General features: G+C 42.3%; 3 protein-coding genes across 3 annotated transcripts; 1 reads left to right on the top strand and 2 right to left on the bottom strand.

The window, feature by feature from the left end:
• Positions 1–35,583: 35,583 nt before the first annotated feature.
• Positions 35,584–58,901, bottom strand: LOC139578898 (succinate--CoA ligase [ADP/GDP-forming] subunit alpha, mitochondrial-like). The gene is made up of 9 exons (XM_071407025.1): positions 58,763–58,901; positions 56,677–56,777; positions 54,383–54,499; positions 54,015–54,227; positions 53,813–53,870; positions 52,410–52,493; positions 46,598–46,749; positions 38,822–39,010; positions 35,584–36,049 (listed from the first exon to the last, which is right to left on the bottom strand). The coding sequence occupies exons 1-9, from the start codon at positions 58,794–58,796 to the stop codon at positions 36,023–36,025; spliced, it is 975 nt and encodes a 324-aa protein (XP_071263126.1). The 5' UTR covers positions 58,797–58,901; the 3' UTR covers positions 35,584–36,022.
• A 2,861-nt stretch (positions 58,902–61,762) lies between these two features.
• On the top strand, positions 61,763–66,690 carry LOC139578897 (CDGSH iron-sulfur domain-containing protein 2A). The gene is made up of 3 exons (XM_071407024.1): positions 61,763–62,073; positions 64,808–65,022; positions 65,558–66,690. Exons 1-3 carry the CDS (start codon positions 61,971–61,973, stop codon positions 65,645–65,647), a joined length of 408 nt encoding a protein of 135 aa, XP_071263125.1. The 5' UTR covers positions 61,763–61,970; the 3' UTR covers positions 65,648–66,690.
• Positions 66,691–69,093: 2,403 nt separating this feature from the next.
• LOC139578896 (sodium/hydrogen exchanger 9B2-like) lies at positions 69,094–88,722 on the bottom strand. The gene is made up of 13 exons (XM_071407023.1): positions 88,348–88,722; positions 81,556–81,935; positions 79,850–80,030; positions 78,909–79,079; positions 77,200–77,342; positions 76,657–76,784; positions 74,830–75,005; positions 74,256–74,362; positions 73,902–74,051; positions 73,268–73,376; positions 72,966–73,102; positions 72,272–72,455; positions 69,094–71,391 (listed from the first exon to the last, which is right to left on the bottom strand). Exons 2-13 carry the CDS (start codon positions 81,655–81,657, stop codon positions 71,333–71,335), a joined length of 1,647 nt encoding a protein of 548 aa, XP_071263124.1. The 5' UTR covers positions 81,658–81,935; positions 88,348–88,722; the 3' UTR covers positions 69,094–71,332.
• Between the last annotated feature and the right edge of the window lie 55,457 nt (positions 88,723–144,179).

The following is a 144,179-nucleotide window of genomic DNA, read 5'->3' as shown; positions in this document are numbered from 1 at the left end:
CAAATATCTGAATTGTTTGAAATAAAAGGCTATGCATGCCAACATATCAGGTAATAATTAAGAGTAGGCAAAGGGATTGTGTCAGAAATTATATAAAACATTTAATGTAGTCACATTCACCATGGTTGTCTGAAGTGTCCTATACAGTTAAAAACTGGCGATGCCTCATCGCGATTGGTTATTCCCCGTCTTTTGCAACAATGCCAATGAGCGTCATCACCATTTTTTCGTTTATAGTACATCAAACTGTTATGATTACCAGTTGAGACTGTATAAGTTGATTTACCTCCTGGCTCAGTTTGTCTGGCAGTGTTTAACATCATCCAAAAACCTACTCGGAGCTGGGAGTTTTTTTGTCTTAAAAACAGGTTTCCGAGGACCATTTCTGAGATGCTTTGTGGATACGGGTCCAGGTGTTTTGTCTTCATGCTCGTATTGAATGACAGCCGTTCCTAGAAGTAAACACTCCCTCTGGCAGATCAATGGCGAAGGTGCATAAAGATGTTGGAATTCAGATATGACGTCATTGTTTTACCACTAGCCACTGAGTTTTTAAAGTACGGTGCGCAACATATTGGTTCAACATGCCAATAAATCAGCACAATCTACATTTTTGTTTTTTCAAATTGCTGGTGTTTTGGAGCTAGAATTGGGATCATGTATACTGTGCTAATGACCAAATGAAAAAAAGAGTAAAGGAGAGCAATGTACAGTACAGAGAACTTAGCAAACAAGACGTTGTGTGGTAAGTACATGGGGGTCGCCATCGTTATGCAGCGCCGCTATTGATAGTCTTGTCTTCCATTCAACACTGACACCATGTCAGTCAATGAGTGGGCAGAGGGCAGTTAATTAGCTGACATCATCATGAAATGCTCAGCTGGCATACTAATCCATTTCCAGCTGACATACACAGTACCTGTCAAAAGTTTGGACATACCTACTCTTTCAAGGGTTTTTCTTTATTTTTACTATTTTCCACATTGTAGAATAATAGTGAAGACATCAAAACTATGAAATAACACATATGGAATCATGTAGTAACCAAAATAAGTGTTAAAAGACTCAATCCGCAAATACTCAGAGGCTGCGAGGAAGACAAAACTCAAAACATCATGAAGTCTAACAAACGGCAATCAAAGGCACAAAGACGTCGGGCTTTCAGACAAATGATTTCTTTGCACAGGTGGTATTCTATTTACAGCAGACTCATCGTGCTGCTGGGTCAGCGCTGTTACACAGGAGGAATATTAGGCATTACAGAGGAGAGGCTAAAAACAAAACAGGTAAATGTAGGTAATGGCACCATTCATAATAGAAATGCAACAGGGAATCCAAGTTGGTCTTTTGAAGTCAATGTTCAGAAGTAAAGAAAACTAATCATCCGTTGTGGGATTCTAGATAGTTCATTGTTAAACGGTTCCTAAAATGTTGAAATGATCTGAGAACTAAAGTACAAACTACACTGAACAAAAATATAAACGCAAAGTGTTGGTCCCATGTTTCATGAGCTGTAATAAAAGATCACCAACATTTATTATACGGTCAAAAATCTTATTTCTCTCACAAATGAGTTTACATCCCTGTTAGTAAGCATTTCTATATCCAGCTGAAAGGTGTGGCATATCAAGAAGCTGAACAGCATGATCATTACACAGGTGCACCTTGTGCTGGGGACAATAAAAGGCCACTAAAATGTGCCGTTTTGTCACACATCCCAATGCCACAGATGTCTCAAGTTTTGAGGGATTGTGCAATTGGCATGCTGACTACGGGAATGTCCACCAGATCTGTTGCCAAAGAATCGAATGTCCCTTTCTCTACCATAACCCACCTCCAACGTTGTTTTAGAGAATTTGGCAGTACATCCAACTGGCCTCACAACCACAGACCACGTGTAACTACACCAGCCCAGGACCTCCACATCCGGCTTCTTCACCTGCAGGATCGTCTGACACCAGCAACCCGGACAGCTGATGAAACTGTGGGTTTGCACAACTGCACAAATTTTGGCACAAACGTCTCAGGGACGCCCAACTGCATGCTCGTCATCCTCACCAGGGTCTTGACCTGACTGCAGTTCGACGTCGTAACCAACTTCAGTAGGCAAATGCTCACCTTTGATGGCCACTGGCATGCAGGAGAAGTGTGCTCTTCACAGATGAATCCAATTTCAACTGTACCAGGCAGATGGCAGACCGTGTGTATGGCGTCGTGTGGCCAAACGGTTTGCTGATATCAACGTTGTGAACAGAGTTTATCAATGGCAATTTGAATACACAGAGATACCGTGAGGAGATCCTGAAGCCCATTGTCGTGCCATTCATCCGCCACCATCATCGGCATGATAATGCACGGCCCCATGGCATAAGGATCTGTACACAATTCCCGGAAGCTGAAAATGTCCCAGTTCTTCTATGGCCTGCATACTCAGACATGTCACCCAGTTGAGCTTGTTTGGGATGCTCTGGATTGACGTGTACGACAGCGTGTTCCAGTTCCCGTCAATATCCAGCAACTTCGCACAGCCATTGAATAGGAGTGGGACAACATTCCACAATCAACAGCCTGATCAACTCTATGCGAAGGAGATGTGTCACTCTGCATGAGGTAAATGGTGGTCACACCAGATACTGACTGGTTTTCTGATGCACACCCCTACTTTTTTATGTATCTGTGACCAACAGATGCAGATCTGTATTCCCAGTCATGTGAAATCCATAGATTAGGGCCTAATGAATGTATTTCAATTGACTGATTTCCTTATATTGCTCACATTGTATATAGACTTATTTTTCTACTGTATTATTGACTGTATGTTTTGTATAACTCTGTGTTGTTGTATGTGTCGAATTGCTATGCTTTATCTTGGCCAGGTCACAGTTGCAAATGAGAACTTGTTCTCAACTAGCCTACCTGGTTAAATAAAGGTGAAATAAAAATAAAAATAAAATATAAACTGATACTCAGTAAAATCTTAGAAATTGTTGCATGTTGTGTTTATATTTTTGTTGTATATATATAAATATAAATATATACACACACACAAAACACGGGATCCACATTGAGTATCAATTATAAATACTTTACCTTGTTATATATTTGGGTAAACAATGTTTCACAGTTAAAAGCAATTTAAAAGTACAAAGAACCCCAGAGGATGACACATGAAAGTGATTAAAACACATTTCCAATATTGTCCTCGGTATTAGCACCCAATTTGATATTCTTAAAACTGGGATGAATGCTAGCCTTCTTCCTTACCAACTCATAGTGAAAGACATAATGGCATATCAAAAATGACCTTATTTTGAAGTGAACTTTGTAATACTTGTAAACTCACCATGGCATGGCATTTGAAATGTAAAAAGATTCAGTCTGTAGATAGTAGAGGTCATGCTCTTGTCAATTTGAAATTGTTGAAAATTCACCGTGGCAGCATTTATATTTAAATGAATTCCAAAGTAACCCGTCAGGGACAGACTCAAATAAAGTTCCAATTTCGCAGAGTATTGTGGGCAGAGTTGTCATGCTCCCGTGGCACATGAATTCCATGCATCAAGGTGGCCACTGGGCCCACACTGCAGAATGACTGTAATTAGAGGAGAGGGAGAGTTGGTAGAGAGTTGGTAGAGAGAGAGAGTGCAGGTATGGACAAAAGAAAGCCAAGTCTAACGAGAAAGATCACAAAAGATGAGATTTGGATTGTCGATCCAATCGATGATTCTGATGAGAATCGAAGGAACAACAATGCCAAAGTTGTTCGGTCAATTCCAAGAATTTTATTAGTCCTTTTTTAAGATGGTTTATTTGGGTAACTGGCTATTGAACCGAACTGCACTAAAAGTGTTCTCTTAAAACTGCCACACCCAAAGAGTGTATTAATGAATCCCACAATGACAATTTAGATGCCAAACCAACAAGCATCACAACTCTGTGTACTGTCTGAACAGATCAGAATCAAACACTGGAAGCAAACCAGAATGCCTTTCATATGCAAGCGGTGCCAATACATTCTAAGAAGCAACATAAAAACAAAAAGTTGAGGGATTTAAAAACAAAATGTTTTTAAAAGTTTGAAAGAAAGAGATACCTATGTCTGCTGCCTCGAGGGTAAACAATCTCTGAGGAAGAAGAGGTTTGAGGGAAAGAATTGTAAAGACAAATATTTGGTCTGAGGGGGGGTTGAGGGATTTGTGTCCCACACCTCAATGAGCACCACTGGTGTATTAATAAATGATGGCTTTTCAGCTGAGAGGACAAATGCATTGAATGGATGCTTGGGTTATTCAAAGAAGTGCTGTGACTATACACCAATGACTACAGTGTACCAACGCTCAGTGCACAACTATAAAGCCAATATACCTATAGTGTAACAACTATCATTACAAAACCTAAAGTTGTGACTCAATCACAGTGTACCAACTACACTTACACAACCATACAATTATAACTCCTTCCTTTATTATAAAAAACAATACAACTAGTGTAACAACTACAGCCATAAAGATGAATACAGCGGTTATTATTTCTCTAGGGACAACAATCATTATACTGGTGAGAACAAAACCGAAACGCATCCAAACATTCTTACAACTTTAGTATCCTTGGAAAACAAGTGTGATTCGATTCAATTGAAATATATGGGTTTCTCCCTTTCTCCACACCAAAGAGAGACCGTGTTGGAATAAATTCAATTTGATTATTACGTATTTTTGAGGGGGACGAGCAGAAAAACAAGTGTTCATCTCTATTTCATTTCTGATGCGATCGGGAGATCACTAAGTGGGAATGAGTGATGGACTCATAACATGGATGAATGACTGATAGTAAACAGTTTATAATAAAAAAAATACTGTCTCTTTTTTCTCTCTCTCCCCCCCTCTCGCTCCCCTCCCTCCCGCTCCTTTTCTCCCTCCTTCTCCCCTCAAAGCTCTCGCGAGTTGCCACGGCAATGATAAATGAAGCTGCTTTAAATCAACAACTATGCTGGCTCAAAACTCTGGGATGATATTGGAGCCGCCAGACGGGGGGGGGGGGGGGGGGGGGCAGGTGGAGGAATAAAGATGGACACTCTCCTTGAGGGGAGTTGAGGGCTGCTCTTGCTGGCTTGTCTCTTGGTGTTTATGGTGTTGTTGATCAGACGTTGACGTAATTCCACCTCGCAAGGCGTTTAACCGTGCCTGGGCCATTTACTTTCTCTAATAGGAAAGTCAGCCGTACTTAGGATTCGTCAGTGCCGAATTTCATCTGCTCCTTCGCTCTGCTGATGGTGAAGAAAGACATGACCATAAGCTGTTTTTACAAGGCATGGTACCATGAAATAAAATACTTGATCTCTGTGTATCATTGCAAAACCATCACAAAACTCCAGTTTACAAAATGTTCTTAACCATCACAAACTGCAGTGGAAACTAACACACTGAGGCACCATGAAGTGGTCCTTCCAGACCTGTGAAGCTGCTCATTAGACTAAATGCACTGGAAGGTGAGTCCATGTTTAGAGGGATCCAACGGCTGAGATCATTTGTCTTTTGATGAGATATACCAGACTGCAGGGGAGCCAGGAAGGGCCTACGAGGGGAATCGCAGATGTTCCTCCCTCCTTCCCCTTTATCACCATCAGAGCAGGTGAGTCACATGGGGTGCATCCCAAATGGACTTCCTGTTCCCTATATAGTGCACTACTTTTGACCAGAGCCCATCATTAAACATCCTCATATGGGAATAGGGTGCCATTTGGGACAGAGCCGATGTGAATCACCTAGGCTCCACAGGGGGTACAGTATGAATCACAGGTTGGATCAATCTACAGACAGCAGGTGCAGTTCCTTGCTCTGTGAACCCTTTAATAGATTGGGCAGATCAGGCATCTTCTCAGAAGATGATGCTCCACGAACTCTCAAAGGATTATTATCTTTCTCTGGTCACCTTTGAGTAGAGTAGCAGACCCACTGAGTTTGAGTGATGGGAACAGAGTGAGAGCTAGGCACCTGCTGCGAAGAGCAGCTTAATGGCTATTCTCAAGTCTGACAGCCCTAGGCCTTGGTGAACAAAATATGGATTACGTTGCTTCCTGTATTAGCCTCAACTTTGCCAAAAGACGATCCACTAGAGCAATACAAGACCAATAGGTCAACATACTCTAGGTCATATATGTCAGAGTCAAGGCCCGCGGGCCACATCCGGCCCGCGAGAAGGTTTTTTACGGCCCCTGGGATGATCTTGATTTATTATTAGAACCGGCCCGCAGACCGCAGCAAGCCGGCAGCCCGCAGATCTTTTACACGCACCAATACTACATTTCCCACAATGCAACGGTGACGCACCGAGCAGTAGGCTGCTGTGTAAATGAGATGGAGCTGCCTTGGGAAAAACTCGTGGGTTTGACAACCGACGGAGCACCTGCGATGTGTGGACACAGGAGCGGACTGGTGGCGAAGATACGGGAAAAGATGCAAGAGGAAAACGCGACAGGTGAGCTGACAGCTTATCATTGTATCATACACCAGGAAGCGTTGTGCGGTAAAGCCTTGAAAATGGAGCATGTAATGAGCATCATCACGCGCACAGTTAACTTTATCAGAGCCAAAGGTTTGAATCACCGCCAGTTCAAGGCATTTCTGACGGAGTTAGAAACGGAGCATGGTGATTTGCCTTATCACACAGAGGTGCGATGGCTAAGCCAGGGAAAGGTGCTTCAAAGATGTTTCGAGCTTCGTGAGGAGATTTGTCTGTTCTTGGACAGCAAAGGGAAAGACACAACACAACTCCGAGACGAAATGTTTCTGTGTGAAATGGCTTTTCTGTGTGACATTACGAGTCATCTGAATGCAATGAACTTGCAGCTGCAGGGTCGGGATCATGTCATCTCTGATATGTACAGTACAGTGAAGGCATTTAAAACCAAACTGACTCTGTGGGAGACGCAGATGCGGAAAGAAAATTTGAGCCACTTTCCCAGCTGCCAGACCATGAAAGAGAAGCTCTCTACCAGTGCGTTCCCGAGCGCACAGTTGGCTGATAAAATAGGTATGCTTGCCGCTGACTTTCGACGCCGATTTGCTGACTTTGAAGCACAAAAAAGCAGGTTGGAACTGCTCGGTAACCCATTTGCTGTTGACGTGGAAAGCTCACCACCAAACCTCCAAATGGAGTTGATTGACCTCCAATGCAATGATGCACTGAGGGCAAAATATGCGGCAGTGGGTGCTGCGGAGTTCGCCCGTTTCCTCCCCGACACAATGCCCCAGCTGCGCATCCAGGCTGCTCAAACGTTGTCTATGTTTGGCAGCACATACCTGTGTGAACAACTGTTTTCTTTGATGAACCTGAACAAAACATCACACAGAAGTCGACTTACTGCTGAACACCTCCACTCAATTCTGAGGATTTCCTCAGCTCAGAGCCTTACCCCGAACATTGATGAACTTGTGGAAAAGATGGGACACCACCAAGTATCACCCTCAACCTCAAACAAGTGAACATTACTGTGCAATCACATATTTAGAGTTTTTACTCAGTTCAAGTTTAAAAGTTAAAGTTTAATATTTGTTTTCACTGCATGTTACTTCTCCTTAAACAAAGTGTTGTTTTTGATTAATAGATTTTTGCACTTTATTTTATTGTATTTCAATCCAATTATATTTTAAAAATATTTCAGTTGAGTGGATGATAGAAAATTGCTATTATTGTTTTTTTCTTTGAAGTAAATTTAGCCCACTTTTGCTAAAATAGAAAATATAGGCTACTGATGGTGCCTTGAATACCGGTTTCTTTCATTTAATGTTCATGTTATGGGGATTTTTATATAAAGGAAATTTGTCTTTTGTGTCTGTTGAAAATTAAAGATTACTGACAGAGCCATAAGAAAATATTGCTTTATTTATCTGATCATATTGGAATATATTTGTTAGGTTTTCAGTAGGTTCAATTAGGTTCACTAGACTATATGCGTCATTTAAAAATTTTTCAATGAACATTCGAACAGTCCGGCCCTCGGCTTGTAGCTAAATTTTTTATTTGGCCCTCCGTCCATTTGACTTTGACACCCCTGCTCTAGGTTAAAGGCCTAGTAATGAATTTGAAAAACAGACAGGCCCGCCACGTGGTTTTATATTAAGATGGAACTGCTCTTTTTGGGAGAGGGGCTTAGTTAAGCCAGTAGTGAGACACCTTTTCACCTCAGCAAAGCGGAACTATGTTTTTATCTAACATTGGGAAAATGTATACATGAAAAAGTTATTCAACCTTGAGCAGAATAAATATTTACAAACGATTGCATTAAATTGTACCCTTAGTTGCATCCTAATACCTATTTGTGCAGTATCAACTGCTCGAAATGTATTTCTATGGCAACCCATTCCTGAGAATGTCAGTGTCAGAATCCCCAGTAGTACATACACACAACAGAATGGCGCACACGCATATACACACACACTGGGAGAGGTTCCAAGGAGTGCACTCATCACCAGGTGGTTGGGACATCATTGCACAGCGGGACAGCCGTTCCCCAGCAATCATTACACATTCTACTATGGAGAAGTGTTGGAAAACAACTCCACAGGCCCCCATTCACCGTTTAGAAAGAAGGGTCTAATGATTAGACGATAAGGAGACATAACTTTCATGTAACTTTCCTTTTTGTAATGGCATGGGAATAGTGTTGTGTACTTGTACATCAAGCTGCCTCATGCCACAGAAACACACATTTATTTCAATGTTACATAATGTCAATATATAATTGTAATAAAAACATAGTAGAATGTGGGGGAACTACGCACATCTATCATCGGATTCGGTGAAATCCGAAATGGTAAAACCCAAAACAAAAGTGACTACACCAGTAGAGGCTCCTCAGAGGAGGAAGGAGAGGACCATCCTCCTCAGCAAATTTCATAAAAACTGTAATTTTAAAACGTTTAAAAAGTGATCCTTTTTAGATAAAACTGTACTTAATATAATCACGTCACCAAATAAATAAAATAAAATAAAATTCTATTTGTTACATACACATGGCTAGCAGATGTTAATGCGAGAGTAGCGAAATGCTTGTGCTTCTAGTTCCGACAATGCAGTAATATCCAATGAGTAATCTAACCTAACAATTTCACAACAATTACCTTATACACACACAAGTGTAAAGGAATGAATATGAATATGTACATAACCAAAATATATTAATGAGTGATGGTATAGAACGACATAGGCAAGATGCAGTAGATGGTATAGAGTACAGTATATACATATGAGATGTGTAATGTAGGATACGTAAACATATAAAAGTGGCATTGTTTAAAGTGGCTAGTGATACATTACATCAAGATGACAAGATGCAGTAGATGGTATAGAGTACAGTATATACATATGATATGAGTAATGTAGGGTATGTAAACATTATATAAAGTGGCATTGTTTAAAGTGGCTAGTGATACATTTATTACATACATTTTTCCATTATTAAAGTGGCTGGAGTTGAGTCAGTATGTTGGCAGCCTTGAGATAAAAGCTGTTTTTCAGTCTCTCGGTCCCTGCTTTGATCCACCTGTACTGTGTTACGGCTCTCGTTTGTGGAATGACCGGACCAAGGTGCAGCGTGGTAGGCGCACATCGTTCTATTTTATTGATGACACCAAAAGCAAAATAACAACAACAAAAACGAAAGCGCACAGTTCTGTAAGGCAAAATAAACTATACAGAAAACAACTACCCACAAAACCCAAAAAGAAAAATGACAACTTATATATGATCCCCAATCAGAGACAACGATAGACAGCTGCCTCTGATTGGGAACCATACTCAGCCAAAACCACAAAAAATAGAAAACCTAGATTTTCCCACCGGAGTCACACCCTGACCTAACCAAACATATAGAATAATAAGGATCTCTAACGTCAGGGCGTGACATACTGACCTCGCCTTCTGGATGATAGCGGGGTGAACAGTCAGTGGCTCGGGTGGTTGTTGTCCTTGATGATCTTTTTTGCCTTCCTGTGACATCGGGTGGTGTAGGTGTCCTGGAGGGCAGGTAGTTTGCCCCCGGTGATGCGTTGTGCAGACCTCACTACCCTCTGGAGAGCCTTATGGTTATGGGCGGAGCAGTTGCCGTACCAGGCGGTGATACAGCCCGACAGGATGCTCTCGATTGTGCATCTGTAAAAGTGTGTGAGTGTTTTTGGTGACAAGCCGAATTTCTTCAGCCTCCTGAGGTTGAAAAGGCACTGCTGCGCCTTCTTCACCACGCTGTCTGTGTGGTTGGACCATTTCAGTTTGTCCGTGATGTGTACGCCAAGGAACTTAAAACTTTCTACCCTCTGCACTACTGTCCCATCGATGTGGCTAGCGGGGGTGCTCCCTCTGCCGTTTCCTGAAGTCCACGATCATCTCCTTTGTTTTGTTGACGTTGAGTTTGAGGTTATTTTCCTGACACCACACTCCGAGGGCCCTCACCTTCCTGTAGGCTGTCTCATCATTGTTGGTAATCAAGCCTACCACTGTAGTGTCGTCTGCAAACTTGATGATTGAGTTGGAGGCGTGCATGGCCACGCAGTCGTGGGTGAACAGGGAGTACAGGAGAGGGCTGAGCACGCACCCTTGTGGGGCCCCAGTGTTGAGGATCAGCGGGGTGGAGATGTTGTTACCTTCCCTCACCACCTGGGGGCGGCCCGTCAGGAAGTCCAGGACCCAGTTGCACAGGGCGGGGTCGAGACCCAGGGTCTTGAGCTTGATGACGAGTTTGGAAGGTACTATGGTGTTAAATGCTGAGCTGTAGTCGATGAACAGCATTCTTACATAGGTATTCCTCTTGTCCAGATGGGTTAGGGCAGTGTGCAGTGTGATTGCGATTGCGTCGTCTGTGGACCTGTTGGGGCGGTAAGCAAATTGGAGTGGGTCTAGGGTGTCAGGTAGGGTGGAGGTGATATGGTCCTTGACTAGTCTCTCAAAGCACTTCAGGATGACGGACGTTAGTGCTACGGAGCGGTAGTCATTTAGCTCAGTTACCTTATTTTTCTTGGGAACAGGAACAATGGTGGCCCTCTTGAAGCATGTGGGGACAGCAGCCTGGGATAAGGATTGATTGAATATGTCCGCAAACACACCAGCCAGCTGGTCTGCGCATGCTTTGAGGACGCGGCTGGGGATGCCGTCTGGGCCTGCAGCCTTCCGAGGGTTGACACGTTTAAATGTTTTGCTCACGTCGGCTGCAGTGAAGGAGAGCCCGCAGGTTTTGGTTTTCCTTTTATAGTCCGTGATTGACTGTAGACCCTGCCACATACCTCTTGTCTCATACCTCGTGTCTGAGCCGTTGAATTGCGACTCTACGTTGTCTCTAAACTGACGCTTAGCTTGTTTGATTGCCTTGCGGAGGGAATAGCTACACTGCTTGTATTCGGTCACGTTTCCGGTCACCTTGTCCTGATTAAAAGCAGTGGTTTGCGCTTTTTTAAAACACCCTATTTTGCAAAGAAGGTCTACAGTAGCTTCAACAGCACTCTGTATTGTAGCACTCTGGTTTTAGCCGGAGGACAGCTACCTTCCGTCCTCCTCTGAGTACATTGACTTCAATACGTAACCTAGGAGGCTCATGGTTCTCACAGTAATTATGAGAACTTCCGGAGGATGTCTTCCAACCTATCAGAGCTCTTGCAGCATGAACTGACATGTCCACTCAAAGGATCAGAGAATTTGTCTAGTACTGAAAGCATAAGCTATAGCTAGCTAGCACTGCAGTGCATAAAATGTGGTGAGTAGTTGACTCAAAGAGAGGGAAAGAAAATACTTAAACAGTTTTGAACAAAGGAATTTCTTCCTTAATGAAGGAGAAGCAAGAGGGAAATAGAGTCATTTTTTTCTCACTTTCCATTTAAGTTACTTAGATAGCAAATGCAGCTAGCTAGTTTAGCCTACTGAAACACCCTGCTCAAACAGAGGGATGCTATGTTAGCTAACTGGCTATGAATATCCAACACAACACTGGAACTCTTCCAAGTCAAGGTAAGTTTTACAAATGTATTACCACCGGTGCCCGTCCGTGTAACTGCTTACTGACTGTACACTGTAACATTACTGCATGATTGTAGCAGGTTTACTAACGCGTACGTTCTATTAGCTATGCTGACTATGACGTTACTTTAGCTAATATGGTGACAACGATGTAGGCTGTGTGTAGCGGTTTGGCTTGGAAAGGTTTTTCACCTGGTCACATACAGTTGATGTGTTGTGCATTGAAGTCCACAAGCAAAATGGAAGAGGTGAAAGGAGGAGAGCGCATAACATAAATGCAAAAAGGAATACAATGGGGCTGCTATGAAACTGTGAACTGTGTTTACTCGGGATCAGGTGTGTATTCATTCCGCCGATTCTGTTTTAAAAAAGTTCTTAAACAGAAGCAAATGGAACAAAATGGGGATAAACATACCTGAATTTGTCCAATAGAAACTTTTGTTTGCAACTGTTGGACTAATGATTACACCCACTATCAGGTAGATGCAGACAAGAGTGTGCAAGGCGGTACTGAATGTCACCGTCTGTCCATGTGTCACTGTCTGTCACATCAAATGTGTCTCTCGACCTGTGTGCACCTACATTATAAACAAATTAATAGGCTAGGTTGTAGCAACCTCACGATGGATATAGGGACAATTTGAGTATCATGTAGTAGCCTAAACCTATCAATGTTATATTGAACTGGGTGAATGGAATATGAAGAAGTCATCCAATACGCTGTAATTTAAATAAGGCCATGTTCATGAAAAAAACACTGTCCTCCTTCATCTGAAATGGCACTGACCGCCACTAGACTACACTTACGGTTGTCATTGTCCAAATACATCATAGGCCTACTGTTACGAGAATTATATTCTCAATGTTCATAAACCCAATTCAATGAACTACTCAGTCTGAAACCCAGGATTTGTAAGAAACTGGTTGAAATGAATCAGACGGAGGCCCAGCTACGATAGTCAGAAAGTTTATTTAGTTGTACAAAACCATTCATTTTATACTGGCTTCTTACGCACATACTTTCACACACAACATTAAGGTATCCTACGCACACACTGTCCTGCTACCCAGCCGACATAGATTACAGAGACCTCCCCGTTCTCCCTCAAGATAGGGAGACCCTGGGAAGTACTCTGTGGGCCCCAGCCAAGGTCGGCACCGAATCTTGCTCAGACAGTCTGTGTTTAAGACACTTTAGAGACATATTGTTATATTGTTTTACCCTAATTCTGACTAAAACTACACAGGTAATTGATTCTAATTTTATGATTCTAATCAATTTCATACAATTAGATGGCTTCAGGGTGGAATGTTCTAGTCGTTCATCTAAACCTATGAATTCCATCAACACCTACAAGCTTTTACTAGTGTAGGAAAAGGAAACAAATGCATTTCAAACCACCCGTTATAGGAGCATAAGTGCTCGATTCCTCTCGTTTAAACGGTTCTGAACATTTGTTCTAGCAAGGTGTCACAGACAGGAGAAACGATAGCTTGTTCTCTGAGGAAGACTTGCTCTGTAGTCAACACCAGCATCCGAGCAAGGGTGAAAAATGAAACCTTTTCCTCACCTCTCGGATTCATTCATGGCGCATGTGACAATCATACCTTGTTGCACTGTCAGGTAGAGTCAAGACTGTCAAAGCAATTATGAGTAATCTCTGCCACTTTGGGTCATACATAAGAGCCATACATACAGAGGGAACGCAGAGCAATCAGAAAAACATATAGTCTGGTTATTGCATGGTTTCTTTTACAACCAGCAAATTACCATTTGGGGGTCAGGGATGACACTTAACTAAAACACCACCTGTATGTGTCCAGGAAGATTATTACCAGGAAGACCAAAATGAAAGTCTTGTATCATTGATTGGCATGGCACCTCTGCGTTATTGTTACTGTTATGTTTGAGTGGCAAACCGTCAGAGTTAACCACCCACCTAGTATCCCGTCAACATTCTCCTCATTATACAAGACGCCCTGGAATACACTCTGGGCATTTAGCTAAATACCGCCAGGTTGCGGCTCTCGGAACAGTAAGAGAGAAAGCAAATCAGACCGCTTTTAATAGCTGAGGCATTTAATGAATGAGTTGGGACCTCATTTGCATGCAAGGCACTTCCTGGCACATTCCAACTGCGTATTCTTTGCATACATTACTCATTAGGTGTAGTATTGTGTGCGGAGAGCACTTGCGAGGGCAATCCACCGAGTTCATTAGGGGCCGTCTGTTTGAAGGAATTTGGGGATGGGGGGGGGTTAAATATATATTTTTCTAAATACTGCCGCTCAGTGTGTGTCTCTCCGATGGAGTCGAAGAGTGTACACTCGACAGGTAATGAAGTCCTTGCCTCGGGGTCGGTCCATGGGTGGGTCTCAATCACGATGACTGTATTCATAAAGATGGACAGGCACCGTAGAGATAGCACAAATTTCAGGAATTCACCTGGATGTATTGAATGGAACACATTCTGCTGCTCTGATTGGCTGCAGAACCTTCGGAGCAACAGACCTTCTGAAAAGTCCCTTATAGAACTTCACAGCAGCAGTACCTAGGTAGTGATCCCAACTCGTAGGTGATCCTAACTCACTCTGAACATAGCAAAAATATGTTATCAGGTTTGTTTCATCACTAAAAATGTTCAAATTACAATCGATGATTCCCTTTTGAAATAGCAGCTATTTGAATAAGATAACTTCCAAGCTGCACTTAATGCTACTGCACTTAACTCAACAACCCAATTGTCATTTAATTAATTTATGGTTGAAAAGTCACGTTGGAAGTAATCTCTCGCCAGACTCAAAGCGCTCTGCATGCTGACAGCTGCTGTAGGAAGATTGAAGAGACTACCTTCGAATTATTGAGCACATTGGGATACCAACTGACAAAGTGGTTGCCTGAGTGTAGTCCATTTCAAATAGGAACAAAAGAAAAACAAGTAATGGAAGAAAACCCCAGGTGTGAAACCTAGGCTGGCATGTTGATGAACTGTATCTTGCAGCCTTCTTGCATCATAATATACAGTACATAAGTATTTTGTTCATTTAATAAAAACATGCCCATGAAGCACCAAACACATACAGTGGGGCAAAAAAGTATTTAGTCAGCCACCAATTGTGCAAGTTCTCCCACTTAAAAAGATGAGAGAGGCCTGTATTTTCATCATAGGTACACTTCAACTATGACAGACAAAATGAGAAACAAAAATCCAGAAAATCACATTGTAGGATTTTTTATGAATTTATTTGCAAATTATGGTGGAAAATAAGTATTTGGTCTTCAATTGCCATAAATAAATGGCTGAATTAACTTAGGGCAAATTTTTAGACATGACTGCAATTTACATTGTAAATGTTCTTATTTGCCTAGGTTAGAACTAAATGAAAAGAATGAGACGTTTAGCTCTCCTGTTGCATGCATATGACAGATGACGGTGGAGCTAATGCTAATTAGAAGATGTTCAATATTTTCACATCAGTTGCAACCTACCCAAAATAATATACTTTTGCAATAAACTACGCTTACGTTATCCACGAAAAGTATACATAGAAGAATTTGAAAGTAAACAAAAGTATGATATCATGGCGGTCCGCAAACAATCGTTTAAGTGCACCTACTGTGCTGGAACACACGATCAATCATGATCTGCCCAATTCTGTACTACCATGAAAATATAATTCCAAACCAAATAAATCCCTAAACTTCTACCACTCCCATTAAACTTGATCTATATCATGCTGAAACACTCAACAGTAACATCTGTTGCCCCAAATATCTATTTTGCCATCTCCAGAATAACCTTCAACCTGGCATTTTTGCTTTCCACAACCCAAGTCGTATTGATAACCTTACCAACAAAATCTATTAAGTCAACTTGACCCTGCACATTCATGGGCACAAAATTTCTGAACAGGTCTCAAAACCATGCCAGAACTATCAGAAGCACCAGCCCTGACAGTAGGTCCACTTACTACAGGTACATCCATATAAGCTCCATCATTCTGCATTGTAATTCTATCTGTTTTATGGCCTCTGCATACGATTCATCATGACTGATCCTATATCTCTGAGCGGCTCTAGCCTCTCTCTGTACCTGGCATCCACCAAATGCTGCACTGTGTTCTCCCCCACAATTACGGCCAATTGTGCGCCACCCTATGGGACTCCCGATCGCGGCCGGTTGTGATCCAGCCTGGGATCGAACCAGGGTCTGTGAACGTTATTATTCAAATTCGCATATTAAAATAAATCATAACTGGCACGCAGATCGGTAGAAACAGTAGGATAAATTGTAAGCTTCCCCGAACTTGAAACTCACAAGCCACCTATGGTCTTTGCAATAGAGGTCCCGTGAAAATAGAGGTCCCGTGAAAAAACATGCCAAATCAAATGCCCAAAAATACATGTCCCATTATTTGTTATTTAAAACACTGCAGGCATATGGGACAAATTCTCTAACATTGAAACTGAGGAATCTTTTCCCAGCAAGACTTTCTCAAACCTCAGCATCACTGATTAGCGTTCACTTCTTTGACCCTCTTTCCTACTGATCCACCTTTTGGCTTCAATCACTCTGCCTCCCTTCACATTTTCTTTAATATCATCTGTGGACATAGATATTGGGACACCAGTGATGACTCCCCTTAACCTAGCATAAGCACCAGGGACATGGCTTTTAATCTTCTTCCCATTAAGGTTTTCAATTTTCAAAATCTACCCTTGCTTAGCCTGGCTACCACACAATATTAACAATCTACCAGCTCCAATGAACCAAGCTAATTTCACTTCACCTGTCTCTTTCACTAAGGCATTAGTTAGTTAGATAGGGTCTCATTTACACCCTGTGGTGTAATCTAACACTATCACCACTTTCCACATCACTACTCCTGCTTCCTACCTTGGCCCTCTTTAGGCTTTCTTTACTAGACGATCCACTGCTTTCTATAGCATGATCTCTTCTTCCACTACCGACCATTCTGGCCCTTGACCCTCATCCTCCATACTGTCAGAACTGACACCCATATTGTTCTCATTCCAGCACAGCTGTTGCTTCGCCAACTTTTTCTACATTTCATCCGCACTACTCACCGCCATTTCCCATTAACCTCTTACCACATTTCTGCAATAGCAAAACAAGATTCAACGATATCAAACTCTCACTTGTGGTCAAACAATCGGTCTCATTCGTTTCTAGTCGCCTCCTTACACAGTTCAACCGAGAACGTGTCTCTCCTCCTCCCATCCACCGTTTTCAAAAATTCTAAGAATTTGTTTACAGTTCAACAGGTCCATCCAGGTCCTTTCAAACAAACAGGTGTGTGCAATTAGCTTAAGAGTGCAGGATCCAGTGAAGGCTGGTGCAGGGTGAAATCAGGGAGGACAGGCTCATAACGTCTGGAATTAAATAATCTAGTTTGGATGTCTGCAGGGCCAGCGCCAGAATGAATCAGTTGGATGGGCATTTGATTTGGCATGTTTTTTTCACGGCTCCTCCAATGTGTTTCACGGGACCTCCTATTTTTTAAATGGGTGTTATTGCAAAGACCATAGGTGGCTCATGAGTTTCAAGTTTGGGAAAGCTTACAATTTATCCTACTGTTTCTACCGATCTGTGTGCCAGCTATGATTATTTTAATATGCGCATTTGAATAATAATGTTTTAGTTTCTCAAAATTATTGTCACGTGGTTAATCATAACCTAAATCAAAATGATACAAATCTAAAAGTTAAAATGCAACTAATGTTAGAGAACCAGCCTCTGCCATATGGAGACATTGAACCATTCATTGGTGGTTAAATAAATTAGTGCCTATAGGCCAATGCAGCAGTAGGCCTATAACTTCCATCCTAAACTAAGTAAAATACATAGGCCTAAAGCCAACAAATAAAAACAGTAGAAAATATCCCGATGAAAATTACAGTTCTTTCAATCGCATTCATCTCTCTGCCACTAGTGAGGTCTAAGGCACTGCATCTCAGTGCTAGAGACATCACTACAGACCCTGGTTCAATCCCAGGCTGTACCACAACCGGCCGTGATCGGGAGTCTGGGGTAGGCCCATCATTGTAAATAAGAATTTGTTCTTAACTGACTTGCCTTGTTCAATAAATAATAATAACAAATAAAACAAATCTGTCAATTGGGTCAGGCCTGAAGCTGTAGCTAGCGAACTTGCAACATTGTATCAACTATCTTATTCCGGGCCCTCAGATTTCCCTGCACCAGTGAGCATGGGACAGACAGCTGTTTTTTTAGGATGTTGCCGCTGGTTATATGGGATCATCAGATCATGATATTTTGTTCTTTCACATCAAGACTTGGTGATTAGTGAAACCTGGAGAGTGTTGAAAATATTTTTCTAATACTGTGAGGAACTTTTATAATTCACAATGGATATTAAAAATATCAACTCAGCTTATTAGTGGTGGATGTGGTGAGTTAAGATAATCAGAAATCAAATATCCCAAATGGGCTATTTACGCAGCAGGCCAGGTAGGCCGACTTTTCTATGCGAGCTCAGGCGGATGTTATCAGGACAGAGAAACCAGACACATTGGAAAAGGGAGGGATACCTAGTCAGTTGTACAACTGAATGTCTTCAACTGAAATGTGCCTGCCCGAATCATGCAAAACAATGTACAGTTGACAGGAATATGTTAGTTAATGTAGAGACAAACGATTATGCATATTTTTTTACCATAAAGTTAATTTACGAAAATCGCGATTTAGCAAGCTAGCTGACTAGCTGGCTAGCTTTATGGGTTTTGTCACATGAGTATGAAATTGTAATTCTGGTTGTTTATTGTTTTGGGGACTCCTGAAACAACCAGCAAATCAGGCTGTCGTCTTGTGAAACAGTGGATGTAAAGAATCTAGCTAGCTAAAGTATTTACTGCAATTTGAATGTACAATTTTGTAAGCTTGCCTTGCTGATATTTGCCATGAAATGCAGATAGATTAAATAATGTAACTAGCTAACTATGTTCTTGCTTATTGTGCAGTGGATTATAAAAATACCTGTATGCCTATGGATGTGTAGCTAGCTATCTAGCCGATCTGCGTATGGACCCAAACATTTGGCATACATATTAGTTCAGAACCTAGCTATGAACCTCCGCTATCATAGCCAGTTGTATCAACTTCAAAACAGTCTAGATGACATTAATGAAGTCCATGGATTGAGTAGAATATAATATAACTTTGTGCCAATGTAACAGTATAGCTTCCGTCCCTCTCATCGCCCCTACCTGGGGCTCAAACCAGGGACCCTCTGCACACATCAACAACTGCCTCCCACGAAGCATCGTTACCCATCGCTCCACAAATGGGGAACAACTACTTCAAGGTCTCAGAGCGAGTGACATCACCGATTGAAACACTATTAGCGCGCACCCCGCTAACTAGCTAGCCATTTCACATTGGTTACACCAAGGATGCAAGTCGTATATACATGTAGTTATTACTATGCATGAGATCCCCACATTGTAGCCTGTAAATGTATTATATTCACTGATCATTTACTCTACCTTGGCAAATAAAGGTGCAGTTCAGGTATGAATGTATTTTTAGATTATTTTTCAGTCATATCCAATACCAGGAGTATCAAATTCCAGTCTTTGAATGACACCGTGTCTGCATGTATGTATTACAATTATACACTTCAACAGTGTTTACCAATTTTGGTCCTGGGACATCAATGGTTACAAATTGTAACTAATAGACTAGAAACAGGATTTAACTAGTTAAAGGCTGATTTGTAATTCATATATACAGAAATATAATTCTAAAAAACTGTACACTACACTTCCTATGCATCATGTAAATACTCTAAAACCGGTTCATCACAATATCTAATGCCCTTCATCTGCATTGATCTGATAAACACAGGATAGGTGTAGTATTTCATCAAATGAGACTTAATTTCAACCAGTAGAGAATGTGACACACATTATTGAAAGAAGTTCATTCTCCAAGTGTTATAAATACATGCATAAATATAATTGTAATATTATAAATACAAGTTCAATCTGTACTTCAATGCCCATCTGTTGTGCATTATAAAAACAGAGGAAGAAAGAGGTGAAATGCAAAACTGACCTTGGATCATTAACTCTGGGACTACCGCATCTCTATTTCAATGTTTAATTCTTTTTTATTTAACCAGGAAGGCTAGTTGAGAACAAGTTCTCATTTACAACTGCGACCTGGCCAAGATAAAGCAATGCAGTTTGACACATACAACAACACACAGTTACACATGGAATAAACAACAATACAGTTAATAATACAGTAGAAAAAGTCTATATACAGTGTGTGCAAATTAAGTAAGAAAAGGGAGGTAAGGCAATAAATAGGCCATGGTGGCGAATTAAACACTGGAGTGATAGATGTGCAAAATATGAATATGCAAGTAGAGATACTGGGGTGCAAAGGAGCAAGATAAATAAATAAATACAGTATGGGGATGAGGTAGCTGGATGGGCTATTTACAGATGGGCTATGTACAGGTGCAGTGATCTGTGAGCTGCTCTGACAGCTGGTGCTTAAAGTTAGTGAGGGAGATATGAGTCTCCAGCTTCAGTGATTTTTGCAGTTCGTTCCAGTCATTGGCAGCAGAGAACTGGAAGGAAAGGCGGCCCAAGGAGGAGTTGGCTTTGGGGATGACCAGTGAAATATACCTGCTGGAGCGCGTGCTACGGGTGGGTGCTGCTATGGTGACCAGTGAGCTGAGATAAGGCAGGGCTTTACCTAGCAAAGACTTGTAGATGACCTGGAGCCAGTGGGTTTGGCGACGAGTATGAAGCAAGGGCCAGCCAATGAGAGCGTACAGGTCGCAGTGGTGAGTAGTATATGGGGCTTTGGTGACAAAATGGATTGCACTGTGATAGACTGTATCCAGTTTGTTGAGTAGAGTGTTGGAGGCTATTTTGTAAATGACATCACCGAAATCGAGGATCGGTAGGATGGTCAGTTTTACGAGGGTATGTTTGGCAGCATGAGTGAAGGATGCTTTATTGCGAAATAGGAAGCCGATTCTAGATTTAATTTTGGATTGGAGATGCTTAATGTGAGTCTGGAAGGAGAGTTTACAGTCTAACCAGACACCTAGGTATTTGTAGTTGTCCACATATTCTAAGTTAGAATCGTCCAGAGTAGTGATGGACGAACGGGCAGGTGCAGGGTGCAGCGATCGGTTGAAGGCTTTCAAACACCTTAGAAAGGAAGGGTAGGATAGATATAGGTTTGTAGCAGTTTGGGTCTAGAGTGTCTCCCCCTTTGAAGAGGTGGATTACCGCAGCAACTTTCCGATCTATGGGAATCTCAGACGATACGAAAGAGAGGTTGAATAGGCTAGTAATAGGGGTTGCAACAATTTCGGCAGATAATTTTAGAAAGAGAGGGTCCAGATTGCCTAGCCCGGCTGATTTGTAGGGGTCCAGATTTTGCAGCTCTTTCAGAACATCAGCTATTTGGATTTGCGTGAAGGAGAAATGGTGGAGGCTTGGGCGAGTTGCTGTGGGGGGTGCAGGGCTGTTGACCGGGGTAGGGGTAGCCATGTGGAAAGCATGGCCAGCCGTAGAAAAATGCTTATTGAAATTCTCAATTATAGTGGATTAATCGGTGGTGAGATTGTTTCCTAGCCTCAGTGCAGTGGGCAGCTGGGAGGAGGTGCTCTTATTCTCCATGGACTTTACAGTGTCCCAGAACTTTTTCGAGTTTGTGCTACAGGATGCACATTTCCGTTTGAAAAAGCTAGCCTTAGCTTTCCTAACTGCCTGTGTATATTGGTTACAGGATGTTTTTGTGCTGGTCAAGGGCAGTCAGGTCTGGAGTGAACCAAGGTCTATATCTGTTCCTGGTTCTACATTTTTTGAATGGAGCATGCTTATTTAAGATGGTGAGGAAGGCACTTTTAAAGAATAAACAGGCATCATCTACTGACGGGATGAGGTCAATATCCTTCCAGGATACCCGGGCCAGGTCGATTAGAAAGGCCTGCTCGCTGAAGTGTTTTAGGGAGCGTTTGACAGTGATGAGTGGTGGTCGTTTGACCGCAGACCCATTACGGATGCAGGCAATGAGGCAGTGATCGCTGAGATCTTGGTTGAAGACAGCAGAGGTGTATTTGGAGGGCAAGTTGGTTAGGATGATATCTATGAGGGTGCCCGTGTTTACGGATTTGGGGATGTACCTGGTAGGTTCATTGATCATTTGTGTGAGATTGAGGGCATCAAGCTTAGATTGTAGGATGGATGGGGTGTTAAGCATGTCCCAGTTTAGGTCACCTAGCAGCACGAGCTCTGAAGATAGATGGGGGCAATCAATTCACATATGGTGTACAGGGCACAGCTGGGGGCAGAGGGTGGTCTATAGCAAGCGGCAACGGTGAGAGACTTGTTTCTGGAAAGGTGGATTTTTAAAAGTAGAAGCTCAAATTGTTTGGGTACAGACGTGGATAGTAAAACAGAACTCTGCAGGCTAACTCCACCCCCTTTGGCAGTTCTATCTTGTCGGGAAATGTTATAGTTAGGGATGGAAATTTCAGGGTTTTGGGTGGTCTTCCTAAGCCAGGATTCAGACACGGCTAGGACATCCGGGTTGGCAGAGTGTGCTAAAGCAGTGAATAAAACAAACTTAGGGAGGAGGCTTCTAATGTTAACATGCTTGAAACCAAGGCTATTACGGTTACAGAAGTCAACAAATGAGAGTACCTGGGGAATAGGAGTGGAGCTAGGCACTGAAGGGCCTGGATTAACCTCTACATCACCAGAGGAACAGAGGAGGAGTAGGATAAGGGTACGGCTAAAGGCTATAAGAACTGGTCGTCTAGTACAGAGAGTAAAAGGAGCAGGTTTCTGGGTGCAATAGAATAGATTCAAGGCATAATGTACAGACAAAGGTAGGATGTGAATACAGTGGAGGTAAACCTAGGTATTGAGTGATGATGAGAGAGATATTGTCTCTAGAAACATCATTTAAACCAGGTGATGTCACCGCATGTGTGGGAAGTGGAAATAAAAGTGTTAGCTGAGGCATATTGAGCAGGGCTAGAGGCTCTACAGTGAAATAAGACAATAATCACCAACCAGAACAGCAATGGACAAGGCATATTGACATTAGGGAGAGGCATGCATAGCCGAGTGATCATGGGGGTCCAGTGAGTAGTTAGGCTGGCTAGAGACACGGCAATTCAGACAGCTAGCGGGCCGTGGCTAGCAAGCTAGCAGAAGGGCCTTAGAGGGACGTCGCGACAAAATAAATCTGTTATAGCCTCCTCGTGCGGAGCCTCTTCATGCGGTTACGTCGGCAGACCAGTCGTGATGGATTAGTAAGGTTCCGTGTAGTAAAGGGGTCCAGTCCAATTGGCAAAATAGGTATAGTGTCCCAAAAAATTGCCAGATGGATCTCTTCAGCTAACAGTCCAATATACTCTAGACAGCTAGCGTCTCAATATACTCTAGACAGCCGCGGCTAGCAGGCTAGCAGATGGGCATTCGGGTGATGTTGCGACATTGTAGCCAGTTGAAGAACCCCCTCGGGCAGATTACGCCGGTAGTCCAGCCGTGAAGGATCGGTGGGGCTCCGAACCGGCAGTAAAAGGGGGTTCAGGCCAATTGGCAAAATACGTATTGTAGTCCAGGAGTGGCTGATGGACTTCTTCAGCTAGTCGCGAGATGGGCCTAGCATAGGCTAGCTCCAGGCTAATTGGTGCTTGCTTCGGGAAAGAGACGCTAGCCAGGAGTAGCCATTCGTATTGCAGCTAGCTAGCTGCGATGATCCAGGTGAAAAGGCATATTAGGTATAATGTAAGGTAAAATGTTAGGTATAATATTAGGTATAATGTAAAGCATCTCATTAATAATACTTCCTGTTGGCCTGACCAAGTGCCCTCTATGTAGCCAGTTCAGATGTGGGAGGGGTTCACCGACACAGGGAGAAGAGGGATGAAGTGAAGGAGAGAGACTGTTATTGAGAAAATAAGGTAGTTAAAGTGACAGTGTTCAACAGGAATCTGTGTGTGTGTCCTCACCTGGTGTCCACACCACACTAAGTTGCTGCAGAGTACTTTATGCTGGAAAACTTTAACGGACACACGAGGACAAACAATATAGCGTAGTTATGGAAATAATTAAGTCTCTTATTATTCTCCATGGTTGGCCCTCTTGCCTATTCTTTGAAGGTGAAAGGAGCCACAGTTATAGACCTGAGCCTGCTTACTGCACAAAACAATCCATCAATCAGATTGATACAGGAGTGTGTTGGCGTGGGTTATAGGGTGTCTAATTATTCTAAATTTTTTCAATATGAGTGATTTAAAATAGTCCTTTTTCTTTTTGTATAGACATCACACCCTTCCCTAAACAGCACCCTCACCTGAGAAGTAGAAATAAAAGGGGGAGAAACTGGGAATTGAATAACTGCAGTTGACATTGCTAAGTAAATGGAAGAATACTCTTATTGCAATGTGAATGACTCTTAAGAGTCATTGGTTGTGCATAGCCTTTGGTTGTGCATAGTGTTGCCAGGGAACAGCACCCTCTTCGAAGAAGTAGGAGCTGAAGATCTCCCGCACACGGATTGCCTCTTGCTGCGTTGTTGGACCCTATCCTTGAAACATCCTGCAGAGCAGCAGACTTCTCCTCTGGCACACGGCGGCGAGCTGCAGATCCCCTCCTGGTCTTCGTGTCCATCCTCATGAAGTTATGCAGGACACAGGTAGCCTTCACAAACCTGAATTCCTCCAGCAGGCAGTCCCAGATGGCCCTGGTCACCCAACCTTGCAGTGCCCTACACGGTAACTGTAGGCAATCGTTTTGAGACCATGTGTAACAACACCTGCACAGGATCGGTACATCCGAACATCACACCTGCGGGACCGGTACAGGATGGCAACAACAACTGCCCGAGTTACACCAGGAACGCACAATCCCTCCATCAGTGCTCAGACTGTCCGCAATAGGCTGAGAGAGGCTGGACAGAGGGCTTGTAGGCCTGTTGTAAGGCAGATCCTCACCAGACATCACCGGCAACAACGTAGCCTATGGGCACAAGCCCACCGTCGCTGGACCAGACAGGACTGGCAAAAAGTGCTCTTCACTGACGAGTCACGGTTTTGTCTCACCGGGGGTGATGGTCGGATTCGCATTTATCGTCGAAGGAATGAGCGTTACACCAAGGCCTGTACTCTGGAGCGGGATCGATTTGGAGGTGGTGGGTCCGTCATGGTCTGGGGCGGTGTGTCACAGTGTCATCGGGCTGAGCTTGTTGTCATTGCAGGCAATCTCAACGCTTCCTGCAGGCTCATCCTGGCGGGAAGCCAGCATCTGAACAGTACACTAGACAACTTTCCATTACAAAGTGGCTGAAACCATAGATCTGGTGCCCCCAAGGACCACCTCCTCCCAATTGTTTTATTTTTAAAAGGCACTTCTCTTTTCCCACTAGCACTGACTTTGCTCATACAGATGTTGTGGAGTGAAAATATACTTGATACAATTGTAATGTGTTGTCTCAACTAGCTATTTTAAGATTAATTCCCAAATTGTTAGTAACTATGGATAAGAGTATCTGCTAAATGACTTAAATGTAAATTACGAGAGAATCATGTCTCCACCCAAACAATGGAAGTAGTTGTCCTAAAGACGGGAAGGCAGGCAACAAGCTTTGGTCTGCATATTCAGCCCATAGAAATCTATTGGTTTTATTCTGGACAGATTTTGGCGCGTGAGCACTCTCGCTTAGCCTCTTCCTCTCTGCTGAAAATATCTAACCAGAGAAGGCATCCGAGCGCGCAAAACTGCGCCCCTCTGTGTTACTACATGTAGGCCATGTGTCCGATGCTGTCTGGACATAAATAGTATGACATGCCATACTATTTTTATCCAGACAGCAGCATATACATGTTCTGCACATACTTAGACAGAGGGGCGCGGTTTCGCTCGCTCGAATGCTTTATCTGAGCTCGACTCGTCTTTCTGTCCACGCGCCATGATGATCAATATTTCAATATTTTATTTGAACAGGCAAGGAGGTACGGCAGTGCGGGGCAGGACCTCTAACGCCGGTCCTGGGTGTGCATGCGTGCAGAGAATGTACGATGTATTTCTTTAAAGTTGGCAATTTCAAAAGAAAAGAGAGAGTGCTTCAGAGAGTCAGCGAGGAAGAAACCTGGGGCTATTTTTGCCTCATCGCCTGTCACTCCGGCACAGTGCGATGCACGTACACTTTCTGACCTCCGCGATCGAAGCTGTCGCTCGGAGGGAGGCGGCCAGAGCTCATGCAGCCCGTTCCTATCGCCTGTCTCATTATATGCGCAGTGAGATAAAAAGCTTGGCGGTGGCTGTGTGCTCACTTGGCAACAGTTAGTTGAAGGAGAATAACAAGTAGAAACTCCTGAACCCCAAAACAAATACAATTAAAATTCCACAGGCAATTTGTATTATGGTAATTTTTCTAATGCAGATTATAAAGTAATTGCTAACAATGTATACACATAATACGTCTTGGCCACCTGCGGGTTGAAGACAAAGACTACAGAGATGTTCAGTATACTGCCCTACCAAGAGAAAGAGCAGTAACTGTGCATTTGGTCCAACATTTGTTATAGACTTTTTTTCATACATTAAATACATGCTTTATCATGTGGACAAATATCCTGCCTCCATTGTGTTGTGGTATGGAGAAAATGGGGGGGTCATGTTTGTGTAACGGATGTGAAATGGCTAGCTAGTTAGCGGGTACGCGCTAATAGCATTTCAATCGGTTACGTCACTTGCTCTGAGACCTGAAGTAGGGTTTCCCCTTGCTCTGCAAGGGCCGCGGCTTTTGTGGAGCGATGGGTAACGACGCTTCGTGGGTGTCAGTTGTTGATGTGTGCAGAGGGTCCCTGGTTCGCGCCCGTGTCGGGGCGAGGGGACGGTACTAAAGTTATACTGTTACATTTGCAGTAACTGCAAAAAGTTAAGGTGAAACCAAGGAAAAAGTCAGTAACTGCCATCACTGAGCTTTGTGCTGCAGTGTCTATGGTTGACCTTGGTATTATGTATTGTTCTTCGCTGATACAAGTATCAAACTATATGACACTGACAGCGACATACAAATAAATATATTAACACAAGTTTGTGTCAAAAACAATCGGCATGGAAACCTATTCCAGTGGGTGTACCAAACAAGAAGGCAGTAAGGTCATGTCAGAGGTCAGGGTCAATATGAATAAAAAATTACCTCATAGTAAGACAACAGATAACCATATCTCCAATGATCTGCCTACAATTCATTTGGGGGGGTGGGTTTGTCCATCTGTAACGTTCAATTTCCAACGGCATAGCCTTTAAATGTTCTAATTTCACTTATTTCGTAGTCTATATATGTAGGCCTTGGTTTAAGTGGCCTAATCTTCTTCAAGTCCTTTTTTCTATATGTCTCCAAACCCCCTCTGATTTTAAATCAAGATCTGGTTTTGGTATTTTTCATTTAAATGTACACAGCCTGTTGTCAAAAATTGATGGGGTTAGGATTTGGGCTAAATCAACTGATGCTGATGTAATTGTGTTTTCTGAAACCTGGCTCAGCAAGTCTGTTTTTGATAAGGGTATTTGTATTAGTGGTTACAATGTTTATCGCACTGATCGGGTTAAGAAAGGTGGGGGTGTGGCTATATATGTAAAAACTAAATTCCCTGTAAGTGTGGCAAAGTCTGAAACTATTTGTAAACAGTTGGAATTTCTTGCTTTGAATATTGAGGTTTCAAAGGGTATCTCTATAACTGTGATTGGCTGTTATAGACCCCCCTCTGCTCTCGGTGATGCATTTTCTTCTCTGATGAACCTTATGTCTAAACTTCTTTACAGTGAAATGATCTTGATTGGTGATCTCAACTGGTGTTGGTTAAAGCCGGTGTCTGATGATTTAAAAATGTTTTGTAATTCTATGAATCTTACCCAGTTGATTAACTCACCCACTCGCCCAAATCTTAAATGCCCAGATAAATCTACCCTGATTGATTTGATATTGACAAATGTTCCACATAAATATTCTGCGGTTGGTGTTTTTTGTAATGATTTAAGAGACCATTGTGCTGTTGTTGCTGTTAGAAATACTAAGGTTCCTAAGACAAACCATCGTTTTATTCGTAAGAGAAATTTGAAGTGTTTTAATGAGCAGGCTTTCTTTCATGATTTGTTTTATTTTGACTGGAGCAAGATTGAGCTTATTCCTGATGTGGAAACTGCCTGGAAATTCTTTCATGATGGTTTTTCCCAAATAGTAAACAAACATGCCCCATTCCGCAGGTTCAGGGTTAAAGGGCGGGATAATCCATGGTTTTCTTCTGAGCTGTCTTGTATTATTCACGACCGTAATCTAGCCTGGGCTAAAGCAAGGAAATCATGTTCTGATGCTGATTGGCTTCTTTTTCGGCAGTTACGAAACAAGTGTTATTTTCTTGTCAGGAAGGCCAATTCTGAATATTTTATGTCTGTTACCACTGATAACCTGAATGACCCTAGAAAGTTTTGGAAGGCTATTAAGTCTATGTCTGGTAACAGTAATGTTAATGAATTACCATCATGTGTATTGAAGGACTTTGTTGCTGTATATGACAAAACTGAAATGCTGAATTGTTTCAATGAGCACTTTGTATCATCTGGTAGGCTGTTTGATTCAGTGTCCTCTGTCTCTGTACAACCCTATGTGGATGAAACAGTGAGAGCTGGTCAAACTTTTTGCTTTTTGCCATTCTCAGTGCAGGTGGTACATAAAGCCCTGAAATCCTTAGATCAAAGAAAGCCTGCAGGTCCTGATCTTTTGGATCCCTGCTTTTTAAATCTGGCAGCTGATTTCATAGCTGAACCACTTACATATCTGTTCAATCTAACCCAGGAATGTAATGAAATTCCAAAGATCTGGAAATCAGCCTTTGTCCTACCACTTTTAGAAGGGGGAGATCCAACTCTTTTAAATAATTATAGGCCAATCTCAAAGCTGTCACCCCTGGTGAAAATACTTGAAACCCTTGTGAGTGAACAGCTAAAAGAGTTTTTATTTACTAACTATTTTATCAATGTATCAATCGGGCTTCAGGAAGAAGCATAGCACAATTAAAGCAGCCATGAAGGTTTTAAATGATGTCACTGAAGCCCTTCACAAAAAACAGCACTGTGTCTCACTTTTTATTGATCTCTCTAAGGCTTTTGAAACAGTTGATCATGTTATACTAAGGCAGAGATTGTCGAGTGTAGGTCTTTCGGGGCATGCAGTTGCATGGTTTGCTAACTATCTGTCTGATAGAACTCAGTGTACTCAATTTGATGGGCTCATGTCTGTTAAATTGTCTGTCTGTAATGGTGTGCCCCAAGGCTCTGAACTTGGTCCTCTCTTATTCACTATTTATATAAATAATTTAGACAAAAATGTCCAAAATGCGCAACTTCATTTTTATGCTGATGATACTGTTATATACTGTTGTGCATCGTCTCTTACAAAAGCTTTCCGGAACTTGCAAAATGCTTTTTATACTGTTCAACATACCTTGTGTCAATTGAAGCTTATCCTCAATACTGACAAAACTAAACTAATGGTGTTTTCTAAAGTAAGAAATAGACCTCTGAACTTTTCACCTATTATTACCTGTCAGGGCATTGAGATTGAGACTGTAACCTCATATAAATATCTTGGAATTTTAATTGATGACGGCCTCTCTTTTAAATTGCATATTTAACAACTTACAAAAGAATTGAAGCTGAAATTGGGATTTTATTTTAAGAATAAGGCCTGTTTTTCTTTTGAAGCCAGAAGGAGGCTAGTATCAGCTACATTTATGCCTTTACTAGACTATGGGGATATTTTATATATGAATGCTTCCACTCAGTGTTTGAGATCAATTGACACCCTTTACCATGGCACTTTCAGATTTATTTTAAACTGTAAAACCCATACGCACCACTGCACTTTGTATACCAGGGTTGGCTGGCCTTCTCTAGTCACTCGTAGGCTCAGTCACTGGTATACTTTTATTTACAAAGCCATTTGGGGTTTACTACCGTTTTATTTGGGCATTTTTATTGTTCAGGAATGTGGTGGTACTCTCTTCGTTCGCTGGACTTTATCCTGCTAACTGTTCCAAATGTCCGAACTGAATTTGGTAAAAGGGCTTTTATGTACTCTGCGCCATCGTCTTGGAACGCCTTACAAAATACTTTTAAGGAAGAACTTGTCCCGATTGGTATTTTTAAATCACTGATGAATGATCTTGAGACTAATTCCCTGACCTGTCAATGTTTTTAATTAGCAGTTTTTGATTTTGTTATACTCTTGTGAATTCTATTGTTTTTACTAGATTCTTTGTAGTTTTTCATGTTGTTTGTCTGTAATTTTTGTAATGACTTGGTGCTGCCTATCTTGGCCAGGACGCTCTTGAAAAATAGATTTTAATTCTCAATGAGCCCTTCCTGGTTAAATAAAGGTTTAATAATAATAAAATATATACTGTGTGTCGTCTTATCTATTGTGCCACTGCTTCTTCCCAAGGTTAATACGCCTACATGCGAGAGGAATGAATCTAGGCCTAGAGTTTCTCCCATTCTTCTCTGACCAAGGCCCTTCTCCTACGATTTCTCAGTTTGGCCAGGCGGCCAGCTCTAGGAAGAGTCTTGGTGATTCCAAACTTCTTCCATTTAAGAATGATGGAGGCCACTGTGTTATTGGGGACCTTCAATGCTGCAGACATTTTTTGGTACTCTTCCCCAGATCTGTGCCTTGACAGAATCATGTCTCCGAGCTCCACGAACAATTCCTCCGACCCCACGGCTTGGTCTTTGCTCTGACATACACTGTCAACTGTGGAACCTTATATAGACAGATGTGTGCCTTTCCAAATCATGTCCAAACAATACAATTTTCAACAGGTGGACTCCAATGTAGAAACAAGATGCACCGGAGCTCAATTTCGAGTCTCATAGAAAAGGGTCAGAATACTTAAGTAAATTATTTATGTTTTTAATTTGTTATAAATTTGAGAGAAAAAAAATGAAAAAAAACTGTTTTCACATTGTGTATTGTGTGTAGATTGATGAGGAAAATAATTAATCCATTTTAGAATAAGGTATTATTAATAAGATATTATGTAACAAAATTTGGAAAAAGTGAAAGGGTCTTAATCCTATACGTTCCATCTCTGCGGTATAACCATTGCGATCAACGCTAAAAAGCCAACTTTACTGAAACGTATATAACAAATTGACCTGTCCCTCTGTTCTGGCACAGATCTATTATTCACAGGGATCCTCTCAGAATCCTTCACCCTTGATCCACTCTCCCTTACCTTCTTCACTGTCTCAGTCTACGACACCTTCTGCACTACTCGGACCCTGGCCACCTCTGATTCAGAGGGGTTGTGTTAAATGCGGAAGACACGTTTCAGTTGAATACATTCAGTTGGACAACTGACTAGGTATCCCCCTTTCCTTTCAACATGCCTCTCTCGCACCCGAAACCTCCGATTCACAGCAACATAAGCACCCCGACAGTTGACGCAACAGCTTTTTCCACTGAAACTACACATTCCTCTGTCCCATATCCTCCTGCACACTTCCCACATCTTGGAATCTCCCTCCTACACACTGCTGTGACACGCCCATAAACGTGACACCTAGAACACCGCAGTGGATTCGGCACAAAAGCTCTAACAGCATAACTCATATATCCTAACATGACTTTGTCAGGTAAATACTAAATCTAAGCTCAAAACAACAGACTGAGTCACCTCTGTTTCACCGGGTGTGCGTCGCACCAAACGGCGGGCGTAACAAACACCAAGAATCTTCAACTTCAATTGCTCCACCTCCACACTTAATGCTACCCCAGAAATCACTCCCTTCAATGGTGCCCTGTACCTAACCACAAAGCAAGATACATATCTTTCCCCAAGTTGGGTCGTACAGAGCACCTGCACCCTCTGATCTGAAGAAACTCAAACATCACAAGTCCACATCTTCTCCGCTTCTACACCTGCATTGCTTGCTATTTGGGGTTTTAGGCTGGGTTTCTGTACAGCACTTTGAGATATCAGCTGATGTTAGAAGGGCTATATAAATCAATTTGATTTGATTTCTTCTCCACTCAACCTGAAACCACCCATGGATCAGCCAAAAGGCCTGGTTCCACCCTCTTCAAAAGTCTTACTCCCTCCCACATGACCAAATGTATCTTTAACATAGACATGTCCATCAATGCAAGGCTAGGGCTCCGAGCTCCTCACAACACCTTTTCCCCCTTCCATTTCACCTCCAGAACTCAAACTGGTGTCCGGCTCACTCTGTTTGAACTTGACACCAACCTTCCTCAACATACAGTCTCCCTTGTTATTGCTTACTTCAAGAGATTCAAACCCATACTTTTCAACCTCCTCTCTCTTCCCTCCAATGCTCTTCCCTGAACCAATTACCCGACTGCTTCTGGAAATATTCAACTTTTCCAAACCAATATGTATTTTTAGCCTCCGAGAAAGACATGCTAAGCCCTGTACTACCTCCACTTCAAAGTCAGTCAGCCAATCTACCTCGGTGCCCGGTCAAAACCAGTCTGACATGCATTTCTTATTCGGTGGAGTTTAACAGTGGTTGGCATCCAATATGTTACATTTCCACCCCAAACTAAACTACAGTATAAATCTATTACACTTTGTTATACAAAATGGGAAAACTAAAATAAATATATATTTTTATGACCATACCAACTAACTACACTCATTAAAAACCCAATACCTCATTCCACTACTTGAACGCTATCTGCTCCTGCACCGTGCCATCGGCCTAGGAGGACGGACCACCACTCAACACACCCTGTAACTCTTAGTCAAACCTCATATACTTCTCTGCAGCCCTAACATCCATTTGTGATTTCCATTTCTGTAGTACAGTTGATAACCATTTCTAAGAAGCCAACCTTACTGAAGCATATATCATTCGTTGGCCTTGTAGTATCTGTGATCTACATCGGTTTATATTAGTTACTATGCTGTTACTAAGCAGTAATGTATTACGGCAGTTGTATGTTACTACACCTAATAGGAAATGCACATGCGCACCATTGGGCCGGGGGCTGTAGAGCACGAGAGGTTTTGACTAAAAGAAACTAACTGTACTCCCGTCTCCTGCCTGGTCATTTCTTCACAACACAAATATTACAGGCCTATCCCTCTGTGCCGTCACAGATCTACTACTCACAGGTGTCCTCTCAGGATCCCTCACCCACGACCCATCCTCCTCTACTTTCTTCACTGCCTCAACATATGAAACCTGCACTACTTTGACCACTTCAACCTGCCTCTCTCACACCGGACACTTCCAATCCCCAGCAACATGAGCAACCCTACAGTTGACAACTTTATCCACAGAAACGACACAATCCTCTATCCCATTCCCTCCTGCACACTTCCCACATCTTGGAATCTCCCTCCTACACACTGCTGTGACATGACCATAAACGTTGCACCTGAAACAGAGAAGTGGATTCGGCACAAAAGCCAACAGGATAATTGATATATACTAACATGACCTTGTCGGGTAAAGACTGACTCAAAAAGGACTGACAGTGACTGTTTCACCACGCTCACCACCGGATCTGCGTCGCACCAAACAGCGGGCATCACAAACACCAGGAATCTTCAACTGCTCCACACTCCCCCAGAAATCACTCCTTGCAATTGTGCACTTGTCCTAAGAGCAAAGCAAGGAACAGATCTTGACCCAAGTTGCGTGACATGTTGTGCCCACTCCCTCTGGTCAGAAGCACAAACAAATATCACTTTGTCCACTACAGGTTGCCTTCACTGATTCAACTGCACCCAACTCCTTTCTCACCCACCCTGAAACCATAAATGGATCCGCAAAAAGGCAAGGATCCACTTAATCCAAATATATCACTCCTACTGGACCAGTTTCTTCTTCATGCCCATTAATACCAGGCTTGAGTTCCGAGTTCTTCACCACACCTTCCGCCCCATTTAACTCACACTCCTTCACTTCCATTTCACCTCCGGCGCACGGCTCACTGTTTGCACTCAACACCAATCTGCTTCAACACCCCAACTCCATGTTTATCACCTTTCTCAAATTCAAATCCAACCTCTGCTTTCCTAATTATTTTCTTCCTCCCCCATTCCTCAGAAATCCACCTTTCTGCGTCCGTCCCAATATTCCTTTTCTCCAGACTTCACTTGCAGCCCGGTGGCATCCCGATGTCACTCCCATCTCATAATCATCCTGGTCACCTCCGAAATGTGTCTCCTCCAGAAGCCAACATTTTGAGAGCATCATCCCAATATAGCTACAGTCCTCTCCAATTGCTTTCCTTCTCATGTGCCTGCAAAGCATGCACTGGGTTTGGGCTGAATTGGCCACAGGTGGAAGCGAATCAAGTTGTAGTGACATCTTAAGTATGATCAAAATTTGTTGCACCTGAGCTCAATTTGAAGTGGCATAGCAAAGGGGTGTGGATACTTGTGTAAATGAGATTTCTGTATTTCATTTTCAATAAATAAGTTTCTAAAAACATGTTTTCACCTTGTCCTTATGGGTTATTGTATGTAGATGGGTGAAAAAAATATTTAATCAATTTTGAATTCAGGCTGAAACAAAATGTGGAATAAGTCAAGGGGTATGAATACTTTCTGAAGGTTACTGTATGCTCTACTAGTCTGGACAAGGTAGACAATTAATTAAATGTAGCCTACAAGTGGGCCAATTGACTAAGGCTGTGATGATCAAAATGTAATGCCTGATTCACACAATGCTACTATGGTGAATGCTTACCCAGGCTGATCAACAAATAATGAGTAGTTATGGATGCAAGGGGATTTGTAGTCGGTAGTCACCTGCACTGTCAAACAAGCCTATAAACCTCTCCATTGATTGGTCTTTTGACTAAATGGAAAATCTCAAAAGATCTGATATGGTTGGTCAAAATACTAATTAATGGGTGGGGGGGGGAAATCAGAATTGGGCTGCTTCTGTAAACACAGCCTTAGTATTCATCCCTTAAACCACAGTTAAGAGCAGTTATGAAAAGTGAATTGAGAAGGAATTAACATTTTCATCTGGTATACAGTTTCAACATTTGTCATTATGTAATGAAGCAATGCAATTATACTTTAGGACTAAGAAAAGGCCTCCTACACACTTTCCAAGGAGACAAAGAGAATAAGTATGCAAATGCAAATCCTGTATTGGGTGACATGTTAGCTCTATTATAGCACCTGAAATCCCTGGATTGTATATACACTGCCTCCTAATTGGCCTCACCAGGGAGTGACACTGCATGACGGGGGAGTGTGATTGGATGAATTCAGTTCAGTGGAGACCTTTTTAAATTGGAACAAAAGTTACACATCTTCCAAATATAGTTTAGTATTACATACCATTTCCAAACAGACATTGTATGTAATGCTTTTAACACTGTAAAGCTTAGCAGAACCATCCATACCTCATAAAACCAATAACACGTTCCCACTGTCATGCCAACCTGTGTGTGCGCGCAAAAGAGCAAGAGACAAGCATAATAATGAGCCCACAACCAAAACTGTGTTTGAGAAATATTTTCTTATTCAGGTGTATAGCCAGTGAGAACAGATTTTAATGGAAACAGACACCAGATCACCTCAGTTACCATGGCATCCCTCAATAGTCAAACTAAGATAGACACATCAAAAGCTACCATAACGGATGGCAATTACTGTCCTCTAAAGGAAACTTTTACTTAAGTCTATGACAAGCATGTTATCATGTTTTGAAAAAGACACCATCAAGACACACTGATATTATTACTCTCGTGTAAAGGTATGAATTCATAGCTGAAATTAAAAACACTGCGTAGTGAGTGTGCGTATGGCAGTTTAACTGAACTGCAGGAGAGGGCGGGTCTGCAAGTTGTAGGACGCTGGAGGGCAGTGCGTCCTCAAAATCAGGGTGCTCGGCTTCGTTAGGGGAGATGGGGGTGAGGGGTGTTGCCTCTCTCGCCGTTTACAACATCTTCCTCTTCTCAAACTCCTGCGGAGAGGGGCAGAACAAACAGAGGGGGAAAGAGGAGAGATTATTTATTCATGTGGATTCACACAGTTTGTTTACATCTGGAAGCTACAGGGGGTGGGGGTGGATGGGTGCTAGTAGACCCCAACAAGGCACTTTCCTTTCTTCCCGGGGGTTGGGGGGGGGGGGGGGGGGGGGGAAGGAATGTCTTCGTCACAAATGGCACCCCCATTCCCTACATAGTGCACTACTTTTGACCAGAGCCCTATGGGTGCCATATGGGATGTAGACAATCTATTTATCTCATCAGGGATTAATGAAGAGTTTATAAGTACAAATCAATTCAAAATTGTTATTCCAGATGCAAAGATAAATACCGTACAAACCGAATAAGGCGCTATGCAAGGCTCCATATACAGTGTGGAATAGTCCAAACACAGAAAACATGTATATTCACACCAAAGCACCCTGCTCCATAGGCATGTGATATGACAGTGGAAAAAAATGTGAAAGCACATAACCAAAAGGATGAAGGAGAACATCACGCATGGGATGTCGCCATTTACATACACCGTTTACTAAACACCAGCAGAGGAAGGACGATAGAACAAATACCTCTCCTTCCCTTCCGCCTAGAATTTCCAATTTCACAGAGGAAAAAGCTTCCTTTATGCAAATGTCATTTATCAGGTCTGCAACAACAGATGCGTGCTGTTGCCCATTGGAAAATGCCGTACTTTCAAAATACCTGGATGTCTACTGCCACCAAGTGGTTGAACAGATCTACTTCGGCTCAACACTCAACTTTGACACAGTGCTAGAGCAACTCGGCTGGGTGTGCGTGTCATCTGTAATGTAATACTCAGGCGTGTTAAGGGATGGTTAAGTGGATCTGTACGCGCCGATCAAGGTCAGGCCCTTGACTTTCTGAGAAAGGGACAGAGAAAGAGGGAAGAGAGAGGAGAAAGCACCTGGGGGATGAGCGGGGCTGTGTTAGGGCATCATGGTGGCCCCGAGGCGTCAGGCACTCTCTGATGGATGAAAGGAGGGCGAAGGATGGAAAAAGGGTCCACTCAGACTGTTCTGTCTGCTACTGCACGGCAAGTGGTACTGATGCACCAAGTCTGGTCCCAACAGGACCCTGATCTGCTCCTAACCCCAAGCCACTGCTAAATAGTTTACCAATAGCTACTCAAACTTACGCTTGACCCGTCACATACGCTGCTACTGTTTATTACCCGTCCCGTTGCCTACTCACTTTATCCGTACCTATATGTACATATCTGCCTCAATTACCTCGTACCTCTGCACATCGACTCGGTACCCCATGTATATAGCCAAGTTATCATTACTCATTGTGGATTTATTCCTCGTGTCATTATTTTTCTATTTTACTTTTCTTTTCTTTTTTATGCATTGTTGGGAAGGCCCCGTAAGTAAGCATTTCAATGTTGGTCTACACCAGTTTAAAACGTGACATAAAATTCGACTTGAAGAGGGCGAGAGAGCGAGCGAGAGAGAGCAAGAGATGCAAGAAGGATCGTCCTTGTGTGTGACAAACAGTCAGGAGGGGAGAGTGTCAAAGGTGCTCAAGACAGAAAGAAGGGGAGAGGCGGAGCAAGATGAGAGATGAGGGCAGGATGAAGGAGAGGAGAGGGAGGGATGAAAAGTGCTGGTGTGCAACAGGGACATTTTGTCAATAAGGGAGGCCATGAGAAAGAGTAAAAAAATGGAGGGAGCAGCACACATGGGTGAATGGAGGTTTATGTGGGCTTGACAGAGTCTGCGTGGAATACTAGGTGAGTGGAGTTTGCACTTTTGGGACTATTCTATCGGTGACAAGCAAGCTTAATCTAGCGCAGTTACAGTATTTAAAAGAAAACAAATACTTTAATCTAGGTGTGGACACAAGGGGAGCTTCACTGACCAAGCAAAAACAAAAACACTAGAGGGTTGGGCATTGTACTGTACTGAGAGCTAAGCATGTTATACCAAACCAAACTACCCCCCCCTGCGGGCACAACTTTGTTTGTTTGCTCTGGTGTATCGTGTGTATTATTACGCCGATTACAGCAGCCGCCAATGAGATTAACAGAGACGTATGAACACAATGGGCTGGGAAATTAACAGGCCGGGAAAGAGTTTTTCATCATTACGCGCAATGATTATGAATTAAACCAAAACAGTGCTACCACCGCACAAATCCATATGTGTGTGTTCGGGTTTGCCACACTGCGCTCGCTCGTAATGAAAGAATAAGATGATGAATGGGTGTAATACACGCTTTAACTTTTTATACGTCTTGTTAAAACTGCCGTCCTCCGGTGATAAATTGAAATAAACAGGCAGCAGCAGCGGAGCTAAATTGCCCGCCCCGGCATCAACAGCCATGGTTATTAATTTCCCCCTTTCACCTCGCTGTTGCCTTTTGTTTATTACGTATTTAAAAAAAAGTTCAATCCCAAGTCCCACAACCTTGCTTGTTAACAAACCCAAACACTGAAAACGTCAACAGACTCAAGTAGAAGAAAACTCAAACGTACTCAACCAACAGTAAACTCTGTTTAGTTCATAGTTTTTAGTATATTTGAGGGAAGAGGCAGAGTTGGGATGTGGGACTAAAGTAACCCTTTTTGCCGTCCTCCCCCAGCTGCTATGAGAGAACGGTAACGGTCCGTCGCACCACTGAATGACAAATGTTCTCTCGCTACTGGTCTCACCCATAGAGTTGGCTAGAGGGCTCTTAAACCATGGAAAAGATAAACGAGCTCTAATGCATATCTCTAGTCTCACCTTGAACATGGTGCTGCCCAGCTGGGCAGGGGACATGCTGACCACAACGCCCGCCTGCTGTAGGGCGGCAATCTTCTCTTTGGCTCCGCCCTTGCCCCCTGCGATGATGGCACCGGCGTGACCCATCCTACGGCCCGGCGGGGCAGTGAGCCCGGCGATAAAAGACACCACAGGCTTGGCATTCGCTCCCTGGGGGGTGAGAGAGAAAGAGCCTCAGTCACACTTGTATTCTCAGACAAATAACAGAATAGACGCTGCAAAACAGACAAAATGTCTTCCTGTTAACAGCCCCTCTTAAATAGGCATTCTTAGAAGCCATCTTACATTATTATTAACACAGATGGTAGTGTACAGTAAATGTTATATTCACATTCATGTCAACACTATATTACATGCTCTGTCCAGATGTGTGTGAAAGAGTCAATGAGACAATTTAATTGCATGGGTGTGAGCGTGGACGGGCACGCATAAACCCTCCACACACACCCCTCCCTGCCATTTCATATGATCTCATTCTTGCAGAAGCAGGTAATTAGTCACACGGACACTGATTAGCTCTGGCCCTGTCCGCTCAGCTCGTCCTGATGGATGGCTAAATTCAACATTCGAGGTAATCTTCCAGTGCTGGCGGGAGGGGAGAGAGAGCTAATATTTCACACTCAGGAATAACATCATACTGGGGATGAAAGACGTAAGGGTGGGGCTTGTTCGTTAGGGCATGCGAAGCGAAACTTTTTTGAAATGGGTAGCGAAAAATGAGCGTTTCCTATTAGACCAGGTACTGTAGTAACTACCCATTTCAGTACATTTTTTGCCAAACGAACACAATCCAGACCTCTCTTCAGACGCTCTTACTCGGGTACTTGCCTTGTGATAAGGTTCTCCATATTTCTCTCCCTCATTCCGTATCCGAGTTAACACGGCGTGTCAAACAAACTGTCTGACGAGCCCGGAAAGGTGGGCCTCCCGCTTATGGCTTTACTTCCCTTCTATCATTTCAGCACAGGCGTTCCAAATGGAGCGCTCCTGAAAACGGCAGGTATGTACAGCAAGACGACTCCTATTCATTTCAACACGCTTGAAGACACTGGATAATTGTTTAAGCAGAGCAGCCAATCTGCTCGTCTCTCAGCCAAGAAAATCAATTTAAAATAATAATATTTTTTTTTTTTTTTTTAAACCTGTCTAACAATGGTACAGTATTAACAAGAGATGGCTCTGAAAGCAAATGTTCACTGAACGGGGGAATATGACCGCAATCAAGGAAAAAAAGGTGCCGAGAGGTTACTAATTATTATAGGTGAATGTTTCCTCTTGTAAGGTGGCCCAACATGTTTTCCTTTAAAATGGGTCAGATCGAGGGTGGCCATGCCGTCCTGCAGGCTTTTGTTCCACACCTGAATCTACTACTCAGCTGCTTTTCAGGACCTTGACTAGCCGAAGCAGGGCTGGAGCAAAAGCCTGAACATTCAGTAGCTCTCCAGGAGGGATGGCCACCTCAGTTTCAGAATCTCTATTCACAATGCGTCCCCGTCCATACAATCTTATTCATTACGATCAACAAGTCAAAACTGATCCTGGATTCATGAATGCAAGCCCAATGCCGTTCCTCTAGCTAGGCCCTAAAAACTCCAGTTGCGACACTCGCTTGTCCCGTCCTAATGAATTCACAACTTTGACAAAACAAACCATCCCCGTGTGAATCGACACTTAAATCTACCTAAGCATGTTAAACATTAATTGACTAATTACAGCCTATCTTCCCTCAGAGAAGAAGTCGGTGCATAATAAGAGAAGCTGAATTAGCATTTGAATGTTCCCACCGCCTTTGTCCTCCATTGTTAACCGGGGAGATGCATTACTTTAATAACGGAACTAGAGAGAAGAGGTTGTTTCCCCACCTCTTCTTCAGTTCGTTCCCCCACAGGAGGAGCGGAGCAGGAGGCAGGGGTTGTTTCGAAAGGGGGAAGCCTTGCTGTATGCTCGAGGGTAGAGCCTCAATCTTGTCAGATTAAGACAGACAATTACAAAATTTACGAGGCCCCCTGTTCACACACTAGATGTGAATGAGTCTGCTGCCCCGCCTCTTTCTAAAATCACTCCCCTGCCCTCCTAGACAACAATTGGTGTGTGTTAGTGAATTACAAGGGCTTTGAGTCATGCGTAAAGCACCTAGGAGAGAGAATGCAAGAGAGCAGGGGCTAAGAGTCAGAGGATAAAATGAAAAAGGATTAAAGGATACGTTTAGTGTTCACGGAGGGTTAGCTGCCAAATACTCTACCTGTCTCATTGGAAAGCATGGGCCCAACGGTGTTCGGTCTTAGTTAGCCCTTTAATTTTACAAATGCATGGAGGCTGAAGAATACTAGGTGGGATTTAGAAGTCTCAAAAATAAAAAAGAGCATAAGACCTTCAGTAAAGGTGACTTACACGGAACAAAAATATAAAACACAACAATTCCAAACATTTTACAGAGTTACATTTCATAAGGAAATCAGTCAACTGAAATAAATAAATCAGGCCATAACTTATTTCACGACTGAGAATACAGATCTACATCTGTTGGTCACAGATACCTTCTGCCTCATACAGCGTGACACCTCTCCTTCGCATAGAGTTGATCAGGCTGTTGATTGTGGCCTGAATGTTGTCCCACTCCTCTTCAATGGCTGTGCGAAGTTGCTGGATATTGGCAGGAACTGGAACACGCTGTCGTACGCGTCGAGCCAGCGCAACCCAAACAAGCTCAATGGGTGACATGTCTGGTGAGTATGCAGGCCATGGAAGAACAGACATTTTCAGCTTCCAGGAATTGTGTACAGATCCTCACGACATGACCATCAATGAAATGCAATTGTGTTGGTTACCCGTAGTTTATGCCTGCTCATACCAAAACCCCACAATGAGGCACTCTGTTCACAACGTTGACATCAGCAAACCGCTTTGCCCACACGACTCCATCTTGCCGGTACAGTTGAAAACGGGATTCATCAGTGAAGAGCACACTTCTCCAGCAGATTGTGCAGAATTTTTTGGGTTGTGCAAACCCATAGTTTCATCAGCTGTCCGGGTGGCTGGTCTCAGACGATCCCACAGGTGAAGAAGCCAGAAGTGGAGGTCCTGGACTGTCGTGGTTACATGTGGTCTGCTGGTTGGACGTACTGGCAAAATTCTCTAAAACGACGTTGGAGGCGGCTTATGGCAGAGACATTAACATTAAATTCTCTGGCAACAGCTCTGGTGGGCATTTCTGCAGTCAGCATGCCAATTGCACACTCCCTCAACTTGAGACATCTGCCTCCCGGGCTTTGACGCAGACGGCCGAGAACATGAAACGGTGCACAATTGGCCCAGCGTCGTCCGGGTTAGGGGAGGGTTTGGCCGGCCGGGATGTCCTTGTCCCATTGCGCTCTAGCGACTCCTGTTGCGGGCCGGGCGCAGGCACGCTAACACGGTGACCAGTTGTACGGCGTTTCCTCCGACACATTGGTGCGGCTGGCTTCCGGGTTAAGCGAGCAGTGTGTCAAGAAGCAGTGCGGCTTGGCAGGGTTGTGTTTTGGCGGACGCATGGCTCTCGACCTTCGCAGCGATGGAACAAGACTAACAACCAATTGGATACCACAAAATTGGGGAGAAAAAGGGTTACAGAAATATCATAAGAAAACTTGAGCCATCTGAGGCATTGTGTTGTATGACAACTGCACATTTTAGAGTGGCCTTTTATTGTCCCCAGCACAAGGTTCACCTGTGTAATGACCATGCCGTTTAATCAGATTCTTGATATGCCACACCTGTTAGGTGGATGGATTATCCTGGCAAAGGATAAACAATCACCAACAGGGATGTAAACAAATGTGTGCAAATGTTTTATTTTAGCTCATGAAACCAACACTTTACAAGTTGCCTTTATATTTTTGTTCAGTATATTAAAACAGACAGGTTCAGTATATTAAAACAGACAGGTTGGCAAGCAGCCCACAGAGTTAGAGGAATAGTTTCAATATGTAGGCCATGCAATGACCTCTAAAGTGTGTACTAATTTTAGCTCTGCGAAATGAAAAACACCAGTGCAACTTTAGGGTGCATAGATCTCCCATTCAAGGCTCCTCTTTTGTAAATTAGTTGATTGTCTATTTTTAATACATCCTCTCTTTTATTGGGCACATTATGTCAAGTGTTACACTTTTAATAAAAGACTGATTCAACAATTTGATCTCCATCCCCTAAACTTCAATCGTGTACAAGTGCTCACCAAATGGTCGATCGCGATCTTCAAGGCATATCTAGTCGAGCACCAAAAATGTCTGTAGAAAGGCCAATGATAAAGGCTTGCTTTTATTTTTTTGCGCTGTTGGTGGGTAGATACACTTGATCCTGCGCATCGGGTAGGCAAAGTGATCCCATTTTGAACTATTTAAATTTGTCTCAAAACATCGTGCCTACAGCTTTCACAACCCCGGCCACAGCAAAGTTTGATACTAGCCTACGTGAGATTTCATCACTTTCAAAACAATGACCAGAGGGAGACTTCAACACCATTACAAAACGCATTCCTCCCTACTTCCACTCGCGCTGCAATGAATGAGTAGCCAAGTCCATCAATAGCCCTGCCTTTTAATTATTAGCAGCTCGTCATGTCCATTTTAATAGAGGAATATTATAACTTTCTCTGGTCATAGGAACAACATGAATTTGTGCATGAGACCGATGCATTGCAACTTGAGTTTCACCATCAGGTGGAAGATGGTGTCCCCTCTCTCTGGTCAGTCTCACCGGAGGAAAGGAAGGAGAGAGCACCCTCTGCTGCTTTCTCCCTCCCTCAGCTGAGACTAATACCGTGTTCAACACAACTGGGAAATCTCAGACTTCCGACTTCCGTGCGTTCAAGACAACTGGGAAAGGTTGCTTTGAACGGTCATCCAACTCGGAATTCGAAGTCGGAAATTTGGCCATCTTTCTAGAGCTCGGACTTTCCGACCTGAAAAATCACCGACGTCATAATTTGACCTCTTCCCCCTCCCTAGAGTTCCCAGTTGTCTTGAAAGAACCATGACAGATCAGTAAAATATAAAAGGCAAATATGCTAATTATTTAAATTTATGCTCAGCTGTGCCTCACAAGTGCTACACCAACTGATCTAGACGATTGAGTTTTTAAATACAATATGGTCTGAAGAACAATATTGGCAGGCCAGGCATAAATCCAATATGCTGTGATAATGTATTAGACCTACTATACAAACCTCATTCCTACAGAACTGTTTTTATTAGGTTAATGTACGTTAAGTAATGTTTTTTTAATCTGAGAAGTAGATCTCTGCCTTCTTTTTGACTGCGAAAACGATCTCGACTCAGAACCAACCCTATTTCAACAGTCTTTACCCAGCACCACCTAACCTCTGCCAACCTTAAAGAATATTTATAGACAAATGACTTAAAGCATGCAGGTAAAATGTTGTACAACTTTTTATGAGCATTTACAAGATGTAATAAATGTGTTTTCATAAGGCTTAAGAAACACTATCTTATGTCTATGTCTCAAAATGTCAACTGACTCAAAATCCATTTTTAAGACCAAGAGCTCTGCTGTCTCTCCTGTCTTCCGTAATGGAATCGATACGCGGCCGTCGTCGTTAACAGTGGCGGCGTCTCAAATGCACCCTAGTCCCTATATAGTGCAATACTTTTGACCAGAGTCCTATGAGCCCTGGTCAAAAGTAGTGCACTATATAGAGAATAGGGTGTCATTTGGGATGCACACAGGGGACATCTACTACATCTCTTCCAGGAAGATAAAGTTCAATACATGTAATGTTGCCTGACCTTTCATTGATCATGTCCTCTGCGTATTTCACACCAAACCCTCATTTGTAATCTGTCCAGTGTGACAAAATTCATTAAGGATCCGTCCCAAATGGCACCCTATTTCCTATATACCACACTACTTTTGACCATGGCCCGGGCTTTGGTCAAAAGTAGTGCACTATATACGAAATAGGGTGCCATTTGGGATGCAGACTAGGATGATGTGTCTGCTGTAACTAATAGATTGAAGGGTATGAAGGTTTTTCATCTGTGTCGAAAGAGATCATTTTGAAATATCTATACTGGTAAGGGCATACCAATGTGATATTGTATTCTACTTTTCAGCAGAGTTCCAAATGGCACCCTATTCCCTAGTGTCATTGTATTGTACTTTTCATGTACGATTCCCTTAAGTGTCTGAAAATATGCCTAGCTGATCTTATGACGAATTAGAGTAAAATAAATGTATGTGTGTGCATGTTGTAGATTCAGAAATGCAATACTGACAATAGTTAGTATTTGTGTTAGGGTTGGGCAGTAGTCAGATTTTCCTACCATCATAGAGTATTACTGGAAGTGCACACAAGGGGCTCGTTCTAAATAAACACATTTTGTATTTATTTTTGATGCAAATATTTTTTTTTAGGCAACATGGATCTTGATTTTGCCATCTAGCCACTTAGCTAGCAAATCAAATGCATAGATGGAGCCCTGAACTGGATATAATTTATTTGGCAAATACATAGTTAACTTAGTTTTCTAAAAAAAACTAGGAATTTTGGGAAAGCTACCGACATTTTGCAACCCTAGAAAAGAAAATGTCTGATGCATGGAATTGTTCAATGAGACAATCTAAAGAGAGGAACGTCATTTTGGGGCTGGCAGCAGCTCAGATAAAACAATTTCAGGCTTTGGTTAAACTGCTGCCTCTGTGTGGAGTGTTGAACACCAATCGACTTTCTGAGAACTACCCGCGGCTTACACGCTCAAATTGGATGAGCCCGGTTTGTACATGAGGAAGGGAGAGAGGCAGCATCCCAATCCCCATGTAGTGCACTACTTTTGACCTGGGCCCAAAGGGCTCTGGTCAAAAGAAGTACACTATTAGGAAATAGGGGGCCATTTTGGCCTCAGTCAAAGAGTTGTTCTCCCGACACGGAGGGTGGTGAGAGAGAGATTTGCATGCATTAGGGCAGCAGAAAGCACATCAAATTCATATTTATCTGCCGAACACCTGACACAGACAAACCGCATAGTGTGTGCACACATACGCGTCACAATAATCTCTTTGCTCAATCAAAATTCTGTGTCTTGACAAATCTAGAGGGCAACACACACACACTTGGCAATAACTGTCACTGAAAGGCACTTAACCACTTTTCAAGCCTTGCATAATTCACCAGCCATGCTCCAAAGATCAGTCTCTCCCACACCTGCCAGGAAAGTGTCAAAGGTGTGTGCCGTATTCTGCACCATGAACCCTAACCCTCTCCCTCACTGGAAGTACATGCACTCTAGCTCACACCCTCAGCCTATCCAGAACCCAAGGTCCATTAGCAGGTGGGAACACACACAAACAGTGTCTTACTATACTTGAGGACTTTTGGGAACCAACAATTGTTTCCTATTGAAAATCCTATTTTCCCTAACACCAACTCTAACCTTAAAATAGCCTTTATACAAGTGAGGACAGGCAAAATGCCTCACTTCTCTGAATTTTAGTTAGTTTACCATTCTTGTGAGGACTTCTGGTACTCACAAGTATAGTAAAATGTGTCCACTCACACACAAGTTTTGGACCCGGGGGCTCTGAGTGTGCCCTCCTGAGGGCGGAATCAAAGAGAGGAAAGGGAGTACCTGACAGAACCACTCATCTTTCCAAAAGGGTCTGGAAGATTCACGAAAGCACTGGTGGACCATTGACAAAGTGTTAACAGTCCGGTAGCATGTTAATGTGTGCGTCTCCTCTTACAGAGTTGTGCTGTTTGAGGTAATCGGCAGCGTTCTCCTCGGCGTTGCCTCCGATCTCTCCGATCAGGATGATGCCGTCCGTCTTGGGGTCCTGCAGGAACACCTCCAGGCAGTCGATGAAATCTGTCCCATTGAAGGGGTCCCCACCGATGCCTGAACAAAAACCACACGAACCACTAGGTGGATGGATGTAGATGGATGTCAGATGTGACCATAGGCATAGAGTACAATGTACTTGTCATTTTTGATTTAATATGTGACTAGGAAAGTGTTATGTACGCATTAAAAATAACTACACTGAGTGTATAAAACATAAGGAGCGCTTTCCTAATATTGAGTTGCACCCCTTTTCGCCCTCAGAACAGCCTCAATTCGTCAGGGCATGGACTCAACAAGGTGTCGAAAGCATTCCAGTGATGCTGGCCCATGTTGACTCCAATGCTTGCCACAGTTGTGTCAAGTTGGCTGGATGTCCTTTGGGTGGTGGGCCATTCTTGATACACACAGGAAACTGTTGAGCATGAAAAACCCAGCAGTGTTGCAGTTCTTGACACAAACCAGTGCGCCTGGTACTTACTACCATACCCCATTCAAAAGGCACTTAAATATTTTGTCTTGCCAATTCACCCTCAAGTCTCAATTGTCTCAAGGCTTAAAAATCCTTCTTTAACCTGTCTCCTCCCCTTCATTTATACTGATTGAAGTGGATTTAACAAGTGGCATCAACAAGGGATCACAGCTTTCACCTGGTCAGTCTGTCATGGAAAGAGCAGGCGTTCCTAATGTTTTGTAAACTCAGTGTACAGTGCCTTCAGAAAGTATTCAGACCCCTTGACTTTTTCCAAATTTTGTTACGTTAGCCTTATTCTAAAATGGATAGAGAAAATAAATCCTCAGCAATCTACACACAATACCCAATAATGGCAAAGGGAAAACAAGTTTTTCGAAATGTATTTGAAATAAAAAAACAATACCTTATTTACATAAGTATTCATACCCTTTGCCATGAGACTCGAAATTGAGCTCAGGTGCATCCTGTTTCCATTGATCATCCTTGATGTTTCTACAACTTCATTGGAGTCTACTTGTGGTAAATTCAATTGATTGGACATGATTTGGAAAAGGAACACACCTGTCTATATGGAAGGTCCCACAGTTGACAGTGCATGTCAGAGCAAAAACCAAGCTATGAGGTTGAAGGAATTATCCGTAGAGCTCCGAGAAAGGATTGTGTCGAGGCACCAAAATTTTTTTGCAGCATTGAAGGTCCCCAAGAACACAGTGGCCTCCAGCATTCTTAAATGGAAGAGGTTTGGAACCACCAAGACTCTTCCTAGAGCTGGCCGCCCAGCCAAACTGAGCAATCGGGGGAGAAGGGCATTTGTCAGGGAGGTGACCAAGAACCCAATGGCCACTCTGACAGAGCGCCAGAGTCATTTGTGGAGATGGGAGAACCTTCCAGAAGGACAACCATCTCTGCAACAGTCAACTAATCCAGGCCTTTATGTTTGTGGCCAGACGGAAGCAGCAACTCAGTAAAAGGCACATGACATCCGGCTTGGAGTCTGCCAAAAGGCACCTAGACTCTCAGACCTTGAGAAACAAGATTCTCTGGTCTGATGAAATCAAGATTGAACCCTATGGTCTGAATGCCAAGCATCACGTCTGGAGGAAACCTGGCACCATCCCTATGGTGAAGCATGGTGGTGGCAGCATCATGCTGTGGGGATGTTTTTCAGCGGCAGGGACTGGGAGACTAGTCAGGATCGAGAGAAAGATGAATGGAGCAAAGTACAGATAAATCTTTGATGAAAACCTGCTTCAGAGCGCTCAGCACCTCAGACTGGGGCGAAGGTTCACCTTCCAACAGGACAACGACCCTAAGCACACAGCCAAGACAACGCAGGAGTGGCTTCGGGATAAGTCGTTGAATGTCCTTAAGTGGCCCAGCCAGAGCCCGGACTTGAACCCGATCGAACATCTCGGGAGAGACCTGAGAATAACTGTGCAGCAATGCTCCCCATCCCACCTGATAGAGCTTGAGAGGATCTGCAGAGAAGAATGGGAGAAACTCCCCAAATACAGGTGTCCTAAGCTTGTAGCGTCATACCCAAGAAGACTCAATACTGTAATCGCTGCCAAAGAAGCTGTAACAAAGTACTGAGTAAAGGGTCTGAATTCTTATGTAAATGTGATATCAGATATATACACTGCTCAAAAAAATAAAGGGAACACTTAAACAACACAATGTAACTCCAAGTCAATCACACTTCTGTGAAATCAAACTGTCCACTTAGGAAGCAACACTGATTGACAATACATTTCACATGCTGTTGTGCAAATGGAATAGACAAAAGGTGGAAATTATAGGCAATTAGCAAGACACCCCCAATAAAGGAGTGGTTCTGCAGGTGGTGACCACAGACCACTTCTCAGTTCCTATGCTTCCTGGCTGATGTTTTGGTCACTTTTGAATGCTGGCGGTGCTTTCACTCTAGTGGTAGCATGAGACGGAGTCTACAACCCACACAAGTGGCTCAGGTAGTGCAGCTCATCCAGGACGGCACATCAATGCGAGCTGTGGCAAGAAGGTTTGCTGTGTCTGTCAGCGTAGTGTCCAGAGCATGGAGGCGCTACCAGGAGACAGGCCAGTACATCAGGAGACGTGGAGGAGGCCGTAGGAGGGCAACAACCCAGCAGCAGGACCGCTACCTCCGCCTTTGTGCAAGAAGGAGCAGGAGGAGCACTGCCAGAGCCCTGCAAAATGACTTCCAGCAGGCCACAAATGTGCATGTGTCTGCTCAAACGGTCAGAAACAGACTCCATGAGAGTGGTATGAGGGCCCGACGTCCACAGGTGGGGGTTGTGCTTACAGCCCAACACCGTGCAGGACGTTTGGCATTTGCCAGAGAACACCAAGATTGACAAATTCGCCACTGGCGCCCTGTGCTCTTCACAGATGAAAGCAGGTTCACACTGAGCACATGTGACAGACGTGAGAGTCTGGAGACGCCGTGGAGAACGTTCTGCTGCCTGCAACATCCTCCAGCATGACCGGTTTGGCGGTGGGTCAGTCATGGTGTGGGGTGGCATTTCTTTGGGGGGCCGCACAGCCCTCCATGGGCTCGCCAGAGGTAGCCTGACTGCCATTAGGTACTGAGATGAGATCCTCAGACCCCTTGTGAGACCATATGCTGGTGCGGTTGGCCCTGGGTTCCTCCTAATGCAAGACAATGCTAGACCTCATGCGGCTGGAGTGTGGCAGCAGTTCCTGCAAGAGGAAGGCATTGATGCCATGGACTGGCCCGCCCGTTCCCCAGACCTGAATCCAATTGAGCACATCTGGGACAACATGTCTCGCTCCATCCACCAACGACACGTTGCACCACAGACTGTCCAGGAGTTGTAGGGAGGTCATACAGGCACGTGGAGGCCACACACACTACTGAGCCTCATTTTGACTTGTTTTAAGGACATTACATCAAAGTTGGATCAGCCTGTAGTGTGGTTTTCCACTTTAATTTTGAGTGTGACTCCAAATCCAGACTTTCCATTGATAATCCATGATTTCCATTGATAATTTTTGTGTGATTTTGTTGTCAGCACATTCAACTATGTAAAGAAAAAAGTATTTAATAAGAATAGTTCATTCATTCAGATCTAGGATGTGTTATTTTAGTGTTCCCTTTATTTTTTTGAGCAGTGTATATACAGTGGGGAGAACAAGTATTTGATACACTGCCGATTTTGCAGGTTTTCCTACTTACAAAGCATGTAGAGGTCTGTCATTTTTATCATAGGTACACTTCAACTGTGAGAGACGGAATCTAAAACAAAAATCCAGAAAATCACATTGTATGATTTTTTAAGTAATTAATTAGCATTTTATTGCATGACATAAGTATTTGATACATCAGAAAAGCAGAACTTAATATTTAGTACAGAAACCTTTGTTTGCAATTACAGAGATCATACGTTTCCTGTAGTTCTTGACCAGGTTTGCACACACTGCAGCAGGGATTTTGGCCCACTCCTCCATACAGACCTTCTCCAGATCCTTCAGGTTTCGGGGCTGTCGCTGGGCAATACGGACTTTCAGCTCCCTCCAAAGATTTTCTATTGGGTTCAGGTCTGGAGACTGGCTAGGCCACTCCGGGACCTTGAGATGCTTCTTACGGAGCCACTCCTTAGTTGCCCTGGCTGTGTGTTGCGGGTCGTTGTCATGCTGGAAGACCCAGCCACGACCCATCTTCAATGCTCTTACTGAGGGAAGGAGGTTGTTGGCCAAGATCTCGCGATACATGGCCCCATCCATCCTCCCCTCAATACGGTGCAGTCGTCCTGTCCCCTTTGCAGAAAAGCATCCCCAAAGAATGATGTTTCCACCTCCATGCTTCACGATTGGGATGGTGTTCTTGGGGCTGTACTCATCCTTCTTCTTCCTCCAAACACGGCGAGTGGAGTTTAGACCAAAAAGCTCTATTTTTGTCTCATCAGACCACATGACCTTCACCCATTCCTCCTCTGGATCATCCAGATGGTCATTGGCAAACTTCAGACGGGCCTGGACATGCGCTGGCTTGAGCAGGGGGACCTTGCGTGCGCTGCAGTATTTTAATCCATGACGGCGTAATGTGTTACTAATGGTTTTCTTTGAGACTGTGGTCCCAGCTCTCTTCAGGTCATTGACCAGGTCCTGCCGTGTAGTTCTGGGCTGATCCCTCACCTTCCTCGTGATCATTGATGCCCCACGAGGTGAGATCTTGCATGGAGCCCCAGACCGAGGGTGATTGACCGTCATCTTGAACTTCTTCCATTTTCTAATAATTGCGGCAACAGTTGTTGCCTTCTCACCAAGCTGCTTGCCTATTGTCCTGTAGCCCATCCCAGCCTTGTGCAGGTCTACAATTTTATCCCTGATGTCCTTACACAGCTTTCTGGTCTTGGCCATTGTGGAGAGGTTGGAGTCTGTTTGATTGAGTGTGTGGACAGGTGTCTTTTATACAGGTAATGAGTTCAAACAGGTGCAGTTAATACAGGTAATGAGTGGAGAACAGGAGGGCTTCTTAAAGTAAAACTAACAGGTCTGTGAGAGCCGGAATTCTTACTGGTTGGTAGGTGATCAAATACTTATGTCATGCAATAAAATGCAAATTAATTACTTAAAAATCATACAATGTGATTTTCTGGATTTTTGTTTTAGATTCCGCCTCTCACAGTTGAAGTGTACCTATGATAAAAATTACAGACCTCTACATGCTTTGTAAGTAGGAAAACCTGCAAAATCGGCAGTGTATCAAATACTTGTTCTCCCCACTGTATATATATATAAATAAATTAGCAAAAATGTATACAAACTTTTTTTTGCTTTGTCATTATGGGGTAATGTGTATAGATTGATGAGGGGGTAAAAAACGATTTAATCAATTTTAGAATAAGGCTGTGACGTAACAAAAAGTCAAGGGGTCTGAATTCTGTCAGAAGGCGCTGTATTTTGTCTATACCAGGGGTGGGCAACTAGCAGACCTTTTTGTAGTCCCGCAGAAAAATCTTCTCTCTGCCCCATGGCAAAGTGTAGAATTGCATGAAATTACTCTAAAACTTCAGAATGTTCTCTCTGCTGAAATTATCCTTTGGGCTCTCAAAAGGCTAGGGCCGGCTTTGACTGCATGGGTGGGTACGCAGACCTGCGAGCCACTGAGGCCCCTCATTATCAGTTCAGATGTTTTAGTGGCCCCCATCCCATCAAAGTTGTATATCCCCGGTTTATAAATTTGCAGTATCTGTATATCATAACGTTTAGTCCCACGTACCAATGCAGAGAGACTGTCCCAGGCCAACTTGTGTAGTCTGGTGCACAGCTTCGTATGTGAGAGTTCCCGACCTTGAGACAATGCCTGAAAGATAAGAAGAGAATGAGGACAAGTTCCAATTCTCTTAACAAGCATCCTTCCCTTTTCCCCCTTCTTGAGAGGTAAGGAGGAAGAATGCATTTAAGTATGGGAAAGGACATATATTTATACTGTATGGGTGCAGCCCAAATTGCACCCTATTGCCAGGTTCTTATTTGTCAGAGTAAATAACCCACGGACACTAGAGAAGCTTTAACCAAGTTGAATTCTTCCCAAAGGTTCTGTACAGCTGTAATCAGACAGCAAAACATTTCTCTCCATCACAGTTAATACATCCTACTTAAGACACTCCCTCTCTCCAATCCTTAGTTTATGCCCAACAGGAAGAAGGTAACCAGATACTAAACCCTGATTATTCCCTTAAGGGGAACTGTCCTCACCCCCTGACCTCAAACCCTCCTTCACCTAATCCACAGATATCCACCTGTCTTCCCTATATCAACACGTCGCTCTCCTCTCCTCCATCAAATCCATTCCAAAGCCTTTCTACAGAGAACCCTTAACTTCTGACATAAAACCCATTCTCTCCCACTCTTTCTATTCAAGGCTTCTTCTCTATCATTTATTTAATATCTCAATGTTCAAAATGTCAAACCCAACACTATATAGTGCAATACGTTTGACTGGAGCCACATAGACTATAGTGAATAGGGTGCCATTAGGGACGCACTGTATGCCTTTGCAATGAGCAGCAAGTGGTCTAGGATGTCAGTGCAGCGATGCAGCTCCCCAGCAGTCACTCCATCACTACACCAGCGCAGGCTGGTGGGAGGAGCTAGAGGAAGATGGGTTCATTGTAATGACTGGAATGGAATAAAAGGAACAGAGTCAAACATGTGGTTTCCATATGTTTGACAGCGTTCCATTAATTCCATTCCAGACGTTACAATGAGCCAGTCCTACTATAGCCTCCAATGCACCTGGAGAAACATTTGCTATGGCTGAGTCTGATGCCTAGTGCCTACAGGGCCGTAGCACTGACATCTTCTCAAACTGTCTGCCGTGAGACAGTGAAGAAAATAAACCGCGTGGTCGCTCGCTGAGCGACTAGCGCGGATAGCCAAATGGGCAGAGGTCCTTTCTCCTTCTCACTTCTCTGACTCATTCTCCCGATTCAACTACACGCATGTCATTTTGGAGACTGAAGCACGTATCGTGGGATCTCTAACCTACTGTTAACTTTCCATAACAAACAGAACAAGCTGTTGGTCTGTCAGCATTATGACACTGCTGCCAAGTAAAAGCGGATTTTATTCAATGTGTCACTGAGATAAATGCAAGTGAGCCAGGCACAAATATCTCACCAATCCTTCCTTTCTTGTGAATGTGGCCCGGCATGATCCCGATCTTGCATTCTCCCGGCTGCAAAATAAGAAAACACAAAGTTAATACCAAAAGTGTGTGTGTGTTCTAGCCTCTTACGTTGATCATTCTGGAGCAGTTGCGGCCAATGAGGCGCGTAGTGCCCTGGCGCAGCAGCTTGTGTGTGTATACATGTATTCTTACATTAATAACTCCGGGGCAGTTGGGGCCGATCAGGCGGGTGATGCTCTGGCGCAGCAGCTTGTGTTTGACCTTGACCATGTCCTGCTGGGGGATGCCCTCTGTGATGCACACCACCAGGGGCATGCCGGCATCAATGGCCTCGATGATGGCGGCACCCGCGAACGGAGGGGGCACGTAGATCACTGTGGCCTCTGCCCCGGTGCCCTCTCTCGCCTGTAGGTGCGGACAGAGGGACATGGTGAATTTAGGGCTTGCTATTCATCAATGTATTTATTTAACCATTTCTTAACCAGGCAAGTCAGTTGAGAACCAGGTCTCGCTTAGGGCTGAATAAGACCAGAGACAAGAAATAGTGGAACACATTTAACCTCCTTGACAGAGTTGAAGACGGGCACGCCGAGGTGTGTCCTCCCCCCCTTGCCGGGGGATACGCCACCGACTAGACGGGAGCCATAGTCGATTGCCTGCTGACTGTGAAACGTCCCCTAGAGAGGGAGAGAAGGAGGAAGAATCAGAGAGAATCAGCTAGTTCCAATCCACCGAGTCGTTTCTCTCTTGACCTTAGCCCACTTCAATGTTTGATTGCTGATCTGTAAGATGGAAGCAATATCGTGGAGTTCCTTCAGTTCAAAGGATTAGGGCCAAGGGGAAGGGAGGCAGCGGCTGACTGTGATAGATGGAGCGGGGAGTTGTCCCGGTCAATTGCGGCACCAACCGCAAACCTTGAGATATTAAAACCAGGTATAAGGGAGAGGAGAACAGGCCTGCCATCCACCATTAATCAACAGGGCAGAATGGTGCCCAGTGCCGGCAGAGGGAGGGGGCATGGGAATCAAGCTGAAATGGATGGGTACACGGACACCGCCAGCATATTAAGACTAGGTACAACAGCAGGTAAATCAAGGAGTATGTGAATGGTGGTCAGAAAGGAGATTTGGTAAATGATATTCAGGTATTTTACTGTGTCTAATTGTCATTTAGTCATGCATTTAGGTCAATGGGAGACTAAGTGAAATTTCTACTTAAGTGTAAGTTAGGATTTGCCTGTAAGTGAAAGGGGCTTAGGTTGGCATCACATACAATCACTTTAAATCCAACCCAGGCACACTAAATGACCATAATCAATGGCATTGTTTCTGTATATCTTGAGCATCAATCAAAAAAATATATATATTTTTTTAAATCACTCACAGTCACAACTTTACTTTTTCAGGGACACCGAGTCCAATAATGTGTCGTAATATTAATATTCAACCTGCCAAGTTCCATTTTTTTTTTTTACCGTTATTTTACCAGGTAAGTTGACTGAGAACACGTTCTCATTTGCAGCAACGACCTGGGGAATAGTTACAGGGGAGAGGAGGGGGATGAATGAGCCAATTGTAAACTGGGGATTATTAGGTGACCATGATGGTTTGAGGGCCAGATTGGGAATTTAGCCAGGACACCGGGGTTAACACCCCTACTCTTACGATAAGTGCCATGGGATCTTTAATGACCTCAGAGAGTCAGGACACCCGTTTAACGTCCCATCCGAAAGACGGCACCCTACACAGGGCAGTCACTGCCCTGGGGCATTGGGATATTTTTATTTTTTTTTTAGACCAGAGGAAAGAGTGCCTCCTACTGGCCCTCCAACACCACTTCCAGCAGCATCTGGTCTCCCATCCAGGGACTGACCAGGACCAACCCTGCTTAGCTTCAGAAGCAAGCCAGCAGTGGTATGCAGGGTGGTATGCCAGCCTTCTCAGTTAATAATTACAGAGGCTGTCTAGAAACGCTATAGATAAGTGGCTACGAGGGCCAACTACGACACGTCCAAATCAATGACCCTAATGTTAAAACTATAATTACCAGCAGTAAAGAGAAAGGAAAGACTGAGCCAGCACTTTTTTCCCCCCTCGCAATGCAGATATCTTTAAAATTTCAATATTTCTTCCCTCCACCAGTCTCATCTTTTTTCTTCCTCTGTTCATTTACAATGCAACGCGCACCGTCTGCTCACTTTGCTCTTTTCTCCAGTGGTGGCGGTCCTAGCCATCATCCACTAATGAGCGGACAATGAATTTGAAGTATGGTTTGCTTATCAAGCCATAGAGGAAAGTCGGTGCGCAGCAGCGACACTTGAGTCATTGCTCAGCCCTTTCTAATTAGCATGAGTGTTCATTAGAAGAACTATATTTAATAACCCTATATTAAGTTGATGAAGAGATGTTGGAGAGGAGGGGGGGGGGGGGGGGGTATTAACCTACAAGGTGGAAGAGGAGAGAGTTGTTCACTTGTTGGACAATGATGCCGATACTCTTCTTTTGACTGGGCCTTCCATCCTCACCTAAGACATTATTGGGGAACGAGATTATGCTGTCATTTATCTGGGGATAAAGTGCTCAGTTGCAGATAGCTAGCTACTGTGCTACTGTAGGTAGATCGTCAACTATGTCTGTTGACAGTGAAACACAACCCTGATTGGGTTGTGTTCATTCGGGACCAAACGGATGAAAGCAGACAGGGAGGGACTACCTGGACTTGTTCAATAGGAAATGCAAATTTTCAATAATTTCAGTTGCAACGGTTAAGATTTCCTTTGAGTGCCGTAATGAACACAACCCAGTTGAACGCAGACAGCAGCCAGTGTCGGCCGGGTGTTGTGTAGCCTACATACCTGCTTCCCTGTGAAGCCTTGGCAAATGACCTTGGTGTCTTTATCAATGTAGAGGTTCTTTCTTGAAGCAGTATAACAGCTCCTTACTCCAGTTTGCTGCACTGCAAACGGAGACGGAAGGAGAGGTAAGTGAAACCACACACAGGTGACATTTCCAAAAAACACTATTGTCACATCATGATGGAAAGGGGAGAAGGATTGCCATCTAGGAGACAGTTCAGTGTTGTTGCCTGAGCTGTTGTCACATGTGCCTCTGATTACTTTAAATCAAATTAAACAGACCTGATAGGCTCTGGGCCTATGTTCCAAAACCTACAGTACAACTGTCAGCAGTAAAACACACATACATTATCCAAGCATAGTGGCCTACATAGCGTGTTTTTGCTGTCCTTTGTGCCTTTTCTCTCATGATTGATATTGAAAGGCAGGGAAAGGGGGATACCTAGTCAGTTGTACAACTGAACGCATTCAACTGAAATGTGTCTTCCGCATTTAACCCAACCCCTCTGAATCAGAGAGGTGTGGGGGACTGCCTTAATCGACAACCTACTGTTCCCCAGGTGTGGATATCTGCCTTGCTCAGGGGCAGAAAGACAGATTTTTACCTTGTCAACTTGGGGATTCGATCCAGCAATCTTTTGGTTACTGGCCCAAATGCTCCTACCCGCCAAAATAAGCCTATGAACGGCATTAGTCTGTGCAGTTCTGTATGACAGTCATGGTGAGATTATTATTTGACAAAAGGCAAGTTATAAATAAGGGAAATGAAACAAATGACCATGAATGTGTATAGTAATCTACAGACATTTGTGAGATTCAGAAGTGGAAGTGGAAATTCTGCTATTTGGCAATGAAGGCTTGCTTAAACAGAGGGCAACATCGTTCGTTTGCTAGCTAACGGTTAACACTTCATGTTGTCGTTTGTCCTCCATTTGTTTTGTTGTTTTGAGCATTGAACTAAACTGAGGCAAAAAATCCAATAAAAAAAAAACATTGATAGGGTCTGATAGGCTACTGATTGATAAGGTTATTTTCAGGCTTCTGAGAGAAGAGACGGAATAGATGGGTGACTTAAGTCATTTCATACCAACCAACCAGAGTTTGAGTAGTTAACTACATGTAGTTCAACAAGTAACGTTAATTGAACTACAATTTGCAGTATCTTGGTGGTAACGTTAGTTGAACTAAATTTAAATCTAGGTAGAGTCGTCATTAGTTAACTAATTTCTTTTTTTTGCCATGTGGCAGTGTAGCTAACTAGCAGAACTTCAGTACTTTTTTAGCGAAAAGTAAATGGGTTAAGTAGGCAATCATTTCCTTTATTTCTCGGCATCACCGCTTCAGATCTGCCTAATTCTCACTTTAAACATTTTGGGTTTAATGTCCTACATTCTGTTAACATATCAACCCAAAGTGATCTGTTCTTGCAATTTGTAGTCTGACATTTCAGATGATCATTTTACACCTAACGTTAGCAGTTTGGATGTAGTGACCGACTTTTTCAAAGTAACTTTGGTTAATTAAGTAAACCATTTCTTAAAATGAGGGTATACTAAAGCTATGTTTCTTTCAGTGTGAAATAATTGGTAGCTTGGTTAACTCTTTTCAGAGTACTAGTAGCTTCCCCCAACACTGCAAACATCGCCTGTAGCTACTTCCATATAAAGAGATGTAAATCACAAATTGAAAGCTTTACTAGCTGTTTGCAGCGTACAATACAATGGGGGAGTAACGTTAACGTTAGGTGGCATTAACTTACCAAGCTACCAAAACAACTAACTACATGACAGTTACAGTATAGCTAACTACATGTCCTAATCTCATTTATATAATTGACATGCTACATATAAAGCCTAAAGGACAAGCACGGTCAAAGTTCAGTAATTCGGACTGTGGCCTGAAATTGATGCGCTATCAGCATGCTAAAAGAGTTAGCCAATATAGAGGCACGAGCGCTGAGTGCCATGGCTATCCTGTGAGCAAGAACCAACATATCCCGTGCAAAACGTGCTCCGTGAAGCACTTAATTTACCAGACACTAAACATTGAAGACTTTTAAGGAGAACACATATGTTGTTCTACTTACAGAGCAGCCGGGCAAACAATCTACTATGCGACATCTCCGGTCATTCACCAATGACACCGGAGGCTAGGGACCTAAACGTAGAAGGCAAAGGGCTGACTATAAATATGCCCAACTAAAAAACATTTTGCAAAAATGTTTGAACTTGTTCAACCGAGATACCAATGAAATATGTTGTCATTATACCAATTATTTAAGTCGCTGACAAAATTAGTACAACCAGTGAGATGAACATTTCTCCAGGCAAATATTCAAGGTTGGCTTTAAACAGCAAAGAATTCTGGATAGTGGAGTTCATCATCAACTTGGATGAGGCCTGCATGCCTCATATACTAGAGTGCGTGTTATGCCCATCATAGAAATCCCAAGGGTAAAACCTGCTTTGGAAATGTGATTCTTAGAGTGAACAAAAATATAAAAGCAACATGCAACAATTTCTATTTTTTTTATACTGAGTTACAGTTCATATCAGGAAATCAGTCAATTTAAATGAATTCAGTAGGCCCTAATCTATGTATTTCACATAATTTAATAAATGCCATTTAGCAGACGCTTTTACCCAAGGCGACTTACAATCATGCATGTCATGGGCTCCCGAGTGGCACTGCCTCTCAGTGCAAGAGGTATCACTGCAGTCCCTGGTTCAAATTCAGCCTGCATCACATCCAGCTGGGATTGGGAGTCCGATAGGGCAGGGCACAATTGGCCCAGCGTCATCTGGGTTTGGCCAGGGGTAGGCCGTCATTGTAAATAAGAATTTGTTCTTGACTGACCTGCCTAGTTAAATAAAGGTAAAATGCATGCATATATTTTAAGTATGGGTGGTCCCATGCATCAAACCCACTATCCTGGCATAGCAAGCACCATGCTCTACCAACTGAGCTACAGAGGACCACAACTGGGAATTCCCGAGATGCATCTGTTGGTCACAGATACCTTGAAAAAAAGGTAGGGACATGGATTTTAAAAAAAACAGACAATATCTGGTGTGACCACCATTTGCATCATGCAGTGCGAAACATCTCCTTCGAATAGAGTTGATCAGGCTGTTGATTGTGGTCTGTGGAATGTTGTCCCACTCCTCTTCAATGGCTGTGTGAAGTTGCTGGATATTGGTGGGAAGTGGAGCACGCTGTCGTACACGTCGATCCAGAACATCCCAAACATGCTCAATGGGTGACATGTCTGGTGAGTATACAGGAAAATGGGAGAAATTCGATTTTTTTTCAGCCTCCAGTAATTGTGTACAGATCCTTGAGACATGGGTCTATGCATTATCATGCCGAAACATGAGGTGATGGCGGCGGATGAATGGCATGACAATGGGGCTTAGAATCTTGTTAAGGTATCTCCATGCATTCAAATTACCATAAATAAAATGCAATTGTGTTTATTGTCCATAGGTTATGCCTGCCCATACCATAACCCCACTGCCACCATGTGGCACTGTGTTCACAACGTTGAAATCAGCAAATCGCTCGCAACACGACACCATCTGTCCGGTACAGTTGAAACTGGGATTCAGAGCACACTTCTCCAGAGTGCCAGTGGCCATCAAAGGTGAGCATTTGCCCACTGAAGTCGGTTACGACGCCAAACTGCAGTCAGGTCATGACCCTGGTGAGGGCAAAGAGCATGCAGATGAGCTTCCCTGAGATGGTTTCTGACAGTTTGTCCAGAAATTCTTCAGTTGTGGAAACAAACAGTTTCCTCAGCTGTCCGGGTGGCTGGTGTCAGACGATCCCGCAGGTGAAGAAGCCGGATGTGAATGCCTTGGGCTGGCGTGGTTACACGTAGTCTGCGGTTTGGACGTACTGCCAAATTCTCTAAAACAACGTTGGAGGGGTCTTATGGTATAGAAATTAACATCCAATTATTTGGCAACAGCTCTGGTGGACATTCCTGCAGTCAGCATGCCAATTGCACAATCCCTCAAAACTTGAGACATCTGTGACATTGAGTTGTGTGACAAAACGGCATATTTTACAGTGGCCTTTTATTTTCCCCAGCACAATGTGCACCTGTGCAATGATCATGCTCTTTAATCAGCTTCTTGATATGCTACACTTGTCAGGTGGATAGATTATCTTGACAAAGGAGAAATGCTCACAACAGGGATGTAAACAAATGTGTACACAACATTTGGGAGAAATAAGCTTTTTCTGTGCTTATGGAAAGTTTCTGAGATATTTTATTTCACCTCATGAAACATGGTACCAACACATAACATGTTAAGTTTATATTTGGGGGGGGGGGGGGGTTCATGAGGAAATAAATATCAACTGGATATGGAAAGTACAACGGGATGCATGCTTTTCCTCTGTGCATTTCAATAGTCCTTCCATTCATCAGGAGTGAGTTGAAATAATTTGACAGGCGTAAGCAAATTCTCTGAACACATCATCATTCACATTGACTTCACCTCTTCTGTGTTTTCAGATCACCGCAGATTGCATGACAGAGGAGACAAGGACAAACCATTTTGTCCTATGGAGAGAGAAAACCCATCTTTTAAACTGAAATAATTTGAGATTATGAACGATGCCTAAGACATAGATATAGGATTTAAGTTGCCCCTAAACCTTTAGGTGGATCCCATTTGTAGCCAACTACCCACATCACACACACACACACAAACACACACACTGGATGACTATGCAAATAGATACATCCCAGCCTATTTAATTTCCTTATTTTTATATGAGTGAAATTATGAGTATACAAACATTTACACGTTTGCTTCGGGAAGAATGAATGAATCAATGAATCAATGAATGACTGAGGCCAATGCACAAAAAAATAAATAACAAATAGAATACAATACAATACAATAGCATACAATAGAATGGAATACAATGTATTTTTCCCCAGAAAACAACGGTAAGCTACTTTGTCATACAAACATCACATTGGCTTATGTATCAAACAATATGAATGAAATTAGCTACTTTCTATGTATTTGCCCCATTATAAACTGTCCAATCAGATGACACCAACTCTGCCAACGTTCATTGGCTGCATGTTTTAGCGTCATCTTCCGCAATTGCGTCTATTCACCAACACATCTACGCGTCTTTCTCTATTTATTTCTATTGCACGGACAATTTTTACGCACCGGTCAAGACTTGAGCTTCTAAGATAGCGTAATGACGCAAACGGACCTCAGGAAATATCCAGCTCAAACTAAAACCTCCCTATAGTTTCATTCAAGATGGTTTTAGAAACTATTTCAAGGATCATAAAAATCCAGCTTCCAGCCTACCTCAAGAAGCTCCCCCTTCCCGAAACGATTGGAGGATTTGCGAGGTTAACAGGTAAATTGTTACAATGTTGCAATGGTGAAAACAGGAAAGACAGAAAAGCTTGTCCCCATGCATGCACGCCTACAAGATTAGCCACAGTAGTTCGCCAGTTTTAATGTGTTTCTTTCAAATTTATTATAGATTGCCGGGGTTTTCTGTGTGGCTGTTAAAGTGCTAATCCACTTCATATTGAATAAAGTTCCTGACTTGGCTCAAGTCAAGTTGATTGAACATTGAAGGGTAGTTTAACAGTGCACTACTTTGAGATACGTTTGCTTGTACGGTTACAATGTATCAGACTCAGAGTGGAAACATTGTATTACGTGTACTGTACCGTAGGTGTAGGTAAACAAGTGTTTCGTTTGTATGTAGCACATTTCCTCTCTTGGCTATGGAAGGGAACTAAACCATGTTATTCCAAGCATATGAAACATGAGGCTACAACAAAATAGATGTACAAATTAAAATCCAAGCTGAGGCTGTTTTATACTTTGATATACAGGCTACAGTGATGCGTGTTTTACATACTCCTGTGTCCATAAGCAACAATCTCCAAGCTTCAGTTGATGGAGCTCATTGCTTGACATGAGCAAAGTATATGCTATTAGCAGTGATGATTCTTGCTATCATGGCAGGCAGGCACATTGAGACCAGTCAGTCAATGAAGCAAATGTGTCTAGCTTCTGAAAGTCACCTAAAAACAGAGGGAACCAACTATAGGCCTATTGGCGGTCTAAATGTTTATAAGACGACAATAACGCTTGAGAAGCTGCTTCAAGTAAAACGTTACCAACCAGTCACATGTAGGCTAATAAGACTCACTGGACAAGACTTTATAAAAGTTCCCTTTGAAACTGCTGCTAATATAATTTGATTTCATTAAACAGTGCGTCTACAAACCTTTCCTTTGCCTTAGCTGCAAAACACTAAATACGCTCTCATAGTATTCCCATAGAGCAGTATAAATCTAAGACTGCATGCTTACTCAATGGAGAACAGATTCCTCTCACCCTACACCTGAACGAGGCTCACACACTAGCTTTTCTGAGTAGTTGTGAGAGGAAAAATGTCTGACGACAGTAGCTGTCAGTGCGCAACATTGAAAAGTTATGCCTTGAATTTAAGTACTATGACAAACCCACTGTACGTATTGGCTTTAAATGAGCTATGAGACCTCTTAGTTGTTTCAAGCTTTGACAACTTGAAGAAACGCTTACGTTTGACCTTTGGGGTGAACGCTGAATGCACCCCTATAGAAAGTGTCAGATTTGGGACCTAAAAATAGCCCTAAACTAGTGGCTGCTGCTCTGAGTTGGGCCTTCATACCAGATATCCTTGAGTGTGGAGATGACATGCCCTTTGCTAAGGAAAGCAGCAGACCTGGGTTCAAGTAATATTTCCAAATCTTTCAAATGCTTTTAGTGTTTTCCCCTATTCTGTCTGGATTGCCAGATGGGAGGGGTATGCCGTTTTGGGACTATTCTATTTGTCCATTAAGCCAGGCAAGCTCAATCAAGCACAGACAATATTTGAAATTAATTAAAATAGGATTTGAACCCAGGTCTGGAAAGCAGTAGTGGTAAATTATGGTTTCTCCCATTGCCCTGAGGTGCTCCATACTGAGGATCATTGACGTTGTAAACATTGATTTAATAAGTCTTCGCCAGCAAATCTATAAGAGATGCATGAACATGAAGCGACTGGAATAATTGGCATGGCAATGGAAGCTCAATTATAGTTAATTTCATTGCTATGTAGCTTTGAAGTTATGACTTGCCTGCAGTCAGTAGCATAAGTACTGAGGTTTTTTCCAGGCCTATATTATATTTGTCATTTTAATGTTTTCACTCTCAGGAAAAGATGGGAGTCAAGTGAAATGTCCCTGCAGGAATCTTTTTTATTTTATTTATTTCACCTTTATTTAACCAGGTAGACTAGTTGAGAACAAGTTCTCATTTGCAACTGCGACCTGGCCAAGATAAAGCATAGCAGTGTGAACAGACAACAACACAGAGTTACACATGGAGTAAACAATAAACAAGTCAATAACATAGTAGGAAGAAAAAAAAGAGAATCTATATACAGTGTGTGCAAAAGGCATGAGGAGGTAGGCAATAAATAGGCCATAGGAGCGAATAATTACAATTTAGCAGAATTAACACTTACAATTTAGCAGAATCTAAAGACACTATGGCTCCGTTTAGACTGTCAAAAGACCAATTACTGGAAAATATATATAAGGCTGTGTTTACACAAGCAGACCAATTCTGGTATTTTTTCAGTAATTGTTGACCAATCAAAAAAATAATAATAATCTAATGTGGAAGATCTGATGTGATTGGTCAAAAGAGTGAAAAAAGATCCAATTTGGATGCCTGTGTACACGATGCCTCCGCACAGCCAAATTCAGTCTAGCAGCTTCAAGGATGAGCGCCTCATTCAATTTTATTATTTGTTCGGATTTGATGGTGTTTTTACATTCGCCTTTTGAATTTGAGATAAATCGTATAATGAGATCAACATTCTCCCATCAGGTACCCTTCTTTTTAAACAAAAGCCATTTCATTTGATTGCCGTGAGATTCAAATACACAGCCCTCAAAGGTGCCATAGCATCGGACACTGATACAGAACACCCCAGCAGAATGTTATGGGAACCGCAGGGGTGGAACAATTTGAGGAGATCCAACGTGTGTGTGTGTGTGTGTGTGTGTGGGTGTGTCTGATTGTGTGTGTTTTCTTCCCAGTCTCTGACTGGCTCCGGTTGCTGCCTCTCCTGGGAATCTTGGCCCTGCTGGGCTACCTCACCATCAGGCCCTTCCTGCCCAAGAAGAAGAAGCAGAAGGACAGCCTGATCAACCTGAAGATCCAGAAGGAGAACCCCAAAGTGGTCAACGAGATCGATATTGAGGACTTGAAGAGAACGAACGTCTGCTACTGCCGCTGTTGGCGCTCCAAAACGGTAAATTGGACTAGAAGTAGAGTAGAATGGTTATTGCTAACACTACACCTTCTTAGTCATTTCAGGACCCATATTGCCTAGTTAAATAAAGGTTCAATGAAAATAAATATTCACAAAGTCTCTCAGTAGGAGTGCTGAGGATCAATGTTGCCAGATAGATCATAATGAATAAGACTATATGGACAGGGGGAACCTAATCCTAGATCGCATTTCTAATCTGAGACGCTTTTTGAATACAGGCCCTGATCAGCATTTATGCGTTGGGGCCAAGGAAATTGGATGGGGGGTTGGCTTGAGATTGGTTTTAGATCATGTTAGACGCAAAGACTTATAGCCATAGCTAGTGGTCTTCCAACCTCAGCAATTTATGCGGATGTCAGCAGTTTATTTTTCCATTCTCACTGTCTTTTGAGGCCAAGGGGAAGCATATGACTAAATAAATGGTCAACTATGCAGGGGGGCTCTAGTTAGACTATCTATAAGCAATGCCCCGTACTGTGTGTATCAGCTAATATTAAGTTGTTTCCTGTTGCAGTTTCCTGTTTGTGACAAATCACACATAAAGCACAACGAGTTGACTGGAGACAACGTGGGGCCTCTCATACTCAAGAAGAAGATATTATAATCCATCTTTAACACTGTAAGGGAGCCGTCGTCTTTATTCCCTTCTTCTGTCTTTAGTTTCTTTTAAAAAATCTATGTATTTTTTTTGTCTGTATTTTAGGGTTGTCTTTTGTTTTGGTAAAAAAAATATATATATGGCGCATACTTTGCTTTTGGTAGTGATATGCTGCAGAAATGTTGGTGGCGCCTTAACTCCTCAAAGATTTTACCATCAACACTTTTGTGAATCCTATTTATTTGAACTTGCCAACAATGGGCAATAACTGAGAAGGTTTGAAAGGTTTTATGCTATCACCACTCCCTCTTATTGTCTCCTGACAAGTTTTTGTACAGTGGCCATTTTCCAGTCCGGCTATCTCTCACTCTCGTTAGAAACAACAGTTAACCTTGGTCTCCTTGGTAGCGCCGCTCGGTTCCAAACTATTGGGACCACATTGAGGGGAATTTGAACTTCAATCACGATTACAATTAGGGTAGCAACTTGCTATTTAGGGTAGTAGTATATTTTGTTAGGTTGAAAGAAAAACTTTACTTAGCCTTTTCAGTCTCCGAACTACTGTAAGCTTGAAGTCTTTCACTTGCATACAAAAACACTTACAGGATTTCCCCCTGCCATTTCTCTTTGTTCATAACCTTATAAAAAATGCCTTAATTCTGTGTTCATACTGTATTGTGTGTCCTCATATTCAAAACTGAAGATCTTAAGACATTTCAGAACATCTTAATTTCACTAAACTCCTCCCCTCAAGAAACAATGAACCCTTGTTTTTTTACACCAAAATATTTAAGTAATGAATTTTTTTGCCTTTACAGTATCAAACATGTCAGTTGTCCAATTTCCTTTGCATTCAGACAATGTCATGCAAATATTTCTTAATTCATTCAACAACATAAGATTTGAAGAAGGGATCTGCTCCTTTGGTTACTGATCCTTACGTGAATTACCAGTTACAGTACATAGATCTGTATTTTCATGTTTTACTGGAATTTAGGCAAACTGTGCCCGCCGGTGTACTTTTGTAAAATAAAAAAAAGTTGACCTGAGTTACTTTGTTTCAGAAAATGTGTCTTGTCAAATGGCAAGAAGAAAGAAACAGATAGGCCATGAAGTTTTGAGAACTGTTTAGACAAGTGATTTACAATCATTTGACACACATTTTCCATGAGTTTGTCTGAACAAAAATGTTGACAACTATTGGGTGGTGTTTTCATATTCCAACATATAACCTGTGCAGCACCAGTTACTATTTGCATCTGCTTTCCATTCCAAAACATTGACGCTAGGACCCGACCTGTGCTTTCTGATGGTGATAGGAAAATCTGACCCTTTATAATAAAATATCACCACATTAAAGATAAGAACTTTTCTCACCTCTAACACACAACAAAAACATGACAACTACAATACGTGTGGGGCGGCAGGTAGCCTAGTGGTTAGAGCGTTGGACTAGTAACCGAAAGGTTGCAAGATTGAATCCCTGAGGCGACAAGGTAAAAAAATCTGTCGTTCTGCCCCTGAACAAGGCAGTTGACCCACTGTTCCTAGGCCGTCACTGAAAATAATAATTTGTTCTTAACTGACTTGCCTAGTTAAATAAAGATAAAATGTAGCAACATTAAGGACAATCTAGAGGCGAAAGAAACACACACCTATTTAGGCGAGGTGCTGGCTAGCAGAGTAGAACACTTTAAAGGAGAGCCGCACACTCTAGCTCAGATGCAAAAATATTTATATCCAACGTTTTGACAGACAAGCTGTCTTCATTCATAAGACAGCTAGTCTGTTGAAACGTTGGACATAAATATTTTTGCATCTGAGCTCCTAGAGTGTGCAGCTCTCCTTTACTTAAAAAAACAAAACATTAAGGACACCTGCTCCTTCCATGACAGACTGACCAGGTGAAAGCTATAATCCCTTATTGATGTCGCTTGTTAAATCCACTTAAATCAGTGTACTGTAGATAAAGGGGAGGAGACAGGTTAAAGAAGGATTTTTAAGCCTTGAGATGTGGATTGTGTACATTCGGAAGGTATTCAGACTCCTTGTATTCAGACTCCACATTTTGTTACGTTACAACCTTATTTGAAAATTGATTAAATCGTCCCCCCCAATCTATACAAAATACCCCCAAATGACAAAGCAAAAACAGGTTTTAGGATTCTCACATTTATTAAAAATAAAACTGAAATATCACATTTACATAAGCATTCAGACCCTTTACTCAGTACTTTGTTGAAGCATCTTTGGTAGCGATTACAGCCTCGAATCTTCTTGGGTATGACGCTACAAGCTTGGCACACCTGTATTCGGGGAGTTTCTCCCATGCTTCTCTGTAGATCCTCTCAAGTCTTGTCAGGTTGGATGGGGAGCATTACTGCACAGCTTTTTTCAGGTCTCTCCCGAGATGTTCGATCGGGTTCAAGTCCGGGCTCTGGCTGGGCCACTCAAGGACATTGAGACTTGTCCTGAAGCCACTCCTGCATTGTCTTGGCTGTGTGCTTAGGGTCATTGTCCTGTTGGAAGGTGAACCTTCGCCCCAGTCTGAGGTCCTGAATGCTCTGGAGCAGGTTTTCATCAAGGATCTCTGTACTTTGCTCTGTTAATCTTTCCCTCGATCCTCATTAGTCTCCCAGTCCCTGCCGCTGAAAAACACCCACAGAATGATGCTGCCACCACCATGCTTCACCGTAGGGATGGTGCCAGGTTTCTGCCAGACATGACGCTTGGCATTCAGGCCAAAGAGTTCAATTTTGGTTTCATCAGACCAGAGAATGTTTCTCATGGTCAGAGTTCTTTAGGTGTCTTTTGGAAAACTCCAAGCGGGCTGTCATGTGCCTTTTACTGTGGTGTGGCTTCTGCCTGGCCACTCTACCATAAAGGCCTGATTGGTGGAGTGCTGCAGAGATGGTTGTCCTTCTGGAAGGTTCTCCCATCTCCACAGAGGAACTCTGGAGCTCTGTCAGAGTGACCATCGGGTTCTTGGTCACCACCCTGACCAAGGACCTTCTCCCCCGATTGCTCAGTTTGGCTGGGCGGCAAGCTCCAGGAGTCTTGGTGATTCCAAATGTCTTTCATAAAAAAAATTATGGAGGCCACTGTTCTTGGGGACCTTCAATGCTGCAGACATTTTTTGTACCCATCACCAGATCTGTGCCTAGACCCAATTGTGTCTTGGAGCTCTACAGACAATTCCTTTGACCTCATGGCTTGGTTTTTGCTCTGACATACACTGTCAACTGTGGGACCTTCCATATAGACAGATGTGTGCCTTTCCAAATCATGCCCAATCAATTGAATTTACAACAGGTGGACTTCAATCAAGTTTTAGAAACATCTCAATGATGATCAATGGAAACAGGATGCACCCGAGTTTAATTTCAAGTCTCATAGCAAAGGGTCTGTTAGCAGTTGATGTTACGCTTCAATAACACAGACCCCAAAGCAAATCAGGCGGAGAAAAATAGGTTTATTCAAAGAGGACAAATCATAGATGTTATGCTGAGGTAGATGTTCATTCTCCCCTGTCCTCGGTGATTCTCTCAACAGAACGAAGTGACAGGATGTAATTTATAGCCTAACCCTAGCCTGTGGTTGACCAATTAGAATTCCTTGCAATAAAACTGGGCCAATGGCCAAATAACAAGTACCCTGTTTCAGACAACGTATAGACAAATTCATCCCATGTCTCTGACCCATTGATCATTAATGCCCTAATACAGAAAAAACACTTTCCATTGATCGTTAATTCCCTCTTGACCTTTAGTCCTCTGCGTTGTATATTCATCTTCAAAATATTCTTACAGGTCTGAATACTTATGTAAATAAGGTATATTTATTTTGAATACATTTGCAAAAATGTCTTAACCTGTTTCACTGTCATTATGGGGTTTTGTGTAGATTGAGGATTTTTTTATTTAATCAACTTTATAAGGCTGTAAAATAACAAAATATGGAAAAGTCAAGGGGTTTGAATACTTTCTGAATGCACTGTATGTGCCATTCAAAGGTTGAATTGCCTTTGAAAATTGTATGGCACCGGTTTGTGTCAAGAACTGCAACGCTGATGGGTTTTTCACACTCAACAGTTTCCTAGTGTGTATCAAGAATGTCCTTTGAGTGCTGGACATTCCAGCCAACTTGATACAACTGTAGGAAGCATTGGAGTCAACATGGGCCAGCATCCCTGTAGAACACTTTGACACCTTGCAGAGTCCATGCCCAGACAAATTGAGGTTGTTCTGAGGGAAAAAAGAAAGGCATCTCAATATTAGGAAGGTGTCCTTCATGTTCTCTTACAGTGTCAAAAGACTACCACCTTCATGAAAGAGCCAGTAGAGACATTTCTATCTCAATATCAAATCCTTTCTGGTATGAATATCCTTTCCGGGTATAATATTCCGGTTGAGCTAGACCTACGGTTTATATGCTCTCCGGAGCAAATTATAATGGAATTAGTTTGTGTAACAGATCAAATTAGCATTGAGCTTTTTTAAGTTCAAGTTTCAAAAGCTATACAGGACTTTTACATGGTATGATACACTACAAAATACTACTGAATAAAAAATAAAAACCTAAGGGACCCTTTCAAGAGTCCATACAAACGTAACAAAACTGAAAATCTAAATCAACTGCATAATTAACTCTTTATGGAATCAAAATGATAAAATACTGAATAATAAAAATAATAAAAACAAATGAATAGAACAAAAAAAACGGACTGTTTTGGCAGTCTTTTCTTAAAAACATTGATTTTACAGTATATTGCTCAGAATGTGATGCTATTATCTGAGCTATACTGATTTTGCATTAAAGACCAGTCTTAAATATATCTTAGCTAGGGGCCCATATTATTCATGTTTTTTTGTGACGGTCACATTTAGTGCACACATGATTTGAATATTGCTTAAATGGAAACGTACAATAAATAAAACTGCCTTGCCTTTGTCCTGCGTCTAGCTAGCACGCTAGCAACAACCGCCCATCGCTAAATATGATATTTTCTCTGAATCAAACCGCAGTACTAGTACAACACACTTCTCAAATACATTACATTCACACAGAATACAACTTCAACAGCTGGTAAATTGATGTATAAGGCCTAAGGACAAAAAAAAATATGTTGTGAGGGCGTACATACAGTGTACGACTGTGTGATAATGAACACACATATGCCTGATGGTCAATGTCAAACACATTCAATTCCAATGGCTCCGCTCTTAGAATCACTTTTTAATGATAGGGTATAATTTTAGTAGTAGCATTACTGAATTTTCAGCCATTGTATCGTAACGTTACAGTATAGTGCAGAATGCTTGGATATCGTGGCTTGTTGGTTGAGTGGCAGCTGTAGCTCGAGGCCTGAAAACTACCCTCAGGGGAGATATAAATAAACATGGCAGGATGTCAAACACACTAAGGACAGATACACAGATGAAGTGGCAAAGGCCCTCTGAAAACCCCACTCTCCGAAAGGCAATATCCTGGGTGTCACGAGTCTGAAATAGGAACCCTGTTCTCTATACAGTACAGCACTTTCAAGGGAATAGGGTGGCATTTTTACACTAGAATAGGATGCCATTTTAGATGCACCCTTGAAGTGCCCCCATTTTCCCTATGATCCATCCATGTAATTTCCTCCTTGGTGAAGTGTTCTTCCTGGTTCCTACCACTGGCGTTGGTTTGGTATCAGAGGGTACTCTCGTAGGTGATTGGGGACTCGGTCATAGTTCCGCTTTGCTCCCGCTCTGCATATCCAAGGAAAAAGGGTAGAAAAAAACGATCAAAAAAAGGCTTTTACCGTGTGTGTGTGTGTGTGTGTAACTGAAGTGCATGTGTATAAACAAAATAGGACTATAGGCCAAATGGTCAACATGGAAAACGTCTCAGTGAGTGTAGTCTGAGACACAGCGATGGGCAGGTAACACGTTTCACCAGGACACACAGTGTAGTCATAAAAAAATCTCCCTGCAAACCTGAAGAGCAAAAGAAGCCACCATTGTGTGGTGACAGGGCTGAGACGAAGCATGATGCAGGAAACAAAGACTACCTGAAGCCACAATGCAAATCATTCTCCAACCCACGGCTTCTCTTTATTAGCCTGAGATTCTGAATGATATGCTCTGTTTCACCACAGTCAACAATGTTGAAACAAAAGCATATCAGTTTGGATTCCAGGCTTTTTCAAATAAAGATAATCTCTGTCATAAAGGGACACTGCTTTTCATAAACACACTTCCTTCCCTATGCTGTGTGGACAAAGCTATGACAAGCTGGTTTTAAAAAAGCACAATGGTGTATAATAGGAGTGGAGGTTAAAACCATAATGTGCTGTATAAGGTCACCGTTTACGTCATGTGTGGGATAACAGCTGTCACTCAAGCAAGGTTAGTAGTAGTTGTGGGTTTTTGTGTGCGTTTCTATTTTAAAACACTGAGATGGTGAGGCAGTCCTACCTATTGCTGTCTGTGTGTGTGTGTGTGTGTGTGTGTGTGTGTGTGTGTGTGTGTGTGTGTGTGTGTGTGTGTGTGTGTGTGTGTGTGTGTGTGTGTGTGTGTGTGTGTGTACACTTCTGTCTGTGCATCTATGCAGACGATGTGTTTGCACATTCTGTGTGTGCGTCCTCACCCCAGGCAGGGTTCTTTGGTTTCTGCAGCAGGCGAGGTCCTGTGAGTCCGATGACCAGGGCCCCTATGGGGGCGGTGAGCAGGATGGCGAGCACGGCCACTGTCAGCACCTCCATGCCGTACTTCTCCAGCTCCGTATCCTCCTTGGTGCGGGCCATGTCCAGCGCTGTGGAGCCGATGGCCGCCTGGGGAGAAAAGAGGAGGGGAGGAGATCGACACATTGGCCACGTTACCCTCAACATTGTGAGTAAAAGCACCTACAATTTATTGTAAAACTAAGCCATAAACTTAACGCCGACGTTGGGAATGATATGACAGATGTTCCCCAACCCCTTCCCCTTCTCACGCAGAGCGGCACTAGAGTGTGCAAAAACATTTTTTTACTCACAATACTAATATTGTTACAGACAAAAACATGTTGCACGTGGCGCGATCACAAGTTAGTTACAATATTCAAATGCTATGGTTATTTTGCTTGTTGTAGCCTTTTTTTGTGTCAGGAAAATTTCAGCCTTAGATTCTGTTATTGTTTTTATTTTTATTTTTTTTAATAGAGAGATGAAAGGTAGGAGAGTGCTGAAAGAGCAGTAAGCTGGATTCGAGCCCATGCTGGCAGCGGTACATCGTACATGTGCTCCAGAGGTAGCGGCTTAGACCACTCCAGGCCACCTTGGTTCCTGTTTAACGTTAAGTACCTGTACGGTGGCTTTGGGTAGCCAGGCCAGAGCGATGAAGAGCTTCTCTTTAAAGTTGAAGCCGGCACACAGCACACAGACGAAGGTGAAGAGAACACGCACCAGCAGACCAATGGCCAGAGAGCCTATGCCCAGGCCTGGTGGGACAGAGAAGGGAATAGGGGGTAGAATGATAAACACTTTATTCAAGTTAAAGTAGGAAAACACACCTGATAGAAGATCTCCAAGAGCGGGGTATAAATGTATATGTGGTGTGTGTGTTCTTACTGACTGTGTGTTTATGCGTGTGTTTGTGTTCTCACCGACAGTGGTTTTGTCCAGCTCTGAGATTTGGATCTCAGCCCCGATCAGGCCAAAGAGCAATGGCTGGAACACTTCCCAGGCAATACCCACTATGTCCGCCACAGGGACCTGCACACAAACACAGAGTCAGTCAGACACACACACGTTACGGTTTCTCAAATTACGGACGTTTTCAAACACAATTTGTGAAAGTAGAGCAAATGGAAGGGTTTGAGAAGCGCTATCAAGACAAGTGATAACAAAAACATTTTTTTTTTTAAACACTTACCAGACATGAACCAGACTACAGAGAGAGTTCAGCAAACACCAAGACTTCACAACTTTGTTTCTCTACTAGAGAATCTGCCTCCCATAGAGACAATATCAGATGTGACTCTGTGACTGTATATTTAGGATTGGGCCTCTGTATACTGACTGGAAGGGTCCCACTGTGTCTTATGACAACAGTTTGTACTGCACTGGAATGTTCAAGCTGTCCAGCTGCTATCCGATGCTTTAGTTTAGGTCACTGTGTTAGAGGTAAGGGCTAGAGGGGCATTTGGGTGTTGGGTGAGAGAGTAAGTGCCTAGCTAAAAGATGCAGGGTACGGAGGGTTGAGTGAGGGGTCGGCATGGGATGAGGTCGTTGACTGACCTTTGACCTTCTCCAGCCCAGGCCAGCCAGGAAGGCGAGGACCAGGGTGCAGAGGCCCCCCGAGCCGGGGAAGCCGGCCACGTTGCTGCCGAACAAGGCAAACACCGACAGGCCCAGCAGCAGGAATGAGCGCTTCATCACTACGTTGTCCTACAGGAGAGAGTGAGAGAAGGAAGAAAGGACTCATTAATAAAGTTTCCCAAACAAGGAGTATGTCTCTGGAGTAACATTACTAAGAAAGGGAAACGCTACTGAGAAAACTGAGCTCTGTTATAGGTCAACTCTAAGTTTCCTAGACCTGGACTACGCCTACTCCTAGACTAAAAGCTAAGTGCTTTCGATGGAGATTCCTACCTGGTCTTTGCTGGGAAAGTAGCGCAGCAGAAATCCCAGCAGTACCCCAGCTACCATTCCCCCTCCCACCTCCAGTATACCTCTCAGCAGGTTGTACCACATGGAGCCTGCAGAGAGAGACACAGCACAACAAAACAACAGATATCAAAACAGATGGGATCGTCCCAAATGTTACCCTGTTACTTATAGAGTGCACTACTTTTGACCAGAGTCCTATGTGGACCCTGGTCAAAAATAGTTCACTCTATAGGGAACGGGATGCCATTAGGGACACAGTATGCAGCAGGAAGTCAATAATAAAAAGCATGCAATAGAGAGGAAGACACCGTAATAGCTCATACTAAATGGTCCTGTGTAGCTCAGTTGGTAGAGCATTGCGCTTGCAACAACAGGGTTCGTAGGTTTGATTCCCGAAGTGTGAGGGCGTCATCTATTGGATTCAGGACGGATTGCAGGAAGATCTCGAGTAACGTTGCAACAAAAACAGATTCTATTTTTTTCTAGTGGTTTCCTCTCATCATTGGCTCAGAGCACAGGCACAAATCAACATGCTCCCGACTAATTGGACCCCTACCGGTGGCGAAGGCCATGCCCATGCAGGTGGTGAAGCCGGTGATGGCCAGGATGTCGTCGATGCTGCAGGCGGCCATGAGGAGGGTAGGGATGCCCTGCTCCAAGCCGTAGCCATCCTTCTGCAGCAGCAGCATGGAGGGAACCACCACGGCCGGGGACACGGCTCCCAGCACAAATCTACAAGAGGCGGGAGAGCCAAAGTGAGGGTTAATCATCATATTCATCAGGTTTGGGTCGCCAGGCTGAAGAACGACCTCCGAAGTAACAACCTGTAATATGAATAATGATCATATGACCATTTAGCAGATAGCCAGTACAAGCCTACAGGAGAGGAGACACACTATGAGAGTTCATCATATAATATGGCCCTGTAGAAGATGCTTTCAAAGGTCGGGTTACTGTAAAAGCACTTTGACAACTGTTATGTAAAAAGGGCTCTTAATAAAAATAACACATTTGATTGATTGATTTGAAGACATCACAAACCTAGAAGGGACAGGGGAGGGGAAAATACAATGAGTAAAGAGAAAGTGTTTAATGATGCAGCTTTACTAATAGGGATTAGTTTGAGATATACACTATATGTGGACATCCCTTCAAATTAGTGGATTTGGCAATTTCAGCCACACCCAATGCTGACAAGTGTATCAAATCCATAGACATAGACAAACATTGGCAGTAGAATGGCCCTACTGAAGTGTGGCAGATCATCACATTTCTGCCCTGCTAGAGCTGCCCCGGGCAACTGTAAGTGCTGTTGGCAATGTCTAGGAGCAACAACGGCTCAGCCGTGAAGTGGTAGGCCACACCAGCTCACAGAACGGAACCGCCGAGTGCTGAAGCACGTTGTGTGTAAAAATCACCTGTCCTTGGTTGCAACACTCACTACAGAGTTCCAAACTTCATCAGCACAAGAACTGTTCGACGGGAGCTTCATGAAATTAATTTCCTTGGCCGAGTAGCTGCACACAAGCCTAAAATCACCATGCGCAATCCCAAGCATCGGCCGGTGTGGTGTAAAGCTCATCAGTGCCCAACCTCACTAATGCTCGTGGCTGAATGGAAGCAAGTCCCCGCAGCAATGTTCCAACATCAAGTTGAAAGCCTTCCCAGAAGAGTGCAGGCTGTTATAGCAGTAAAGGGGGGACCAACTCCATATTAATACCCATAATTTTGGAATGAGATGTTTGACGAGCAGGTTTCCACATACTTTTGGTCATGTAGTGTATTTAAAGGGATGGATGAATAGAATGATGGACAGATCAGAGCGAGAGACAATAAAAGTGGATAGGACATGAGAGAGAGCAAGAGGAGCGAGGACGAGAGAAATAGAGAAGACAGAGATATAGCAAAAGAGAGGGAGAGAGCGAGAAAGAGAGGAGAGAGAAAGAAAGCAAAGTGCTAAGTGTCAGGATTAAATGAAAATTTATAAAGGCGGGGTCTCCAATCCTGTTCATCGAGGGCTAACCATCCTGTAGGTTTTTGCTCCAACCCCAGTTAGAACTAACCTGGTTAGAGCTAATTATTAGAATCAGGTGCACTAGATTAGGGTTGGAGTGAAATCCTACAGGACGGTAGCTTTCCAGGAACAGGATTGAGAGCCCTGGTATAAAGGATACTTCAAGTGTTCCCAGTGAGTTAGCTGCCAAATACTCTACACCCGTCTTATTGGAATGCAAGCGGTGTTAGGTAGCCCTTTAGTTTTACAAATGCATCGGGAGGCCGCAGAATACTGAATGGGATTTAGAAGTAGAAGGCTCAGAGAGGACGACAGAGAGACAGCGAAGAGAGATCGAGAGAGACAACGAGACAGAGAAAGAGAGTTTACCCTAGGATGAATGCCCAGATCCAGGGCAAGCCCATGAGGAAGTGGGATACGAGGGCGACGGTGCAGGCCTCGATGATGCAGGGTCCCATTCCCACGCGTGCACACACCATACTCAGCTTCCTCAGAGCCTGGGAACACACATGTACACACACAAATTAAAAGGAAAAATCCACATTGCATTAGTCCACTGTGGATACAGTCGCAAAATGTTTTGCATGTCAGCAGTCAAGTTTTGAAGATATAGGATTTTCAAGCAAAGTGTCACTTGCTACATCTTCATGATGATGAGTTTTGCATCATACGATGTATTTTGCACCATGACGATGTGGCAAGTGACACTTTTCTTCCTGAAAGTCCTGAAAACTTGACTGCTCAAATGCAAAACATTTTGGGACTGTATCAATAGTGGACTAATGAAAAATATATACACATATATAGTTTGAGGGGATTCTTCCTTTAACACAGGAACATAAATAATAAAGACAAGTACTAAACACTAAAAGCATTGGCCTATGGAGAGAGATGAGTGTTTCATTGACATACCGAGCCGTCCAATCCCAGGCCTGCTCGGGCCAGGATGACAGCGAGGGCAATGTTCCTCAGGGAGGCGGACCATCGGAAGTCGATGTACACGGCGTCCGTTACCACGGGGATATTACGCAGCAGGAAGCCCGTCAATAGCATACCTGTAGAGAATGACAGAAAACAATGATACTTTATCATACTATTATAATAAATTGAATATTTTTATAAACACCCCGTATTCTTTGGACTTTCTCTCACAGCAAAAGGGGCAAAAAACAATGTCTTCCTGTTGTTCTGAAGACAACATCGTTTTGTTAAGAGTTAAACAGAGATCTTGAGGCTAAGATATTATTCCCATCTTCACATTGGTTCAAATGCCAAGAAATACACCTTTTATGATAGCCTGGGAACTGAATATTAAAAAGGTTGAAGATCAATTGGTTTAAGATATCAAAGGCTTCTAGGCATAGGAGTCTTTTGAGAGTAAAGGAAAAACGTTTCCAAGTAGGAATAATGCGAACATTGGAGTCTTTAATCTACTGTATGAAATTGAATTGCCTTTGAAGGTCAGAAAGATCAATGTGGTCCTGTGTGGTTCAATTGGTAAGAGAGTGGCATTAGCCAACGCCAGGGTTGTGGATTTGAGGCAACGTAGGCCAAAAAAGGTCTGTTCAGTTCAAACAATGAAACGGGGACTTTGAACTGGGAAACAGAGTTCCTCTGGGTTTACAAAATGAAAAACAGGGGTTGGAGAGACATTAACTATCAAAGATGTACATCCAACAATCAGGACTTCACTTCTGAACTATGGGAGTGGCCTCTGTCGGATAGACACTACACAAACGATCAAAGATGAAAAATCAAAAGACCCAACAAACACTTATTTATCATCTACAATCTCCTTTCTGGACTGTTGAAAGTGAGGAGTAGGTTGTGAATCTGAACGTCTGACTTCTATCTTCTTGTGGGCTGAACGAGTGACCACTGTCTTATTATAGGGGTCTATGCAAACTACAGGACTTGTCATGTGGTTACCGGCATCAAGAGAGACTTTGGTCAAAGCTGCACCGTGTCTCAACCAAGTCTCTATTGTATGTTAAGAAATGCAAATACATTTGAATTCACTCCTTATCAGTCTAAGTCAACAAGGTTGTTCATTTGGTTAGAAATGGAATAAGGTGGGATATAAACTCACGTCACTGTCTAGGTATGGTAGCAACACATGTATGACGTACTACACACGAAGTAGCAGTGTTGGCAAAGCCAGACAGAATAATAAGAGACTGTTTGACCATGTTACATGCAGGTGAAACAGTCCCATTTGACATGTATAGTAAAGAGTACTAGTGAGGGGACAAGCAAGTGCATGCATGCTAAATATAGTGAGTGGGTGTGTTTAATCTGAATGTGTGCTTACTATAGTAAGTAGTTGTGTGTATGTGTTCTATCTACTATAACAGCAGATATATATTACCAGCAGCCAGGCCACCACTCCCATATCAAAGACAAAGAAAAAGATGGCGTCTCTGACTGTTACTAAGGAGCATGTATGGCATGCAACACCCTGAAGATGCCATTTTGTCTCACTCTCAACAAGTGAAATGAGGTAGAGGTTACAGAAAATAACCTGTTGTATGCTGCACATATACATGCGTTCACGGACAAGACAGAGCCCATCACCTACAACACATATATACACACACACTCTCTCCATTCGCATTACCTACCCAGTAACGGGGGAAAGGGAGGCAGTTTGGGCAGCTGTATGAGGCCCACCAGTTTGCCCGCGGTGACGGAACAGATGAAGAGCACGGTGATGCCGAACAGGTTCCCCCCCGGCAGACACTCCTTCTCTGTGATGGACCACACCACGCCAAACAGCACTAATGCAATGAGGACTGGGAAGGAGGAGAGGTCAGAAGTCAGTACGTGGCCAGTTAGCAGGTTGTTTGTTTTTGCCTTTCACCTGACAAATAAAATAAAATGTGCTGTACTTGATTTGGATTGCAAGGTAAAATGGTTTCAAAGGTCTACTACTAAGCCTAAATGTTAACTTGTATATTTCAGTACATCAGGGACAGTGGGTAGTGCCTTGGTCCATCTGTAAATCTACTCCATTTGTGCTATATAAATGCCTCAGGGTACAACTGTGGCACTGTTCAACAACGTGCGCTGGATGAAAATCAGCAATTCTAGAGTACCTTTGTTCCCTTTATTGACACACACAGGTTCTACAAACTCAAGCCTAACATATTACCCTCTCTCTCTCCACATTTTCCACTCGCCCAAGCACAAAACACTACAAGATGCCAACCCCTGATCCCATAGCAATGTCACCAAGGTAACATTTATACGGTAGCATTAGTCCCCCCTGGACTAATGAAATAAAACACAGACCACAATGGCATTATCAGCACATTGTAGCGTTATGAAGGTTCATTAGGCAAATATTGTATCTCTATTCTGGTGTCCATAGAAGTAGAATTACATTTTTATGGGCACCAGCATAGAGACACAATATTAATCAAATCAAATGTATTTATATAGCCCTTCTTACATCAGCTGATATGTCAAAGTGCTGTACAGAAACCCAGCCTAAAACCCCAAACAGCAAGCAATGCAGGTGTAGAAGCATATTAGAGTGGCCTATTTCTATGCTGGTGCCCACCCTTGGTGATGAGGGAGGACAGGAGGCCTCGGGGCGGGCAGGGGCATTCCCGGCGGAGCCTGCCACAGCAGATGACCGGGGGGTCGGTGTTGGTGCCCGCATCCACCACCGGGTTACGGGGGATGAAGTAGGTCTCCTCCGTGACTTGGGGGGTGGAGCTCCGGCTCACCACCACCTGAATCTGGTTCACACCCAGGAACAACCGGGGGGCAGAGACATGGAGGAAAAGGGTCTTAGTTCCAAATGAAAATGTGTCAGTAGCCATACTTTTTAATTAAACTTTCTTACTACAAAAATGCCATTTCAATACAAGCTTCTGAAAAAGTAACACGCTATTGGATATTTGTTTATTATTTTGCCAAAGAGACGCTTGACACGAAGGGACACTTCGATGTTTTTCAAAACTTGCTTCCAAAAAGCATCCTTACGACTCCATCGTACTCCGATCCCCGTTAAAAGGTGCAATACGCAGAAATTGCTCCGCCATTTCCTGGTTGCTAAAATTTGAATAGATCGCTTAATTTCAGTTTATGTAACAAAACAAGCAATGTATAGTGTATGTGTAACCTTTATTTAACTAGGCAAGTCAGTTGAGAACAAATTCTTCTTTACAATGACGGCCTACACCAGCCAAACTCAGACGACGCTGGGCCAATTGTGCACCGCTCTATGGGACTCCTAACCACGGCCTGTTATGATACAGCCTGGAATCGAAACAGGGACTGTAGTGGCGCCTCTTGCACTGAGATGCAGTGCCTTAGACCGCTGCGCCACTTGAAGTAGAGAATCATTGTACCATTTAAACCTCAGTGAAATAGATTTTCAATAACCAAATATATTGTATTTTCAGCTGTTTGAAGCTGGTGTACAAAACCAAAAGATGCAAAAACAAACTTAACGGAAATAGTGCAAAGAGAACAGCTCTTGCTTTCAATGAGAATGACTGATCTATAACTCACATGTCTATGCGAATTTGGAGAGGTCGCCCAAAAAGTTGCATATTGTAGCTTTAACTTCTTGAGTTTAAATTATTGCAATCTTTCAAGAGAGAATGACTGTGGTGTCAGGAACATGTTTTGAGTAGCCTCGCCTAACAATTGAAAGCTGATAAGAATGGTACTGGAGCAAATGCCAATGCTACTGGCTTTTTTGCCTCTGTTCCTTTGACACACCTATGTTAAGTGGTTCTTCATTGTTGACAAAGAGGTTAGTCACACTAACAAAACACTACTGTTTAAGTAATAGTTCTCATGCTTATCATAAAGAGTAGATACGGACTTTTACTACAAAAGAGTGTGCCACGATGAGAACAGTTAGTGTCATGAAAAAGGCTGTTGTTCCAACTTATACCCCACTCTGTGGAAAAAGAGGCTGGCAAAAATCATGGGAAAATCTGCTGGTAGGGTACATCTCAAGGTATGTTTCAAATGACCTAACAAAAACGTCAGCAATGATGATTTTACTTTTCTTTTCCCGTAAATAATTGACCCCATAAATGCATAATGCCAAATAAGAGTGCACCGTACACTGCCAATAGGAAATGTAAACTAATGCCTTCAAAACTGATTCTAGATCAATGTGTGTGGAACTACTATTATGCCAAAGCTTCCGGTCAGCCATGGCTCATAGATTCAGCGACTCAGTATCATGAAATGATGTAAAGGCTATCTATTAGCATTTTGGCTAAAGCACTAGATATACTTTACCTCTGCATGGTTCGTTACTGGCGAGGCTCCGGCACTGTGTTCTAGGTCCAGCAAGGGAGAAGGTGTAGGTGGCTTCGACTTGGGCTGGTCGTCCTCCATCATGGCATCTAGTAGAGTTCACTTTCTCCTCCTCGCTACACTAACCTCACAGCAAACGCGGTGGGGGGGTGGGGTTGGCCACCGGTACATTGCTGCTCTGCTCCTGTTGTATCCCAAGGTCTGACTGTCCAGCACTAGCTCCCATTCACCTCTTCATCAGTCAAAGGCAGTGAGAGTGAGTGTTTGCTTGGTGGAATTGGCCAGAGGCAAACACGGCTGTAGAGATAGGAGGTGGAAACCAGCCAAATGCAGGAGCAATCAAAGGTGAAGGTAAGCAGTAACTGTAAAACAGACAATAAAGACGGAGGTTTTCAAATTTCAGCATTCTGCTATCAGTATGGAATGAGACTGGGAATAAGGGCATCAATGCATGAATGAAGAATTTCCTCTTTAACTTCATATAGAAATCATACTATGTTATTAGCTACATTGCCACCACTCTCCTTCTCCTATGATAAAGGCATTCAATATAATGGCATTTCAATTACAGCAGTATCCATTTTATCGGAACCAATCTGAAGTTCGATTACTTTATATAAACACGTTCCATCCACAGTTTTTATGCGAGTAAAGTCATACTGAATAAAAATAAATTGTAACAGCTGTGATGGAAACAGGAAGTTTCGGTACAATTTTATAAATGCCGACAGATAATTTGTTCGTTCAACATGGTTGGATCTTTTTGAGTCTATAAAATGTATTATGCGCAAAATTGCAGTGGAAACACCTTTATGCATAACTATTGATACAGCATAATAAACCATCATATCTGAGTAAACTTGGGAGTCATGTGATGATATGGTGTGTGGTCCTCCCACTACAACTCGGGAAACCATTGATTAAATAAATGATGAACTTCACAGGGTGGCGACAATGCACGGTGATGAGCTTGATGCTGCTTTCCAATAAATATCTAGGGTCTTATTCTGGTGACATGATGATCGGTGCTTGACTGCCGTTCGACAAAAAATACAAATATTCTCATCATGTAGACTAGCCTACCCGCACGCGGAAGTTCCTTTCATAGGATAACCAGATCCAAAGTAATTATTATCCATCGGGTGATTGGTTGAGCCTTATTTGAAGGCGTGACATCACTTTGAGCCCTTACCAAAACAATGGCAGACAATCTCTCTCCCCTCTGATCTAAAACTCAGTAACAAGTGACAACCCTAAAACCAGTAGTAACAACCAACTTCAATGACAGTTATCTAATATTCCCGCACCCCAATAACATTGTCGCCGAGGAGGGCTTGTTAGCTAGCTACAGGGTTTGAGTCACCACAGACGTTTTATTATAAAACAGCTCAGCTATCAACGCTAGCTAGACTGTGTCTAGACTCAGGAGCTCATGGGCACATACTAGACACGTCACATAGGATCCAGCTGCTTAGATAAGATTCCACCATGGGCAACAACTGGCTACTAGTTCGTTTTCACAAAAATGTTAGACTCATAGCTAGTTTATCCAGTGATCACCACATGTAGAAGGATAGCTACTGATTGAAATGTAGCATGCTGGCTCACACTGGCCAGGCAGAAGCCATCTCGCTAAGTTAACAGTTAGCTAATAGTGGACGCCAAACTCAGAAGCTCACGACCTAAAATAGCCAACTGGTTAGACATGATGGCAACAATGTCTGAAAATGAACTAGTCGCCAGTTAAATATGTTCAACTCATAGTTAGTTTAGCCACTGACCACTGCATTTAGGAGGCTAACTAAATGTTAGGATTTATGTTTATGCACTATAGCCTGTTAGCATATTGTTTGAAGATGAATATTGTTTTGTTACACACACACAAACAATACAGAGGGGGGTGTGTGTGTGTGTAGGAGTAAGAACTGACCAACACAGGCCATAAAAGCTGTGGACAGTCTGGCGAGGGGAGGGGTGCATCTCTCTAGGCCAACCAGGAGGTTAGAATACTGGACAATACCATATTAGGAACTGTTTCAGTGTAGAATCGACAGACACAAGACGGATCTAATCTACCCAGCAACCAGATGTGGACAAAAGGAACGCGCCAAGGGGCTTGGACAAATCCGAGGGCCAGCAAAGGCGGGGCAAAGTCTAAACCGCGCCCAGCCTCTACTGTGATAGGCCAACAGACGCGTTGGAACTACGTCATCACGGTATAAGAACAGCTGTTTACGTACTTCCTGCAGTTCCCGGTTTACCCTGCGTGGTGATGCAGCGAACCCGTATATACGAAAATTGCATTTGCCATTCATTGTTTGCGGTAATTAAACATAATTAAAGAAAGTTAGCAGACCTTGCTTTTTATTTATTCTGACACCGGATGTGTTACACGCAGTGTTCACATAAATTACTAAAATGTAGATAGCTAGCTCACTGGCCAGGCAGTAGCCACTACTAGCCAACTAATTGTGGATTTCCTGGACTTTCAAAATCCTAATGTCGCTGAGCCTTTCACATTAAACTTCCACCTTTCCTGTAGTTTATTTTTGTATTCAAATAACTTTTTATTGGTCACATACACATGGTTAGCAGATGTTATTGCGAGTGTAGCGAAATGCTTGTGCTTCTAGTTCCGACAGTGAAGCAATATCTAACAAGTAATCTAACAATTCCACAACAACTACTTAACACACAAATCTAAGAAAATGAATGGAATAAGAATGTATACATATAAATATATGGATGAGCAATGGCCGAGCGGCATAGACAAGATGCAATAGATGGTATAAAATACAGTATATACACATGAGATGAGTAATGCAAGATATGTAAACATTATTAAAGTGGCATTATTAAAGTGACTAGTGATCCATTTGTTAGTGGCCAATGATTTCAAGTCTATATGTAGGCAACAGCCTCTCTGTGTTAGTGATGGCTGTTTAACAGTCGGAAGGCATTGAAATTGAAAAATAACTTCGGTCTCTGTCCCAGCTTTGATGCACCTGTACTGACCTCGCCTTCTGGATGATAGCGGGGTGAACAGGCAGTGGCTCGGGTGGTTGTTTTCCTTGATGATCTTTTTGGCCTTCCTGTGACATCGGGTGCTGTAGGTGTCTTGGAGGGCAGGCAGTTTGCCCCCGGTGATACGTTGTGCAGACCGCACTACCCTCTGGAGAGCCCTGCGGTTGTGGGCGGTGCAGTTGCCGTACCAGGCGGTGATACAGCCCGACAGGATGCTCTCGATTGTGCATCTGTAAAAGGTTGTCAGGGTTTTGGGTGACAAGCCAAATTTCTTCAGCCTCTTGAGTTTGAAGAGGCGCTGTTGCGCCTTCTTCACCACATTGTGTAGGTGGACCATTTCAGTTTGTCTGTGATGTGTACGCCGAGGAACTTAAAACTTTCCACCTTCTCCACTACTGTCCTGTAGACGTGGATAAGGAGGTGCTCCCTCTGCTGTTTCCTGAAGTCCATGATCATCTCCTTTGTTTTGTTGACGTTGAGTGAGAGGTTGTTTTCCTGACACCACACTCTGAGTGCCCTCACCTCCTCCCTATAGGCCGTCTCGTCGTTGTTGGTAATCAAGCCTACCACTGTTGTGTCGTCTGCAAACTTGAGTTGGAGGCGTGCATGGCCACGCAGTCATGGGTGAACAGGAGCGGGCTGAGCATGCACCCTTGTGGGGCCCCAGTGTTGAGGATCAGCGAAGTGGAGATGTTTCCTACCTTCACAACCTGGGAAGGCCTGTCAGAAAGTCCAGGACCCAATTGCACAAGGTGGTGTTGAGAGACCCAGGGCTTCAAGCTTAATGATGAGCTTGGAGGTTACTATGGTGTTGAATGCTGAGCTGTCGTCATTTTCTTTTATTTTACCTTTATTTAACTAGGCAAGTCAGTTAAGAACAAATTCAATGAACATCATTCTTACATAGGTATTCCCCTTGTCCAGATGGGATAGGGCAGTGTGCAGGCGATTGCATCGTCTGTGGATCTATTGGGGCGGTACGCAAATGGAAATTGAAGTGGGTCTAGGGTGACAGGTAAGGTGGAGGTGATATGATCCTTGAATAGTCTTTCAAAGCACTTCATGATGACAGAAGTGAGTGCTATGGGGCGATAGTCATTTAGTTCAGTTACCTTTGCCTTCTTGGGTACAGGGACAATGGTTGCAATATTGAAGCATGAATGGGATAGGGAGAGATTGAATATGTCTGTAAACACACCAGCCAGCTGGTCTGCGCATGCTCTGAGGACACGGCTAGGGATGCCGTCTGGGCCGGCAGCCTTGCGAGGGTTAACACGTTTAAATGTCTTGCTCATGTCGGCCACGGAGAAGGAGAGCCCATAGTCCTTGGTAGCGGGACACATCGTTGGCACTGTGTTATCCTCAAAGCGGGCAAAGGTGTGTAGTTTGCCTGGAAGCAAGACGTCGGTGTCCGTGACGTGGCTGGTTTTCTTTTTGTAGTCCGTGATCGCCTGTAGACCCTGCCACATATGTCTCGTGTCTGAGCCGTTGAATTGCGACTCCACTTTGTCTCTATACTGACAATCCGCTTGCCTTGCGGAGGGAATGACTACACTGTTTGTATTCGGCCATATTCCCAGTCATCTTTCCATGGTGAAATGCGGTGGGTCATGCTTTCAGTTTTGCGCGAATGCCGCTATCTATGTTGCCAACGTAGTGGTGCGCACACTGAACGATGTGGCACAGATGGTGTTCACACATTTCAAGATTCTTCACCTGTTCGTGAGGATTCTCGATACCACGTGTTCTCGTGAAAACAATTATGTGATTACATTTAATGTAGCTATGAGCTGAGTGTGGCGGTATTTCAAATATAAAGAGCTGGGTAGCTCTTTTGCTAGTTGTCCTGATGTATATGAATACGTGCCAGGAGATAAGATATGAATATCTATAGCTAGCTCCCACAGCCGTTCCAAGCTAGCTAGCTATATTGAACTAAAATATGACATTTCAAAGATTTGACTGAGTTACAGTTCATAGAAGGAAATCAGTCAATTTAAATAAATTCATTAGGCCCTAATCTATGGAGTTCACATGACTGGGCATGGACGCAGCCATGGGTGGGCCTGGGAGGGCATAGGCCCACCCACTGGGGAGACAGGCCCAGGCAATCCGAATGAGGGCTTTATTACAGACAGAAAAAAACCTAAGCAACCACAGGTGAAGAAGCCGGATGTGGAGGTCCTGGGCTGGCGTGGTTACACGTGGTCTGCGGTTGTGAGGCCGGTTGGACGTACTGACAAATTCTCTAAAACGATGTTTGAGGTGACTTATGTTAGAGAAACAAACATTAAATTATCTGGCAACAGCTCTGGTGGACATTCCTACAGTCAGCATGGCAATTGCACACCCCCTCAAAACTTGAGACATCAGTGGCATTGTGTTGTGTGACAAAACTGCACAGAGGCCTCTTATTGTCCCCAGCACAAGGCGCACCTGTGTAATGATTATGCTGTTTGAAAATCAGGAGAAATGCTCACTGACAGGGACGTAAACAAATTTGTGCATTTTAGAGAAATAATATTTTAGTTTTAATGGAAAATGTATGGGATCCTTTATTTCAGCTCATGAAACATGGGACAAACACTTTACATGTTGTGTTTAAATTTTTGTTCAGTATAGAAAGAGATTCCATAACGTTAGTTTACGCGAGTTACCTTGCCTCACCTTACCAAGTACGGTTATATTTACACAATAGTACGGTTATATTTACACAATAATACGATTATTGTGGATCATCAGATTAATATAATAGTTAGTTTAAAACGTTTACATGCTTTGCCAGAATAATGATTTTGCTAATAATCCTGTTTAACGTTACATGGACACATTTGAAATCAGGCTACCTGTTGGGATTTTTTTTTTATAGCAGAAAATCTAAGAAAATCTAAATAAACATGCGCTCGTACATTTATTAACAATAATAATTTGATATTCAACAGATTATGGCAGAAGGCCGAGTATGGCGTTAAGTAAAGTGTTTACATGACTATTTTAAATCGGCGTAACGTCAAAATCGAAGTAAGCATACACCGATTAAAACACCGGGTTTTCTAAGCAAATTTTGGAATTATTAGGGCACGTTAACGCTTAATTGGCGTTCAATCACTAATTGATCTGCGCATGTGCCGGCACCGGTAGCTCGAGCAAACGGTTTAGAAATCGTTTTCACATACACACTTTATATGTCCGAACTATTGTTGTGTGCATGTAACCGTCCTCAAGTCTCGACGTCAAACTGCAAAGTTACCACACAGACTCACTATTGCAAAGCAGCCATCAGGCTAGTGAACATGATAACCAATGCCGTCAAAAAATATGACCCGCAACGTTGTTTATGCCAGTAAACTACGCTGACCGACATTAGTTAATCCAATTTTGAAAAGGCAAACACTAATCAATGCTAGGTTTAACACGAGACCATATGGCACCTTTTGGAACCTAGCTACTTTAGCTGGCTAACGTTATTCTCAAGCCTATGGCATATGGTCTCGCGCATTAGTAACAAACTAGCTAGTTGGCTTCATTGTCGTATCTTTACATTCACATGATTCATATCGACGGCCTTTAAAAAGTATTTATTCCTGTAGACGCTTAAAACATAACTACTTAACACTATGACTAACTATTATTATGCCCCAACTGTCTAAAAGCGCACTCAATTACCGCGCACAAACCTTCAGAAAAATAGCTACCAACTGTTGTTTTATAAATCACACCATAAAGTAGTCACCATGACTTGTCACTCACCTCAAAACGCAATAACTGCCATGCCCATTTTATGAACTGTGTGTGCCTGCTAACGGATTCCACAGGATTAGTGATGTCCACTCCTGCACGGAGTTGCTACAGTACGTGATGATGGGCAGGAGGGATGACAAGACCATCCACATGAGATCAGTGTGTATTATTACAGTAACACACCGATTTTAATTCAGGATTTTGACTGCTACAAGGCAAAGCAACAAAATTTAAAAAATTACATAATTTTCAAAAAAGAAACATACATAGCAATAGTAGTTAGACTTATTGATCGAATCCGTATAGTGTTCGTTCAATCAAAATCCAAATGATATGAATTTCTACTGCATGACATTTTTTTCTAATCTCATCCACAAATTGTTATTCAAGAACAGAAAGGCGTGGAGAGCAGCAGCTTCAACAGGATAAATACACACGGAAAGGCGTGGCTAAACGTGACCACGCCCCTGGGTAGGGTACGCCCCTGGGTAGTTTACTCCCATTGCTCCCACGTGTCACGCTAAACCAGGTATTCCCAAACTGGGGCACGCAATGCCGTAGGGGGTACGCCAAATAAAAATGTGATTCACATTTTTTTTTTAAATAAAATTTCACATTTTCAAACAGTCCATTTATATTTTACAACAGGGCTATACATTTGGGTGAGGTTTTTTTCTCGTCTGAGTAGCCTCCTTTCACTGTCAAAAATAAAAATGTTATTATCTAGTGTTATAACAACACAATGTCAAAAACAGGTAGCCTAGTTAAATAATTAACATCCAATCACATTAACCATTACTCTCTCGCTGGAATTCCACTAACGATCCGTATGTAGCCAAACTTAGATGTTGCTCATTCCGTTTGCTCGAAAATGGATAAATGGTTAAAAAAAGTAAGTCCATAGAGACACATTCCAGCTCTACTGGTAGTACTGCTACTACCAGCAGTACTACACCTGCACCTGTCGACGACACAAGTTGTTCTGCTTCCACGAGCACATCCAATGCTAGCATCAGTAATTCTACATTTGTTGTTAGCCCAGCTAGCATGGACACTGACAGTTGTGAATCTGATGCAGCCGAAGAGCTACTCCCCCTTAACCCCCTTAACCGGGAAAGCACCGAACAACAGACAGGGACGTTGGACCATAGAAGAGGCGCAAATATGATGAGAACTACATTGATTTGGGGTTCACTTATATTGGGAGTAGTGCCTTTCCTCAGCCACAGTCTGTTATATGTGCAAAAGTACTATCTCACAACTCAATGAAACCTTCACTCTTGCGAAGACTTTTAGAAACAAAACATGCCAATTTGAAAAATTAGCCACAGGAATTTTTTGAGCAAGAATTAAGAAGACTTTTGAGTAGTAATACATGTATAGCAACAGATACCATTAATAAGAATGGGCTAGAAGCATTTCATATGGTGAGCTACCGAGTGGCTAGGACAGACAAGCACCATACTATTGTGGAGGACTTATTTCTTCCTGCTACAAGACCCTGCTAGGTAAAGTCCCCCCTTATCTCAGCTCGCTGGTCACCATAGTAGCACCTACCTGTAGCACGCGCTCCAGCAGGTATATCTCTCTGGTCACCCCCAAAACCAATTCTTCCTTTGGCCGCCACTCCTTCCAGTTCTCTGCTGCCAATGACTGGAACGAACTACAAAAATCTCTGAAACTGGAAACACTTATCTCCCTCACTAGCTTTAAGCACCAGCTGTCAGAGCAGCTCATAGATTACTGCACCTGTACATAGCCCATCTATAATTTAGCCCAAACAACTACCTCTTTACCTACTGTATTTATTTATTTATTTTGCTCCTTTGCACCCCATTATTTCTATCTCTACTTTTTCTATCTCTACTATCTCTACTCAATTTTTTTTTTATTACTTGCTATATTGTATTTGCTTCGCCACCATGGCCTTTTTATATTTTTATTTATTTATATATATATTTTGTTTGCCTTCACCTCCCTTATCTCACCTCACTTGCTCATATTGTATATAGACTTATTTTTCACTGTATTATTGACTGTATGTTTGTTTTACTCCATGTGTAACTATGTGTTGTTGTATGTGTCGAACTGCTTTGCTTTATCTTGGCCAGGTCGCAATTGTAAATGAGAACGTGTTCTCAATTTGCCTACCTGGTTAAATAAAGGTGAAATAAATAAATAAATAAAATATGGCTGGGACAATGCTGCGGAAAAGGCCAAAAAAACTATACAGACAATGTCTTCATCAAACAACACTGTTTCACGACGCATCAGTGACATGGCAGGAGATGTTTTTAAACAATTACTGCTTTGCATACAAGCCAGTGAATTCTATGCGTTAACAGCTGGATGAGTCAACAGACGTGGCGGGCCTGGCACAGCTCCTGGTATATGTCTGTTACGTTTATGGGGGGTCAATTAAGGAAGACATCCTCTTCTGCAAACCACTGGAGACCAGGACAACAGGAGAGGATATTTTTAAAGTACTGGACAGCTTTGTGACATCAAATGGACTTTAGTAGTCAAGACGTGTTGGTATCTGTACTGATGGTGCAAAAGCCATGACAGGGAGACATAGTGGAGTGGTAACACGCATGCAAGCACTTGCTCCCGACGCCACTTGGGTACACTGCAGCATCCACCGAGAGGCTCTTGCTGCCTGACAGCTTGAAAGATGTTTTGGACACTACAGTGAAAATTGTAAACTTCGTTAAAGCAAGGCCCCTGAACTCTCATGAATTTTCTGCACTACACAATGATATGGGTAGCGACCATGTAACACTTTTACAACACGCAGAAGTGCGCCGGTTATCAAGGGGCAAAGTATTGACACTTTTTTTAAATTGAGAGACGAGCGTAACGTTTTTGTTACTGACCATAATTTTCACTTGTCTGACCGCTTGCATGATGACGAGTTTCTCACACGACTGGCCTATCTGGGTGATGTTTTTTCTCACCTGAATGATCTGAATCTAGGATTACAGGGAATTTCCGCAACTATATTGAATGTGCGGGACAAAATTGAGGCTATGATTATGAAGTTGGAGCTCTTCTCTGTCTGCATTAACAAGGACAACACACAGGTCTTTCCATCATTATTAGATTTTTTGTGTGCAAATGAACTCAAGCTTACAGACAATGTCAAATGTGATATAGCGAAACACCTGAGTGAGTTGGGTGCGCAATTACTCAGGTACTTTCCCGAAACGGACGACACAAACAACTGGATTCATTATCCCTTTCATGCCCTGCCTCCAGTCCACTTAACGATATCTGAACAAGAGAGCTTCATCGAAATTGCAACAAGCGGTTCTGTGAAAATTTTATTTAATCAGAAGCCACTGCCAGATGTCTGGATAGGGCTGCACTCACAGTATCATGCCTTGGCAAATCGCGCTGTTGTAACCATGTACCTACAGTTGAAGTACGTACCTACAGTTGAAGTCGGAAGTTTACATACACTTAGGTTTTTCAACCACTCCACTTGTTAACAAACTATAGTTTTGTCAAGTCGGTTAGGACATCTACTTTGTGCATGACACAAGTAATTTTTCCAACAATTGTTTACAGACAGATTATTTCACTTATAATTCACTGTATCACATTTCCAGTGGGTCAGAAGTTTACATACACTAAGTTGACTGTGCCTTTAAACAGCTTGCAAAATTCCAGAAAATGATGTCATGGCTTTAGAAGCTTCTGATAGGCTAATTGACATCATTTGAGTCAATTGGAGGTATACCTGTGGATGTACTTCAAGGCCTACCTTCAAACTCCGTGCCTCTTTGCTTGACATCATGGGAAAATCAAAAGAAATCAGCCAAGACCTCAGAAAAAAATTGTAGACCCCCACAAGTCTGGTTCATCCTTGGGAGCAATTTCCAAATGCCTGAACGTACCACGTTCATCTGTACAAACAATAGTACGCAAGTATAAACACCATGGGACCACGCAGCCGTCATACCGCTCAGGAAAGAGACTGTTTGGCCATAATGACCATTGTTGTGTTTGGAGGAAAAGGGGGAAGCTTGCAAGCCGAAGAACACCATCCCAACCATGAAGCACGGTGGTAGCAGCATCATGTTGTGGGGGTGCTTTGCTGCAGGAGGGACTGGTGCACTTCACAAAATAGATGGCATCAAGAGGACGAAAAATTATGTGGATATATTGAAGCAACATCTCAAGACATCAGTCAGGAAGTGAAAGCTTGGTCGCAAATGGGTCTTCCAAATGGACAATGACCCTAAGCATACTTCCAAAATTGTGGAAAAATGGCTTAAGGACAATACAGTCAAGGTATTGGATTGGCCATCAAAAAGCCCTGACCTCAATCTTATAGAAAATTTGTGGGCAGAACTGAAAAAGCGTGTGTGAGCAAGGAGGCCTACAAACCTGACTCAGTTGCACCAGCTCTGTCAGGAGGAATGGGCCGAAATTCACCCAACTTATTTTGGGAAGCTTGTGTAAGGCTCCCCAAAACGTTTGACCCAAGTTAAACAATTTAAAGGCAATGCTACCAAATACTGAGTTTATGTAAACTTCTGACCCAATGGGAATGTGATGAAAGAAATAAAAGCTGAAATAAATCTTTCTCTCTACTATTATTCTGACATTTCACATTCTTAAAATAAAGTGGTGATCCTAACTGACCTAACTGACCTCTTCACCTTGGTGTTTGTGTATTGAGGTGTGTTACTTGTATATAACAGATTCAATTAAATTTAAAAAAAACAGAGTAAGGGAAAGGGAATGTCAAGGGGGATACCTAGTCAATTTTCCAACTGAATGTATTCAACTGAAATGTGTCTTCCGCATTTAACCCAACCCCTCTGAATCAGAGAGGTGCGATTACTCATAAAACGCTCAGGAGCACTAACAAGCAGCAGATCTCTCTGTTGTGTTTACAAGATATCCCAGGGCCTCTTGAAGAGGACCATCTTTGAAGTTTAGTGCACTATCAAATTGTACTGACATGTCAGGATACTGCTGTGCAAAGTGCTGCTCAGCACTCGCTCTTTTCTTCAGATGAGAAGGGATCACTCCTAAAGATTTATACCCTGGTCAATGTATCCCTATACATGTCTGCCTGTACTGTGAAGCAAGGCACCAGCTCTTCCCCAGTCTTTTAATTAAGGGCATCCTCATCCATACTCTGCCAAGTGATTGGGTATTCCTTTGCCTGCAAGATTGTGAGATGGTACACCAAAAAATAAGCAATGTTAAGATAACTATTTGAAGTCAGCAAATTTAAGAGATAAAGAATATGGACAAATGTCATATTGTTGTTCCAGATGTCACTAACACCTCATTTAACTAATTGTGGTTTAAATTGTAGGCCAAGAAGAGTTGAACATTGTGTTTGTCCTGGGCAGCAATACAAATGTGCACGGAGTGCAGTTTCCTGGGACAGAAATCACCCACGTCTGTATTTTAGAATGAACTTCAGATGTTATAATGAGCTGACAATTGTGCGTGATAGAGAATAACATGAGTGGACTGAAATGTATATATATACAGTGGGGAGAACAAGTATTTGATACACTGCCGATTTTGCAGGTTTTCCTACTTACAAAGCATGTAGAGGTCTGTAATTTTTATCATAGGTACACTTCAACTGTGAGAGACGGAATCTAAAACAAAAATCCAGAAAATCACATTGTATGATTTTTAAGTAATTAATTTGCATTTTATTGCATGACATAAGTATTTGATCACCTACCAACCAGTAAGAATTCCGGCTCTCACAGACCTGTTAGTTTTTCTTTAAGAAGCCCTCCTGTTCTCCACTCATTACCTGTATTAACTGCACCTGTTTGAACTCGTTACCTGTATAAAAGACACCTGTCCACACACTCAATCAAACAGACTCCAACCTCTCCACAATGGCCAAGACCAGAGAGCTGTGTAAGGACATCAGGGATAAATTGTAGACCTGTACAAGGCTGGGATGGGCTACAGGACAATAGGCAAGCAGCTTGGTGAGAAGGCAACAACTGTTGGCACAATTATTAGAAAATGGAAGAAGTTCAAGATGACGGTCAATCACCCTCGGTCTGGGGCTCCATGCAAGATCTCACCTCGTGGGGCATCAATGATCATGAGGAATGTGAGGGATCAGCCCAGAACTACACGGCAGGACCTGGTCAATGACCTGAAGAGAGCTGGGACCACAGTCTCAAAGAAAACCATTAGTAACACACTACGCCGTCATGGATTAAAATCCTGCAGCGCACGCAAGGTCCCCCTGCTCAAGCCAGCGCATGTCCAGGCCCGTCTGAAGTTTGCCAATGACCATCTGGATGATCCAGAGGAGGAATGGGAGAAGGTCATGTGGTCTGATGAGACAAAAATAGAGCTTTTTGCTCTAAACTCCACTCGCCGTGTTTGGAGGAATAGAAGGATGAGTACAACCCCAAGAACACCATCCCAACCGTGAAGCATGGAGGTGGAAACATCATTCTTTGGGGATGCTTTTCTGCAAAGGGGACAGGACGACTGCACCGTATTGAGGGGAGGATGGATGGGGCCATGTATCGTGAGATCTTGGCCAACAACCTCCTTCCCTCAGTAAGAGCATTGAAGATGGGTCGTGGCTGGGTCTTCCAGCATGACAACGACACGAAGCACACAGCCATGGCAACTAAGGAGTGGCTCCGTAAGAAGCATCTCAAGGTCCTGGAGTGGCCTAGCCAGTCTCCAGACCTGAACCCAATAGAAAATCTTTGGAGGGAGCTGAAAGTCCGTATTGCCCAGCGACAGCCCCGAAACCTGAAGGATCTGGAGAAGATCTGTAGGGAGGAGTGGGCCAAAATCCCTGCTGCAGTGTGTGCAAACCTAGTCAAGAACTACAGGAAACGTATGATCTCTGTAATTGCAAACAAAGGTTTCTGTACCAAATATTAAGTTCTGCTTTTCTGATGTATCAAATACTTATGTCATGCAATAAAATGCAAATTAATTACTTAAAAATCATACAATGTGATTTTCTGGATTTTTGTTTTAGATTCCGTCTCTCATAGTTGAAGTGTACCTATGATAAAAATTACAGACCTCTACATGCTTTGTAAGTAGGAAAACCTGCAAAATCGGCAGTGTATCAAATACTTGTTCTCCCCACTGTATACTGTATATCATTTTAATTAAAACGACAACAATATAATACAATGCAATATAAAGACAATACGAATGGCCACTCCACTGTGGGTGCTCTGGTCATTGGGTATGCTTGCCCCCACCCGCCCATAGACGCTGGCAGGGTGCCACCATGACCAGCACACACAGTGTGAAACCAAAACACTAAACATAAATAACTAAACACAAAACATACAATAATCACATTCCCACCCTCACACCTGATTGGAGGACCTCAAGCAGTTATACTGTGTATTTGTGTATGCATGTATTCCCACATTTATTCAATCAAACCTTCAGACGAACCTATCAACCTATCTTTCCCAGTAAATCATCATTCTGCCGTTTCCTCTTGCAATACATCCCTCATTTCTACCATTGTGTCTCACTAAGGACTTGAACCTCTCTCTCTCTCTCTCTCTCTCTCTCTCTCTCTCTCTCTCTCTCTCTCTCTCTCTCTCTCTCTCTCTCTCTCTCTCTCTCTCACAGAAGTTTACCGATTTGCTCGTCTGTCCTATGCACCTTGTTTTTGAAGCCCCCCCCACACACTGTTGATTGCTTTTAATTGTTTATGTCATATGTGAAATATAGTTCTAGGTTCTGTAAACTGTCTAAAATGTTATGTTTTCAATGTTGCATGCTCTTCTCTTTGGTGTTTGTGTATGGAGGTGTATTACAGGTATATAAAATACATTCCATAAAAAAAATATTTAAAAAAATAAAACAGATCACTGCTAAAACGCACAGCAGCACTAACTAGTAGCAGATCTCTCTGTTGTGTTTACAAGATATCAGAGGGCCTCATGAGGAGGACCATCTTTGTAGTTTAGTGCAGTATCAAATAGTACTGACGTGTCAGGATACTGCTGAGCAAAGTGCACTTGCTCTGTTTACTTCAGATGAGAAGGGATCGGTCCCAAAGATTGATACCCTGATCAATGTAGATCCCACATCTCCCCTATACATGTCTGCCTGTACTGTGGAGCAATGCACCAGCTCTTCCCCAGTCTTTTAAGGGCATCCTCATCCATACTCTGCCAAGTGATTGGGTATTCCTTTGCCTGCAAAATAGTGAGATGGTACACCAAAAAAAAAGCAATGTTAAGATAACTATTTGAAGTCAGCAAGTTTAAGAGATAAAGTATATGGACAAATGTCATTGTATTGTTCCAGCCGTCACTAACACCTCATTTAATTAACTAATTGTGGTTTAAATTGTAGGCCAAGAATAGTTGAATATTGTGTTTGTCCTGGGCAGCAATACAAATGTGCACGGAGTGCAGTACCCGGGACAGAAATCACCTACTTCTGTATTTTAGAATGAACTTCATATGTTACAATGAGCTGACAATTATGTCATAGAGAATAACATGAGTGGATGGAAAATGATATATATATCAGTGGGTGCTCTGGTCAGTGGGTGCCTTGTCCCCACCCGACCCGAGATGCCGTCAGGGCGCCACCAGGACCAGCACACACAGTGCTCACAGCGTGAAACCAAAACACTAAACATAAATAACTAAACACAAAACATACAATAATCCCATTACCACCCTCACCCCTGATTGGTGGACCTCAAAAAGTTATACTGTATATGTATATGCATTTATTCCCACATTCATTCAGTCAAACCTTCAGACAGCCACATATCAACCCATCTTTCCCAGTAAGTAATCATTCTACCATTTCCTCTTAAAATACATCCCGCCATTCTACCATGGTGTCTCACTAGGGACTTGAACCTCCCCATCTGCAACATTTATGCCGAAATTGCCCCACCAAAAAAACATGATATTTCCTATTGAAGGACTGTGGTCCTTCAAATCCCCCAACATTAAAGTTTGCAGGTCCAACCGCGACCTGATATTATGGCATAACATTTTTGGACCTGACTCCAAAAACAAGCCACAGATTGACAGTACCATTCGAGATGCTCTATTGATTCTGTTTCTGCGTGGTAGTCTGCACAGAGATAACTGTTGAATGCCCCATATACTGAGCATTATTTTTGTAGTGCAAATGTTCTATAATATCTTAAATTGAAAAGCACCGATTGATGCGTCAAATGTTGTTTTGTATATCAGTTCATAAATCCAATGGGATGGTTTTAAGACATCGACAATCTGTTCCCAACTATCTTGAATTTTATGCAAAATAGTTGTGAACCCTCGTGACGGTAGGTGACACTGATACATTCTACGATTTACATTGAGTGTACAAAACATTAAGGACACCTGCTCTTTCCATGACATTGACTGACCAGGTGAATCCAGGTGAAAGCTATGATCCCTTATTGATGTCACTTGTTAAATCCAATTTAACCTGTGTAGATGAAGGGGAGGAGACAAGTCAAATAATGATGTTTAAGCCTTGAGACAATTGATACACAGATTGTGAATGTGTGCCATTCAGATGGAAAATGGGCAAGACAAAATATTTAAGTGCCTTTGAATGGGGTATGGTAGTAGGTGCCAGGAGCACCGGTTTGTGTCAAGAACTGCAACGCTGCAGATTTTTCACGCTCACAGTGTCACGACTTCCGCCGAAGTCGGTCCCTCTCCTAGTTCGGGCGGCGTTCGGCGGTCGACGTCACCGGCCTTCTAGCCATCGCCGATCCACCTTTCATTTTCCATTGGTTTTGTCTCTTCTTCCCTCACACCTGGTTTCAATTCCATTCATTACATGTTGTGTATTTAACCCTCTGTTCCCCCCATGTCCTTGTCCGGAATTGTTTCTTGTAGTGCTTGTGTACGTTATGCTGGTGGATAACGGGTTTTGTTTGACCCATTCATTTATTGTTCTGTTGACGGTGGTTTTTATGTTTATTAAACGACACCGTTGTAAATCAGTTTTCGCTCTCCTGCGCCTGACTTCTCTGCCGCCAGTATGCACCCCGTTACACAAAGTTTCCTGTGTGTAAAAAAATGGTCCACCACCGAAAGGACATCGAGCCATTTTGACACAACTGTGGGAAGCATTGGAGTCAACATGGGCCAGCATCCCTGTGGAATGCTTTCGACTCCTTGTAGAGTCCATGCCAAGATGAATTGAGGGTTTTCATAGGGCAAAAGGGTGTGTGCAACTAAATATTAAGATGGTGTCCTTATTGTTTTGTGCACTAAATTGGTCATTTTAAGCCATTATCACTTTTAATAGGTAAAAGACAAACTAATTCATTGTTTTCTCTTTTCAGTGACTGCCTCTTCCTTTTTGTGGCAGAGCTGCAATGAGTTGGTTATAATTTTGTAATGAGCGTACATTTCCTTCACCTTGATTAATTACTTGTGTGACAATTTTACCGTTTCATTTAAAAAGCAAGATACTTTAAACAGGGTTCCATTGTCAATCCACCCGAAATGGATAGTTTTAATATGTATAACAGCAAAGAGCCCCCTTTTAAAAGTTGGATGTATTTAGATACAATTTCGGTATAATAGAAGCTTTAAGAGAGAGGTTAAATGTCTTAATATTTCATAGTTTTAGCCCTCCAAGCTCATTAAAATATTCCCATTTAGCTTTATCTGGTTTGCCATTCCATATAAAATGAAATATTTTTTGCTCACATGACTTGAAATGATAATCTCTTGGAGTCGGTAGAGCCATGGATAGATGTGCAAACTGCGATATCACTAGACAATTAAGCAGGTAATTTTGATATAGATGGACAGATGTTTACATTTCCATGATTTCAAGACCCTATCTATTTTTCAAAGTTTTCTATCAAAATGAATAGTTGTAAGATCATTAAACTTTTCCCGGGATGTGTACGCCAAGCACATCAACTGCACCATCCGGGCATTTAAAAGGGAGACCACATAGCAATTGAATATTTGTGTCTTTTAGAGACCTAATTCGTAATCTAGTACACCTATCATAGTTGGGTTTTAATCCAGAGAAATTATCCAGGTCCTCAAAAAGACCCTTCACGGTTGAATTGGATCTGATTTGTATAGCTAACAATTCAATGGCCATAACAAACAAGTATGGTGATGAGGGAGAGCAACCTTGCTTTACATCTCTAAACAATTCAAAATTCTCACAGAAATAACCATTATTTATGATTTATTTATATCAAGGAGTGTTATGCATGACTTTTATCCATTTTATGAGAGATTCTCCGAAATCGAAATAACCAGACATTTATAGATAAATTCTAGCATACTTTATGGAAGGCTTTCTCGAAATCTTCTATAAAGATTATTGTCACGTTCCTGACCTATTGTTCCTTTTTCTTTTATTTATTTAGTTGGTCAGGGCGTGAGTTGGGGTGGGTTGTCTTTGTGTGTTTTTGTATTGTCTAGGGTGTTGTATGGTTTAGGGGGTTAAGTAGAGTAGATGGGTTAGTGTTTAGTATAGATGTCTAGGAAAGTCTATGGTTGCCTGAATTGGTTCTCAATCAGAGACAGCTGGTTATTGTTGTCTCTGATTGGGAGCCATATTTAAGGCAGCCATGGGCTTTAGCTGTTTTGTGGGTAATTGTCTATGTGTAGTGTTTGTGTCAGCACTATCTGTATTATTAGCTTCACGGTCGTCAGTTTTGTTATTTTGTTAGTTCGTGATTAGTTGTTTGTTTCTTGTTTGTTTTTTCTCTCTTCTTAAAATAAAGAAGATGTATTTTGCACACGCTGCGCCTTGGTCCTCTCTCTCACAGCAAGACGATCGTGACAATTATACCTGGTTTCCCTGCATTCTCATAGTGTTCCATTTTTCTAACAATTGTCTAATGTTATCTCCAATATATCTTCCTTTTAAGAATCCTGTCTGATCGTGATGAATAATATTCAGTAAGACCTTCTTAATTCTATGAGCAATACATTTTGCCAATATTTTTGCATCTCAACATTAAAGGGTGAGGGGCCTCCAATGTTTTTAGAGACTGGGCCTTTATACTGTCCCCCTGGCTGCTGCTTCAGTAGGACAGAAATCCGACCCTCTTTTTGTGAGACAGTTTATCATTTATACAGTATATGAATAATTAAAACATGCTAATAGTGGATCTTTCTGTAATTCATAAAATGTTTGACGAATCTCTACTGGAATGCCATCAAGCCAGGTGTTTTGGAGTCAATTGTGTGTCTCTACTTCTATTAAACAGTAGTGATGTTGAACACTGCTGAATAAACTCCTGACTAAACTCATGGGATAGGGTGATTTTCCCGCTGGACTGGAGGTGCCCAAGTTCTACATCTGTCTGGCTGATGGGGTGGGATGTGCTTCAACCTGAGAACAGAACAGAAACAAAAGACCTTGTGGGGAGAAATTAACCTCACTGCTTAAATTTCTACTAAGCTATGCGGAAGTGTTTTAAGAAGGTCATTCCAAGGATAATTTTGACATTTGATGTTGAATTTTAAGACCCCTTGAAGTATCCCGAAATAATGTCTACAATTTTTTTTATGAAAATTGTAATTTGGCCTTATCTGCTATTAGGCCATACAAACGCATTGAATAACAGATTCACTACATGAAAAAAACAGATAGTCCTCCCCCAAAATGTAAAGAAAGTTTTTTCTGAAGTGTCTGTCTTATATCTGAGAGGTATAAGAAACATCAGGAAACATGAATATATATTTTTTTACATGCATTTGACATATTTTTTTCTGGCACTAAACAGTCTCTATATATCATTCCATAAATGTAGCGGGGGACCTTCAGACAAGTCTTGTGGGGCCTGTGAGCATCCTAGAGCAAAACAACCAACACGTACGTATACGTGGGAATCTCATCTTTCCACAGAGGGGTCATAATAGGGGTTGTACAGAACATTTTGTGACAAGACCAATTCTCGGGATGTCTCTGGACTGACAAACATTGCTCTAGCTCTGTCACCTTTCAGCTCAGATGCAGAAGTGCGACATAGGCAGATGCATCCAATGCAAAAAAACATATCTAGCTTAATTAAACTGAAATATTTTTATGGGGAATTGTTTATTGGGCTAATTAGATTTCAGCGGGGTGCGGACATCGACTTGTTTTTTATATCGGATGTTGTTAAAATGTCTTACCTCCAAACCAGTAGGGCACAACGGTTTTGTCCTGCCAAGTCAATTCAATGGAGTGAAATGAATGCATCAGTTGCCACCTGTCCCTGAAAAAATATGTAGTACCAGTCAAACATTTGGACACACCTATTCCTTCCAGGATATTTCTATATTTTCACTATTTACATCACAACTATGTAATAACACATGTAGAATCATGTGGTAACCAAACAAATGAAAATATATTTTATATTTGAGATTCTTCAAATTAGCCATCCTTTGCCTTGATGACAGCTTTGCACACTCTTGGCATTCTCTCACCCAGCTTCACCTGGAATGCTTTTCTAACAGTCTTGAAGGAGTTCCCACATATCTTTTCTAGACATTTTCTGATCTTTTTTTCAACTAATTGGTCTTTTGAAAAATCACATAAAATATTTTTATATCAGATGTTTTTCAGATCTGATCTGATTGGTCAAAAGACCAATTAGTGAACAAAGATCAGAATTGGGCTGCCTATGTAAAGGCAGCCTATTTCGTCTACACCTGTCTGGAAATATGGGCACAATCAGAATGTGGACAAGATCAGGATAAAGAATGTATGTTAGAACCGGGTAGCCTATAAACAGGGCTTTTGTCTCCTTGGCAACCTAGGCAACTTTGACCTTCTACCCCGACAAAACAAACTTTTCTGTATTTATTTTGCTCTGGGGAAGGAATGCATCTTTCAAAACTGGATAAACAAAAATAACAACTCCATACAGCATTAGCACCAACTGATCATTGAATATATACACATGGAACAAATCACAATGTCAACAACCCATCAAACAGCGAGTACGGTCTGGGAACATTACTAGCTAATCTGAATTTCATCGCCACCTGATCAATTCAACCCCTTCATGTAGGCCTCTCTCTCTCTCTCTCTCTCTCTCTCTCTCTCTCTCCCTCTCCCTCTCCCTCTCCCTCTCCCTCTCCCTCTCTCTCTCTCTCTCTCTCTCTCTCTCTCTCTCTCTCTCTCTCTCTCTCTCTCTCTCTCTCTCTCTCTCTCTCTCTCTCTCTCTCTCTCTCTCTCTCTCTCAGATCACTGCTAAAACGCACAATGAAATCACCCACATCTGTATTTTGGAATGAAATTCATATGTTACAATGAACTGACAATTCTGTGTGATGGAGAATAACATGAGTGGATGGAAAATGACATATGTATATATATCGTTTTAATTAAAACAACAGCAATACAATACAAAGACGATACGAATGGCCGCTCCCCTCAGGGAGTGCTCTGGTCATTGGGTGTGCTTGTCATCACCAGCCCATAGACGCTGGCAATGCGCCACCAGGACCAGCACACACAGTGTGAAACCAAAACATAAATAACTAAACACAAAACATACAATAATCACATTCCCACCCTCACAGCTGATTGGAGGACCTCACACAGTTATACTGTATATGTATATGCATTTTTTCCCACATTCACTCAGTCAAACCTTCAGACAGCCACATATCAACCCATCTTTCCCAGTAAATAATCATTCTACCATTTCCTCTTGCAATACATGTGGCTGTCTGAAGGTTTGACTGAGTGAATGTGGGGAAAAATGCATGGTGTCTCACTAGGGACTTGAACCTCCCCATCTGCAACATTTATGCCAAAATTGTCCCACCAAAAAAACATGATATTTCCTATTGAAGGACTGTGGTCCTTCAAATCCCCCAACAATACAGTTTGCAGGTCCAACCGCGACCTGATATTATGGCATAACAACCATTCCTGGACCTGACTCCAAAAACAAGCCACAGATTGACAGTACCAAAAGAGATGCGCTTTTGATTCGGTTTCTGCATGGTAGTCTGCACAGAGATGGATGTCTATGTTTGGGCCAAGTCAAGGCCAGTCCGGACCGGACCAAAAATCAATCACAATCTAACACAGTATGTGCTGTCCTTGAGTCATGGAAGAGTATATGTGTCACGTCCTGACCATAGTGCTTATGTGTTTTGCTTGTTTTAGTGCTGGTCAGGACGTGAGCTGGGTGGGCATTCTATGTTGTGTGTCTAGTTTGTCTGTTTCTGTGTTCGGCCTAATAGGGTTCTCAATCAGAGGCAGCTGTCAATCGTTGTCCCTGATTGAGAATCATATATAGGTGGCTTGTTTTGTGTTGGGGATTTGTGGGTGGTTGTTTCCTGTCTCTGTGTTTTGTCTGCACCAGAAAGGACTGTATCGGTTTAGCCACGTTTGTTATTTTGTAGTTTTGTAAGTGTTCACTTTTTGTCTGTCATTAAATATGTTGAACACGGAATACGCTGCGTCTTGGTCCGATCCCTGCTACACCTCCTCTTCAGACGAAGAGGAGGAAGGCTGCCGTTACAATATGATTCAAATGGAGAAGCACTTTAATCAGACTTTATACAAGGAATGCGTCCCAAATGGCCAGTTAAATAAAGGTTAAAATAAAATAAAAAGTGGATTTAACAAGTGACATAAGTTAGGGGTCATAGCTTTAACCTGGATACACCTGGTCAGTCTATATCAACTTTAAGGGTTCCTAATATTTTGTACACTCAGTGTAGATGTGGTGACACACAGCGATTCGTCACGCCCTACGTTTTGCTTGACAAAATACATTGTCAGAGATAAGAGGATCAGAGAGTGGATATGGACTCTGTGGCCCCATCTCATTGGCTGTCCAGGAATTATACTGTCTATTCATATCATATCACACAAAATCACATTAATGATGCTTTACCTTTGGGGCCATTGATGCATTGTTAATGATATTCTCAGACTTCTTGGCCAACATCTGAGTTGAATAAACAAAGCTGATCAAGAAGGGGAGTGGGAGGATGAACGTTATTGACTTGGTGTACAAAAAGTGTTTCACCAAATTATTCAGATATTAGTAATAACTATTAACTACTCACTATTATTGAAGATGCTGGTGCATTCCCAATTTACATAAAAGACAGCTGATTATAATAAAAGCCAACTCATGATTGACTGAGATTTCAGAGTGGAGGGATGCATTGTATGCTAAGAAACGCTAATTAAGACTACACTTTGTGGTAATTTGATCAGTTTATGGTTAAACCCAAGAGGAGTGGCTAGAAGTTAGTGTCCTATGGCTCAACGCAATGCAGTTCATCTGGGTGGAAGGGCAGAGGAAGGAAAAACAACATGTTGACCGCAGCACCTCTCTCTCTCTCTCTCCCACCCACCCCCCCACCCACCCAAACACACTCTCTCTCTCTCTCTCTCTCTCTCTCTCTCTCTCTCTCTCGACTACAATAGGATAATTGGATAATCAGGGAACAACAGGGGCAGAATGGACATATGTCTTCCTGTAATCCTTAGGTCAGAGGTCATGTGGAGTGTACTCAGTGGAGAGATGGGGTTGATAATGGGGGTCAGCTTGGGCAGGAAGCCCTGCTCATGAGGTACATGCTGCAGGCATTGACGTCCATGGTGAAATCCCAGTCGGTATCCTCGGAGTCCAGTTTGGAGCCTAAATGGACGAACCTGGGAGAGGATGATGATGGGTGGTGGGCAATTTGATGATCCAAAATGGCTGTGTTCCAGGTTGTCATTTTTGCAGTTGCTCTGTGAATCTTAGAATGCTTTCATATTAATATGGTTCTTTAGGTGTGAAATATGACTACAGGGCCTGAGCAAGGTGCTGTGCAGATGAGCCTTATACCTGTGAACAAACTGTCTATACTGTGGGTCTTCTGAGGGTGATCCCGACCTACATATTAGGACAGAATTTTAGTGACCTCCATTAAGGGGTTGGTTGGTGACAGAGTGGAGGTAAACCCATGGAATTCTGGGATTTTGGAATGTACACTCACACAGTACAGTGACTGCTGGACATTTACAGTGAGTGGAGAGAGAAGTGCTAAATCATTTAGCTGGTTTACTGGTTTAAACAAAACACAAAATGTAAGCAGTTGTTGTTACTGTAGGTTTACAATGATTAACACCAGTGCCATAGCTATTTAGGGACAGTGGGTGCAAATCAAATGCTGGAAATGAGCCCAAGCTAAAGTGTGGTGGCTCAATGCGTCTTGTTATTTCAATGTGTGAATTGTTTTATTGCATTAGTCCCTACACAAATAAATGAGTTGATGAGAGTGAAACAAGACCAGGAAAAAGCTCAACTTGAAACAACATTGAAGAATACCTCTACATGGTCAAACTCCAAGGCCAGACCTTCCACTTGGCCCTTCTTGGTCACATCCTCCACTTTGGTCTCGATAGCTATTTTAGATACACACCAGCCTGGTTAAACCAAACTGAATGCTGGCGAGCACAGCGTTTAGTCTGGCTACATAAACATGTGATTAGCTTCAATAAGCCCAACCTAGTACAAGAAGATGTGTCGCAGGGGGGATGTATTGCATACTAGATCACCTGAGGCGATTTGTGCCTAGATTAACAGGATTAGTAGGTTTGGGTAGAGGAGCGTGCACGGAAAAGAGCAGTAGGACCGTACGCGGTCCCTTTGAACTCACTATCTGAGAGGAATATCTAGTCTATATATACACGTTAGGCATGGTTATTGAACGACCATTGACCAATACACTAGATAATCAGTATGGCCTTGGACTACAAACTACTGTGATCATAGACCATGTCATAGAAATACATTGAGTACAGAAATGTATGGTGGGAGGTTAGAAAGAGGTAACCAAGAGATAAAGCCTTCAATTGTGTTTTTAATGCAGCCTTTGAAAACACCACTATTCTACTACCCTGAGAGGTAAGCATTCATGAGTTTAACACTGTCAGTGTGTGAGTCAATTGTCAGTGAATGAGTCAATTGCTATCAAATCATAAAATTGGTCAAGGTTAGAGATAGGTTAGGATTAGATTTAGGGTTAAGGTTAGTGTTAAGGGCCACGGTTAGGCATATAATTAGTGGACCATCATTGGGAGGTTCTGGGAACCATTCAAATCGGTTTAATAACATAATTTATATATGAATAAGGGGCACTCGTTCATTCTCAAGGTGCCCAGTAGATGGCAGTAGTAAACCATAAGAAACTACTGGGGTGGCCGTTGAGTTCCTTCCATCTACATGGATATCTGTTGCTGTATCTTGGGTTCACTCTTTGACAAAGGCCTACAATGTATAAAGATAGACGATCATGATTTTCCACACAAAATATCAGTAAAATGTTCGAATGAATGCATATTATACCACACATCATGAATACGTGATGATGTAGATTGTACAACTCGTAGAGTGTTTCTGAGCACCTTGGATATCAAATGCACGATGACTGCATAAACGTTCCCTTTATCAAGACAAGAAAGAACAGTAAATACATCAACATTCATCCCTTTCTCATCCAAATCCATTCCCTCTTCAAATCCCTTCTCCTCGGCCTCAGCTGCATCATTAGCCATCAAGCAGACCATTTGAGAACAGTGTGTCCTGAAAAAGACTTTACTTTTGTATGATCTCTTCACTTTGTCAGTAGTAAGTGACAGAAGGAGACTGTACGTAAGTTTTTCCCTTCCCTCACTCTTCTCAGTGTGTTCAGCGTAATGTATTTTTACCTCTTCTGATCTGAAACTGCTTGAACAGAGATCAGTGGCTCTTGCCCACACACACACACACACCATCACACTCACACACACACATACACAGGCCTCCCTCAAGAAGCATTGCTTCAAAGAACCCAATCAGGACATGGGCAATATCATCCAATCCCAGCAGTGATTACTAATTAGCTAAACCCTATAAGCTAGGCCCTTCTTTTCTGGCAAGACATCGCACCACAGGAACTCTTGGAGGAATGTAATTACTCATTAATGTGCAAGCAGAGTGTGGAGTCTGGAGAGAAGTGTTACAGGATATTATTTGGTAGGCAGATAATCTTTGTTCTGAAAATATACAGCTGTAGCTTGAGATCCCTGAAGAGGTAGCATGTCATGGTAAGATGCTGCAAGGCCTTGGTATCAATTGCCTTTATAATATTCCACGCAGGCTACAGCACTACACTATGTGTGTTCAATAGCTGTAAGATAAGTGACTTTAATAGTCGATGGGAACTTGACTCTTTCCATAACGTTAGAAATATGGACTTTGAAAAAAATAGACACTTCACTTTGCAGCACTATTGTATACTCTAGTGCTTTGCATAACTTAGCTCATGTTTCTGGCTGATAAGAACCCTCACAAACAAACCTGTCGGTACTGGACACACACACACTCACTGCAAGGGCTTGGCGAGGGAGAGAGTGCACGTCAATGGAAAGAGAGTGCTCATCAATGGAAAAAGAGAGTGCACGTCAGGATAGTGGAGCCCATGTACAGAAATAACAATTCAGTCACCAAAGCGACATATGCCTAACATTTATTTGAGTTAAGGCTGGTTTATAACTGTTCTGACAACATGTCTGTAGACCACTAGAATGTGTCTACAGACAGTCGTTAGATCTAGTATACACCAGCCTTTACAATAGAAAGCTGTGTTGGTTCTACCATCCTGAACAAACCAGTTTTCTATCTCCATATTTTCCCCGTGGAGAGGGTACAGTAATAGCAGGAATCAGCCTAAAGGGCCTAAATGTTCATAACAAGAACCAGGGAAGATGAATGAACATTATAAGCCAGAAAATATATAATCTATAAATAATTGTGTATGAAATGTGGTTGTGCAAATGGTAATACTGTGGATGAATAAAAACAATATTATGATTATTATTACTGTTAAAAATCGCAGTCAGTATGGTGAAGTTGACGTTGTTGTTGTGGTAAAATAAACAAAATACTCAGCAGTGGAGGATTGTTCAAAATTAACATGTAGCTTATTTTAACATAGTCTTCAGTCTAGACCTTGATTATATCAATCAGGTGTGTTCGTGCTGGGCTGGAACGAAAGCCTGAAAAGTAGCTCTCCAGGACCTTCCCTGTCATATGAGCAGATACTGGTAGATCTGCAAGCGATATATACAGCCACCTGATCCTCTCCCTGTTGTAGTGTTATGCTTTATATGAAGAATCCGGAGGCGAATATCACTTTGGTTGACTTTAATGAAACAATAAGTAGCATAACACAGGAGACTGTCTTCACTGGACTTGGATGCACGCGGACCAACTTGCCCAATCATCTTTTACAGTGTCTTTGGAAAGTATTCAGACCCCTTGACTTTTTCCACATTTTGTTACATTACAGCCTTATTCTAAAATTGATTAAATCGTGTTATCCCCCTCATCAATCTACACACAATACCTCATAATGACAAAGTAAAAACAGTTTAAAAAAAAGAAGTTTGCTAATTAAAAATACAACTGATATATCACATTAACATAGTATTCAGACCCTTCACAGTACTTTGTTGAAGCGATTACAGCCTCGAGTCTTGTTGGATATGACACTAAAAGCTTGACACACCTGTATTTTGGGAGTTTATCCCATTCTTCTCTGCAGATCCTCTCAAGCTCTGTCAGGTTGGATGGGGAGCGATGCTACACAACCATTTTCAGGTCTCTCCAGAGATGTTCGATCGGGTTCAAGTCCGGGCTCTGGCTGGGCCACTCAAGGACATTCAGAGACTTGTCCCAAAGCCACTCCTGCTTTGTCTTGGCTGTGTGCTTAGGGTTGTTGTCCTGTTGGAAGGTGAACCTTCACCCCGGTCTGAGGTCCTGAGCACTCGGGAGCAGGTTTTCATCAAGGATCTCTTAGTACTTTGCTCCATTTATCTTTGCCGCAATGCTGACTATGCAACAGGTCGAAGGCCACTGAAGTACCATCATTCATGACAAAGTCACGACGAAGACATACCACATCAAAGTTCCATTTAATCTGTGAAGGGCTGGCTTACTGAATAAATGCTTTGACAACCCTTGAAGCCATACGTTTTCAGAAGCTCTCACCTCTTTTTACTCACTAGCCTACCATGACATTTCCACACAGTTCTATTTGAAAACACTTTCAATTCTATTCACTTAAAAGTAAATAAGATCAAATGTTTTATTTCACTTATTCAGTTTGCCAAATTGTGACTGCAAGCAAAGGTGTTATTTTGATCTACAGTAAAGTGTGTGTAAGGAAGATAAATTGACATTTTCAATTAATGAATGTTTAACATTCATTTGCATGAATCATTAACGTCTAGACAGGCCAAAATAACTTTGTAGGACTTGAAACAACTTACCTAGGCTCTGCCAAGACACCAGACTTGACAAGTTTAATGTCAATGTCAGGATGTTGTAGGGTGAAAGTACACCTAGATACTGATCTGGTGTCAGCTTACCCTGGGGAGAGGAAACTGATCCTAGATCTGTACCTAGGGAAAAATTCACCTATGAGCTGTCAGGACAGGAGTTGCCTCAGAGGCCTGACCTGTTCCTTTTTCTACATTCCCACAAAATCCCTAGTTTGAAAGTGACTGTTTTCTGGAAGCTGTGTGGCACCATTTTCCCTACATTAACCCCTACTTGGGCCAGCCCCCAGCAATTCGAGTTCCAGACAATGAACCTCGCTATCTGACTGAATGCAAGCAAGATGAAAACACATTAAAGCGAAAGAAAGAGCAATGACGTGTTGCTCATATCTGCAAATTTGGGATGTAATACACAATGTTCGGGGACCACTTTTGGCTTGTGGGGTTACTTTCAGAACTCCTGGTTAAAAGTATACAAAAGTACCAGAGAAAATCTTTAAAGAATTTAAAAGAATGGTGTTAATACAAATAGTGGTTTTCAACCTTCTCTGGTTCCAACATACTTTAACATTTTAAATGTCATATTATTCTTAAACAAACTCTAAATCACGTTTAACAGATTAAACTTAAACTGTTTAAACACATTTTTTTGTGATGAGGATATTTGGTGCATAGTTTGCTAGGACCAGACGTCATATCCACTTGTGTTATCGAGGTCAAAATAGAGGAAGTACCAAAGTATATGCATTAAAAGGACAAAATTCCATCACAGAAGGAAATGGTTCATCTCCTGAACATGGTCAGTTACCTAAGTGCACTCTTGAACTCAGACTAAATACATAAGACAGGCCTGTCATGCCTACGACGTCATAGGTGCACATTCATAGTCTTGAGCTCTGCAGCCCAATCAATTTGAGTGGCTCCCTAATAGGGGACCTAATGAAACATTGGGAAGAAATAAATGAAAGGGAAAAGGACAGAGGCACCAGTTGACATGTAACATCATTGGCCGTGACACAGATGAACGACAGTGGTGAAAAACAGGGTATACCCTTCCGTTATCAAACCAATGAGTAGATGGCTTGATGCCATAGGCTACGGCCCTTGTCAAAAGTAGTGCACTATAAAGGCAACAGGGTGCCATTTGGGATGCATTCCTTTTTCATTCAAAGCAAGCTGACTGTCAAGCCTTTCTACAAAGTACATTTTCTTGGATTCAAACATATTTATATATTTATTCATTGCTGTTAGTGCAAGCCACAACATGATGTGAGGTGGATGCAACGAGAGAAGAAATTGAAAATCCATAGAGAACTGTTGGAGCAGATGTTCCATCACGTTTGTATAAGCGGGACGGAGTATGAATTAATACCTGTCATTTTCGTAATTTCTTCATTGAGAAAAAGCCCTGTGTTATTACTTGAGGGGGTGGACCAAAAATCGATTACATTTCCGCAACAAATTGAATGTGTATTGCAACTGGTGTTTAAAATTTTAAGAAAACACACTGCTTACAAGCATGGACTTGCACTGTCAGACGCACACCCACACGTGCACACACATATGTTTAACTTTCAGAATACTCTCACCGTAACCAGCCACTGCAGTTGAAACATCATTCCACACTGAATGTCTGTTATCGGGGACATGAGTAAAAAGAAACAATTACTGTAATTACTTTGTTTTCCATGCATTAATCTTGCATTAATCACCCGTGCGTCAATCTAAGTAACATGATTTTAAAAAATCCCCATAAAAACCTGTTAGTTTAAGCTAGAGATATCAGGTGCATGGGCTGTGTCTCAATCCACCGCATCCGCCGATGTCGGCCTTCCGCATCTGCGGTGGACGGTGGACGAGTTACAGTGGTCATCCCGAAGATCGGTCTTCTCACAAAAGCATCTGTATCGTCCGAATGATTGATGTGGCGACTTCTGTTTTTAGAAACAACTCAAATCATCGCAACATTATCTCATAAAATCTGACCCATCACCACACGTCAACAAACTTAACAAATTTGACAAAATCATTGTATATTACCATGCAAAATGTAAAAATTGCTGTTGCAAAAGCAAGCATTTTTGCCCGCAAATGTCACAAAAAAATCCCTGTGAAATCCCGGAGGGACTGATTAGGCATTTCCGCCATTACATTTTTAAAAGGAAAAATAATCAATGTAATTAGCAGACGGTAGGTATAAAATCTTTATAGAAATGTCGATTGACGGAGAGAGGGCTTACAAAGCAATTCAGCAATTAGACCTTGTTATGTTCAATTATACAATAGATGGGTCTAATCCTGGATACTGATTGGTTAAAACCTCATTCCAGATGGTGTCTATTCCACAAGTTACCACCGGTTAAATCTATGATGTTGAAATGCCTATTTACTCTGTACCATCTGACTGCGCAATCCACTGTCTCATAAGCTCAGCCAGGCAATTTATATACCAGATCCACACTGTAAAAAGCATCTAGACATTATATCCCATTTATTTTAGGTTAGCATTTGTTTTTCAATTGCGGAGATTTGTAATAATCTTGCTGTCTGTCTCTCTGATATTTGCCACATTGTTTCAATTTTGAAATTCAGTCTCCAGATGTCTTATGGTAATGAACGTATCTGGAGTCGGAACAGAGAGATATGCTGGCAGCTTTTCTCAGCCATTCGAAATCATGAATCAACATCATTTTTATGGATATATACAAAGAAATGTCAATAGAAAACCCCGAAATGCATCTAGTTTGCTGTCATTCCAGCTTCAGTTTGAAGGCATTGCGTTAGATGTGTAGTTGATTATCTCTTCTGAACAGTGGCCTTCCGAGAAAGCAAATGTTTTATACAAGGCAAAATCGCACATAATTAGTTCATCGTTATGGTTGTATCCAAAGAAAATCACTAGAAAACAGCTTAAACAAACGCAAAGGCAACAACTTTGCTGTTATTATAGCTGCACTGTTTGAGAAGGCTGTTAGCTAAAGTTGGCTAGCTGGCAAGCAAGGGATGAGAACTTTGCCAACCATCATGGCAATGGAACATTTAGATCGAACGACTTGGTCCATAGATTTTCATGGATATATACAAAGAAATTTCAATTGAAAAATGGTAAAACGAAACAAAGTGATTGTGTTAGCTATGTTGTTGGCTAGCTCCTCTGAACAACAGTGTCCTGACGAGTGAGCACATTTTCTATGCCAGGCAAAATTTTGCCTCATTAGCCGTAGTTGGCTATCTAGCAAGCATGGGATAAGAACATTGCCAGCCAGTATGGCAATGAAACATTTAGAACGAATGACTGGGTTGCCTCCATAGATACAGAACAAAAAGACGTAACGGCTGGGTCACGTCTCTGGCAACCGAACCGATAGAACGAACGACCAGCCAGCTTGGGTAGCAACCCTAGATTTGTGTCAGGACTATATCTTGTGAAAGGATGAAATAGTATGAATATATTCATTAAAATAATGTTTTAAATTAAAATATGTGAATCATTATTTGACTATGTCGGTAACCCGTTGTATAAAAGTGATAATGCACTTGAAGCCGGTGTTCGAAGGATATATTGGCATGTCTCAGGCCTAACAACACCAGTGCCAATATATCCTCCAAATACCTGCTTCTTGGGCATTATCACTTAAATAACTACCTGAACTTTGGAACAAACAGTGTCTATTCAAAGCCGCCGTCCATTAAATAATTGAGTGGTCATCTGGTCACTTCTGTGGGAAAATGTTTCAATTGCTGTTCAGAAGTTTCAATGCAGCTTTTAATCACAGAAGGAGCTCTGAACAGCAAGTTGGGATGGGGATGTTAAAGGTGTGTGTGTGTGTGTTTGCTCGCTTGTGTGTGTGATGGTGTCGGTGTTATGATAGAATAGAAAGATGCATCGTCCCCCCTCTCCAATTAATCAGATCCCCTGCGTTTGATTTAATTACACCTTGATTGGATCCTTGTGAGACATCTCTCACTCACATTTCACAGGGACAGAATTAGCATGGATCTCCCTCAAGCTCTATTATATTTCTGAAGATGGCCCCTATTCCTTGCGTTCTAAACATGACACATTTGACTGAACAAGCATACAGCATCGAGATTGTAACACATGTAATCACTACACTCTTATGGTTATATTGATTGATTCAGATGATAATAGGCTCAATTAAGTTAATTGTTAGTGTACAAGTTAACTGTGAACAACAACAATGCTTTATATTGTATATTATTCCATCTCACAACTTGTATAAGAAGGCACAATTTATTGTTAAAGTGCTGGAGTTGAAATTATTAGAGTATTTCCTCCACTCAAACGTCAGTGTAGCTATAGACCTATCTTTTTAATGTTCTATTGCGAAAGAAAATTCCAAACCGCATTTCAGAGGAGTTATTATGTACCCTGAGGGAGAGAAGCTCTAGTCCAGCTGGCCTCGGCTGAGCCTCTTAGTTGTTGGCCCCTTGAACCACAGCCATGGAAATATGGTAAAGAGGTCTAGGTGGAATTCTAAGTTATGCTGTCATCTTTCCTTGTTGTGAGATAATTAAATGGCTGTTGGGTCTTTATATATATATTTCTAAAGGGAACACTACAATACTAAAAATAAATCCCCCCCCCCCCCCCCATTTTCTCAATGGCGACAAGACTGGATAATGCTTTGAATTTGACCTAGAAAAGGTTTCAATGCCTATGGACATTACTCTCGACACTGCAGTACAGTACGTTACCTTTACATTTTACGACAAAAGTAAGTAAAGTAAGATCGTTACAAAATAGTTTTATAATTAAGATATATGAAGATATTACGATGTTCCACTCAAAATGCATCCCAACTTACCTTGTCGGTAGCCGAGTGATGGAATCCTACACGTTCCATCCCTCAACTCCTCTTCCCTGCTATCTATGTGTATTATGTAGCATGTTCAGTATGCTTTCACTGATACTGACAATATGTGGTGGAATAGCATGACCAAAATGCTGTTATAAACTGGATGGTGTGCCCTGATTGCTGATTAGCTGAAGCCGTGGTATATTTAAGTGATAATGCCCTAGAAGACAGTGTTTGTTGGATATATTGGCACAGGTGTTGTTAGGCAATATATGCCAATATATCCAACAAACATGCGCTTTGAGGGCATTATCACTTTTATACAACGGGTTACCAACATATTAAAATAATGATCGACATACACTACCGGTCAAAAGTTTTAGAACACCTACTCATTCCAGTTTTTTTTTTTTTTTTTTTTTACTATTTTCTATGTTGTAGAATAATAGTGAAGACCTCAATACTATGAAATAACACATGGAATCATGTAGTAACCAAAAAAGTGTTAAACAAATCAAAATATATTTTATATTTGAGATTCTTTAAAGTATCCACCCTTTGCCGTGATGACAGCTTTGCACACTCTTGGCATTCTCTCAGCCAGCTTCACCTGGAATGCTTTTCCAGCAGAAGGAGTTCCCACATATGCTGAGCACTTGTTGGTTGCTTTTCCTTCACTCTGTGGTCCGACTCATCCCAAACCATCTCAATTTGGTTGAGGTCGGGGGATTGTGGAGGCCAGGTCATCTGATGCAGCACTCCATCACTCTCCTTCTTGGTCAAATAGCCCTTACACAGCCTGAAGGTGTGTTGGGTCATTGTCCAGTTGAAAAACAAATGATAGTCCCACTAAGCCCAAACCAGATGGGATGGCGTATCGCTCTGGTTGGTTCAAATGCATTAAGAAAGAAATACATTCCACAAATGAACTTTTAAGAAGGCACACCTGTTTATTGAAATGCACTCCAGGTGACTACCACATGAATCTAGTTGAGAGAATGCCAATATTGTGCAAAGCTGTCATCAAGGCAAAGGGTGGCTATTAGAAGAATCTTCCGGAGTTCCAAATTAAGCAGCAGCAGCTGAAAAGATGAGCTCCTACAAATATTGAAATTTAAATGTTTTTTTAGAGTAAAGTACATCGAAAAAAATCAAAAGAAAACTGCAAACTGAATAGGAGACCAAACAAGCAGCAAACAAAGAAGAAAGGCTTTTGAAAAAGTAACAATTTTTCATAAAATTATACAGTTTTCTTAGCTAGCTAAGTTGTTTACCTGTTGCTAGGCAGTTGCTAGGGACATTCCTGGAAGAAGCTAGCTAGCTAACAAGGAGTGTCTAGTTGGCAGAAGAGAAGAAGGGACAAAGAAGGGACAAAGTGGGACAAAATAAGGACAGAAGAAAAGGGAAAGGGGACATTAAGGTGAAGCAGTCCTCTAAAGACACAAAAGACAATAATACAAGAAACAACACTTCTATTGCCTCTCCCTCTACGATACGCACTTCCGGGTTGGAGCGAGTAGTTGCATTCCGCTTTGCTCCACAGGTAGTATTACATTTCATTTCATTACAGTACAACAGTTTGATTTGTTTGATCTTAGCTGGCTACATAGCCGTCTTTGTATCCAAGATAATTGTGTAGTCTAGAGTAATTGTCGAGGTTACCTAGCCAGTTAGAGGTTACCTAGCCAGCTACACTTTCAAACAAAGTCAACAACGCAGCCACTGCTGTCACCAGCAAAGCACCCCCACACCATAACACCTCCTCCATGCTTTATGGTGGTAAATACACATGCAGAGATCATCCGGTCACCCACACCGCGTCTCACAAAGACTCATATAGAATCATATTTCCACTGGTCTAATGTCCATTGTTCGTGTTTCTTGGCCTAAGCAAGTTTCTTCTTCTTATTGGTGTATTTTAGTAGTGGTTTCTTTGCAGCAATTCGACCATGAAGGCCTGATTCACACAGTCTCCTCTGAACAGTTGATGTTGAGATGTGTCTGTTACTTGAACTCTGGTTGGTTCAAATGCATTAAGAAAGAAATACATTCCACAAATTAACTTTTAAGAAGGCACACCTGTTTATTGAAATGCATTCCAGGTGACTACCACATGAATCTAGTTGAGAGAATGCCAATAGTGTGCAAAGCTGTTATCAAGGCAAAGGGTGGCTATTAGAAGAATCTCCAATATAAAATATATTTTGATTTGTTTAACACTTTTTGGTTGCTACATGATTCCATATGTGTTATTTCATAGTTTTTATGTCTTCACTATTATTCTACAATGTAGAAAATAGTAAAAATAAAGAAAGACCCTTGAATGAGAAGGTGTTCTAAAACTTTTGACCGGTAGTATATGTAGATCATTATTTTAATATGTTGGTAACCCGTTGTATAAAAGTGATAATGCCCTCGAAGCTGGTGTTAATTTGGATATATTGGCACGGTTTGCCCGCACTCGACCTCGTCTCTGGCCTAACAACACCCGTGCTAATATATCCAACAAAAACCGACTTCTCTGGCATTATCACTTAAATATACCACAGGTATGACAAAAACACTGTTCAACACATTCCCTTAATAGCCTACCTCAGTTGGATGGTTGAATTCAAACACCAAGGGCACAGTGGGTTGTTTTGTTATACCCGCTAAGGTAGGTGGATAGGCAAGCCGTTTCTATCCATCTAGTGTGTGTGTGTGTGTGTGTGTGTGTGTGCGTGCGTGCGTGCGTGCGTGCGTGCGTGCGTGCGTGCGTGCGTGCGTGCGTGCGTGCGTGCGTGCATGCGTGCCCTGAGGGCACAGTTTTGCTGAGCAGACTGCCAATTCCAGGGAGCGCCATTAGAGTATAACAAAGAAAATGCACCTCCACGCTGCTGCTTCACACTTCTCACTCACACATACTGCATCTAAAGTTGAGCTAGCCTGAAGATGCGGTCCTAATATGAAAACTAAAAAAGACAAAGTTACATGTTGTGGATCGATGTGGATGCAATCCAACAGTCTTTTGTGAAAGACTTTATACTACATTCTAGCCACAACAATCCAAATATGGGAAAACAAAGACTTTAGTGAGGTCAGTGAGATATTAACTTCCTGACTTCAGTATGCATAAAGTGTATATAAGTAGGAGTGCTGATTTAGGATCAGTTGTAGATTTAGATTACAATGAATAACATTACGTGGACAAGGAGAACCTGATCCTAGATCAGAACTACTAGACCAGCCTGAGCTTAATACATTCTTCAGCCCAGGCGCTGGCCATGTCCAGAGTTCACAAACACAACCCACTGGGCACACCACATAATTTCAGCATAGATGATTGGGTAATATTTGGTTGATACATTGATCAATGAGATTGTAACCTATATTCACCCACTCAAAAAGACTTTACGCTATTTACTTTATTACAAAAGTATTATTGAATTGTGTTTGGTTGAGAACGCAATGAAATATCAACATTTTATGTATCTACTGCTTGGATAGTTCCAGCTGAGCCACTGGCTTAATCCAATTTTTTTTACTTGTATTTTTGGTTGAGTTGGAGACGTGAATCCAACATATCATTTCTTAACTTGTTGACAAGTTAGTAAGCCATTTATTGTATTTCAAAAGTGATATTGAATTGTGTTTGATTGTCAATGCAACCAAATATCAATATTCGAAGGAGATTTATCTTCTCAAATCAAATTAGAGTTTTCACATGGTTCGTAGACAACAGGTGTAGACTAACAGTGAAATGCTTACTTAGGGGTACATTTTCAACAACAAAGAGTAAAGATTTAAAAAATATAAAAAATATAAATAATGACACGAGGAATAAATACACAGTGAATAACAAATAAACATAATGAGTAAAAATAACATGGCTGTATATATATAGGGAGTAAAAAATAACATGTCTTCAGTATATACAGGGAGTGCCAGTACAGAGTCGATGTGTATGGGTACGAAGTAATTGAGGTAGCTATGTACTGTACATACTGACTTAGTGAGTTTTCACACATAGTTTTGAGCTATAGTTTGAATCAGAGTTAGACTATTTCTTACATTGTATATATATTTTTTCTCTGGTTGGTTTCACATTGCCAAATGTCAAACAAACAAAAATTCCAAAACTTAACCATGTGTCCATGCAAGTCAATTATTTAGTGGACAAATATGCTCACGTTAAATCCACATCGTGAAGCATCACTCTGTGTCCCAATCTTCGTATTACTTTCACTTTGGTCTTCCAATAACATGCAAGAGGAAACAGTTATATTCAGTAGCTTATATCCCCTGTCTCCCCTGATCTGCATTGGATGGGCTCATAAATGCCCTGCTACTCACAGTATGTTTCCAAGATCTCAAAATATTATGCTGCATGCATTTCATCAAATGCTCGCAGTCAAACAACTCATAATAATGCGCGACTCTGGTCATTTTCCTGTGTTTCGTCCGGACTGCCAACCACAGTGCGTTGTTTAGTGCTCCCGAGTGCAGATAGAGTGTTCCCACCAGTCCAAACGAACCGAACTAAGGGGGTAAATGCACCAGAGTTCGGAAAAACTGCACCAAAACCACTTTGGTGTGAAAGCCCCCTAAGTCTGGCTTTAATTCCAGTTTGTCTACAAATTAATAATTCATATGTTGGATTCACATCTCCATTGCAATCAAGAATCAAAGTGAAATGATATGACTAAATCAAATCAAACCTTACATGTACACTAAATAAAGTTTGATTTGATTTAGTCCTATTCTTTAACCTTGATTTTTGGTTGAGACGGAGACATGACTCCAACATATCAATTATTAATTTGTAGACAAACTGGAATTAAAGTCAGACTAAAGTCAGGGGCACAGACGGAATTATCCAAGCAGCAGACGCATCTCTTTCAAATGTTGATAACCAAACAATTTAGTATCACTAAATATCATTACATTTGAAGTCAGAAGTTGAAACCCTAGGCATTGTTTATTTCATTTTTTATTCTGTGTTGAATTGAAACAATAGCTTTTTATGACTTTGCAAATGATATACAGGCCTACATAGCATCATTGATGTTACATTTAATTTGCACTGTTACACCTACTCTTTGGAATGACAACAGTGAATCTATTTCGTTTTTAAGTGGATCAATTCTCCAGTAGGAGGCGCTACCAAGCATATTGGTTTTTTTCTGATAGTGGATTTAATAACGTTGAAGATCTGACGTTGTTTTAAAGGTACAAATTCAACATATTTTATACAAGATTGGTCTCGGTTGAAATGTGGCTACCACGATGACATAATCCTGTTGTTGAAATGTCACCCTCAAAACAACAGTTGATCACTTTTTTCAAGTCCAATGTATTTTCCATGTAGATTCCACATCACAATGCGTTGACAAATGACCTTGAAACAACGGGGATTCGACCAGTTTGTGCCCAGTGGGAAGGCTTTTTATGGATAACTACTTGAACCTTGTGGAGAAAGAAACACACACATTACTCTCAAAACTAAAGTACAGTACATTACCATTACATTTTACTCCAAAGTCAGTACATTAAGATCATTATGAAATGATTTGATAATTAAGATACTTGGAAAGAACAGTGGGAGCTTTTTGGAATTAGGGGATACGCATAATTGTGGACTTTAAAAAGCTTGATGACTGACAGGGGACATTATTTTGGTCCTCTCCGGCTGCTCGGTTGCACATCAACCCTCCTCTCGAGGGTTGATAGAAAGATTGATCATAGCCCTGGCTGTATAATAATGCATAACACATTGTCAATATCATGCTCTAATCACACGTTGTGTTGTAAACAACTGGCTGATCAAGCACCTTATATACAGGTTTGACAATGGCCTGTTACTGTTGTTATTGGAATACTAATTAGGGACTGGGCAGTGTCAGGTTAAAGAGTTAATTCTAGGAAATAGGTGTTTGGAAGAAAAATTACTGTCAGGTTTCAGAAATCACGGTTGTGGGAGAGAAAGCAGCAATGCGGGAAGTTAAGTAGATTCATAACTTAGTTTGAAAGATTCTGTGTGTGTGTAAAAAAAAAAAGATTCTGTTCAGTTGTAATGGACCTAGCCTATTGTGTGTGAGTGAGTTAGTGAGAAACAAACAACTAAATTAAAATGGATATTAGACTGTTGGCTAAAGATGATAAAAAATATTTAATCAACAGTTCCATGACATTGCAGGCTTAATTCACATCTCTTTTTTATTAATTCATTAAACCTTTATTTAACTAGGCAAGTCAGTTAAGATCAAAGTCTTATTTACCATGACAGCCTACCCCAGACAACACTGGGCCAATTGTGCACCACCCCATGGGACTCCCAATCACAGCCAGGTGTGATACAGCCTGGATTTGAACCAGGGACTGTAACAACACCTCTTGCACTGAGATGCAGTGCCTTAGACTCGTGAGCCGAATGGGAGTTTTTCCCAAAAGAGGGAGTTTACCCAAAAGGGCTTTGTAAATGAACACATACAAATGTAGCTTTCTGCACATATAAAGTGAGGTCCAACCTACCATTGGTACAAGGTGCAATGGTGGGTAAGTGACTTGGCATTTGTAATAAAGTGCAAGGATGCATGATAAACAGAGTCCAGTCTCTGTAAGACAGAGGAGTCACCGTAATCTGTAAGACAGAGGAGTCACCATAATCAATTACAGAGAGAAAAGTGGCCTGAACAAGCTTTTTTCTAGCCATAAGCGAGAAGCAAGCCTTATTACGAAAATAAAAACCCACTTTCAATTTAAGCTTCCTCACAAGATTATCCATATGAACTTTAAAGGACAACTTTACCTAGGTATTTGTAGGATGACACTTTTTCAATGGATAAGCCACCAGATGTGACAATGCTAACCTTCTCTGGCAGAGTTTGAGCTCTGGTAAAGGTCATGAATTTTGTTTTTTGTACATTCAAGACCAGTTTGAGACCATTAAGGGAGGCCTGCAGTGACTGAAAAGCAGTCTGGAACTGTTCAACAGCCTGAACCAGAGAAGGAGCACATGAATGTATGACTGTATCATCTGGATATAGATGTAACTTTGCTGGTTGCATCCCATTTCCCAAGTCATTAATACAAATTAAGAACAACACAGGAGCTAAAATGGAACCCTGGGGCACACCTCTATTAATCTCAAGAAAGCTAGACTTGAGATTGTCAGTATATACACAATGTGCTCTGTCAGAAAGATAGTTTCTAAAACAATTTACTGCCCCTTCACTGAGACCAATGTTACTGAGTTTAGCTAGCGACAATTCATGGTCAACTGAATCAAATGCCTTTGATAAATCCACAAAAATGTATCAAGTGCATTAATGATGTCATTTGTGGTCCCGTGTAGCTCAGTTGGTAGAGCATGGCGCTTGCAACGCCAGGGTTGTGGGTTCATTCCCCACGGGGGGACCAGGATGAATATGTATGAACTTTCCAATTTGTAAGTCGCTCTGGATAAGAGCGTCTGCTAAATGACTTATATGTAAATTTGCCGCTGCAGTTGCGGTGCTGTGCCCCGATCTGAACCCAGCTCAGTATGTTCTTTTCAATGAAGATGTTTTTTTAACTGTGAGTTCACTAGGGATTCATAGACTTTGGCCAGGATAGGGAGTTTAGAGATAGGACAATAGTTATTAGCATCTGAGGGATCTCCACCCTTTAGCAGTGGGAGGACCGAAAATAAATAAGCAATATCATATAACATATCTGAACTCTGACAGAATGTGATTAGTATTTCTTAATTGAAAACAAGCATCAGTCCACTAAAATCTCTTTGCTATCTCTCACTTAGAAAAAAACACATATAGGATATAGGATATTCATTTCAGCCAGTTTGCTAAAGCAGGAAAAGAATTCTACAGCAACAGGAAATGTGAATTATTTTGTGGATTCAAATTAATGGACATTTTTGTAGGGGTTCATACATTTTATGTTAGAGCAAAATAAATCTGACATTTTAAAGTGTAAATTACAAACTTTGGAAGCCTTTTTAAACCTTGAATACACTACCGCTGTGCAGGAAAATTCTAATCAACAAAAGAGTGATCAAATTAAGATCCTACATCTGTAGCATGTAGCCTACAGCAATAAGAAGTGAAATGCACCCACTGAAGCAGAAGAGGGCACAGTAGTAGGCATGAAACAATGTGTACCCTATAAGTTGACATGTCATGCCATTCCACATCCATTTGACAACCTCAATCAAATTCAATTCATCAATGTTTGTACAGAGACACTCCTGGAAAACACATACAAAATAAAGATACAGATAGAAACACGCTTTGCAAGCTGGAGAATTCCACCAGGGAGGTCCAATCTCCCAATGTTTGATGGTATCTGTAGAATAACCCATCTGTTTCCAGAAGATTGATTGTTTGCTTTCCCCTTGTTGCATCAGGCAGGTGGCTGCTTGTGGTGTACGGTCACATAGCAACTGATGATGGCACAAGACTAGTGGCACATCACCCTGAGAGACATTTGGTGGCAGATTCCCTGAAATGCGAAAACATCCTAATCAAATGTTGATTCTTACTAAATGAATGCCACCTGGCCTGGAATGAAAAACGCACTGTAGGCTACTTCTTATAACGTAATATTTTTTTACGTTTGTTCCCTTCAAATATGCTTTCAATATAACTTCCTGGAATACATGTATTGAACTTCCTTTAATCTTGTACGTGCCATCCCTTAAAGGGATGTTCCACTCAAAATACAACATCATTTACCTTGGCTGTAGTCAAATACTATAGATAGAATAATCCTACATGTGCCATTCTTCAATTCCCATGTCCTTGCTATCTATATACTGTAGTAGCATGTCCAGTATGCTTTCACTGGATGCTTTCATGTGGGGGAATAGTATGACCAAAATGTTGTTGTAGCCTGTTAGTTCTTCAACACATTCCCTTAATAGCCTACCTCAGTTGGACAGTTGAATTCCAACGCCAAGTTGGGTTGTTAGTGATGTGACACCTGCTAAGGACCAACACACTAAGATAATTCTTATTTTTTTTACAGGTGGAAAGGCAAGCCGTTTCCATCCTGTGTGTGTGTGTGTGTGTGTGTGTGTGTGTGTGTGTGTGTGTGTGTGTGTGTGTGTGTGTGTGTGTGTGTGTGTGTGTGTGTGTGTGTGTGTGTGTGTGTGTGTGTGTGTGTGTGTGTGTGTGTGTGTGTGTGTGTGTGTGTGTGTGTGTGTGTGTGTGCGTGTGTCCCGAGGGCACCGTTTTGCTGAGCACACTGCAAATTCCAGGGAGCACCATTCGAATATAAGTGAGAGAAAATGCACCTCCTCCTTCACACTCCTCACACACACATATCTGCAGTTGAGCTAGCTGGAATGATGCGCTAATATGAAAACAAACAATGAAACAATGTTACATGTTGTGGATAGATGTGGATGCAATGAACAGCCTTACATTTTACATTTACATTTTAGTCATTTAGCAAAATTATTGAAAGTACTACTTTTTGGGGTATCTGTACCTTACTTTGCTATTCATAATTTTGAGAATTTTTACTTTTACTTCACTACACTCCTAAAGAAAATTATGTACTTTCTACTCAATACATTTTCCCTGACACCCAAAAGTACATTTTGAATGCTTAGCAGGACAGGAAAATGGTCTAATTCACACACTTATCAAGAGAACATTCCTGGTCATCCCTACTGCCTCTGATCTGACGGACTCAATAAACATATGTTTTGTTTGTAAATGATGTCTGAGTATTGGCGCGTGCCACTGGCTATCTGTAACTTAAAAAAATAAGAACATGGAGCCGTCTGGTGTGCTTAATATAAGGAATTTGAAATTATTTATACACTGCCGGTCAAAGGTTTTAGAACACCTACTCATTCAAGGGTTTTTCTTTATTTTTACTATTTTCTACATGGTAGAATAATAGTGAAGACATCAAAACTATGAAATAGCACATATGGAATCATGTAGTAACCAAAAAAGTGTTAAACATATCAAAATATATTTTATATTGGAGATTCTTCTAATAGCCACCCTTTGCCTTGATGACAGCTTTGCACACTCTTGGCATTCTCTCAACTAGATTCATGTGGTAGTCACCTGGAATGCATTTCAATAAACAGGTGTGCCTTCTTAAAAGTTAATTTGTGGAATTTCCTTCCTTCTTAATGCATTTACGCCAATCAGTTGTGTTGTGACAAGGTAGGGGAGGTATACAGAAGATAGCTGTCACGGATCCCTCCAGAACTTTCATTACGCACACCTGTCCCCTATTTCCACTGATTAGTACTTGTATAAGTGTGCCCTTTGGTTTCCATTGGGCTGTCGATTATTGTTACAATGTCTGTTGGTGCGTGTGAGTACCTGTGCTGTGTGTTTTGGCTTTCGTGCCATTGTGGATTGAGCAGATGATTACGGGTCTCGTCTCGTGTATTAATCATTGTGCGCTTGTGTTATTTATTTGAGGTACTCTTCGCTCTTTTGTTTGGATTTCTACCGTGTGTTTTGTATAGAGTTTGTTTGGTCTTCGTCCCTGTGCCTTTACACGGCACGTCGTAATTTGGGTAAGAAATAAAAAACCCTATTATGCATTCCTGCGCCTGTCTCCCGAATCATTCATACCAGCATGACAATAGCTCTATTTGGTAAAAGACCAAGTCCATATTATGGCAAGAACAGCTCAAATAAGCAAAGAGAAACAACAGTCTATCATTACTTTAAGACATGAAGGTCAATCAATACAAAACATTTCAAGAACTTTGAAAGTTTCTTCAAGTGCAGTCACAAAAATCTTCAAACTCTATGATGAAACTGGCTCTCATGAGGACAGCCACAGGAATGGAAGACCCAGAGTTACCTTTGCTGCAGAGGATAAGTTAATTAGAGTTACCAGCCTCAAATAAATGCTTCACAGAGTTCAGGTAACAGACACATCTCAACATCAACTGTTCAGAGGAGACTCTGTGAATCAGGCCTTCATGGTTGAATTGCTGCAAAGAAACCATTACTAAAGGACACTAATAAGAAGAAGAGAATTGCTTGGGCCAAGAAACACGAGCAATGGACATTAGACCGGTGGAAATTTGTTTGAGTCCAAATTTGAGATATTTGGTTCCATCCACTGTGTCTTTGTGAGACGCGGTGTGGGTGAACGGATGATCTCCGTATGTGTAACGATGTATGCTGAAAGTTGGGAAGCAAGTTCAGAGAGTGAATACATTTAATAAATAAAAGAACAAAACACGAAACAGGAACAGCGCACCGACATAGAACAGGAACAATGACAACTGGGGAAGAAACCAAAGGGCAGGTAATCAAGGAGTTGAGTCACTGACGTGATCTTCCTTTCTGGGTTGGTGCCCCCCCCCCTTTGGCTTGTGCCGTGGCGGAGATCTTTGTGGGCTGTACTCGGCCTTGTCTCAGGATGATAAGTTGGTGGTTGAAGATATCCCTCTAGTGGTGTGGGGCTGTGCTTTGGCAAAGTGGGTGGGGTTATATCCTGCCTGGTTGGCCCTGTCCGGGGGTATCATCGGATGGGACCACAGTGTCTCCCGACCCCTCCTGTCTCAGCCTCCAGTATTTATGCTGCAGTAGTTTATGTGTCGGGGGGCTAGGGTCAATCTGTTATATCTGGAGTAATTCTCCTGTCTTATCCGGTGTCCTGTGTGAAATGATGTATGCTCTCTCTAATTCTTTCTCTCTTTCTCTCTTTCTTTCTTTCTCTTTCTCGGAGGACCTGAGCCATAGGACCATGCCTCAGGACTACGTGGCCTGATGACTCCTTGCTGTCCCCAGTCCACCTGGCCGTGCTGCTGCTCCAGTTTCAACTGTTCTGCCTGTGGCTATGGAACCCTGACCTGTTCACCGGAAGTGCTACCTGTCCCAGACCTGCTGTTTTCAACTCTCTAGAGACAGCAGGAGCTGTAGAGATACTCTGAATGATCGGCTGTGAAAAGCCAACTGACATTTACTCCTGAGGTGCTGACCTGTTGCACCCTCGACAACCACTGTGACTATTATTATTTGACCCTGCTGGTCATCTATCTGAATGTTCTGTTATAATCTCCACCCGGCACAGCCACCATGCTTCTACACCTGCATTGCTTGCTGTTTGGGGTTTTAGGCTGGGTTTCTGTACAGCACTTTGAGGTATCAGCTGATGTAAGAAGGGCTTTATAAATACATTTGATTTGATTTGACTGAGTCCAGGTGAGTGTCATTAAGCGCGTAACGCTGGTGACAGGTGGGCGCCATAACGAGCAGCCTGGTGACCTAGTGGCCGGAGAGGGAGCACATGTGACACCACCCCCTCCCCGATGTGCGGCTTCAGCCGCAGGACGCCGACCAAGATGACGATCCCAGGGAACCGGAGCGGACTGGTCGCCTCAGAAACCTGATGAACCGGCTGAGATGTAAGAGCCTGATGAGCCGGCTGAGACCTCCTCGGTTGCCTCAGCTGAGGCACGGGAACCTGTTCATCCAACTTAGGCATGGGAGCCTATCAAACCTGCTGACGCATGGGAGCCTACAAACCGGCTGAGGCTTTCCATGTAGCTCCGGCTCCAACACCCGGACCCGACATCGCCTCCAACTTAAAAACAAACAACAAAAAAAAACACTCCCTGATCCTTCCCTTTGTTGAGTAGTCATTCTGTAATGATGTACTCTGAGAGTCGGGAAGCAAGTTCAGGGAGTGAATACATTTCATTAATAAATGAACAAAAGAAGAAACACAAACAGTGCACCGACATGAAATAGGAACAATGATGACTGGGGAAAAAAACAAAGGGAGTGACATATATAGGGCAGGTAATCAAGGAGGTGATGGAGTCCAGGTGAGTGTCAATAAGCGCGTAACGCTGTTGACAGGTGGGCGCCATAACAAGCAGCCTGGTGACCTAGAGGCCGGAGAGGGAGCACATGTGACAGCACCCCCTCCCCGACACGCGGCTCCGGCCGCAGGACGCCGACCAAGATGACGATCCCATGGCTATTTGAAGAATCTCAAATATAAAATATATTTTGATTTGTTTAACAACTTTTTGGTTACTACATGACTCCATATATGTTACTTCATAGTTTTGATGTCCTCACTATTATTCTACAATGTAGAAAATAGTCAAATTAAAGAAACTCTTGAATGAGTAGGTGTTCTATATTTTATATTTTAGCAATTACATTTAATTTTGATACTTACGTATATTTAAAACCAAATACTTTTAGACTTTTACTCAGGTAGGATTTCAGTGGGTGAGTTTCACTTTTACTTTTTTTACTTTTCAATTAAGGTGTCTTTACTTTTACTCAAGTATGACAATTGGGTACTTTTTCAACCACTGGTGAAGGCCCTTATACTCACTGGTATAACGCAGTTTCTCTGGATACCCACAAGATCGGAGTTTTCCACACGCACCCACACAGTTGTGACGAAGGCGCAACAGCGATTGGGGTAGAGGCTGTTAAGAAGCCTTTTGTACCTAGACTTGACGCTCCGGTACCGCTTGCCATGCGGTAGCAAAGAGAACAGTCTATGACTAGGGTGGCTAGAGTCTTTGACCATTTTTAGGGCCTTCCTCTGACACTGCCTGGTATAGAGGCCCTGGATGGCAGGAAGCTTAGCCCCAGTGATATACTGGGCCATACAAATTGCTCTCTGTGGTGCATTGCGGTCGGAGACCGAGCAGTTGCCATACCAGGCAGTGATGCAACCAGTCAGGATGCTCTTGATGGTGCAGCTGTGAAACAATTTGAGGATCTGAGGACCCATGCCAAATCTTTTCAGTCTCCTGAGGGGGAATAGGCTTTGCCGTGCCCTCTTCACAACTATTCTGGTGTTTTTGGACCATGATAGTTTGTTGGTGATGTGGACACCAAGGAACTTGAAGCTCTCACTCTGCTGCACTACAGCCCCGTCGATGAGAATGGGGGCATGCTCGGTCCTCCTTTTCCTGTAGTCCACAATCATCTCCTGAACATGCACCCCTGTAGGGGCCACCGTGTTGAGGATCAGCGTGGCAGATGTGTTGTTACCTACCCTTAACACCTGGTGGCGGCCCGTCAGGAAGTCCAGGATCCAGTTGCAGAGGGAGGTGTTTAGTGATGTCCTTAGTGTTGAGCTTTGAGGGCACTATGGTGTTGAACGCTGAGCTGTTGTCAATGAATAGCATTCTCACATAGGTGTTCCTTTTGTCCAAGGGTGAAAGGGCAGTGTGGAGTGCAATAAAGATTTCATCATCTGTGGATCTGTTGGGGCGGTATGCAAATTGGAGTGGGTCTAGGGTTTCTGGGATAATGGTGTTGATGTGAGCCATGACCAGCCTTTCAAAGCGCTTCATGGCTACAGACGTGAGTGCTATGGGTTGGTAGTCATTTAGGCAGGTTACCAGTGTTCTTGGGGACAGGGACTATGGTGGTTTGCTTGACACATGTTGGTATTACAGACTCAGTCAGGGACAGGTTGAAAATGTCAGTGAAGACACTTGCCACTTGCGCATGCTCGGAGTACACGTCCTGGTAATCCGTCTGGCCCTGTGGCCTTGTGAATGTTGACCTGTTTAAAGGTCTTACATCAGCTACAGAGAGTGTAATCACACAGTTGTCCGGAACAGCTGATGCTCTAATGCATGTTTCAGTGTTGCTTGCCCCGAAGCGAGCATAGAAGTAATTTAGCTAGTCTGGTTGGCTTGTGTCACTGGGCAGCTCGTGGCTTTGCTTCACTTTGCAGTCTGTAATAGTTTGCAAACCCTGCCACATCCGACGAGCGTCTGAGCCGGTGTAGTACGATTCGATCTTAGTCCTGTATTAACGCGTTGCCTGTTTGGTTCGTTGGAGGGTAGAGCGGGATTTCTTATAAGCGTCTGTGTTAGAGTACTGCTTCTTGAAAGCGGCAGCTCTACCCTTTAGCTCAGTGCAGATGCCGCCTGTAATCCATGGCTTCTGGTTGGGGTATGTACGTACGAACACTGTGGGGGCGACGTCATCGATGTTCTTATTGACGAAGCCAGTGACTGATGTGGTGTACTCCTCAATGCCATTGGAAGAATCCTGGAACATATTCCAGTCTGTGCTAGCAAAACAGTCCTGTAGCTTAGCATCTGCGTCATCTGACCACTTCTTTATTGACCGAGTCACTGCTTTTTCCTGCTTTAGTTTTTGCTCGTAAGCGGGAATCAGGAGGATAGAATTATGGTCAGATTGGCCAAATGGAGGGCGAGTGAGAGCTTTGTGCGCGTCTCTGTGTGTGGAGTAAAGGTGGTCTATAGTTTTTTTGCCTTCTGGTTGCACATTTAAGATGTTGGTAGAAATGAGGTAAAACGGTTGTAAGTTTCCATGCATTAAAGACCCACTAGGAGCGCCGCTTCTGGATGAGCGTTTTCATGTTTGCTTATGGCCTTATACAGCTCATTGAGTTCGGTCTTAGTGCCAGCAACGGTTTGTGGTGGTAAATAGACAGACATGAAAAATATTGATGAAAACTCTCATCAACTTGAGGATGGACATGCCTATGGACAGACAAGGGTTGGCATTGTAAATTGTTTTTCATTTAAATTTACGTAATCCTGAGAGATTTAGAGTAGGCAGTGCATACATTTATGGGTAACACTTGACAACCAGTGTCATAACACGTTATGACACGTTCATAGAAAATGTCATAAAATGTCATAACAGCTGACATAACTTGTCATAACCTGTATATAATATGGCCATTCCACTGTCATGACACATATTTTTAGACCGGTTCTGACATATATTGTGACACCTACTTTACATTAGAGTGTCAAAACCCACAAAACCTACCACGGTAGTTATATTATTGCTGGTTATGACACCTACTTTACATTAGATAGCTCTTTCGTCCCACTGATGCTTCCAGAGACGAAACCTCTCTCATCATCATGCAACGCATAGGTTTACCTCCACTATACTCACATCCTACCATACCATTATGCTTTGAATCTATTATACCACACCCAGAAACCTGCTCCTTTTATTCTCTGTCCCCAATGCACTAGACGACCAGTTCTTATAGCCTTATCCTACTCCTCCTCTGTTCCTCTGGTGATGTAAAGGTTATCCCAGGCCCTGTAGCCCCGATTTCCACTCCTATTCCCCAGGCGCTATCATTTGTTGACTTCTGTAACCGTAAAAGCCGTCGTTTCATGCATGTTAATATCAGAAGCTTCCTCCCTAAGTTTGTTTTTGTGTGCTTTAGCACACTCCACCAACCCTGACGTCATAGCTGTGTCTGAATCCTGGCTTAGGAAGGCCACCAAAAATACTGAAATTTCCATCCCCAACTATAACATTTTCCACCAAGATAGATCTGCCAAAGGGGGTGGAGTTGCAATCTACTGCAGAGGCAGCCTGCAGAGTTCTGTCATGCTATCCAGGTCTGTGCCCAAACAGTTCGAGCTTCTACTTCTAAAAATCCACATTTCCAGAAACAAGTCTCTCACTGTTGCCGCTTGTTACAGACCCCCCTCATCCCCCAGCTGCACCCCGGACACCATATGTGAATTAATTGCCACCCATTTATCTTCAGAGTTTGTACTGTTAGGTGACCTAAACTGGGATATGCTTAACGCCGTCCTACAATCTAAGCTAGATGCCCTCAATCTCACCCAAATTATCATGGAACCTACCAGGTACAACCCCAAATCCGTAAACTCGGGCACCCCCATAGATATCATCCTGACCAACCTGCCCTCTAAATACACCTCTGCTGTCTCAACCAGGATCTCAGCGATCACTGCCTCATTGCCTGCGTCCGTAATGGGTCCGCAGTCAAACGACCACCCCTCATCACAGTCAAACGCTCCCTAAAACACTTCAGTGAACAGGCCTTTCTAATCGACCTGGCCCGGGTATCCTGGAAGGATATTGACCTCATTCCGTCAGTAGAGGATGCCTGGTTATTCTTTAAAAGTGCTTACCTCACCATCTTAAATAAGCATGCCCCGTTGAAAAAAATTAGAACCAGGAACAGATATGGCCCTTGGTTCACTCCAGACCTGACTGCCCTTGACCAGCATAAAAACATCCTGTGGCGTACTGCATTAGCATCGAATAGCCCCCACGATATGCAACTTTTCAGGGAAGTTAGGAACCAATATACACAGGCAGTTAGGAAAGCAAAGACTAGCTTTTTCAAACAGAAATGTGCATCCTGTAGCACAAACTCAAAAAAGTTCTGGGACACTGTAAAGTCCATGGAGAATAAGAACACCTCCTCCCAGCTACCCACTGCACTGAGGCTAGAAAATACTATCACCACCGATAAATCTACGATAATCGAGAATTTCAATAAGCATTTTCCTATGGCTGGCCATGCTTTCCATCTGGCTACCCCTACCCCGGTCAACAGCTCTGCACCCCCCACAGCAACTTGCCCAAGCCTCCCCCATTTCTCCTTCACCCAAATCCATAGATAGCTGATGTTCTGAAAGAGCTGCAAAATCTGGACCCCTACAAATTAGCTGGGCTAGACAATCTGGACCCTCTCTTTCTAAAATTATCCGCCGCAATTGTTGCAACCCCTATTACTAGCCTGTTCAACCTCTCTTTCGTATCGTCTGAGATCCCCAAAGATTGGAAAGCTGCCAGGGTCATCCCCCTCTTCAAAGGGCAGACACTCTAGAACCAAACTGTTGCAGACCTATATCTATCCTACCCTGCCTTTCTAAGGTCTTTGAAAGCCAAGTTAACAAACAGATCACCGACCATTTCAATTCCCACCGTACCTTCTCCGCTATGCAATCTGGTTTCCGAGCTGGTCATGGGTACACCTCAGCCACGCTCAAGGGCCTAAACGATATCATAACTGCCATCGACAAAAGACAATAATGTGCAGCCGTATTCATCGACCTGGCCAAGGCTTTCGACTCTGTCAATCACCGCATTCTTATCGGCATACTCAACAGCCTTGGTTTCTCAAATGACTGCCTTGCCTGGTTCACCATACTGCGACCAGTATGCTCTCGTTGGCTGGCCCTCGCGATTTTCATCGCCAAACCACTGGCTCCAGGTCATCTACAAGTCTTTGCTAGGTAAAGCCCAGCCTTATCTCAGCTCACTGGTCACCATAGCAGTACCCACCTGTAGCACGCGCTCCAGCAGGTATATTTCACTGGTCACCCCCAAAGCCAATTCCTCCTTTGGCCTTCTTTCCTTCCAGTTCTCTGCTGCCAATGACTGGAACGAATTGCAAAAATCACTGAAGCTGGAGGCTCATATCTCCCTCACTAACTTTAAGCATCAGCTATCAGAGCAGCTTACAGATCATTGCACCTGTACATAGCCCATCTGTACATAGCCCATCCAACTACCTCATCCCAATATTGTTATTTATTTTATTTATATATTTTTGGCTCCTTTGCACCCCAGTGTCTCTACTTGCACATTCATCTTCTGCACATCTATCACGCCAGTGTTTAATTGCTAGATTGAAAATAAATAGGCCGTAGTGGCAAAATTATTACAGTCTCCTATTTTGGAGGCATTTCTGAACATTGCGCCAATGTAAACTGAGGTTTTGGATATAAATATGAGCTTTATCGAACAAAACATATATGTATTGTGTAACATGAAGTCCTATGAGTGTCATCTGATGAAGATCATCAAAGTTTAGTGATTCATTTTATCTCTATTTCTGCTTTTTGTGACTCCTGTCTTTGGCTGGGAAAATGACTGTTTTTTCTGTGAATTTGCGGTGACCTAACATAATCGTTTGTGGTGCTTTCGCTGTAAAGCCTATTTGAAATCGGACACTTTGGTGGGATTAACAACAAGATTACCTTTAAAATTGTATAAAATACATGTATGTTTGAGGAATTTTAATTATGAGATTTCTGTTGTTTGAATTTGGCGCCCTGCACTTTTGTCACACCCTGACCTTACTTCCTCTTGTTATGTCTCTATTTTGGTTTGGTCAGGGCGTGAGTTGGGGTGGGCATTCTATGTTTTTGTTCTATGTTTTATATTTCTATGTGTTTGGCCGAGTGTGGTTCTCAATCAGAGGCAGCTGTCTATCGTTGTCTCTGATTGAGAACCATACTTAGGTAGCCTCATCCCACCTGTGTTTTGTGGGTAGTTGTTTTCTGTTTTGTGTGTCTTCACCTTACAGAACTGTTTCGTTTTTTCGTTCTTGCTCTTTGTTATTTTGTTCAGTGTTCAGGTTATTTATTCTATTAAAATATGAACACTTACCACGCTGCACCTTGGTCCTCTCCTTCCAACAGCCGTTACGGGTTATGACAGTGTTATGACCATGTTATGACAAGTTATATCAGCTGTTATGACATATTATGACATGGTTATGACCATGTCATAATGTGTTATGACACTAGGTGTCAAGTTAAGTGTTACCCATTTTTGTACTTTTTCGTAATGCTCCCCCGTGGGAATATGAACTCACACCCCTGGCATTGCTCTACCAACTGAGCCACATGGGACAAAGAGCGAAGAGCAAAGAGCTTGTGCTTTTTAATTTCCTTTGAATGATATTATTATTATTTTATTAAACCTTTATTTTGACAGGAAAGTCATACTGAGACTAGGGTCTCTTTTACAGATGAGCCCTGCAGAAATACATCAAACACATACAATATACAATATAAAAAATGACAAAAACATATGAAGAAAAATAAACACGTTCAACAACTCTGATCATTTCTCCGAACTGACCAAGGGGGACCAGAACATCTCATTTCAGAGATCTCTGTGAGTTGTTCCACGTAAAGGGCGCAACAAAAAAACTAAAAGCAGCTTAACCCAACTCTGTGGAGACCGAAGGGGCCTCCAGTGTTATCCAAGCGTGTGAGCGGGTTTGGTAATTGTACGTCTAAATTGAATTAATGATGATAGATACATAGGAAGTTTCTGCATGAGCGCTTAGTAAATAAACACAAGAGAATGCTGCTCCCTCCTTACATACAAAGAGGCCCAACCTACTTTTTGGTACAAAACACAATGGTGAGTTCTATAACCATCACCAGTAATAAACCTAAGGGCACAATGGAAAACAGAATCTAGTGGTTTAAGTGTAGATGCTGCTGCATGCATGTAGATAATATCCCAATAAACTAAAATAGACATTAAAGTGGCCTGGTAAATTTACCTCCTATTAACAAAAGTCAGACATTCTTTGTTTCTGTAAAAGAAACCAACCTTGAACTTCAATTTCTTCACCAGCTCAGTGACAGGTTTTATAAATGGCAGTTTGTCATCATGCCAGATACCAATATATTTGTAGGAAGGAACTCACCGTTCAAACAAGTCATTACAAATGCATTTACATTTGGGTTATGGAAGCTATAAAAAAAACATGAATTTTGTTTTGTTTTTATTTAGCACTAACTTTACATCCAATAGTGACCTCTGACGTACTAGAAAATCGGATTTCAGATTTGAAAAGGCTTGGCCAACCGATGGAGCAATGGAATACAACACCGCATGCATCTGCATACAAATTAATTAAAAAACATTTTTACAGCATTACCACTGTTGTTGACAGTGGGGCAAAAAAGTATTTAGTCAGCCACCAATTGTGCAAGTTCTCCCACTTAAAAAGATGAGAGAGGCCTGTAATTTTCATCATAGGTACACTTAAAATGTGAAAAAAAAATCCAGAAAATCACATTGTAGGATTTTTAATGAATTTATTTGCAAATTATTCAGATAATTATGAAACCATCGGCAAGAATTAGTACGGAACCCTATCGAGGACAGCTTATTCAACAGAATAACATGGTCTACGGTATCAAAAGCTTTTGACAAGTTTACAAACGCAATTCTTTCTATCATCTACGGCATTTGCAATATTCATTTACAACAAGCATGGTAGCCGTGGTGGTACTATGTTTAGGCCTGAATCCGGATTGATTAACATTAAGAACACCATGTACAGATAGGAAATAACATAGCTGTTTGTTGACCAATGATTCTAGCATTTCCGCAAGACAAGGGAGCCTGGAAATGTGTCCATAATTATCGAGATCACTACTATCCCCGCCCTTATGGAGTGGCAGCACAAATGCTGCTTTCCACACTTTTGGAATATTTCCTGACACTAAATTTTATGAAAAATGTGTGTCACTGAGCCAGTAATGAGCGGCGCTGCATACTTAAGCAAAGATGGGCCCAAATTGTCAGCCGCTAATGTCTTCTTGGTGTCAATAGCTAATAAGGCTAATAAGAACTTCTGTTTCTGTGAGTTGCCTAAAAGGAAAACCCTGACTACCATTTCCTGAGTCACGTGAGATTGACTGATCATCCACCGAGGCAACTGGAGGTTGTATGTGGGAAGAACAGTCAACTGACTGGCCAAGACCAGTATGACCACCATTTCTTTCAAATAGGAAACCAGCTGAGATAAAACGCTGATTAAAAGCATCACAAATCGGAACTTTTTCAGTAATGATGCAGGAGTCTAAAACGACTTGCTTAGGCAGGGAAGTAGAGGGATTAAACCGCTTCAGTGAATTAACGGTTTTCCAGAATTTAGACGGATTACTAACAGAGTCTCCAGCTCAGCCCATTCCATGCTCTTCTCTGTCCTGACACTCCAATGGTGGAACCAGCTTCCCCCTAAAGCTATGACAGCAGAGTCCCTGCCCATCTTCCCGAAAACATCAGAACCCCTCCCCCCCCCCTCTTCGCTTTCTAGTTCTGACTCTACTGATAGCTACTTTATTGAGGAAACATGTACTCTCTGTGCAGTAGGCGATTTTTGCATGTCAATCTTGGTGGGGCAAACAACCAAGTTTTTTTAGATTCATGCCAGCGAAGCCACTAAACAATACATTAAATGCACTATAACGGTGACAAACGGTGCCCACAAACTGTTAGGGTCTACATAAAGCTGTCCCAACAGTGGAGCTTATGGCTGACTTGATTAAATAAATATGGTTTCTATTGACTCCTCGTGGATTTGTGTAATGTCGACATGAGTTTTGACTTTTGAACCATACACAAACATTATAACATGTATGTTCAGTAAATTCACGTTTTTTGTTATACTAAGTATAAGCAAGTGCAAGCAAACGAGCTGCGATGTGGTAGGCCCATTCGTTCAGCAACTTTGAAATGGACAGCGACAGAAATTCAGATAGACGTTAGTTCAGATAAATTCAGCAAGGTGTTGAGGCCTTAACTTAACTCTTCTTTAAGTCACCACAAAGTCTCCCAGACTCAGCGGTTAGCCTACCAATTGAAGTAGTAAAGGTCTAAAAAGGAAGGACAATACAATCACGAGGATCCACTTTTATAGACAATATACAGACGCGCTGACAGAGCATTGAGCAAACAAAACAATATGAACTGGAATTACGTGGGTCAATTACTGAACTTTTTGTTTAACAAAAATATTTGAATGGGAAGAGACTGTCACTGGCAAACATGGTTACTAGGTGGGGAGACTATAATATCATGTTGTTGGTTCTGGAAGTTTTAGACATAGTGTCCCCATGAGTGAGAGAACACTGAGCCAATCATGGCGCAACTAGAGAACATTACCAACCCTTATGGTCTGTATTTTTCGCTGGCGAAGGAAATGTATTGAGTACCAAAGCAATTTTTAAAAAGTGCCTTAGTCTATTAGCGGTGTCAAATAGTATGATGTAGATGATGCTGTATATTGAGCATTTACATTTTAGGAATTTAGTAATTTATCCAGAGAAATGTACAGTAGTGAATGTAGCCCCACCCCCACAGAAAGCGCTGAGCTAGGCTGAAACACCTGCATTTTGGAGCGTCATTTCCCCTTCCCCACTTTAAATTCATGTTGAAATTGATGTTGTTTTCAACTATAGTAGGGAGTCCATTAGTTGGCTGCACCATATGAGTAATCACCCATTTATCCATTTCCGATTGTCATGATGTACTTTATAGAGGCACTCTTGTAGTCATACAAAATTAAACATTCGACACACAAACACATAGAATATTTGTCTAATGGTAGTCACACATACAACAAGAATCATTAGATACATGATAGGCTACACAAACACATGCTATTGGTCTAATGCCAGTCACACATACAAAATGAAACATTCCATGCAATACACAAACACATATCCTATGTCTACAGTCAGTCAGATATGCCACCAGTAGAAATCAATCAGTTGCCACCACCAGCCATTTAAACCTTGCTCGGGCAAGGCACCTGACTGAGAGCTGGAATGGTTACATTCACCATGGCTGCCATTTGGAGAATCACCTGAGGGTAGGCTTGGGGCCTGATCAAACAGAACGCACAATTCATTCAACACCGATAGATAGATCATCTTCAATACCTCTGTTCAGCAGTACAGAGAGGTATCACAAACAGCACCTTACTATGATACAGTCTACACACTGTATGATAACCTTTAGAAAGAGATTAGCTACATTTAGTGCTGTCTGTTGCCAAGAATATCGAGTCTTTGTTAGGCTGTGGCCACACAGAGACACATGAAAACGGATACACATTCATCATTGTCCGTTTTTGTCCGACAAAAAATAATCTCAAGTCAACTATTTTCGGACGAGTTAGATACGCAGGCCAACAAAGGCCAAAATATTGTGCATTTTTAGCAGATAATTATCTCTGTTGTAATCATCCATCAACGGATCACTCCCATTGAAAAAACACTGGCTTTATCCTTAATTTTCTGAGACAAAATCTATTTTTGTCTGCAGCCTTACGCTATAATAACAATTATATATAATATATCCAAAGCGACTTAGAGTCATGCTTGCATAAATGTTCTGTGTGTGTGGCCCCAACGGGAATCGAACCCATGATGGTGCAAGTACCATGCTCTACCAATTGAGACCCACAGGACACTATTCCCATTGGGTTGTTGTGTGTTTACCTCTCCTTTTCTTTTGCTTACATGAACCTCATCTTTTAATTTCCATCTTAGATTTCCCTGAAAGCGCAATTTATCCCTGAATGGCAGTGGCTTACACACACGCGCGCACACACAGTACGCACACACTCAAGCAAGAACACACGCACACAATCACACACACGCACACAATCACACACACACACACAATCACACACACACACACACACACACACACACACACACACACACACACACACACACACACACACACACACACACACACACACACACACACACACACACACACACACACACACACACACACGTTCCTCCTCAGGAAGATGTCAGTGAGACAGACTATCATGTTCTCCACAAGCAGATTACTCAGTCATGAACAGTGCAGTTGGCCCTGCAATCATACAAGCACTTCTCATTGGCCTTCCACAGGCACGGAGTTGCGCTCTGTCAAACTGCGATTAGGACCTACAGAACGTTCCGGCTCCTTCACTGGGATGAAATGGGCGTTCCCGCTGGCTGCAGTGATCCACGGACATTCCACTCGATTCAAAGCGGTGCATTGGAGAAATAACCTGCACAACTCAACTGAGCCTTAGACACCGAACACGGTTGCTGCCTCCCCTGCTGCAAAACAATGGTCAATTGCGTTCCGATTTTCCAGACTGAGCTCAGGAGTTTTTTCTCAGCGCCCTCTTCGGAGTTTTTAAAAGCAGTGAACAATAGATGTTTTAAAAAACAACGGGATTCATTTGAGAAGATTTCCTCTGCATTCTAAATCTAAAATATTGCTCCGGGCAATAACCAAGCGCCTCAGAATCAATTCAAGCACTATCTTATCGTCTCGTGTCTTATTTTGCTCCGGTCTTTTGAGATGAGCCGGTCCTTGAAAACAATGCTCAAAGCAATGCTGCTCCTACTCAAGGTCCTGATGGACCCCCTGGTCCCAAATTAAAGAGTGAGGCCTGCCAGGCACTCACAAAGCAATCACACCCCTATCTGTGCTGCCCCTCGGGCTCAGCACGGCTAGATTACTCAGAGAAAGAACATTGGGTCGGGGGGATTTAACTTCTCTATGCTATCTTGGAGTGGAGTGGCTCTTTAACAGAACAGCACATGGGGTGAATGCAGCAGGGCACAATTTCGACCCATGAGGGCCGTAGTCAACGTCTTCTTGTTTTCGTTCTCTTCTGTTGATAATCAGCTAGTGAGTTTCGACCAGGCAAAAGAAATAGGTGTTTGATCTCCATTGCCGATCATAGAATGTTTGTCAAACATCCTGCCGACAATGAAAATACATTTTTCAATCCTTATCCCAGTCTGCTGTTCCCACATGCTTCAAGAGGGCCACCATTGTTCCTGTTCCCAAGAAAGCTAAGGTAACTGAGCTAAACGACTACCGCCCCGTAGCACTCACTTCCGTCATCATGAAGTGCTTTGAGAGACTAGTCAAGGACCATATCACCTCCACCCTACCGGACACCCTAGACCCACTCCAATTTGCTTACCGACCCAATAGGTCCACAGACGACGCAATCGCAACCACACTGCACACTGCCCTAACCCATCTGGACAAGAGGAATACCCATGTGAGAATGCTGTTCATCGATTACAGCTCAGCATTTAACACCATAGTACCCTCCAAACTCGTCATCAAGCTCGAGACCCTGGGTCTCGACCCCGCCCTGTGCAACTGGGTCCTGGACTTCCTGACGGGCCGCCCCCAGGTGGTGAGGGTAGGTAACAACATCTCCACCCCGCTGATCCTCAACACTGGGGCCCCACAAGGGTGCGTTCTGAGCCCTCTCCTGTACTCCCTGTTCACCCACGACTGCGTGGCCATGCACGCCTCCAACTCAATCATCAAGTTTGCGGATGACACTACAGTGGTAGGCTTGATCACCAACAACGACGAGACGGCCTACAGGGAGGAGGTGAGGGCCCTCGGAGTGTGGTGTCAGGAAAATAACCTCATACTCAACGTCAACAAAACAAAGGAGATGATTGTGGACTTCAGGAAACAGCAGAGGGAGCACCCCCCTATCCACATCGACGGGTCAGTAGTGGAGAAGGTGGAAAGTTTTAAGTTCCTCGGTGTACACATCACGGACAAACTGAACTGGTCCACCCACACAGACAGCGTTGTGAAGAAGGCGCAGCAGCGCCTCTTCAACCTCAGGAGGCTGAAGAAATTCGGCTTGTCACCAAAAGCACTCACAAACTTCTACAGATGCACAATCGAGAGCATCCTGTCGGGCTGTATCACCGCCTGGTACGGCAACTGCTCCGCCCACAACCGTAAGGCTCTCCAGAGGGTAGTGAGGTCTGCAGAACGCATCACCAGGGGCAAACTACCTGCCCTCCAGGACACCTACACCACCCGATGTCACAGGAAGGCCATAAAGATCATCAAGGACAACAACCACCCAAGCCACTGCCTGTTCACCCCGCTATCATCCAGAAGGCGAGGTCAGTACAGGTGCATCAAAGCAGGGACCGAGAGACTGAAAAACAGCTTCTATCTCAAGGCCATCAGACTGTTAAACAGCCACCACTAACATTTAGCGGCCGCTGCCAACATACTGACCCAACTCCAGCCACTTTAAAAATGGGAATTGATGGAAATTATGTAAAAATGTACCACTAGCCACTTTAAGCAATGCCACTTAATACAATGTTTACATACCCTACATTACCCATCTCATATGTATATATACTGTACTCTATATCATCTACTGCATCTTGCCATCTTTATGCAATACATGTACCACTAGCCACTTTAAACTATGCCACTTTATGTTTACATACCCTACAGTACTCATCTCATATGTATATACCGTACTCTATACCATCTACTGCATCTGCCATGCCGTTCTGTACCACCACTCATTCATATATCTTTATGTACATATTCTTTATCCCTTTACACTTGTGTGTGTGTGTAAGGTAGTAGTGTGGAATTGTTAGGTTAGATTACTGTTGGTTATTACTGCATTGTCGGAACTAGAAGCACAAGCATTTCGCTACACTCGCATTAACATCTGCTAACCATGTGTATGTGACTAATAAAATTTGATTTGATTTGATTTGATTTGAAAAAGCAAGGAACAAAAACCGGCAGGACTGTGGAGCTTTGAAGATTGCTGTGGTGCATCCTTGGTTCTATGTGATGTAGTGTGATGCGGTGCTGTCGTCCCCACCTCATTTTTTTTATTTTTTTTTATTTAACCTTTATTTAACCAGGTAGGCAAATTGAGAACACGTTCTCATTTACAATTGCGACCTGGCCAAGATAAAGCAAAGCAGTTCGACACATACAACAACACATAGTTACACATGGAGTAAAACAAACATATAGTCAATAATACAGTGAAAAAAAATAATAAGTCTATATACAATGTGAGCAAGTGAGGTGAGATAAGGGAGGTGAAGGCAAACAAATATATGTATAAATAAATAAAAATATAAAAAGGCCATGGAGGCGAAGTGAGTACAACACAGCAAGTAAAATAAAAACTAAAAAACACTGGAATGGTTGGTTTGCAGTGGAAGAAAGTGCAAAGTAGAGACAGAAATAATGGGGTGCAAAGGAGCAAAATAAATTAATAAATAAATACAGTAGGTAAAGAGGTAGTTGTTTGGGCTAAATTGTAGATGGGTTATGTACAGGTGCAGTAATCTATGAGCTGCTCTGACAGCTGGTGCTTAAAGCTAGTGAGGGAGATAGGTGTTTCCAGTTTCAGAGATTTTTGTAGTTCGTTCCAGTCATTGGCAGCAGAGAACTGGAAGGAGAGGCGTCCAAAGGAAGAATTGGTTTTGGGGTTTTGGGGGTGAGTCAGAGGATACCTGACGTAATACATCATGCATCCTGTTGTCCCCTTTGATTCCAGTTCTGATATCAGCAGCCATCCATGCTTTTGTTTTGTTTCTCAAAACCTCTGAATACTCAGATTCGCTTTCCCAATTCATGTTAAATTTGATGTTGTTTTTAGAGGGAACTGAGGAAGAGATAGCTTTTTAAAGATATGAATGCCTTTCGGTGTTAGTTATCAGTCTTGGGCTGGTGTGCAGTGAGAAAAGCAAACAATGTTGATTTCTGAAGAAGATCAATACTTCATGACATATCAATATGTCTATCCTCATTGATTGACCTTATTTGCACTGTTGGTTAGAGCCTGTAAGTAAGCATTTCACTATAAGGTCTACACCTGTTGTATTCGGCGCACGTGACAAATAAACGTTGATTTGATATCCTGACTAACCATCCCCATAAGTATTTGGCTAGTGTTGTTTTTACAAATGATATCAGTGACCACTGTCCTATTGCTTGCATTAGGGATATCAAATTGAAAAACTCTGACCCTCGTATTATTGTGAAGAGAAATTTTAAGAAATTCTCACCACAGGTGTTCCTTCATGATCTATATTTTTCAGAGCTTTTTTCTACTAGCAGCATACCAAACCCTGTTTTAGCACTTTTTTACCTCACTGGATAAGTGTTTTTTTTTTTTACCTCACTGGATAATAAACATTAATAAACAACCCTTTCAAACAACTCAGAGTCAAAAACGGAACTAATCCATGGTGCCCTCCTGCACTCTCAGACCTCCTCTTTATAAGAAATCAAGTGGGCCAAGGCTAGTCAAACTGTTAGCTAATTGGCAGCTATTTAGGCGATTGAGAGATAGGTGCACTGCCCCGGTTAAACAGGCCAATCAAACTACTTTCTTAGCGTTATGGCCGACTCTGTTAATGATCCCTTTAAAATCTGGAAAACCGTTAAACGCACAATATGTTGGCCTTTGTGCGTATCTAACTCGTCCCCAAAAAATGTCTGACAAAAACGGACAATGATGAATGTGTATCCGTTTTCATGTGTCTCTGTGTGGCCACAGCCTAACAAAGACTCGATATTCTTGGCAACAGACATCATTAAATGTAGCTAATCTCTTTCTAAAGGTTATCATACAGTGTGTAGACTGTATCATAGTAAGGTGCTGTTTGTGATACCTCTCTGTACTGCTGAACAGAGGTACTGGAGATGATCTATCTATCCATCCATCTATCTGTGTTGAATGAATTGTGCGTTCTGTTTGATCAGGCCCCAAGCCTACCCTCAGGTGATTCTCCAAATGGCAGCCATAATGAATGTAAGAATGCTAGCTCTCTTTAGGGGCTGGCAACGAGCACGGTTTTAAATGGCTGGTGCTGGCAACTGATTTATTTATACTGGTGGCATATCTGACTGACTATAGACATATGTGTTTGTGCATTGCATGGAATGTTTTATTTTGTATGTGTGACTAGCATTATAATCAAGAGTGGATATTTTCCGTTCCACTTCCCAAGGACCTTAGAGATGCTTTCAATGTGCCACTCAGAAATTTCCAAATGGTGGTCTGAAAGGAAGATGGAAAGTGTTGAAAATAACGGACAGCAATGCAGGAAAAGCTTCAGATTGTTCATTCAACACAGAACCACACTTAACTACCAGCTCTCACAACTTTATCCTCACCCTTTTAAGTCCAGGAAGGTGCCGGTTCTTGTCTTCCCTGGTGACTCATTTATAAAGGTGTGAGGTGTGTAAATAGTTTTCTTGATAAGCTTGACTCTCTTTTGTTTGTGTGTGTTCCGCTCCCCTATGGGAATGTACTATGTGAGGCTAGATACATTAACTGAGTGTCTATAGTTGATTGTTCAACTTGATTGTGAGGTAAAATCTGCTGCACAAAAATGGGATTCATTTAAGCCTTTAAATGGATTTATCGTGATGTCGGGCACTTTGCCAAGTGATACCCCCGTTTTCTTGTGAAAAGTAATTAGTCAATGTAAATGAGGCATTTCGATTTCAAAAGGTAACAACAGAAGGTAACAGATTACTTGATCGTTTTGAACAATTATCTCATAATTACTTGTTGAGTTAA

This window comes from Salvelinus alpinus, chromosome 6 (assembly GCF_045679555.1).
Source record: "Salvelinus alpinus chromosome 6, SLU_Salpinus.1, whole genome shotgun sequence".
In the NCBI taxonomy this organism is placed as follows: Eukaryota; Metazoa; Chordata; class Actinopteri; order Salmoniformes; family Salmonidae; genus Salvelinus; species Salvelinus alpinus.
This window is presented reverse-complemented; position numbering and strand designations above follow the sequence as displayed.

Bases quoted from the DNA above. Each gene is read 5' to 3' on its own strand.
- LOC139578898 (XM_071407025.1), bottom strand. From the start codon at position 58,796: ATGTCGCATAGTAGATTGTTTGCCCGGCTGCTCT. The intron at 54,500-56,676 runs GTATGTAGGCTA...CTCCCTCTCTAG, and splicing joins AAGGCTTCACAGGGAAGCAG to GGGACGTTTCACAGTCAGCA. The intron at 54,228-54,382 runs GTTAAATGTGTT...CCGCACCTACAG, and splicing joins TCTTCAACTCTGTCAAGGAG to GCGAGAGAGGGCACCGGGGC.
- LOC139578897 (XM_071407024.1), top strand. From the start codon at position 61,971: ATGGTTTTAGAAACTATTTCAAGGATCATAAAAATCCAGCTTCCAGCC. The intron at 62,074-64,807 runs GTAAATTGTTAC...TTTTCTTCCCAG, and splicing joins AGGATTTGCGAGGTTAACAG to TCTCTGACTGGCTCCGGTTG. The intron at 65,023-65,557 runs GTAAATTGGACT...TTCCTGTTGCAG, and splicing joins GCTGTTGGCGCTCCAAAACG to TTTCCTGTTTGTGACAAATC.
- LOC139578896 (XM_071407023.1), bottom strand. From the start codon at position 81,657: ATGATGGAGGACGACCAGCCCAAGTCGAAGCCACCTACACCTTCTCCC. The intron at 79,080-79,849 runs GTGGGCACCAGC...CCTCCTTCCCAG, and splicing joins GTCCTCCCTCATCACCAAGG to TCCTCATTGCATTAGTGCTG. The intron at 72,456-72,965 runs GTACTTAACGTT...TTTTCTCCCCAG, and splicing joins TACCCAAAGCCACCGTACAG to GCGGCCATCGGCTCCACAGC.